Raw genomic sequence first — 139,963 nt, forward strand, 5'->3', positions numbered from 1 at the left:
AAAAAAACACTAGGCACTGTCATGCAGTTGCTTCTGTTTAAAACTATAAATAGATCCAAATACACACTCAGATAGTCACTCTTGATTGATTCATATCAAAACATTATAGAAATAAGAGACACATGCACAGACACATTGAATGCCACAGACAAACCGCACAGACTAAAAGATTGGTGCCAATACAGAGTCAGTTGAAACAGTTAGCGAGGCAGGAGGGTGGAGCTTAAAGTGTGACGGACAGGGCTGAATTTGAGAGCATCACAGGCATGCCCTCATCACAGCTGGTCAGATTGAAATAGATGAGGTCGTAACCAAGCCAAGAAAAAAAGCAGGAGCAGCCACTCTCCTCACAGATGAACTATCTATCCTATTCTCTATTCCTCTGTGTCTGAGACACCACATGTTTTAGACATTACACAGGAGCCAAAGGATTTAGTTTAGTAGAGAGTTTTTGTAGAGAGACATTTCATAAAAAGCACTAGAATGGCCACAAGATGAATTGTTTCTACTACAGACATTACTCAAGCAGTGATATCTGAAGTATAAAGCATGCAAATACACATAGAAGGTCAAAAGAACACTATGAAAAAATGGCCTAAAAACAATGAATTCCTGTTACTATCTATAATGTATAATGCATAACTGTTACGTTTTTAATGGTTGTTATCAGGACAGTGAAACTGTCAGGATGTAATACAACACCAACAATAAATGACCAAAAGATCATAAAAGGAATAACTAACCTGAGAAAAATAATTTCCTAAGATCAAGTTCATCCCCTTCTTTCCCATTTAGGAAATTCAACAATATAATAATTAGTTATGTAATATATGAATTACTACACTAGACTTGTTCAATGGCAGCCATAATAGCCTAATTGACAAAAGCACAAGTTATCTGTTGCAACTTATGGGACTAAACAGATCTAAGACAACATAGTCATAAATACAAAGTAAAGAACAAAAGGTGCATGCCATTTCAACAGTGGGAACGTCCTGCTGCTAAGTGAGACACTTCTATCTGAACTACATTTTTTTTTCATAATCAAACGTGACCAAAAAGTGATTGTATAACAATGACATGTCACTTCATAAATCTACACAAAAGACAGTGTGTGTGAATAATTATTTTCCACATGCTTTAGAAATCTCCTTGAGTAACATACACATGTGGACCTAAACACACAATCATTAGTCCCTTACAGTATAGTAATCAAACAACCTGAAATGAATGAATAACAGGTTCTTTAATCGGCACAAAATCGAACTTACCGTCTGTTAATGTCATACTCACCTCTGCTGGTGTCCTGTGCTAAGCTTAGTGTCCCCAAAAGAAATGGAAAAAACAAATCAGCAAAGTATGTCAGACATGTAATAATAATAAAAACTGGTCTCTCAGGTCTGGGTCCGCATGATTTTTATATGTGGACAAAATTACATTTCTCAATTGAGGCCCAGTTTGCATAATGCTTCTCACTGTCTGCCTCTTAGAAATTGGACTTGATTTTTCAGGTACATTTTTCTTTTTTATTATTTGTACAGGAAATGGGCCTGTAATTCTCCAGACCCTCCTCCAGCTGTCTGTACCTGTCAATGAAACTACTCACGCGAACATCTCCCCCGAACCACTACGTGCACAAAACCATCTCCCTGTCTCTATCCATCTCTCCCTCTGTCTGTCTTTTCCTCTCTCCCATCCCCCTCTTCCTCCTCTCTCATCCAACGCTCCGTAATGCAGGAAAAGCCTGGTCTTCCTGAAAACAAGCCACACAGCGTGGAAAGGCACAAGGCTGAGGGGGGCGAGTGTGTAAGGGGGAGCAGAGGATGTTTTTGTCCTTCTTCAGCCCCTCTCGTCCATCCTGAGGAAACCGGGCTCACGTCACTCTGGCCCTGTTCAGGCCCCGGGCCCACACATGCTGCCTGTGTGTATGGGTATGACGCAGTCACAACAATGTCCCAGCGCATGAGAGCTATAAACACATTTGTCAATTGAAAGAGTTGAAAGCGTAACATTATTAGAAGGACACTACGTTGAAACAAAATCCTGTCATAGTTACAATAGAGGGGTCAAAAGTGATGGAGGGTTATGTGGAGGGTCATGTCTCTGAAGAAAGAAGTCTGTAACTCTAACAGCTAACGACATCTCATCTCTTTTATTGTGATCAATTTTTTTTATTTTTAAAAGAGAAGGGCAGAACACAATTCTAAGACAGTAATACAACCCTTCCTCAGTGACTCAACATGAGCTTCTACATTACATACAGTGCAAATAGTGATACAGCACATAGTACATTGGTTATATCAGTCCTATAGGCCAGAGTAAGAGCACGGAAATAACTGTAAAAAAAAATGTCAAAAAGTATAAAAATATATATAAATATATTTATTGACTCAACTCAGTAAATCTTTAACCACTGCTGCCACAGAAGTCTTGGTTCGGATCGTTTTCTGACGAGCTCCATGCATTGTTGCTACAGACAATTCCAAACGACTGCTACTGGGTGCGCGTGAGTGTGTGGGGAGGCCAGCATTCTTATAGAGTGCAGGTCAGAGTACAGGACAGGTTCAATGATGAGGTGTAATTTAGATGCAGTATTATAGGAGAACACGATATGTCTATCTCCAATAGAGCTGATAAAGTCGAAGATACTAATTTCCAAAAGGACGTCAAATCAGGACACTCCCAGTACATATGTAAGAGTGATCCGACACGACCCAGAGAGCATAGATCACAAACGGGCGAATGAATGAGCTTCATGAAGTATCTTGGTGTTAGATACATCCTATCTATGAGTTCGAGGTATTTAAGTTTGTAATTAAGGTTCTTTGATGTTTCAGTCCACACTTAATGAACAGCCACAGTTCCACTACATCTCATTTCTTTTAAGTGATATTATGCGTGTATAGACAAGGCTTCACTCCAAGGCAACTTAAAGAATAACTAAAAATCCCTTGGTTTAAAATCCCATATTGCATTAAATTAAAGCCTCTAGTTAAATATCAGTGAACAGTTACAAAGTTTCATTCAGAAAGCAGGTCTTTTTGTTTTATAAGGATTTCATGGAGAAGCTTAAGTCCCCAAAAGTAAATCAAGATATGAACCTTCACAATTGTGCAAAGAAGATTTTTGGACTTCATGGCTTCGTAGGTTTTCCAAGTATCCGTCAATTTAATATTTTAGCCTAATTTTTGATCAAAGCATTATGAACGATACATTTTCACTATGAAAACAACTATATATTATGACATGTATTCTGTTATGACTTTATTTTTAATTATTGGACTTAATGAATAGCACATATACAGGAAGACCTACAGATTCTCAAGAATGAGGTTGTTGAAAGTGTCACTTCTTTTTGGCTGACTTAATTAACCTGAAGGGAATGTTAGCTTGATAGTATATGACACACCATAGTAAAAAAAAAAATATATATAGATATACAGCACATACTGTATATTTAGGCCTACAACAAAAAGTGGATTTACACACGCTTATTTTTGAATTTTTAAATGCAATACAGAGAAAAGAACACATTGTCAATAAGTAGAATAATTGTATGAGTAACTTTAATATAAGATTATAAGAGTGATGGTGATGATATTTCGGTAGCATGTTCAGCATCTAGCACGGCTCCTGAAATGCTAACAGTAGCATTTGTAATCAAGGCGACTGAGCGTAGACTGCTCTATGGAGCTAAGCCTTAGTGACAGAGGCCATAATAACAGGATGTTTACAACATGTGGAAACACTGCCAGGGACGACCACAAGCAGGCAGCAACTGTGGCTGGAAACACAAACGCAGAAGAAATGCAGGCCAACAAGGTTCCCTCCAAAGGAAACAAATATAATCTCCCTGACCTCCTGTTCTGATTCCACAAAGATGCTACCTGCCTGTTTAGGAAGATGAAGTTTGACCTCTGAGCCCTGAAGAAACCTCTCCTGAAAACAAAAATGTAAAATAACTCATAAGTCTGTTTCTGAACATCCTTTTTGCACACACATCAAACTCAGCGTTTTCTGAAGTGGTCAGCTGCAGGCGACAGCAGACAGAAGGACACTGGTGGTTTTTGACACCTCAGGGGTTTGAAGCAGAGTCACTGTCACCGTTACTTTCTTTCTACCCTTCAGTGGTCACATATTGCACCAGTCTGCAACATCAACCACACTGCAGTCTCCACCACCATGGCCATCACCGACTTTCTAGCAGCCTCGGACATCACTTCAGCTATTAATGCTTGTAAGGGTAAGGAGATGGTTGTGTATTGTTTTTTGAATATAATAAGGGTATCATTATGTTAACAGACTGGGTTTAATGAGATTTTATCTTCAATTTATCTTTTAGCAAAGGATTCCTTCAGCCCGAAGATGTTTTTTAAAACAGTGGGTTTGTCCAAGAAAACTCCAGGAGAGATCGAGAGGGTCTTTAAAATTTTGGACCAGGACAAAAGCGGCTTCATAGAACAGGATGAATTACAGTTGAGCATTAACTGTGCAAATACCTAGTTATTTTAATTAAAAATAATCACTTGAACAGTTTTTATGTTTTTAATGTTTGCATATATTAAGTATATTTTGTTTTGTTTTTAAAATGTCTGTTCTGTCTTTGTAATCTGTGTGTATCCTTTTTTACACTGTGTCATTCAATTGGTGCTCTACGAAGACTGTTCCTGCAGAACTTCTCTAAAGGAGCAAGGACCCTCACAGCAGCTGAAACCAGAGCTTTCCTTTCGGAGGGAGACTCAGATGGAGATGGGAAAATTGGATGGGAAGGTAGGCAGATTGAAGCATGCAGATGTAAATCAGGGAAAAGCCTTCCTTCTATTTTTTTTTCAACATGAATGTTTAGAATTCTTAAAAGTGAAAGTCATTTAAGATTGACCCTAAATACCAACATTTACTCTTCATCGATGTATGTCCTTATCTTTTTTTCCAGAATTTTCCGCGCTGGTCAAGTCTTCATAAATCATACTCAATCCATAAAACTTGTTGTATGGTGATATTCACATGGGTGGACATATTTTGATCATGTTTAATAGCCTCAGAATAGAGCATGGGCTCATCCATGGATCATATGTATTCAAAGTATTTAATTATGTTGTAGGAAAGAATTTGTAAAGTTGAGAAATTACATTTGAAATGACCCTCTGTGATGTGTCTTCCCTTGCAAGAAAATAAATATACTTTTCTCCATGAGATGTTAACATGTTTTCTTTCTTCTGATATCAAAGAAAAATCCAACAGCTGAGCAGACTTCTTTCCTATGTGTTGAGTTTATTTACCACTTTGATAGCCTCAGTCATGTTAAGGGGGGCTAGGAGACAATGATTGTCTAATTACATCTATTGAAACAGATGATAGATAGATAGATAGATAGATAGATAGATAGATAGATAGATAGATAGATAGATAGATAGATAGATAGATAGATAGATAGATAGATAGATAGATAGATAGATAGATAGATAGATAGATAGATAGATAGATAGATAGATAGATAGATAGATAGATAGATAGAGTTTTATTTGTGTATTACAGAGTTTATATTTCTTTTTCTTGCTTTAGTTTTAACTCTTTCCTGGTGTGGCTTGTTTCCCTTGTGTGTTTTAATATGAATGTTGGTTAGTCTTTAGTGTTTCCTGTTTTTATTTCGTAATGCCTCTTTATGCTCTATTGTGTTTTTTTACATTCTTGAGTTCTCTGTGTCTTTTGTGTTTCCTGATTTATTTTGTAGTTCTTGTCCCTAGTGTTTCTTGTCTTGTATTTCTTCCTGCCTGTGTGTGTTTTCTATCCAGTTCTGACTGTATGGAGTTATTTTAGTGCCAATAAGTCACAAACTAACAGAAGGTGATTTACAAATGCCCCAAGATCCCCAAATGGGTGTACGAAGCTCCACAAATGCAAAACGTGATCCACAAATGGATGTATGAAGATCCACAAATGCAAAACACGATCCACAAATAGGTGTATGAAGATCCACAAATGACTTTTAGCATCCCTACAATACCATCAAAAAGAAAATGACTTGTCTTTCACATTTTAATGTCTCTAAAGCATGTTTCAAGTTTAGTTGACTGTGTTTTAGGGGACATCATTGAAACGCATTACTGAGCATTGTCTGCAAAACATGGAACAGGTTTGAAATGTGACATTATGTCACTGCTATGCGGATGACACAGCTATATTCTTTTGTAGTTTTGCATCACATATCTGCTTTGGCACGCTGGGTTTTACACTACAGCTCATAAATGTTGATTGGTGTTAGTTGCAGAAAGGGTAAGGGCATAGACAGTTGAATCAGAGGCAGCTGGCGGCTCTATGATTGGAAGACTTAGTGTCAGCAGAGCTTCAGCAGCACCAGTCAGAGGAGGACTTGTAACAACCCAGAAGAGGAACTCTGGGACAGGCAGATAGAGTTTCTGTGCTGGAACATTTACAAGTGTTCTGTCAATGAAGCACATTTATTTGCAACTCTCTCTCAGATGGCAAGCCACAGAGACTGAAAATATAGGTTACGTCTGTTCCTGCTGCATCAATGGGCTATCAGGTGGAGCAGCAGAGATATGGAGGTAGTTAGTTACCATAAATGAGTTTAAACAGAAGTGGTTGTGGTGGTTGCAAAGCTTCAGAACACCATCCTGATGTCACTTTCAGTGCATTTATAAGGATAATTTGCTTTCTAAATTTACTAGCAATTATGGCAAACTTCAAAATATATAATTGAGAATATGATTGGTGATGGTATTCTTGGTCTTAAATTACTGACATTCATAGCTTTACTTGATGGGTTACGTTCCTGCTGTGAGATATTTGAAATTTAAGCTGGATATTGAAGGAGGGCAGAAATAGTTACAGTATCTATGGCCCAGTCGTTTGAGGTGAGAGACCTCATTTGACCGAAGCAAATGTTGAAGGGGAAGTTGAGTTTTGTATGTTTTTCAGTAGATTTGTAATCAAGTTTGTGAAAACAAATGTATATATATTTCAAAGATTATCTGCAGAAAGGCTGTTATATACCAATTAATTGTCGGCGTTATCATCAATTTGTGGATATATAAATGATAACGCCATTATAACAGTAGTCACAAGATTGACACACTGACCCACACTGACCTCTAGTGTACAACAGGCACACAACAGCCTGCAACAGTCATTGGCCAAATATAAGCATGGAAAGCCCCCTCATTTCCAACCTTTGTTTAATTACATTGTTTTCTGTAGTGTGGGAACCCAAGCTCATGGTTCAGTTGGTAAATGTTAATATGACGAGGATACTGAAGGTATTACTTTTCAATGGTCCCTAAAATAGCATCAAATAGTTTCATTGCCTTAAGTAGAAATGATCTGAATTACTGTAAGAGGACCAAAAATAAATCCTGGCAAACAGTTCTTTCGCCGCATGGTAGTAAACGATGATCAGGTACTTTTAACGAAAGGCATCTCAATTGATTGAGCTGCCTTTGCAGTCAAACTCCTGTACCCTTTTTCAATGTTTGTCCCCTTGTAGTAAAGAGGACTAACTTTTCATCATCAAAGAAGCATTAAATTACAGAGAGAGATTAATCCTATGATAATGCACAAGTGACACTCTTTATAAACTCCTTATAAACATGCCAAAATATTCATAAACTTGAGCTGTTCTTTGAAATAATAATAAATGACCGTAGCGATGCATTGTTGAGCTTATATTTTATTACCTTCATCAGCAAGAATTACATATAGTTTGCAGAATCCCTTTTTTTGTCCCACTCAGTTTCACACACAATTAGATATTTATTTTGCAGAATAAATATATGGAAACATCTGTTTTAACACAAGTCCTGTCATATTATATGTGCAAAATTTTTAAGACATAATATATATATAGATATAATATAATGTAAAAGATATAATAAATCATAAAACAACTAAGACTGTTCTGAGACTGAAATACCAGCAAAACAATTGCAGGAATTTTAGGCTGCTTTTCAAAACTTTTCAGGTCAAAGGTCACATGAAGGGATATTAATCAACATGTCAATGCAAAAAGTTGCATTTGCTCTATCGTTGGTTGCATTATCAGAGCAAATAACACTATGTACTAAGAATGATATTTATTATTTAAAAAACAGTCTTCGAGCAGTCTTAGAGCATCTCTTCATTCTTCCAATATTTATGGAAAAAGTCTTGGATGGAGTGTTCTAAACACATCATAGCACACAATCTATTGTGTAAATGGTAAACTTTGCATTCTGATAATCTGCAATTTACATATTAAAAGTTGACCTATTTCTTCATTTGGTCCATGCTCTGCACAGTTCAAAACTACAGAGAGACCAGAGTCCATTTCATCCAAATCAGCAGCGTATATTATTAGCCCTATGCAATATCAAGCACTTTTGCATAGGTCTACACTTGGCCTACCATTTAAGCATCTTCATTTATGTGCATATAAATAGAACAGCTCTGTCTACTGGACACATTTTTCGACCGACTGCTTTGACTGCTTCTACACAGTGTCCATTACAGAGCCTATGCATCATATTTCCGTTCTGTGAAGGTATATAAGCCTGCAAAAGACTGTCAGTGCCCCACTGCAGTGAGCCGATTCATCTGAGCCATTTCACTCTAGTCCTTAGAGATAACCCGAAGGTGAGTTTCACAGAGGAGCTGCAAACCTTTAGGTACTGCTGCCTGACTCAGAGAGGGGTTCAGTGTTTCAACTTCATGCATTTGGATATAAATCGATGAAAAGGCAAAGCTCAGAGTTTGATTTTGGACCAACTAAGGAACCAAATGGGAAAAGTCTATTTGTCAACCAACTGCTGCTGCAAAGGATGTTTGAGATTTTGCCTGGAAGGGCTTGATTTTGGAAAAATTGGACTACCTTTATTGATTATGTTCCTTTCTTTTTGGGGCTTCCTGAGAGGAATATTCACAAAGAGGACATCTAACAGTTATTGCATGGCTTTATGAAGATTGACAATCACTCCTTGAACTTTGAAAGCTGTATTATCATTTATCAAATTGTATACTGATTTGCTGAACTGATGACTTGTCCTCTTCTCTCCTCCCTCAGCTAAAAATGGCATTGGCCGGAGCCCTCAAAGAAGCTGACATCACTGCAGCCCTTGCAGCTTGCCAGGGTAAACCCCACCAAACAAAATGACACAGCATGCAGTATTATAACACAGAGTAGAGATAGTAGTGACCCATGCACTTTCAGATCTGCTTTGTAAAAGCATGACCATGGATTCTTTCTTTACTAATGTGCTAATCACATAACCATATAATAGTTGCAGCAGATTAGATGTGCATATTTTTATTATCTTTTCAAATACACTGTCAGAGCTGATTAATGGTATTGCAGGTTTGCAGAATTGGCAGTGTGACCCAACAGACAATCTTATTTGTATTAGAGTAGCCACATTAAGATGAAAACACCTGCACATTAACTTCAAATCCCTCTACTGATATTGGAAATGGAGGTTGAGATTTCATGTACAGTGCAGCGTCATTAAAACATTTTCAGGTGTGTTTCAATGTCTTATACAACCTCATCTCTGTCTCCACATAGCTGCCGACTCTTTCGACCACAAAGCATTCTTTGCCAAGGTCGGTCTGTCTAGCAAGTCTGCTGATGAAATCAAGAAAGCCTTCGAAGTCATTGACCAGGACAAGAGTGGCTTCATTGAGGAGGAAGAGCTTAAGTAAGTGTCATCTCTTATAATTAATCTAACGATTCACCAAACCCTTATAATACACAGATTCTATTTCAATCTTCAAATTGCAAAATTTTTCAAGAACAGTTTGTTTCTCCTCAGCCATAAGTGTCTGCACCAACTCTCTCTACTGTTATCTCAAGTTCTCAAGGGACATTAGAAAAAAAAACAGAGTACAAACAAAGCAAGCTTGACATGTCTTGGAAGATCTAATTAATTTTGATGATGAATTTCACAAATGTCAAAACAAATTAATGAGCAACATGAAATGACTGATCAGTTAGTCAGTACATTCATGCATACAGAAATGATGTGTGCATGACAGTAAACATACAGTATATCTTTCAGTTGTAGGCTATTTACTGTAGTACTCAGATTTTCTCTTTTCATCATCCTCTCCAGGCTGTTCCTGCAGAATTTCTCTGCCTCCGCCAGAGCTCTGACTGACAAAGAGACCGCGGCTTTCCTCAAGGTCGGCGACTCTGATGGTGACGGCAAGATCGGAGTTGATGGTGAGAAAAACTTTTTTTTTAACAACTTAAGAAGGATAAGAACCAGAACTCCAGTTGAATGTGACAATTCTTGTTTTCTTTTTCTTCCTGCAGAGTTTTCTGCCATGATCAAGCAATAAATGAATAGGCAGACAACTTCTTACTCCAACACTCAAAGGAACAACTTGAGCCAAGACAAACTCCTCCTCTCTTCTCCTCTTCCCATCCACTCTCTCTCTCTCTCTCACTTCTCCACACCACTTTTATACACTTGACCTTTACCCCTGACCCGACTGTAAACAGACTGTGACCCCTCACTCTCTCTCTCTTTGGCAGTGCTCACCCCTTCGCTGTCCACTATGAATGTACCTGACTAAGTGTATGGCGTGGTTGACTTGTGTCTTTCTCTCTCTCTCTCTCTCTCACTTCTGTCGTCGTTTGACTATGTGAGTTTTTGCTTACCATGAGATCAGTGATGATGCACTTTTATGGAAAACGGACGGACGATGAGAAAACAATAAAGGTTCTTTTTCAGTAACACAAGTCTTAGTCTGGTCTTTAAATCAGCTGTGAATTGAAAGTCACAAATAGAAGCTTTAATGATAGGCCTAACATATTCTAGGGAGTGGTCTAAAAACCTTAACTTTGTCGAGTGCTAATCTGGCAGTTTTATTTAGGTCAAGCCACTAAATGACCATAAAAAAGACAAAAATGTGAACAAAAATGATCTCTTAGGGAAATCCTCTGTTTATAATATGAATCATATTTCTTAACTTAAAATTGGACTGCAGTAACAAGAAAAAAAATGTGTTGAATCCTAATCAGCCTGCTATATTATTTTTTATCAATGCATAATTGGAGAAGTAAATTGCAAAAGCTTTTAACTATAGCCTAAAGATATAGCTAATACATTAATGCTTGAGAGTTAAAATGTGTTATTTTTTTCACTAAATACACACATTTTAATTAGGTCAAGCCCTTAAAGACTATAGAAAAGATGACTTGATGAAGACTTTAGCTTAGGCTATGCACCTTAATGAAAATCCCAAAGCTACTGCATGGTTTATTTTAAGATGGTGTGTCAATTGAGGCTCAACAAGTGAAAACCTTGCTAAATGCCAAACATTTAAAAAAAAAAAAACTAAACAAACCAATAATCTCAAAAGAAGTGGAGAAGGGTTCAAAAAGCAAAGTGAATGAGCCTTTTATATCCTAGCTTAAACATTATCTAGGCTACCAAAAGTTTGAAGGTCAACAGTCACATGATTAGCTAACATTACCTAAAAAGGGGACTTGAATGTGCCAAATAAACCAAATGTAAGTTCTATTTTTAATTGATTAAAAGCCTTTTTCTCACCCTTATAAATTACTGTCTTGTTTCTGAATTTTTTTATTCCCAACCAGCATTTTTGTAGCAAGTGTCCTTTTGATTTTACCTTCACCATGTGTAAATATTTCACAGAGGTTAAAACTAAACAAAAAAACGAACAAACTATAGGCTAGCTAATGCACTCAACATCTCATTAAGATTTACTGATCTGATCCCTGCAAGGTGGGAAAAAATTACACTGATGATCATACAACACACACAGGCTGAAATATACATATGCACAAATAGGATCCTGTCAATAGGACCAGTATACAATTGCATGAGAATATAAGATCAAATTTCTTTTCTTTTTTTAATTGTAGAAATATACATTATAGCCTAGTTTCTTTAACTAACGTGATGTAGGCCTATGTTAAAAGGTTTTGGATGTGATTTTTTTTTTAAGCAGAATATAAAATGATTGAAAATCTCGATGTTAAAAAAATAATACAGTGACTACAATTCTTGTTGAAGCTTTCAGCACGTCATGCCCAAAGTAAAAATGGCTCAGCATTGACTGGACGCAGCCTCAAGGTGGCGCCTGTGATCTATAGCCTAAAGGTGCCGCTATGATTTCAGTGGCTTTGAAGTTTGTTTGTTTGTTTGTTTGTTTTACATTGAATAGCTGCATCTTTGTTTTCCGAGTTCACATCAATAAATTGTTTATTTTTCAGTGTCAGGCTATAAGTGAGCATGAAAATACCTCTAATTTCAAAGTGTCAAAGTCACAGGTTCATTGCATGTGATAGGCCTGTTTTAAATAATAATGAGACTTATTCCCACGGTTCTTGTTACAAAAAGCATCCCTCTCCTCTGCTAACGTAATTAGTGCTGACTGGGCTCACCAGAGACAATGCTGTGTCAGATGGTTTTAAAGGATTCCCTTTGATGATATACTTAGGATACATTTGGCTTGTTATCATGGTGACAACTCAACGCTTTCACCTTTCAGCCTTGTGCAACTGAGTTTCAGAGCATTTCCAGATACAATACAATGCACCAACTCAGTATGGTGGCATAGCCTATTTACTCTACTGTGGAATTACTCTGCCATACGGGTTTGATAGAAGTGGTAAATGTGAACTCCCTCTATATTTGTTGTTTTTGGTCCTTTAGGCTAACTAGGTCTATTTTTCAGGGATGGACAATGTTGATAGTCCATAAAAAAGACAGACAGACAGACAGACAGACAGATAGACAGACAGACAGACAGACAGACAGACAGACAGACAGACAGATAGATAGATAGATAGATAGATAGATAGATAGATAGATAGATAGATAGATAGATAGATAGACTGTATTAATCCTGAGGGAAATTCAATAGCGAATCCATGTAAAATCCCCCCCAAAAAAACCTCCACAACAATCCCCTACCCCTGCTGCTGAGTCATAAGATGATTTATGACCTGCTGTTATCTGAATTTATGAGATTATTCCCTAAAACCAAAGATAGAAGAGAGAGAGAGAGAGATTACATTTGAGATGTCTGTGTAAGCCTGCATGTGCACCTGAGAGAGAGCGAGAGAGAGAGAGCGAGAGAGAGAGAGAGAGAGAGAGAGAGAGAGAGAGAGAGAGAGAGAGAGAGAGAGAGAGAGAGAGAGAGAGAGAGAGAGAGAGTGAATAGGCGGAAAGGTTGCTTTGGACCAAACTTGGGTATATGCAGGAGGCAGAGAGGGAGAGGCAACGCAGAACAGGAAAAGTTAATTGGACAGGTGAGGAACTCGAGAAGGAGGCTGCTGGCTGCGGGAAAATTTGATCCGCAGACAGGTTGGAAACTATAGCATCCACCCCCGTGGAGGCTATATAACAGTGACCCAGCTGTCTGATCGCACCACAAAGCCTTATCCGGTGCTGCTGCTTGAGACCTGGACGCAGAGGAATCAACAGCGGTGAGTCCAACAGCCACACGAGGGACACTCAGGTGTTGACTTTATGTGCCACCTGCCTCCTATGAAGAAGTTTGGCGCAAAATGGAAAACAGCCAATATGTTCTTTCATATAGTTTAAAGGTTAATTTTATCCTATCTTGAGTCATTTAAGAAGTTTTAGATTATTAACCACATTATGATCAGTTGCTAGCTAAGTCAAATGCCATTTCCGCAAAATACAAAAAGTTAGTTCTAAATTTGACATCGGTTGATTTTCTGAATTTGGCAACAAGAACTTTATTAAAATTATTAGACAGATGTCATGATAGGGAGTCAGAGCATTGAAGTCATTTTTGAAATGGGAAAAGGTTGAGGATGTGACTTTCATGTGAGGGAAAAAAAATGGCCCAATCATTGGCTTTTATTTAATTTATAAAAAACGTGTTTTAGTTTTCTTTTTTACCAAAATGATCACTGCCAAAGGTTCAGCTTTTTCTCAATTAAAAAAAATAATTCCCCATTTCCATCCGACCCTCAACCAATGCGATCTTCTTTTTTTCTTTTCTCTTTTTTTGCAGTCCCTGAGTGTCAATTATCTGGCCCAACACAATTAAGTCATCGGAGGTAGCAATTAGCTCTGCAGAAATTAACAGGCCACCAGAGGAAATACAACTTGGAATTTAAAAACAAAATGTTAGCTTATTACCATTTTCAATATAGTCTTGAATGCTTACACTTATTTACATTTCAGCTTTTGAAAATCGGGTTTGTGCATTAATTTATTCCTGAGAGTTTTAAATGGAAATTTGTTCTCATTTTGCAAAGCAATCACAATAAGAGTATTTTCTGGGCTCATCATATTAACCTTAATACATCTGCAAATACAAAACAAGTTAATCCAGTGTAACCAAATAAGGGAGTAAATCACCCAAAAAAAGTGTTTGTAGTGCATGCAGACAGACAGACAGACAGACAGACAGACAGACAGACAGACAGACAGACAGACAGATTTTTTTTTATTTATGGTGGTTTCATTTGACCCAACAGGACCAACATGTCGCTTACCTCTATCCTCTCAGCTGAGGCCATTGAAAACGCTGTCAAAGACTGTCAAGGTAGTTTCTCCTCACACACACACACATGATTCATTGCATTAACATTACAACTAAATTCACATCAGCTTTTGAATCCCGATGAAATCTAACTGTATCTCATGGACTTAAAAGATAAAAGCATGGGAGGGCAACCTCATGCTGTTTTAAGCTCCACATTCTGCAGCTCTCAAACTGGTGGACTTCTGGGCTGGCTCAAACACCATTCTTTTTTGGGGTGGTAAATCTTGGTTGTTTGTGACTGCATGTGTGTTTTTCAGCTCCAGACTCCTTCTGCTACAAAAAGTTTTTCCAGCTGTGTGGCCTGTCCTCAAAGACGCCCCAGGAAATCAAAGATGTCTTCCAGATCCTTGATGAGGACAACAGTGGCTTCATTGAGGAGTCAGAGCTGAAGTGTGTGAAACAACAAAAGTTGGAAACAAATGTTATCCTCCTTGACATAATCATCGGCTTTATAGGTTATAATAACAGTCAGTTCAGTTTCATATGATGTTTTTTTAGCGAGTTAAAGAGCTGGTGTTATACACACAAAGATTTAGTGTGGTGGTATTATTTGGATAGCACCATCAGGCCTCTCCTAATAATCCCTGATGATATAATTCCCCTTTGTCTTATTGCGTGCAATTTAGGAATTAGTGGTGTTATGTGTATTTAAAAGTGTGTCAGAGTAGAGCTACCTCAAATACTTAGAGCAGATGGTGTGTGTGTGTGTGTGTGTGTGTGTGTGTGTGTATGTGTGTGTGTGTGTGTGTGTGTGTGTTTAGATACTTCCTGCAGAGGTTTGTCCCCGGGGCGAGGACCCTGACCGAAGCAGAAATGAAGAGTTTCATCTCAGCAGCTGATGAGGACAGTGACGGCAGAATTGGAGCAGATGGTGTGTATCTGATTTCTTTGATTATAAATCTTCATACTGATAAGGTCAGCAGACAACATGTCATTGGCCGGATAAAGTCTCAGAGGGCGGAGACAGACAACCATAATCTATGTTAGCAAACTATGCTATTAAAAAACTGTTAGTATTAAATTCTTATGCTTTTGCCTCATTTGAACCTTTAACAACCCTAACTTTAAACCCAGTTAAATGGCATTGTCCCTATTAAACAAATTAAAAGTTAGAGAAGCTCTGTTTGCATGGAAAGACTAACAAATTAAAATACCCAGTTTCACCTGTAGTTTTGAGATACTTTGTTAAAAGCAGCTAGGTTTTTTAAAAATATTTTATTATGCTATTTCTTTATTAAGGCTATTTTTTTCTTTATTTGATAAGAGAGCTAAATGGAGACAGGAAATGCAGCAAAGGGCTAACGTCAGATTAAAACCACGGCTGCTGTTATGGAGACTATAGCCTCCGTATATGGGGTGCCCAACGTAACCTTTGGAGTATCCAACGGCCCTTTCTTATGCTATATCATGCTATGTTTGTACCACAGCAGTTTGACTATACTGTTTATGTTATCTTTTTCCGGTGGGACTTTTTTTACAATCAAAGTCTTTAATCTAACAGAAAAGTTTTTCTTGAATGATTAAGTGAAGATTATTAAATGTCATCACTGTACATTCCCTCTGGCCTATTTGTTGAGGGAGTGAAAAAGGAATACAAACATAGAAACATCTAATGTAAAACAGGCAACACTTTACAAATGATAACCACAAGTGCTGCTCTTCATGATCACTTTAAACACGTCCTGCATGGCTACAAGTGCTGTTTGGCAGCACATTATGTGTGTTGTCGACATATCTTCCACATCAGATGTAGTTGGTAGACGTAAGCGCATTACATGCAACATTTTTACTGTAGAGATTTTGTAAAAAGTAAATCTTTTCAGACCAGGGTAAAAAACTGAATTAAATACAAGCTTTTTTCCAATGCTTATTTAGTATAGGGAGCACCTGAAATGGACAGGGTTTATTGAGGATATTTGTTGAATTGTGTTGTTTCAGGTTTATCAAAGTAGAAAACATCTGCATGCAGTCACAGCCTTAAAAATCCTGTCCCTGATTTTCCTGTCCTCTAGTTACGAGCAATATTTGAGCTAAGCTGTCTTACATAATAGGATAAAGGATTTGGACAATCCAAAAGAGATTATTTTTAGTCTGTATTTGTTTATATTTTCTAGTGCTCTGTCACTTAAAAGTTCAGAGGTGATCCCGGCGTCAATCATACATGTAACAGTTCAGCATAAGGTTGAATTTGGTTTCATTTTACTGTCTGTTTAGTTCAATGAAAATTAACAGCAAACAAGTGTGCTGACTTTTATTGTTTAGTGACTTTGTTTGCAGATTACTTGTTACTAATTCACCATGACTTTCTTTTGTCAGAATTCCAGATCATGGTCCTGTCCTGAGATTTCGTCATGTGAGGAGCACAAGTACTTAGATCATCTGTCCTCCCAACACCTCAGGAGTCCTCTGGTCACAGCTTCTATTCCCAGTGATTATTTTTCTGCTCCAATCTGTCCAATAGTTTTAAAAGTGTCCTTGAATTATTTTAATATACATATGACTTGTAGTTTTCTTTCCTCTATTTTTGTCCATGTGTCCTTTTCTGTGCAAAGCCTACCTCCTACAAAAAAATTAGATGAATAAACATGTGAAAACTAAGATCACCTCTTTAAGTGTTTGTCGGATAAGAATTTTGCAAGATGGATAAGAAAATGATGTATGTCCAGTACAGTTTAAAAACTGTCTTCAACGGAATAAAGCACATGTATGAAAGCAGGAAATAAAGGTATCTTGAGATAATTTATACATTGTATATATTCATTCTTTGCCACTTGTAATTACACACACAAGTTGAGTTTGGCTTAAGCTTTAAGGTTAAAGAAGAACATCTTTACCATGATTTTTTACATCATAATTTCATATTACGTTTTTCAAAACAAGTGTAACCCCATATACGGAGGCTATAGTCTCCATAACAGCAGCCGTGGGTTTAAATCTGACATTAGCCCTTTGCTGCCAACATTTCCTGTCTCCCTTTAGCTCTCTTATCAAATAAAGAAAAAAATAGCCTTAATAAAGAAATATACATATACAAAGAAACATACGATGATGATGGTGGAAATGGTTCCAGAAAACTTGTGTTGAAGGTAGGCTATAAAGGTTATTATTCAAAGATTATTAACAAAAAGTTCATGTCAGGATATTTGAGGTTAAATCGGTTTTCAGTGTCAGTTTTCATATTGTAACAGAAAGTTGCAGGACATGAACAAAAAACTACGAGACTTAATAAAAAATAATAATTTGAGGTTAAACAAATTAACCATTTTTGTTTCATACATAAGAATACCTATTTTTTCCGTTTATTAAAATTAATTGTCATGATGCAGAAAAAAAGAACCTCTTTGTTTATAAAGTCAGTTAAAAAAAAAAAAGAATTACACCCATTGCCAAATACCACGTGACCCAAATATTATTGTATGAAACCACAAATTGCACATATCAAGTACGCGTCGTTAGTATTTCTTTAAAGTTTATAATTCATGTCCTAATTATGCAATAGGAACCTTTATTGGCTTGAAATCAATTTTACCCGAACAGAAGACCTTGTGACACCGCGCTGTCAAAAGCAGGAAGTTAAGAATGTGAAGTATAATGCGGCATCTCTTCATATCATTGATTTCATTTCCTCATTTTAAATTATTATTTACGCACTGTACAACCACAGGCTCCTGGACGGGTCGGACCTATGCTCTGTAAGGTGAGTGTTACCGTCGTGTTGCTCTCGTGTTCTCGTGTTTTTAAGCTTTTCTCCACTGCTAGCATAGCCCGGCTAGCTACACTAGCTGCATATTGACTTGAGTCCGGCTGTTTGCTGGTTTGTCACCAGGTTATGTCAAGCCGTTGTGCTCGTTAATACATAGCCATACCTTGTGTTTAACTTTTTTGCGTCTTTATTTATATAAAAGGCTCAGGTTTCCGCACTGCACAGTTACAAGATTAACTGAGTCACAACACAGTTTAAACAAGATGTAAACTAACTTTACTGCAGCAAAGGACAGTTTAAGTCTGTATCTATCCAAAGTTGCTCTGTTGAATCGGTGATACGGCTTATAGATTATTGGCTAAATTAAGAATATTTAGATGGAAAAGCGCACAACACACTTGGCTTCTAGTCAATTGTTAATTAATGTATTAAAAGGTTACAGACAACTAGCTTCATAAATCCCCCCCCCGCCCCCCGCCCCCCGTGATCAGTGACTTCACACACCTCATTAAAATGAATGTAATCTAAAACAACAGTGCTGAAATAATAAAACATCCCACCCTGAGAAGGATGAGAGCATTGTCTTATTTAGACTAGTTTTGATTCATGCAAACAACGCCCTCTGCTAGATTGTTTCACGACATCATTTACAATCATCCAAGCATTATTTTCTGGATTAAATGTTCTGTAATTAAAAATCCCATTTACTTCTATGTAAGAGCATAGAACCAGTCTGTTATTGAGCTATACTGGCTGACAGGTATTACATTTCTTTAACACTACTCTGTGAAGAAGCTTTGTGCCAATCTGACATTTCCAATGTCAATACGTCAGCTCAGAGTATCTGCTTGGGATGCTCCAGTATTGGCCATGTTGACAGACATTGGTCAAGCAGCAAAGGATGTGGCATGCACGAATGTCGGTGGCTGATGTGTATCTGTTGTTTTGCATCAATCTAATGCTGGAAAGCTGAAGCTGGGATACCAAACTAATGATTAAAGAGAAAAGGCCTTGCGGAAGGATCACCTGATAGATAAGTGTTAAGTTTTCCTTGGTCACGCATTAAAGAAAACATTGGCAGTGTAAAAGTCTTGAGGAAAGATCTGTGACAAGAGGAGGATGGACGACAAGCAAAAATAGAAATGCATTGGCTCTCGTAGCTAGTTTGAAACAGAAAATAAAAAAAGAAGTCGTACAAAAAATGTTGGTCTTGAATTTGGCCATTAGCTAAGGGACTAAACTTTCAACATCAGTCTCTTTGCCTCCCTGACTTTCAAAATCAGTGCATCTACAGTATCTCATATCAGCTGTAATGGTGTGAACCTGATAAATCTGCATTCAGTACTTCAAACTTTTCCCTGATACACCAACCTACTCAGAATGTTTGTTCCTTCAGTTTGACATGAATGTTTATTATCATTTCATTTGTCTTATTAATGTGATTGTACTTGTTATTATTCTGCAGGCACACGGCATGCTAACCAAACTGCCTTTAAAGCAAAGTAATCCAGAAACACGTTCTACTAATGCTGATGATTAGGTAAAGCATGATTTTTTTTATAATGCAAGACAGATATTAATGCAAGGTTGTCATCTTTTGTTTGTGTAATCTTTCCTTTTGTTACAGTCCCAGAATGGCATCAGGAATGCAAGACAAACAGTTCACACCATCTCTGCTCAGTTTTTTCATTTATAACCCGACATTTGGACCCCGGGAAGGAGAGGTGAGCTTCATTCTCAGATTAGTGCCTGACTTCAAGCTAAATACATTTCCTTTCCTATTTAGTTTCACTTGCATTGCTAATTTGGGATGTGTCCTATTTTAGGAAGAGAAGAAGATATTGTTTTACCACCCAAGTGACGTCGAGAAGAACGAGAAGATCCGAAATGTTGGCCTATGTGAAGCCATTGTACAATTCACCAGGTAAAGAGTTTGGATCTGAAAATCCTCTGAAGTGTTTTTCATTGGTGGATTTGTGTGTGTGTTTATTTAGCCTTCTTGTCATGGATTTAAACTTCAAAAACAAAGTATAACTGCTGTGATATAAAAACCTTGTATCTAATATTACTAAATGGTAAAAATGATATTAGAATTGTTCCACTGTTTGCTATGAGCCCATCTGAGCACTTCCACTAAAAGGGTTTTATCTTCGCCACTTCAAGTTCTCTTTGTTATTGTTGGTGTCTGACTGCCTTCCTATTTCTGCTGAAATACCCTTTTTGTTGTTTCTTTTGTTAAAAAAAAAAGTGTTCTTTATCTGGATGCTTGTGGTCAGAGGTGGGTTTGTTTCAGGGAGAAGTAGATGGAGACTGTAGTCAAAACTGAAGAGTAGACGATAATCATTTGAACCTTGACCTATACACTGGATCATTCCCAAACATGTGATAGACATTAATCATTCAGACTTGTTCTAACTAATGTGAAATGTTGTAGGTCTGCAGTTATGAAAACACAGCAGTGACCTTTCAACGTCACTGGCTTTTCCAACAAATCAAAACGCATCAATTCCATCAGAACCTCAGAAGAAGACAACAGGCGAATGTCAAACTGCTAAAGACACATATCAGATGTATAAAGCGACACAAGGTATTTCAGTGTGTTTCCTTTGTTTTCATGGTCACGTCATCCATCCTTCAGGACATTCTGCCCGACAAAACCAGCAAAATCTCTGCACACACAGAAGAATCGGCAGTTCTTCTTTGAGCCCGAGGACAGCTTCTGGATAGTCATGGTATCTCAAAGGCTTTACGTACAACACTTGTTCATCAGTGACTCTTTTTCTTTTGTGACATTGTTGACCCACTTGTCACCGTCAGACAGAAATCAAGCATGAGCTCTCTAATCCGTCTCAAACTTCGTTCCTCAGGTGGTTCGAAACCCGATGATCGAGAAACCAAACAAAGATGGCAAACCCCCAACAGTAGAATATCAGGAAGAGGAAATACTTGTGAGTGCCGACAGATTACCCGCCAACATTTGTTTCCTTCAGTTTGAAGTTGTGCTCACTGTGCCCTCTCTAATCTGTAGGACACAGTCTATGGTGCGGTGGTTAGAGAATGCTACAGTATGTACAAGGTGTGTTTGGTATCTTTTCTTTTTTTTCTTGCATGTCCTCCTTGTGAGCTCATTTGACTTCATACAAGAGTACCTTTTATTTATTTATACGTTTTCTTTTTATTGCAGCTCTTCAACGGCACGTTTGGCAGAGCCATGGAAGCTGGCGGCGTTGAGCTGCTCATTCAGAAACTTGAAAAGTTCTTCTACAGGGTAAAAAAAAAAGTGAACATTAAATCCTATCATCTGTTTTCATGTCGAGCATATTTTGAGCTGGCATTGACAGAGCTGGATTTGCCTGATGTCCTGGAATGATGCAGCTTAAATGGATCAAAATGTTTTAAAGTATAAGAAGTCTCTCCCTAATGAGGGAAAACCCTCCTTCAGTTGACACAGGATTCCCTCTCCAGTTAGTAACCCTCAGACAGGCAGAAACAGAGAGGGGTTTGGTGTGCTTATCAAGGGTTCAATGTCAGTGCTTCCTTGCAGGATGACGCAAGCGTCCCCACAGAGCATCAGCCAAAGTTTCTCATCCCTCTTGACTTCATTGCCCTGTAACAAAGCACTGAGCCGTTCAACTAAACCCTTTCACCTTCTCCTCTCGTGTTTCTCCGCCTCTTTGTGCCCGTGTGGCCTCCACAGTATCTGCAGACTCTGCACTTGCAGTCCTGCGACTTGCTGGACGTGTTCGGAGGAATCAGCTTCTTCCCACTGGACAAGATGACCTACCTGAAGATCCAGTCCTTCGTCAACAGAGTGGAGGAGAGCCTCAGTCTGATCAAATACACAGCCTTTCTCTACAACGACCAGCTCATTTGGTACACGCTTCTATCACTTAAGTCCATGTGCTTGACTCCAGAATCCACTTGAGGGTTTCGGTTGTTTTGTTGTATCATACCAAATCAACTCTTGTCGTCCGTCACCACCTTATATAACCCCACATATGCTTTCTAAACATACACAAATGTAAAATCCCAGCAACTGATATGTACACACTCAGCAAGGCATGCTGGGCAAACAGAGGTGGCTCCAACCACGACCTGTAATCCTCTTTGCAGTTAATGTGCTTCCTGACATGTCACCTGCCACTTGGCTGGCTGTGTACATACGGAGGGATTAACAGATTGTTAATGAAATGACTCCAGAGCCGTTTGATCTGAAGAGCTTTTAATTAATGTCCAAAATGAAGTGCCTGCATTGTGCACAGTATTCATCACGATACCTTTACTGACACAGATGAACCGTAATCGCCACTACGACTGCATGTGATGCTATTTTAACATCCAGCACATCGAGCACTCCTCAGTTGACAGCACACTGAAAATGCTGCACGCAGTCACATGTTTGTTTTTACAGTTTAAAAAAAAAAATGTTTTAACAAGGTGTGGCGTTAAGTTTTAAAGGTGCGACGGTATCATTCTTACATTTTGTTTTTACAGTTTTTAAAAAAAAAATATTTAACAAGGTGTGGCGTTAACTTTTAAAGGTGTGACGGTGTTATTCTTACATTTCGGTTGGGTCTTGCAGGAGCGGACTGGAACAAGATGACATGAGGATCCTGTACAAGTACCTGACCACTTCATTGTTTCCCAGACACTCTGAACCAGAGGTGAGGAGGGTTGGGAGTGCAGGAGAGACAACAGAATATAAAGCAGCTGAAAGAAGTGTGGGGGGAAAAAATGGGGCAAAATGAAAGAAATAAAGGAGCAGGGGATGACTTTGTAGGCTAGAATAAAGAGGCTCACTGCTATCTAGAAAAACAACAGCAAATGAGCAATAGTTTGACATGACATCCCAAATCCCTTCCTAATGTCAAACAATACAAGAATGTGTTTTAAATGAATGATCTAAACAGAAAATACAACAAGATGACTCTGAGCCTTCAAACATTGTCTTTCCTTAGCTGGCTGGCAGAGACTCTCCCCTCAGGCCGGAGGTCGCAGGGAATCTTTTGCACTATGGGAGGTAAGTCTCTGACCCGTGTCAGATGAAATCAGGAGTAGCATTTGTATTTTAGTTCATATGTCTCTTCATGTATTGTCATTTTAGAAGTAGGCTTTCGTCCTCTGACAGCAGAGTGCACGTGAAAGCTACACAAGAGAAGCACACGCTTAGTGGTTTCACTAAATAGTAAATGGTTTTCTTGTTATCCAGCATTTAAAGGGCACAACAGTGAAGTCTTTGTTGAGCATGGGGTCCCATCCTTTGGATCCTTCAGGGAGGGAAGAGTAGAGTCGTGAACTCAAGTCATTTGAGGGCTTGTTTGTTTTTTTTTTTTTTTGAGTGTGAGCAGCTTGATTAGGTTTGGCTCTATTTCACGCTGTCCAGAATTAAAGTTGGCTGGAGACAATAAAGATCCTCTGAGGAGGATCATGAAATCGTTGCCATCTTTAGTTTTTTTTTTTATTGTGATTGATTCATCTTCTCTAATATTTTAATGGAATAATTTTGGGTTTTGGATTGTTGGTGAAATTATTCAATAAAACGCACTTCACACTTCTAAACTAGACTTTCTTTATTCTCATTCAAATTTGAACTTTATAGTGCAGATGAGAACAACATTTCTTTGCATGAATAAATGAACATGAGGTAACAGCCATGCTTCCCCAGTGTGAGGATGTTCTTCGGCACAGTGGGGAATATAGCTACATGCTAACATTTTAACAAAGCCAAGCATTTTGATGTTTAGCTGGTATAATTGTTACCAATATGAATATGAGTGAAGAGAATTTCATCAGATTTGTAATGATTGAATTAGAAAGTTCTTGGAAACTGACCAGTGTATGGAGAATACCTAAAGTTTGACTTGCTGATGGTGTTTAAGGAAAATTCAGGAGAACTCCAAAGACAGAGCGGGTTATCTTTTGGGAGTCACAAATATCTTTAAAATACAACGTGACACTTTGCCACCAGCAACTGATGTGATTAAATTAAAGATGATGGGGACATCCTCTCGCCAACATCTAAACCGGAAACTTCACAATATCTAGAGTCCCCGGAGTTTTACATCCATGCTACTTACTGAGATCTTAGAATCTCCAGTAAACTCTTAATAAAAACATTTTTTTCTTAAATTCAAATGTCTGGCTTTAGATGATCTTATAACACAGGTATAACTCAGAGATTTACAGAGATATAGAAAGTGCGTCTTTACGCAGATGATACAGCAGTGTGTGTAAGTGTGCTTTCTCTGAGTCAGTCTGTTTAGTAGATGCATGCCTAGGTACATGTAGGTGCTTTTCATACCACTCTGTTCTTCCTGTTAACGAGTTCTCGACCAAGGCTTAGGTGTAACGTCTGCTGAGTATCCCTCAGGTACCACATTATTTGTGTGAACTACAAATACTGATTATTGTCTTTTTGTTGCCTTTGACGAACGTTGCATCTTTTCTTAGCAATAGACTGTGGTCACATGGTGATTGGACTAAAACCTGTTGATTTTTGGTGTGCTATTAAATCTTGGTGAACTCATGAGGCTGTATCAGAGGCTGTTAGCGGTACAACATAGGTAAACTAAAATGGGAACGAACTAACGGACGGTTTTGAAGAAGTTAGTCAAACACTGAAACCGTGTGTATAATAGATGCTCACAAGCTTACTGCTTCACCTTCCACACACTTCATTGCCTGGATTCCGTTGATCAGATTGGGTTACATTTTTATGGCCAGCTAATTTTCCGTGCCCTTTATCTAATCTGTATTTTTTTTCTTTTTTAAATGTTCAAAGCTGAACTGGCTAAACTCCTTTGACCTCTGCGTAATCTCTTCTCACTCACCAACAGCTGTTAGGATTTTCACTCCACTAGATGGCTGCTTTACCAGGTACCCAGGATTTGCTCCGAATTTGGGAGATCAGCTTTTCCATTTTTTGCGACTTTAGCTTAACAATGGTGTCTACCTCAGGGAGGTCAAAGCTCGGAAGGGTTCAGTTGCTATTCCTGAACTGTTTTTTATTTATTTTTTTTATGTGCCGAGATCCTCGTCTGTTTTTACATGCTAATTTCTTTTTCTTCCATTGCCTGTTTTTTCTTGAAATGGAAATATGAAATTTGTATTGACATATTGTAATGATGTGCTGTTGTGTCATGGTCTTTGAGCTCAAGGGAATTCCACTTTAATGTTTTATATCAAATGATACAATATAAAGATGATAAACTCTTGGCACCACTATTTGAGCTGACGTTGCTAAGGTGTGTTCCATCGTTCTTGAGGTTTCTCTTTTCGTACCGCATTGAAGGCATCACAACTCTTTTTTTTGTTTTTAACCTTGTCCTGTAATAATTGTCTCAGAAATAGAAATACTATTTTTCACGGCCGTACTTAAAACATGAACCCACCGCTTATTTTTCCAGGTTTTTAACAGGACCGACCAATCTCAAAGATCCAGAAGCCAAATTCCGATTTCCCAAAATATTTGTCAGCGCAGAGGACGGCTACGAGGAGCTGCATCTGATTGTTTATAAGGTGAAACAAAAAAGAAGTGATCTGCTAGTTTGGGACAGTGTGCACATGTAATCAGTCCTTTCTAGGGCAACATGTTTCATATTTGAAAACAGGATCAAGGCTTTTAAAATCTGTGACTGCAGGATTTGTGTTGGAACAGCTGATTAAAGATTTCATTTTCCACTGTTTAATAAAATGATATAGACTTTAGGGATTAAAGAGCTGGATTTTAAAATGATGAAACTGCTCCCAAAATGTTTACCATCACAGTAATGTCATTTCTAACCTGTGTTCCCCGAGTCTACATTTAAACTGCTTTGATCTGCTCTCTTCCAGGCGATGAGTGCAGCAGCCTGTTTTATGATCAATGGTAAGTACCAACCATCCGAACGCACGAAGGGAACTTCCTTTTTTCTTTTTTTTCTTTTTTCACTTTCCCTTGGCATCTTCTATGAAAGATGTTTCTACTATTTTTGTTATTCTGGATATGTTTCAGTTTCACAGTTTGTATCCATCTAAAATAGGACTCTCCTGTCCTCTTCTTGCAGCCTCTGTGGAGCTGACGAGGGACTTCTGTGAGCAGTTAGACGGCTTGGTTGGCCCTCAGCTCACTCTGCTGGCATCTGATATATGTGAACAGTTCACCATTAACCGCAGGATATCAGGGTCAGTCGAGAGAATCCACCTCTCCCCTGAATGACAACTCCACACTGTGTGATTACTGAGGCTCAGTTTGTGCACACAGCTCTTGATGTCTTGATACTTGCTCTGCAGATTTTGTTTAAATGGCTTCACAGTGATTACCTGATGACAAAAGCTGAGATTTTAATGTCATTGTTTTCGTGAACAGATGGAAACTTATCATGTACAGCTATTTCATAAATCAATCGTTTTTCAATGAAATTTGACAAATTTCCCCAAATGGAGCCTCCTGATTGGACAAATGTTGTTCTTTTCTTGGTTTTATTCGCTAAAAATGTTTCTGCTGACATGAAGTGAGACACCTAGCAATTTGATGGCATCCCTATGAGGGTGCTGGAACTGTGATGGGCATTTATCTCACTCTATTTTTTAAGGCCAAATAATCAATCTGTGGTTTGAGAAAATAATCCAGAGATTTATCCGCAGTAAATAAAAAAACGGTTACTTAAATTCTGGTCAAGAGTTGGAGCGACTGCAGCGTAAAGAAATGTTATTGTTTGTCATCAGTTTCCAGACAATCCTTTGTATGCAGCTCTGCCTGGCTGGCAGTGATAGATGACACTCTGGCACCATGTGATATCGTTGGGGCACACTACTTAAATGTAACTCAAGCAGGCTATCTTTAAAGACTCAGACTGGCATCCCGCTCCGCTGTCCCCTAACCCTGGCCATTAGCTACGGAGACGTCCTTGCCTGTAATCCAAGACTGGACTCCCAAGCCCAGACAATGTGATGGGCTCCTTTTTAATCACGCTGCTAAAGAATCCTTTGAATAAATAATGCCGTCCCAAAATCCTCAGCTGACATTCTTGTCTTTGCCCTGATTTGGTCAGCTGGGACTGTAAAGGAACAGGAGGGAGCAAAGAGAGAAGTCGGCATACAAACGCACTCTTCTAGCAATTACTGCTCTGTTGTCCGTTTTAGCTGCTTGTCAGTTTTTTTTTATGATTCTCCCTACCTAGGATGACAGCAGACTATCATTTATTTACATTTATAAACAAATGAATTGATTACGTTCTGTCCTTTCAGGCCGGAAAAGGAGCCCCAGTTTAAGTTCATCTACTTCAACCACATGAATCTGGCAGAAAAGAGCACCATCCACATGAGGAAGACCGCCAGCGTCTGCCTCACCTCCGTCCATCCCGACCTCATGAAGATCCTGGGAGACATCAACTGCGACTTCGCCAGGTGAAGCAGAGAACGCAGGCTTTCTAAAACTGTAGCTGTATCTATCTCCACACGCCTCCAGACATTTATTTACAAGTTTTCACAGTGACTGACCTCAAACCAGCACAGTGACTTCCAATTTCATGGAGCAAGAAAATGTGCTGAAACCTTTCTCACATGATTTGAGCACAGTTGTCATTCTCATAAGTAATGTGATGCCCCGGCTATCTTGTAAACTCACTATCAATTTAAATGGTCATGAGACTGGAGTCCTCATGTGACAGCCCTGTTTTCAGTCTACAGGACATGCTGTGGCATCAACACATAGAGCATTTGTTCCAATGGTGAATCAGTTCCTCTTTGTGTGCAGATGCTGCCCTCGGCTCAAAGCAAACCACAGTGTTATTTCTGTCGTAAAATACTTGGCTGTTTTTAGATGTTAAACACTAACTTAACAGCCTGGAGGTAATTTTTGATGAAAACTTCCAGAAATAGGAAAACGCCAGGACTTTTTTTATGAAGTTTTGATGTCCATGTTGGTAAACACATAATATTGAAGAACATTTTCCTACAAATACATGCTGTAAATGTGATATTGTTTGATGGCGCTAACTGCAGTCTTTCTGTCCTCAGGGTGGATGAAGATGAAGAAATCATCGTTAAAGCTATGACAGACTACTGGGTAGTTGGTAAGAAGTCAGACCAGAGAGAACTGTATGTGATCTTGAATCAGAAAAACGCAAATCTGATTGAAGTAAACGGTGAGTCTCCACCTCCTGGGTATAAACAAAAAGGTGTCCTCATGTGTGCCTCACTCTTTATGTCCTTTTGTCTTTTTCCCGCTGCAGAGGAGGTCAAGAGGCTTTGTGCAACACAGTTCAACAACATCTTCTTCCTGGACTGATGCACAGACTGTTTCGGCACACTAAAAACTGTCAGTGTTGCAGGGGACCATGACAGCATCAGCGTAATGCAATACTTGCATTGTAATATAAGGAAAAAAAGAAGAAGCTTTCTCACCAAGTCTTTTTTTATTTAATCTATACAAATTGTAATTTTCTCTTGTAATTAAGTGTAAATCCAGATTTTTACTGTACATGTACTTTATTTTCTGTCATTGTTTCCTTGTACATATTTGTAGGATTTTGTTAACTTCTGCTTTTTGATTTCTTTCAACAGTTTGTTCATGCATTTTGTTTACATGAACACATCATGACAATGTCTGAAATTGATTTAAACAACACACAGAATAGCAACTCCACGTTCTTTGATGATCAGAGATAGTTTTAAAATAAGACGCCATCATGTCAAAAGTATTGTAGTTTGTTAAGGATTATGCTTACTTTAAATAAATTAAGAGGTAATTTGACCAAGTGTAAGAAATGTCTTTTCTGCGTGTTAAAGATCCACATCAAGTAAAAGCCAAGGACAAAACTGCAAGTAGTGTTAATGTAGTACTTGTACTTCTACACTAATTGTAGCGATCCCATTTTCCAAAACACATCACATCACTGATCACACGATGAAGTTTAAGACACACTAGTGTACGATTGTTTCAAGTTGTGGATTTGTTGTGATTCTTTTATTGCTAAAGTAGGAAAAGATTAAAAGATATAATCTGACTGGTAAGATTTTCTAATATAATGTTTCAAGTTTCTGTTCAGTAAAATATAAACAGAAAATTAAATTGAAGAACAATAAAATATATCAATTGGCATCCAAACTGTGAATTACTGATTGACTGGGAATTACAATCAAATAATGTTAAATGTTAAATAAATAAAACTACAAATACAAGTGATGAGATCTGGTATGTCAGAAATACTGTTCTCAGTAAGATAAGTGATGCTTATTATATAAAAAAAAACGAAAAAAATGTAAAATTATTGTTGATGAATAAAACCATGATACATTTTGTTTGTTCTAGGTACAATCACACCTGTCATCTTATATTGAGGGTAAACATCCCTATTAATACTATGTGACAAATAAAATCCATGACAAAACTCGAGTTCAACAGAGGCAGCTTGTTGCGAAGTGTTAAATGTATACCTGTAGGGGGTAGTGTCAAACATTCTGCAACACAAAAACATTTAGAAGAAGAAGAACATCAACCAATTGGCGCTCTTAATTCAGTCTGATTTGCAGCCAATCCGCGTCGTCTAATGCAATTTTTAAACCTCAACCGCCATGATTGTTGTGTTGTTCAGGCTGAAATAGTTCAGTCCGTCCGTTGTGCAGTAAGATTAGGTTTTTTAGGGGGGATACAAAGAAGAGGAAGCTCGTCGTTTTAGGAATAAGAGATAGGTAAGATGAATTATATTTAGATTAATTTGGCTTTGACGATATATGGCAGGTAACTGAACGGCTATACAAACGTTGTGTTAGTTCGTGGCTTCCTGTCGTTTCACGGTGTTTGGTTAACGGCAAGGGTATACCTGTTAATTATACTTTCTGCATTTACATTAATTCACTGTATTGCAGTTTTACTGGCTACAGTTTGATAGTTTTATGTGAAGGATTGATCAAAGTGAAAACGTTAATGGAAGTTGTATTAGCCAGGATATAACGGCTCTATTTGGTACCAGATTTGAATTTCTTTTTTAAACTTTCTTTATAAGTCATTGTTTACTGGTATCATTGGCCCGCTTTATCCTTTTAAGTTTGCCTCTACGTTGTTGTTATTTTGTTTGTGTGCAAAACATACTGAATATGTGACCTTTAAACAGTGAGGAGCATAAGTATTTGAACATCCTGCGACAAGGCAAGTTCTCCCATTTAGGAATTATGGAGGTGTCTTAAATTTACATCATTGGGGCATTTCCACTGTGAGAGACAGAATTTTAAACAGATTTTTTTAAAGTTCAGGAAATTACATTATATGATTTTTAAATGATTTCTTTGTATTTTATTGCTGCACATAAGTATTTGAACACCTGGCTCTCAGCAAGAATTCTGGCTCTGAAAGACCTCTTACTCTACCTTTTAAAAAAAGTCCACCTCTACTCCACACACCCGTTTGAGCTCTTTTAAAGGCACCTGTCAACCCCACAGCCAGTCAGACTCCATCTACTACCATGAGCGAGACCAAAGAGCTGTCACAGGACACCAGAGACAACATTGTAGGCTGGAAAGGGATTGATGGATGGATGGACAGATAGACACTTACTTACTATATTGATCCCGAGGGAAATTCAACTACTGGGCAGTTGCCAAGCAGCTCGGTGAAAATAGATCAACTGTTAGAAAATGGAAGAGGCTAAAGATGACTGTCAGTCTCCCTCAGACTGGAGCTCCATGCAAGATCTCCCCTCGTGGGGTATCACTGATGATAAGAGAGGTGAGGAATCAGCCCAGAAGTCAACAGGAAGAGCTGGTCAATGACATGGGACAAAGTCATGTGGTCAAATGAAACCAAAATAGAACTTTTTGTGGATGCTTTTCTGCAAAAGGGACAGGACGACTGCACTGTATTAAGAAGAGGATGAATAGGGCCATGTATTGCGAGATTTTGACCAACAGCCTTCCCTCAGTCAGAGCATTAAAGATGGGTCGTGGCTGGGTCTTCCAACATGACAATGACCCGAAGCACACAGCCAGGATAGCCAAGGAGTGGCTCAGTAAGAAGCATATCAAGGTTCTGGAGTGGCCAGCCAGTCTCTAGACCTAAATCCAAAGTGGAGGAGTCTGCCAAAATCCCTGTTGTAGTGTGTGCAAAAATGAAGGTGGTTACTAGGTAGGACGAACTACAGAAAATGTTTGACATCTGTAATAGCAATCAAAGGCTTCTGGACCAAATATTATCACTGATTTTCTCCGGTGTTCAAATATGTATGTGCCACAATGAAATACAAAAAAAATATTTCAAAATCATACAATGTGATTTCCTAATTTTCTTTGTCTCTCACAGTGGAAATGCATCTACAATGTACATTTCAGACTCCATATTTTTTTAAGTGGGAGAACTTGTAAAATCGCAGAGTCTTCAAATACTTTACTGTACGTTTATGGTTACCTTAACGACAACAGACACGCCTCCAGAGGTATAACTGCTTCCTTTACATGTAAAAGGAGTTTCAGTTTAATTTGTGTTAACAGAGGTGGATATGATTCATTAGTTTGGATGGTTAGTAAACGTTTTTCTTTGTTAAAATGTAATTTATATGAGGGTTTGCTATTTTAGTGTCCTGAGTGGCAAATGCCCCCGAGGACTTGCTGGAGTCCTGAATAGTGAGTTCCTGTTACCGTACCAGTTGGTTAAGACTGCCCACCTTTCACTGAATGTGAACAGCTATCATCAAACCTGAGCTCCAGGGTCCTATGTTTGAATGAAGAACTCTTGTGTACACTGTTTGATCCAGAAATTGAGTATGGCTCTTAATACTGTATTAAATGTTAATTTCTAAGGAGTCTGGAATATTTGTTTGGTGTTTGATCTGTGGCATCAAATGTGTGTATATCTTTGTATGATGTCTTTTTTTATGTTGTTAAAGGCTGTGTGGTGCAAGTCACATTTCACACTTTGTCTCACGATAACGTCCTGTCAACAGAAACACATTATATTTTTAAGATTTTTAACGCATTTTAAAGTCCTGTTTAGATCTGTTTCTATTTTATGTATGTACCTCCAATATCATGCATTTTCAACAACTGCTTAACAACAAATCTTTTCTTCTTCTCCCCAGTAATTCTAGATACCTGAACATGGACTCTCGATTTGCTAACCTGCGCCAGCGGGACAACAGTGTGTCAATGCTGAGGGTAAAAATGTCCCGCAGGAGGTCTCAGTCGCAGAAGGAGAACCGTGATCGGGCTGTAAATTCAAGAAGACAGCTCGACCAGGTCCCAGAGATAGATGTCTCGTCACTGGACGCCTCCATCGCGATGGCAAACATGTCGATCATGCAGGAGAAGACGCACAACAAGACGAAACTTGCAAAAAGTAAGACTCCATTTTTCCTACTTCTACAGTTGACAGCAATTATCAGCTGTTTCCTTGTGAAAAGATGTACAATATTATGTCAATAAATTCATTGTACTCATTTGTGCCCACACTCCTGTTTCCCTGCAGATGTGGCAGTAGAAGAGAGACTGAAACAGCTGGAGAGATGGAAAGAGCGTAAGGCTCTTGAGAAGGAGAAAGAAAGGAGAGAACTTGAGCGGAAACAGGTTTTTAAGACTGGACTTTATCATCCTAAGGACTCCTTTGCCATTATCTCTCTGCCCCTGGTCCCAGCTGCCTCAACCAGAGCTAAGGAGGTGAGAGAGGACTCAAGAATGACCCCGTTTACTACACTCAACAAAAATATAAACGCAACACTTTTGTTTTTGCTCCCATTTGTCATGAGATGGACTCAAAGATCTAAAATTCATTCCAGATACACAATATTACCATTTCTCTCAAACATTGTTCATAAATCTGTCTAAATGTGTGATAGTGAGCACTTTTGCTTTGCTGAGACAATCCATCCCACCTCACAGGTGTGCCACATCAAGATGCTCATCAGACACCATGATTAGTGCACAGGTGTACCTTAGACTGTCCACAATAAAAGGCCACTCTGAAATGTGCAGTTTTGTCTCACAGCAAAATGCCACAGATGGCGCAAGCATTGAGGGAGCGTGCAATTGGCATGCTGACAGCAGGAATGTCAACCAGATCTGTTGCTCGGGCATTGAATGTTCATTTCTCCACCATAAGCCGTCTCCAAAGGCGTTTCAGAGAATATGGCAGTACATCCAACCGGCCTCACAACCGCAGACCACGTGTAACCACACCAGCCCAGGACCTCCACATCCAGCAGGTTCACCTCCAAGATCGTCTGAGACCAGCTACTCAGACAGCTGCTGAAACAATTGGTTTGCATAACCAAAGAATTTCTGCACAAACTGTCAGAAACCGTCTCAGGGAAGCTCAACTGCATGCTCGTCGTCCTCATCGGGGTCTTAACCTGACTCCAGATCGTCGCCGTAACAGACTTGAGTGGGCAAATGCTCACATTCGATGGCGTCTGGCACGTTGGAGAGGTGTTCTCTTCACGGATGAATCTCGGTTTACATTGTTCAGGGCAGATGGCAGACAGCGTGTGTGGCGTCGTGTGGGTGAGCGCTTTGCTGATGTCAATGTTGTGGATCGAGTGGCCCATGGTGGTGGTGGGGTTATGGTATGGGCAGGCATCTGTTATGGACGAAGAACACAGGTGCATTTTATTGATGGCATTTTGAATGCACAGAGATACCGTGATGAGATCCTGAGGCCCATTGTTGTGCCATACATCCATGAACATCACCTCATGTTTCAGCAAGATAATGCACGGCCCCATGTTGCAAGGATCTGTACACAATTCTTGGAAGCTGAAAATGTCCCAGTTCTTGCATGGCCAGCATACTCACCGGACATGTCACCCATTGAGCATGTTTGGGATGTGCTTGACCGGCGTATACGACAGCGCGTACCAGTTCCCACTAATATCCAGCAACTTCGCACAGCCATTGAAGAGGAGTGGACCAACATTCCACAGGCCACAATTGACAATCTGATAAACTCTATGCGAAGAAGATGTGTTGCACTGCATGAGGCAAATGGTGGTCACACCAGATACTGACTGGTTCTGAGTCCCCAGACCCTCAATAAAGCAAAAACTGCACATTTCAGGGTGGCCTTTTATTGTGGACAGTCTAAGGTACACCTATGCACTAATCATGGTGTCTGATGAGCATCTTGATGTGGCACACCTGTGAGGTGGGATGGATTGTCTCAGCAAAGCAAAAGTGCTCACTATCACACATTTAGACAGATTTATGAACAATGTTTGAGAGAAATGGTAATATTGTGTATCTGGAATGAATTTTAGATCTTTGAGTCCATCTCATGACAAATGGGAGCAAAAACAAAAGTGTTGCGTTTATATTTTTGTTGAGTATATATTGACAAAAGTTGGTGACAAGAGTTGAAACACAAATGGAAACTTTCTGGTGCTGGGTACATTTGAATGACTGGTGTCAATCAACACTTTACTTTTCAGACAAAAGTAAACATGGCTCCATCCCAGAGTACCAGAGTCACCCGTTCAATGAAGCAGCAGCAGGAAGTGCATAGGGTACCACCTCATCTTGCGTGCCTCACAAACATGCTCTGTTATTACCTTTATTAAAACCAGATGCTAACATGCACTTTGCTTTTCTTCAGCCTCTGAAGCTGCAGGATCCAAATGCTTCAAGGAAAGGTAAACTATCATTATTTTAAAGTTGGAGACCTTAATTCTGTTGCGTATCAGCTCTAATCTCTCAGTCCTCCTGTAGCTCAGCCTGCTGCGGAGAAATCGAACCGGGCAAAGGCAGTTACTGCAAAGCCCGCACCACCTGTGACAAAAACCAAAGTGTGTGCAGGTAACTAATGAGAAGAAAGTCCTGGCCCCTGACTGGGTCTTGAGACTAGCTATCGTGTTTGTTTCACCCGATAGTGTTCCCTAATTTGCATCTCAATCTGTGCCTCTGTGTCATGCCATCCTACCGTAGTGGAGCCTGTTGTACGAGCATCCAGATCAGCCTGCAGGCCTCCTGTTACAGCTGCTCCAGCAGTGAAAGACAAACCCAAGGACACGGCTGCAGGTATACACACTGAGTGACGCCGACAATTAAAGGAACTTTTTTTTTTTTTTTTTGATACACTTTTTAAAGTCACCAGAGATGCAGAGATACGGCAAGATTCTGTCGTTCATCAGAAAAAAAAAGGTGAAACATTTTTAAAAGTCTCTTCTTACCTTTTTAGACGCGAGAACCACAAGGAGCAGAGCGATTGTCAAACCTTTGGCTCCCCCTTCTGACAGAAAAAGGAACTGTAAAGGTAACCAAAAATGTTCTTCCAGAGCTGTTGAATTGACCATAAATCACTCTTAGGACATTTTCCACTGATGTCACATGTTGATGCAGGGAAGCTTAAATGGCGTCATAATGTTGTATTGAATTGTGCCAGCTTGCATGTCATAAATAGAGTTAAAATGCTGATATTTCATATCATCCAGATAGATCAGTTGATCAACAAGCAAAAAGATGATGTAAAAAAGCCATAAGCCAGCCCCTAGCTTATAGAATATACAGCTAATATTAATGTTGCTTGGATGTAGTTAGATGCTCACGTTTGTGTTTCGTCTGATCGTAGATGACAGTTTTATCAAATATTTTTAAACTCACACTACGGCCTTGAGTCTTTCATTTTTTTTCATTCTTTTCGGTCCCTGATTCATTGAGAAGCGGTGAGCTCATTAAAATGTTTAAGATTCTGTAAAAATCTCACAAAACTGCAACACAGCAGGACGACATTTAAACGCCCCAACCAGAGAGAGAGCTCAGAGCGAAATGGCTAAAGTGTGAAAATTTGGTCAATTATAGGGAGCTTTTATCACCTTTCGTGAAGTGAGCAATGATTGGATGTCACTTAACCACCCCCCCATTTCTCTGAATCTTCTTTTAAATATGCAGCAGCTGCCATCAACACAGTCCAGCCTGATGAACCTCAGGTGAGCATATTTGTGAGTTTTAAAAAGTTTGCTAAACATGAAATGTGTTTGGTAAATTGTTGATTTCATAAGTTTTCTGTTTTGCTGTTGTGTAGGAACCTGAGATTCAGGAGCCAGAGGCCCCTCGTCCTGAAGAGGAAGACATGTCAGTGGATCAAGGTCAGGCCGACTCTGCCCCTGCTGTGGAGCCCGAAGAAGGACCGTCGTCTTTTGCTCCAGAGGGTTTTGTCTTCCAGCCTCCAACTGGATTGTCCTTTAAGTTTGAGCCACTTACTCCACGATCAGCGGATGCTTTCCTCACACCAAGGTGTGTTCTTGTATGATACCTTTCCTTTTTTTTTTCTTGTTTGAAGATATTTAAAACACTGGAGAACTTTACCGTTGTTATTTTGTTGCATTCCAGCGCAGTATGTATGAGGTACCATACATTTCAGAAGGACTAGTTACCAACTAAATATTGTGAGATTAAAACTTGAGTTTACATTCTCTGCAGCTCTAGCTTCAGTTTCCCAGCAGCCCCTTTGTTCAATGAGGAGCCTCAGACTGAGGCAAGCAAACTGTCCCCTCCTAAATCCCCACGCCATTCTCCTCCTCGTTCATCTCCAAAAGCGGCCCCTCCCACTCCTGTCAGCCCACTGGAATCAAGACATGATGTGCCATACTTCAGGTAGTGTATCTTTTATTATTATTTTTTCTTTTTAGTACGCTCCTTTTCCTAAACATTTCTCAAACAGCACTTCTGACTACGTTCACGTTTTGGGTTATATACTGCCTATCAATAATCCAAACACAACGGTGAGAAAAAAATAGAAGACAAACTACTGAACAAATGACTAACAAAGAAAAACATTGTATTCATTGTAAATAACCTCTAGGCCAACCTTCACAGCCCCAAGGGGGCGTGGCCAAAAGTCCTCTGGACTTCAATGCTTTTTTCGTGTTTTTATTCATTTCAACATTTTAATTTTTTTTTTTTTTTATTGATTTCAAATGATTCAGGTCAGAAATATCCAACGAGACCAACAGACTGACAGCGATGAATGAACATTGGGAGCCAAAAGTGGAGGATGAATCCATCCCAGAGGAGAGTGAGTGTGCTTTCTCTACCATGTGCATATTGACACCCTAAATCTGAGGCTATATTTTCTTCATTAAATGTGTGTGTGATGTATTTCTTGCTCTGGTCTGTTCAGTGAGAGACACTATACGTACAGTGGTCGGCCAAGCGAGGCTGCTGATGAAGGAGCGCTTTAACCAGTTCAGCGGTCTGGTGGATGACTGCGAGCTGGGCCGAGGAGAGAAGATCACTACCTGCTCGGACCTGCAGGGATTCTGGGACATGGTGTATTACCAGGTGATAGCCTCATCACAGAGGAACAACTTGGTGTTTCAGACACAACAACGACAAGCTGGAGGGTAATTGTGTATTTTTCCAACATTCTTCAGGTAGAGGATGTCAACAAAAAGTTTCACACTCTGAAAGAAGCAGAGAGCCGAGGGTGGGTGGAGGAGCTCAAACCAATACAGAGACAGAGGAAAACAGTGAAGGTGAGATAAAGGGACCTTTTTTTTTTAATTTTTTTTTTTTATAAACTTCATTGTAGAGTAAAAGCACAAACATGTTTTTGTGCTTTTACTCTTTTAGGGGCAATAGTGTGAATTTGAATAATTCCTTCCTGTGTTTTCTCAGAAACCGGCAGCTGCACCCGCCCCTGCTAAACCATCAGGAACTAAAGCAGCAGCTAAGTCTCGTCTGGCTGCCATTAAGGCGGCCATGAAAGCTAAGCAGCAGGCAGCTGAGGCAGAGAGAGCTTCAAAGGATGCTGGGAATACTGAGGACAACCTGAATCAGAAACCTCAAGATCCTCAACCTCAGGCAGAGGCCAACCAGGCTGACACCATGGTCTTTGATGGAGGCTTTTTCCTGGTGGAGAGCCCTGCCAAACTACCAGGTATAGGAAGGGTTTTTATATAGCATTAAAAGGGGGTTTTGTTGAGCTCTAGCATTCCGACCTCAAACTGTGTCATTCATATGATCATGTCCCTAGGTTCATTGAGGAGATCCAGTCGTCTCAGTGCTGCTGTGCACCCTCAGGCCTCGCCCTGCTCCAATCACCTCTCACCCAGAAGAGTCACTCGTCGATCCATGGCCCTGGCACAGACCCCTGTTCCCGCTGCTGCCTCTCCTGCTCGGCCTGCCCACACTCCCGTCCACTTATGTCTCACCCTGGAACAAACCCCAGCACAAGCGTCTCAGAGAGGGACCCCCCGTTCATCTCGGGACAGAAAGAACTCTGTAAATGGCTCTCTCTGCTTCACACCTGTCCCCGTGAAGGAAAGCAAGGCTACGCCTGTGCCTCCACTTCCATCTATTTTTGTAGTGGAGGAGCAAGAAGAACCCGCTGAAACAGTCAATAATGACCTCGCTCTTTCTCCAAGAGTCTCCCTCTCTCCGGGCGAAACCCCTCTTCCAGTCCCCGTGGCCCCTGAGCCCTCATCTCTGAGTTTCACATTGTCACCCTGCAAATCTCCCAAGCAGCCACCCACCTCCTCCCCTCCTGCTGCTAAGGCCCAGGAGTCTGTCTGTCACACTCCAGATAGCTCAGTTATCGAGGTAAAACACAATTTACAGCAACTCTAGAACCCTGAATGCGTTTAGATGCCAATAATTTAAAGTCTTATCTCGCTGTAAAACATAAAAACGTTTTGTTAATTTCAGGAGATCCCAGGCTTGGACTTTGAGCGTTACCTCAAGCCGACAAACAGATGCAGTGTATCGCCAGGGGAGGTGAGTGCTGTAGAGATGCTGTGTCCCATGGCAGAGGATGTAGAGATGGAGAGTCCCAGAGGTCAATCAGAAGACATGATTACTCAGCAAGAGCCAGGTATGACTGGTGTACAAAGGCACACTGCATGCTCATCTGAATTTTCTACCTAATAACCTAAAAACAGATATTATATTAATAAGACATCAGACTGGTGGTCGATCCTTTTTATTATTTTTTTTCACAATTTATTTTAAATCTTAACATATTGCTGCAAGGTGGTGCCTTTCCTTTCTGTTCTCCCCTTGCATGAGTGAGTTGGTAACAGAGTGTGGCTGCTTGTTTGTCTCTATAATTGTCAGCCATGTGATTGGCTGGCGATCTGTCCATGGTGTACATCTTGCCCAAAGCCAGCTGGGATGGATTTGAAAGTGAGGGTGAACACATTTGACTGTCTTAACTCACTGTTCTGCTCATTCTGTGTCACCACAGCACAACCGTCGGTGTCTTTCCTATTAGCTCCTCAGTCGCCACAGGTCAGGGGTTTTTCACTTTGTAATAGTTTTTTTAAAATGCATGGTCAAAAATGAGCATAACTCTCAATAATTAATTATAATCATACTTTATTTTGTGTTGCTGTATCTTTCAGGTCCAGACAGCAGAGTCTGAAATGCTCCTCTTCACCCCAGACCTGAAGGACCGGATACGGCAGTCTGTCTGCCCAAGTGACCTCATGGTCTTTACACCGCCCCTCTAACAGGAAACAAAGAATTTCTTCATTTCTTTTTTTTTTTTTTTTTTTTTTTTAAATCTCTTTTTGTATCAACTGCTTTTATAACTTACAATATTTTAGGGTTAGGCTAACCCTTAGTCTATTTTTTGACTGGAAAATAGTTTGTCTTATGATGTCTGATTAAAGTTTAAGTTACAACAGAACAATGACAAATACTCTTCTTTCACCTTGAAGCATAAATCCAGCACACACAGGATTGGATTTGATACACACTTTATTTAGGGGATTAATTGTGTTGTTTAGGAAACGGTTGGTTTCTTTCTGAGCTTATTTAGGCTTTCTGAGCCCTGATGCTTCGTCTACCTGTAGCACAGCACATTACAACCGTTCATTACACACGTCTGAGGCACAAACAATGAGACATTGAGTAGTGGGATGACTTCAGACCAAGGTTTGAAGACGCCACCTGGTGGACGTATTTAAGCATAAGAAGTTGAGCTTGGTTTTTAAAACGTACAAAATGTAAACAGTGTAATAAGTCTTTAATATGTTTTTATAATTTTCGTAGAAGTGAACTTCCTGGCTCTCTCCAAGGGGTGTTTTTAGTATTCCTTGCAGAGTTTCTCTTCCTTCATCTTTTTGCACACTAACTGGTCATGTTCACAAGCCGGGAAGAAAAAGTGGTTGAAGAACTGATGGACTGTCTGTCTCCAAAACTCTAGTGCACAACCTTTGTCCTCCACTCTTCTGGTTTGCATTCGCTTCCCTTTCTCACTCCTCTGCTCATCTTGAGTGCACAGGAGGGAAATATGTCACATTATATCATCACTTCATACACTGTTTTTTTCCCCTAGCTTATACTTTGTCTCGGAGGGAAAATGCGCAAAACCCGTCCCATTTTAGAATCGATTTTACTATCATAAGTAAATTCTCACAGCACGTCGACAAGGTATGTGTTACTATTTGAACATTATTACTCTTCTCTTGCTATTTGAACATGAAATCATTCTCCCTCTGCAGTTAAACACAATGATACACATTTCCTTCTACATGAGTTAAAAGAGCCAAAAAACCAAACCAAATTAACCTGCAGATGAAGGTTTGCTGTTTGCTTCAGTCTTGGCATCAGGTTGACTTTCGGCTTCTTCAGCGGCTGATGACTCGGGTGTTTTTCCTCTCTAGGATGACATCGGAATATAACTAATCAAACTTTTTTTTCTGTGACTGATGATGGGTTGGTTGGGGGTTGGGGGGGGTGAAGTTGACACATTTTGTCATACATTTGATATACCAGTAGGGAAATATGAAATGTACTACACATGCAAATATGTATGAATGTAAAAAGTTAAACATAATATGGTTATTTATCTGTAAAGAACTATACATAATGACTGCTAAAAGGGAAATATATTTTCAGTGCTGCGCTAAATTATCAAGCAAACAGTTTAATTGACCAATGCCTGACCTTCCGGAAAGCTCTTGATTGGAAACTGTTTTATTTTTCAGAACATCAATCCCAAGGACATTTTCTACTGCACTAAAACTAGACTTAGAAAAGAAAAAAAAAACCTGGCGTTCATAGACTGTAGTTTTTACCTTTGTCTCTCCAGCCTCAAGCCTTGGTTCAGCTCTGGCCTCTGTGTCTGGACTTGACAATGACTGGCCCCCCTCCATCGGACCTACAGAAACCTGCTGACACTTCACTTCAGCAGAGCCCAGAAGCACCTCAAAGAACTCCAGAAAGGTTATCTGGTGTAAAAAGTGTTAAACAACAAAAGTCACACAACAGAGGGGAAAGGTATACATAAAAGGTAAATATGTTCACAGGTGTAAACACTCCAGGCGGACCTCCACGTCCAGACAGGAGGAGGAGTTTTTAAGGTCATTGCTCTCTGATGTGATGATCTCCAGTAATTTCCCAACTGTCAGGTTGTTGTCCAGCAGATGAAGATCCTGTATGGGGTAACAATGCAAATCATCACTATGCCTTGAAAATGATGTGGAGAAGCTGTTTCCATGAAGATATATCTTTGAGCAGGGTTGTACCTTGAACATCCACAGCAGCTGTCGGCAGGTCATGGTCTGCTCATTGCTGGAGGCTGCAAAGACTTTGCAGTAAGCCTGATAGATTTCCCAACATTTCTGAAAGTAGTTAAATGCAACCACAGCACAGTCTGCTTGCCTGAACAGAAAGCCTGTAAAAGCACATCTGTAGTTAATAAGTTTAGTTATCACTGTATCTGTATGTGGGTTATCGGACAAAATACATGAAAAAACAAACGAGAAATGTTTGAGAAAAGGCTTTCATTGTAAACGAGTAATTGCTCTTTTTTTCACTATTTAGATTTGTTTAGTATTATTTTTTTAGCCCTTCTTCTGCAATTAGTTGAATCAAATAGCCAACCTGTTTTTTTCATTTCCATATTTCTAAATTTGATTCTTTTTTTTAATTTATTTGTTTGTGTAGCACTTTTTATTCTAATGTAAACTTGATGTGTTTTACAGCAGACAAAAACAATCAAAGACAATGCAAACTAATTAACAAAATAATTCAAGAGCACACTTTGAATCCAAAACACATTTCTAAAAGGAGCCTGAACCACCATATATAACACACACGTTCATACAGACTATACAACATAGTTTGCACCTTTTACAGTCTTCGCATTAGGAAGGATGTTGTCTGTCATCAGTTTTGAAAAGCAGGCTGCCAGAAGGTTCTTTTGTGACCTGCAGAAAAGACAAGAAGGGATGTTTCTCCTCTCCAAAAATGCATTGATAAACAAAAGCTTTTATTTAAATGGTGTCCTCTGTTATATTGTGTCCCCGTATTGCTTTTTCAATGAAAGTAAGTCAAGCGACATATAGTACTCAATCGGAGCTTTTATGACCTCCACAGCTGCTGATTGAATGAAAGCATTTTTGCCTTTAGGGGAATTTGCCTTGTGCCACAAACATTTAAAAAAAGGAACTCATATTGCAGACAGCCCATGAAAACACAAATTCAAATGCATCATCAAAGCTTCACATGATTACATGTAGGGATTTCAAGTCACAAGTTCAATAAAAGTGCAGAGTGCCAAGTTCATACTGTATGATCGCCGTTTGTTGAGCAGCTGAATGCTGCGTGGTACAAAGGATGTAATCCCCCTTTTAGTCCTCGTCCCTGTAATCTTGTTGGCTCGATTCATGGTCTGTCAGGTCAGAAATGCTGCACATTTGCTTTCCAGTTATCTTGTTACCTGGTTTTACAACCTTGTCTTGTTAGTTATTAGACAATTCAATTCTCCTCTCCAACACTGAATACAAAAGGTCAACACACTTTCGATGCAACCTTTGTCAAATAATGAGCTGTTCAACTTGTTTAATAGAGTTAAAGTCTAATAATCCAAAAGCTCAGTGCTGCAGATAACTATTCCCTGAACTGCATGCTTTCAGAATGAAACTGAATGAAACTTCAAAATTTTAGTTATAAGGTAGTTAAGCCTTTAGGCGTTCCAACGTTTGTAATTAGCACATCACAGCCCAGACTAATTGGATTGTCACAGTACCAGACCATACATATTTTGATGGAACGTCCAAAGTTATTAGAATATATCCTGAGGGAAACATCAAATATGTGCCATAAGTTCAAATTCAATAAATTCAATAGTCGCTACCAATTTTTCTCAATCAAAAAAACAAACCCTTACATAACCACAGATGATGGGAAGCTTCAATGTCTGGATAAGATTTTCTGGATAGATACATAAGCTAGAAAGGGATACAAACATTTCTACAGGCAAAGTTTTCTAATAGTTCCTTACAACATTTCTTTATGGTAGACATGGTAGGCAACAGCGACAAGACAGCTGAGGAGCCCATGAAGAAGAATGGGGGTGAAAGGAGAGTGTAGCCCTGATGCAGAGGAGTCTGTTTAGACACAGAGAGTAAAAAACATTTGGTCAAAAAAAACAGACTAGGTGTGAATGTCCTGTCCCTGAATAAAGATAATTAAAGAGAAGAGTGTTGGCCCCTCTCACCTGGGATAAAATGGTCAATCTGTGTCAGAGTGATGCCTTGATGGTGAATGTAACAGTCTTTGAGCAGACGCCAGAGCTGCAGGCGGGTCAGCAGGAAGGTGTTATCAGCAGAGAGAGCTTGGCCAAGTCTGCTGTAGAAACTATAGACTGACCTGAGCTCAGTGGCCAGCCTCAGCACCACAAACTCCACCTGTTACACACATGAGACGCAGAATCAGTTCAGAGTCACAAGGAGGAAAATCAAAGAAACAAAAAAATAGATTCAAATGTTTGAAGCATTTACACTTCTTCTGCTTTAACTTACTTTAACCTTTTTAACCCTGTCTTTAGAGTGAATGTACTGCTTTGGTCTGTCTTTATTTGACGCATTTTAGGTACTTTTTTTCAGCCATATTAGCCAGGAACTACAAAGAAAGTCTGCCATTATAATAGCATATCGTTAAGTTAAATGAACTAAACTGAACTGGAGGAGATGTCATTATGTCATTGCATTGTGCACTGTTGTCGGTCTTTGTAGCAACTTCAACAGCAGATATGGCAAGCCAAGTACTCTAAGACCAAGAATACAGTTGTGGTTTCACATCTTACTGAGAAAAAAGAAACATAGTAGAGCAATATTTTTTTAGGGGAATCTAATGATGGGCGGTCTAAAGCAAAGTTAAAAGACATGACCATTTTAACAATATCAATATGTGTGTTAATAACATGAAGAAACGTTTGCACATCAACAAGAACATTTTTTTAATATTTGTGCATGACTTTTTCATTGAAAAGTGAATAAAAAAGATTTGGGATTTTTTTTTGTGCTCCATAAACTTATAAATAAACAGAATAAACACAATAAAAACAGAGCTATGGTCTGACAACAGAGCAACAATCGGACGTTATGACCTTCCTTCTCTTGTAAGTTTCTTTGGTGAAAATAATTACATGGAAAAAATATTACTCAGAGATATTAAGCGGGTGAAGAGAGACCTGACCTGTCCCCGCTCAGCTTGACTGTTTCTCTCTGGGATCTTATCCAGGAGATAATCAATGTTCAGAGTCATGTCTGGTCCTAAGGTAGTGGAATCACTACCTGGCAGGGGAGTTGGACCTGAAACAAGATTATGCATTGTAAGCTTTTGTACCAGACTTCCAAACAATGATTGCTCTCCTTCATGAGAGGCGGATCATAAAGCTCACGTATTGTGGGTGTTTACCACAAAAAGGGGTGGGTGCTCTTTTTCCATTCACGATATCTGTCATCATCTGATCGTTTACAAACTGTCCTTCAAAAACACGCCCATCCTTGTAAGTGAATTTTCCCTGTGAACAGTTTACAACAAATTGCATTCAGATACTTCAATAAAAAGAAGGAAAATAGTTTAGTAATACTGCACATCGACTCACCTTTCCATGCTTTTTATTGTCCCTCCATTCCCCTTCATAGATGGCACCGCCGGCGTATTTAAAGGTCCCTTGTCCGTGCCTCTGACCCTGAACAAAGTCCCCAGTGTACTGGTTGCTCTGGGTGTACTGGGATCCATCTGCTCGCCTCAGGATCCAGATGTGTGTGCCATGTCCATGCTGCAAGAGAATAGTGCTCATTCGATTCACAACAATTTTGTCTGGCCTTTGTTTGTGTTTAGCGACTTTTGAAACAGGGCCGTTTTTATACAACATGATAACTCTGTGTGCATTGTGTGCTTTCAAACCTGGATTCCATTCTGCCACATCCCAACATACTCCTCTCCCAGTTTTGTCCACCTCATCTTGCCTTCACCATGTCTCAGGTTGTTCTTCCACTCACCAGAGTAAATGTTACCAGAGGGGTAGCTGGTCAAACACAGATGTAACCTTTAAATACAGCTCACGCTGCAGATGAGATCATGTAGATGCTTAGGTACTCAAAACATACCATCTCACTCCACATCCCTCTCTGTTGTTCTTCACCCAGTCTCCTTTGTACCAAGACCTCTTTTCCGAGTCGTAATACTCTTCACCCTAACACAAAGAGAGCCAATTCAAATATAAAACCCAAAAAGAAAGAAAAAAATTAAAGCTCCCATAAATTAGTGGATCGTACCTTTCCATGCCGCTTGCCGCGTTCCCACTGCCCTATGTATGACACACTGTTTGTTGCACATGTGTAAGTTCCAGTCCCGTGGCGTATACCATAATATACCTCCCCCTTATAGCAGCTGCCATCAGGCCAGGTGTAGGTGCCCTCTCCCAGGGGCTGGTTGCAGACAAATTCTCCCTGTTGAGATAAGAAATTTATCTCATGCATTATCCACCGCAATCAACCTTCCCATGTTATAGTTTCTATAATGTTATCATCCTTCCAACATTCTACTTTTAATGTACAGGATCCATGTTTTTATATGTGTATATATATGTATGTATATATATATATATATATATATATATATATATATATATATATATATATATATATATATATATATATATATATATATATATATATATATATATATACACAAAGCGCTTTAAATTTTAAAGCTTGATCCGAAGGTAGCTGGACTTGGTTAAAGCTTTTGAAGACGTTTTACCTCTCCTATGAAAGGATTCTTCAGTTCTAAACTAACTGGTGGACCAAGCAAGAAATGTAAGCCTCTGTGGATCACAAATATTCAAATGAGCAAGGATGACTCACATGACAATTGCGAGCTGAGTCGTTAATTTAGTTTCACCTTGAGTCATTAACCCTTCCAGTTTTCTCTGGGTTGTTGGGCTCACATCTTCAAGATCTTCTACCAAGTCCAGTTGCCTTTGGATCAAGGTATGGATTTACCATAACCTGGATGACCGAAAACCTACATAGACTGCACTTTAACATTTAAACGTTAAGCTTATAATAGCGGCCTTTGTCATTTCTGTGCCCTACCTCATATTTCACTCCACCTGCCCAAGTGAAGACACCTCGTCCATCCATGAGCCCCTTAGCAAACATCCCCTTTAGAAACAACAAGCAGTAACTTAAATGTGTAGTTTTCTTCATTGTCATACAAAAAGAGACGTTTTAGGGATACACATTTCTGGAGCAGAGAACATTCACACATTTCTGGAGCATTTTGCAAAATTCATTTCATTGCATTTGAGGAAGAGATGTATATATTTTTTCTTTCCACAATCAGTTAAATGTAAATAAATATTAGAAATACAAACATAGATTCAAATAATCAAGATACATTATAATATTGTTACAGCCCAAAATGTAATCAAAAATAATGTAATAACTGGAGTTATAACGTTTTGGGCTCAGACCTTTCTGACATTATCGACCAGTTACATTTTAGGTTTTCTTACATTGTTTTTAAATAACATTTCGAGTCGTTGTTAAATTTCGGGTAGTTGAATTTCGGGCTCTAACAAGGCAAACCATTGAAATATCAGCACTGAACATTATCTATTAGTTTATTTTTTATTAAAGTTTTCAACCATTTACAATTTCAACAGCCTTTATGCAAATCACAATTCATTAAATGTTATACTGTAGTTAAAAACCACATCAAGTATACATTTAGTATACCCTCTATCGCACCTTTGCACTTTTTAGTGTTTTTGACTTTTTGTTTCTTGCATATTTTATCCTTTTTTCATGCATATTGTTGATGATGTATTCAAGGTTGTGCATTTTTGAGTGTTCTATAATTTTGTCATGCATTTTTTATTTTTAGCATTTTGTAAACAACATAGCATGAAATACTCACATTAAGCACCCTTCGCACTAAAAAGTGCGCATTGAAACCCATTCAAATCACTATTTTTGAAGCATGGCTTTAAGTGTGTGCTCTGAGGGAGTCCCTTCCTGATGATGTCATTTTTACCATATATGGTAAAGGGTTAAGGTTACATAGTGTGAGTATTTGACACTGAACAAAAAATAATAATGCATGTAAATAAATGTTGCTGCTAATCTTTCACATATACCAGGCTGCAATAATCAAGCCATAAATAATCAAGTTGTCATGAAGTATATTGAAAATATATCATTTATTGTGTATTTTAGACAATAAAATAGGGTTGCATCATGACAAAAACATGGCAATTTAAGGGTTAAAAAAATAAATAAATAACATTTGATATGTATGATTAGGACTGATGCTGATTTATAACACTGTCAAAAAAAAAGCTATAATTTATAAAACTTTTATAGCTCGAGTTTTTATTTACACATTTTAGTGTGAAGGGTACATAGTGTGAGTATTTGAAACTGAACAAAAAATAACAATGCATATAAATAAATTGTGTTGCTAATCTTTGACATATACCAGGCTGCAATAATCAAGCCATAAATAATCAAGTTTTCATGAAGTATATTGAAAATAAATCATTTGTGTATTTTAGACCATAAAATAGGGTTGCATCATGACAAAAACATGGCAATTTAAGGGTTAAAAAATAAACAAATTTATCAACATTTGATATGTATGATTAGGACTGATGCAGGTTCATAACATTATAAAAAAAAAAACCTAAAAAAACCCTATAATTTATAAAAATTTTAGAGCTTGAGTTTTTATTTACACTTTTTAGTGCGAAGGGTACTTACTTAACGTAAGTATTTTAAAGGTGCATCTAAGGGTTACGTGTAAAATCAAACGTGTCTCTATTTATGGCGTAATAAGCAGTCAGGTTACCTTGTACACATGTCCTCCTTCAAAACAAGCGAGCCCTTCTCCATCAAACTGGCCTTCACATGTTTCCCCTTGATATCTGACAAGGACACACATGGCAGGCTATTAGTATTATTACTACGTGACTATACAAAAACACCTTAGTAAAGTTACCTATCATTATTATTAATACTGTTGTGATTTGTAGTTCACCTCTGTACAGTTAAGTTAATAAGAGAGGGGAGTTCATGAATGTCATCTTTCTCGGGCTGTTCCTCTTCCGTCCAGCCATAAAAGTTGCTCGACAACCTTGTTCTGTTGCTCCTCTCCTGTGTCGTTCGTGTCTCTTTATTTCTCTGTATATCTCCTTTCGTCGCAGATTTATTCTTTTCCTTTCTGTGTGTCATTTTTCACCATCTAGTAATTTCGTGTCAACGTCAACTGGGATCCTCTCCATGGAAACCGAAAAGACGCTGAGACTACGGAAACCTTTGTCAGCCAAAAAGGGTGTTACTGTCATTCCGTATCTTCTGTAAACATAGTGTGGGCTACTTAGGTGGAGGCTTGTGCTCAAGTAATGCCTCATTTATGTTATTTTTTTATTCAATCTACACCACTAAAACAAAAAGTAAATGTGATTTTTATCCAATTTTATTTTTTGGCAGCTTTAGGCAATTCTTAAGTTAGAATAATGCTTTAAACGCTGCTGGCCTGGCGGTGCTTCAAGCTCATGTTCCTTAGGACTTGCAAATCGGGTTCGGGTCTGGCCTTTGCCTTCTTTCCCTTAATTCCTACACTGGTTTGTTTTTTAACAACTATAAAAAAAAAAACCTTCCCCTCTTGGTCCCCCCTGTCAATGCAGTAGAAACATAAATGATAAATTCCTTTTCTATACAGCTGACCAGATTTGTTTCAGGGTAAGTTTAGCTTCTGATAAATGCAAATTCACTGCTAATATCAGCATATATTATTTGACAGTGTGATATAAGTGTAGTAGTTTAAAAACAGTGAACCGTCAGCTGAATTCTATGAGAGTAAAAATCAAAAGATTTCAACATGTTGAAACATATTGTATTTATTTCTCCCCAATAATGAGCTGTAAAAAAACTAAAAGCTGTTATAATGGGATTCAAAATAAAAATAAGATCAAAAATATTTTGAACAAGTATTGTGAAAAAGCATTCAGTCACTGGTGATATTAAACAGAAATGAACTAGAAAAGTAATGCTCTTCAACAGGTCCATCCTGAAAGTGCTCAGTCTGATGAGATCATGTCCAGGTTGGCGAGGTGTCTCATGGTGGGCCTGCCATGAGGACAGTTCCATGGATGTTCAATCTCCCCCATGTGAACCAGAAGCTTCTTCATCTCACTGACGCTCAGAGCAGTGCCAATCATCACCTGAAGATGGGCATCATCAAATAACGTATCACAACAAAGGTAATAGAATTCAATGACCTGTTCAAAAATCTGAAGAAAAAGTGGTCTAATAATACTTTTTTTTAAAGGTAAATTACATTTAAGATCACTTACATTTTCGACTTCTATCCTTTTATTTTAGATAATGTTTTTTAAGATATCCACATGCTTAGGGTGGGACAACATATTGATGTGGCCTTGTACATTTTTCCTGACTCGTTTTATTTGACACATTTGTAAAATCACTGGTGCAAGTTAATCAACATTTTAATCTAAAAAAGAAAAGGAAAAAAAAGCCACTCTAAACAGATTTTCCTGCCAATTTCTCTCATCCTTTAACTTCTTCATGATCTCTCATGGTGGCGTTTATGACTTTAATAAGGTTCATGTGAACTGAAGTAAACTGAAAAAACAACAAGTGGACACACGGTTAAATACATTAAAGAAAGACAGCAGGATAATGTCTGATAGTGTCTGACATAATAGGAGGCAAAACTATAAACTACAATAAAAAACTACTACACATTTAATCAGATCTCGTAATGTATCACAATATGTTTTGCAAAATATCAATTATCTCAGAATCGCTTCATTGTGATATCATCCTTATGATGGGCAACATATCGTGTATTGTTTATCATGTATTATTTATGACATTCTATTTATTTATTGAATGAGTTACCCTGTGAGTCCCAACCCTATTACACAAGTTTATAATTAATTAATAGAAATAGAAATGTTTTTTCCAAAGGATATTTAAGTAAACAATATTGATTAGATAATTTGACACTTCATGTTCATAATGTATGACTGTAAGTGAAATCTGCAGCTGAGTGTAAACTCACAGATTTTCGACATGCTCTGGAGGCAAACATTTGCCTGACGCGGGATGGTCGGCACATGACTCCTGGGCTGTCACTCAACATGAAGATGAGCTCCTCGATGTCAGCTGGGCCAAACGTCCAGTTTCTACTGGTGGGCAAAGACACCAGCTTAACCCGCTCCATCACCGGAGCTGAAGTCAGAATCAAAAAGAATAAAAAGTTACTTTTGTATTTGTAATTTTCAGAATGGAAAATAACTGTTGTGAGCTTGAGATCGAATGAGATCATACCGTCTTCATCGATTAAAAATTCAAATCCGTTCTTCCTGAATATCTCTATATTCTCCATCAGTACATTTTCACTCACAGCAGTGAGGTGGAGCTTCTGAGGCCTAAAATTACAAGAGAGAAAAGCAGATCAGTAACTAGCAATTCAAGAAATTACAAGGGTAAATTTAATAACAAGCTTCAGATTCTTACAATATGAGTTTCTGTCCTTGAAGCACATTGTGCTGCTGCAGCATCTCAAAGTTGTATTTCTCGTCTGTTGCATGCTGGTCAATCATGAAGATGTCCGAGTTGAGTTTGGTGATAATGAAGCCGAGGTTAAACTGACCTATGATCTCCATTTCTTTGAACATATCTTTACTGAAATAAAGATCATCTTCAGTTAAGGAAATGCCACTTTAATATAAGCAGCAGGTTTAATCAGTACTAGTTATATGAATAGATTTCTACCTGATCTCTTTTCTGAGCTCTTCTTCAGCACTTTGGTTTTCTCCCGGGTTGATCTTGGCCCTGAAGCGTCTGTAGAGCAGATCTGTTTTGTTCCTCTGTTTCTGTTGGTCCTGTAACCTCTTCAGCCTTCCTGCAAGCTCCTGGAAAGAGAACTGGAGAGGCACCGTTCTTCTCTGCAGGGAAACTGGAGCGTCCACTGTCGAGGCGGACCCCTCTGAATGGTTTGAAAAACTGTTTGAGTTTGGTTCTTTAGCAAAAGGTGGTTCTTCTGTCCTGGCCCTCTTTGCATCTGGGCTCATGGAAGAGTCCTTTAAAGTGCAAGGCTCAATCTGTACCTCCAGGTCTTCAGAAACACTGTGAGTATTTTCGATCGTTTCTTTAAATGTTTCATTGATGGCTGTGTTCGAGTATAGTTTAGGAGACTGTATCCGTGGGGTTGGTACGTCGCTAATCAACACATCACCGTCTTTTTTAGGATCTCCATCAACGACCGACATCTTTCCGTACTTGAACCCTTCCAGCACTGACTCTCTCCCTGGAGAGCATTTAGCTGGGTCTCTAGTGGATTTTAAGTGAGAGTTTGAACTTGAATTGAAGGTAGGAGGTTTAATAGAGCCCTTGAAAAAAGTCTGCAAAGTTTTCTGTGTTGGTCCACAGTTGGAAGCTTTCATCACACTCGATTTGTTCACAAAACTCGAGCTGTGATGACTTGAAAAAGCAGCTTTAAGCCCGGCCAGGTTTAGAGACGACTTTGGGTTCTGAACCACGGACTCCATGTCGGCTCCAGGTTCTTGAATCTTTTCATTAGACACCACAACCTGACAGATATCAGATGCAGACGTTGTTTCTAGAGAAGAAAATAAAAATGCAAGTTTTTAAAAAAAGGCACTAAAGGTAAAGGTAAAGGTAAACAGGATAAATATCCCATGTGTTGTGTAGCAGGCTAAATGTAATGATTTGTTCTCACTTGTGCCTGGTATGGGTGTGAAGTTCAGGCTGATCTTATTGACTCCAGCCTCGTACATATTAATAAGAGAAGTCTTAAGAATAGCCAGCAGGAGTTTCTCCTCCTGAAGGAAAATCTGTCGTTTGTCGGGGGTTACGTTCACATCCACACACTCTGAAGTGACAAAAAGAAGGAATTCTAATTCATGTGGGACAGAAAAAAAACGTCTGTGTGATTTAGAAATAGCTTTGGATGACATTCTCACCAGAGGCAACGGCTATGTTTAAAGCCACTAATGGATACTGATGTCTGTTGTACATATGATACACTTCATTCACAAGTTTGGTCACCTGTGAATGAATAAATGCACAAATTAAATTACACACTTTTAATACAAATTAAAACATGTCCTGCTTACGAACTACCAATAAATTGTAGAGTGCAGATGTTTACCTTAAGAGGATCACATGGCCGGTTGTTGATGAAAAAGAACTGTCTGTCTGTGGCACTCCTCCCAACACCATGGTCTCCTCTGGACACGAACCCTGTGATGCTGCCAAAACACTTTCCTACTTAGAAAAGACGACGCCCTTTGTTTTAAGAGAAGGCATGTTCAGGTAATACAGAAAAGGGTGTGACTCACGAAAACAGTTGCTTTGGGAGTTCTACCTCCTTGAGCCCATATTCCTCGATAACATTTTCTGTCGGAGACACTTGCTGAAAAGGCAGCAGACTCTGTAGCTGCAGAAGAAATATTCAACATTTTAATTGAACATTAAATTAACCAAAAAGAATGAACTTCACAAAAACACTGACTTTGAAAACTGGGGAAATTATTATTTGGGGGAGCAGTAGCTCAATCGGTAGGGACTTGGGTTGGGAACCAGGGGTTGCCGGTTCAAGTCCCGATGCACACCAAAATGTGGAAGTTGGTCCGGTAGCTGGAGAGGTGCCAGACCATCTCTCGGGAACCGTCAAGGTTCCTTTGAGCAAGGCATCGGACCCCCACCAGCTCAGGGGGCATCTAATGTGGGCTGCCACCGCACTCTGATATCTCTCCATTTAATGCATGTCCACAGGTCGTGTTTGTGCATGTGCGTGATTCAGGCCTGTGTGTCTTTCTCAATAACAGAGTGCAAACCAGAATTTCCCCTCAGAGACTAATAAAGTATATCAAATAAAAATAACAAGACAGATGACTTAGTTCTAGTGACATCATTTTTTTTTCATAAAAAAATGAAACCATTAAGAAACCTGTGACTGAAGTTTCAAACCTGTTTGGGTCCAAATATGGCTCCTATGTTGTCTCTCATGCTCTGGCTTCCGCTGGTGCCGAGGACGGTGCTGCGCTTTCCCTGCCCGTTCTGGTTCGAGCAAGTAATCCTCACTCCTGTGGAGATGATACAGTAGGACTGCAGGACATGTATCATTTTGGCGTACTCCTAAAAAATACAGAACAATCACATATTTAGGATTAAAGATAAACGACAAAGTTACATCAGTAAAGTATTGGCTGCTTCTTGCCTCTTTACTGTGTTACAGTTAGGAAGTCAAACCTTTAAGAAAACAATAAAGGACAAATGGGCATTGTTAAAACTAAAACATGTAACCATAGACAATCTGATATCTACCACTTCTTGGTTCCCAAGCTGAAAACAAATACACCCTCTCTCTGTTACAGTCTAATAATATACAACATATGAACGATCACTTTCACAGACAGTTAACCTCACGTTAGTACAAAGTTGATGCAAGAAAACAAAAACACAGGAAAAACGGTGAAACAAAAAAGCAATGAAATCCTTGACATAAAATGTCTGATGTGTTGTGTGTGAGTAGTTGACTGCTCAGAAACATAGCAATGATTCTTTAGTGACCTTCTTGATATTACGATGGAACTCCTTGTGTCGAACAGGCAGGGTGTAGAAAAGCTGCTGCAGGCTGACGGTGGTGCCTTGCTGCCTGGGGTGAGGTGACTTCTGCACCAGGTGGCCTTTATGGTCAAACACAAGCTTGGTCCCGACATGGCTGGACTCATGACACGTCACCACACCCAAGTCACTGCAGCATGGCAGATGGGATTTTAGCAGGTGAGGAGACAAATCATTTAAAACGTACAGATCAAATGAAAGAGGCTGTTCTATGTGTTTTACCTCAGAGCACATAAAGAGCTGAGAGCTTCACCTCTGAAACCAAACGTTTCCACATGGATTAGATCAGAAAAGTCCTGGAGCTTTGATGTGTGATGCTTTAAAGCTGTGGAACAGACAAATCAAGATTTACGCCACCACAAAGATCAGGACTATTTCTACAGACAAATTTGATAAGAAGAAGGCCACTTACTCAATGCTTCAAAGTTGGCTTCTTCGACTCCTTTGCCATTGTCTGACACTTCCACTAGTTCAGCTCCGCACTCCTTCAGCCTCACATCTGAAACAGGAGACAATGGGATACATCCATTTCCATAAAAGCTCAAAATGATTGTTTTTCAATTCCTGAATATGTATCTATTTTACTCGACCAGTAAACGTAGGGCCCGTGTTATTCAACGATGATACAATGATTATGTTTTCAGCATTTACCGCTGTAGCTCTTATGAGTGACAGGTGGGGTATAAACCTTAAACTATGAATGAAAGGTGGCATGCTCACTGTGTGTCAGGTAATGTTGGTTATTACAGGGTGCGCTGTAGTAGTACCATAACAGCTGGTCCGCTGTTGTTATTCTAACAGAGAAGCCCTATCACAGCTTTCTGATGGGTTGTGAAAAAAACATTGATAAGCTTTAGTACTTCAATCATATTTTTGCTGAACTACACTGGTAATGTTTTTAAATCATGACGATTACATGAGTAGTGTGGTTGCATATTGTTTCACATTAACAATACCACACAATCTGAAGAAAGTAAGAAGTTAATCTAAAACACAGAACTCAGAAAAAGGAAGAGTCATTATGTGCATAATAAATACAGAAACAGAAATGGGATTTCTATTTCTATAAGTGGTTATGTAATTGCCCCAGTATATCAGTTCCTTGCATGAATCAATAGTTACCAATATTAGTGGCCCCTGCATCAATGCTGTTTTCCACCAGCTCTTTGACAGCAGTGGCCAAAGTCAGCACCACCTGTCCTGAACAGATTTGATGCACTGAGTGTTTGTCAATGGCCCTGATGGATTTGGCTGGTTCAGAGCTGCTGAGAAAAATAAAAATAAAGAGGCAACTCAATAACACACTTCATACAAATGAACAGCTACATAGATAAGAGGATGTAAGGATCTACTTAAACTCAGTGTTCTTTGGTCTATGATAAGTACATGATTACAGTGGAAATGTCAGGCATCCTAATCATAGCTGGATAATTGTATTTATGCAGTGAGGGAATCCGCACAACTTAAGACACTGGAAATACATTATTACATTCCATGTCTGTTGAAGTAGACTAATAATCAATAAAAAGGTATACGCCTACATTGTAACGAGACAGTAACATTTACATTTACAAAGTGTGTATAAGGACCACAATCTGAAAACACAAGTTAATGTTGACAACATTACAATGTTATTGTTCAGATTTTTTATCTCAGTGTTAAACTTGATTAGATAAGAGCAAACGTATGTGTTAAAAGTATGTTTCGTGTGTCAGCTCGTCAGTGGCAAACTCTCAGAAGAAACGCCTCTACAGTGGGGAAAACAAACATTTGCATGTAAGCTAAATAAATGGGATGGCAGCTGTCTTACCAGGCATCAGACATCTTCAAAGCAAGCACGAGGAATTCATTGAAGTTGGGTCAAGGAACTAAGAACAGTCAGGACGAGACACCAATTTGCACGTAGCCGTCCGTACTTTTTTGTTTGTCCTACTGTAACACAATTCAGATGCAAAGACTTTTCACAACGTCACGTTCAGATTTGTAAACACAAAAGGTGCACAAGTACCGCGCGAGGACACAGTTCTTCTCGAGCACCACTCTTGCGCAAAACTGCGCAGTTGGACTAATAAAGATACCGACATAAACTGCTGAGAACGTAAAGAGAAACCACTCAAAATACAAGAATGATAAAAACACGTACAATTGCAATATGTTAAAAAGTATTGTAAAAGCATTGCCTAAATCGTTATGGCGTTGCATCACTAAACGAGAGGTTAGGGAGCATGTGCAGTTGTCTTGTAGTGTACTAAACGTACATTTATATCTTTGTTTTATGCCTTTTTATTTTTACAATTTGCCATTTAACAGTTAACATTGTATTGGCATGTGTTTTACAATTTGTTTGAATTTTGTTTTTCGTCAAATCATTTTTCTTTAGCTTTGATCCAGTGACGTCAAACACCTACATTGTGTGACGGTCCCTGCCTCCTTACTGCTGCTGTTAAAACATGGCCGGTCGTTGTCACTGACAGGCCGTGTGGACTTGTGAGCTTTCTTTGGACACTTAAGGACTATGTAAACTGCCAGGAAACTGGGATTTAACGTGAGGCCTGACGCTTCCCTTGCTGACATGGGTTAGCTGTTGTGATTTTGGCCGGGTTTAAAAAATAATAATAATAATAATAAAAAACACATTGTTTTGTCTGGCACACTGAAAATGTTCAGTTCAGCATCGAACAAGGGACTTGTGCAGTTGGAGGATTGTTCTGGAAGTAGCAGCAACCTTTTACTTCACCAAAACATCAAGTCCATGAGGAAACACGAGGTTGAGACAAACATAAGTCTGTTAAGTTTGGCAAGCGAAGAGGACGATGATGATGTCCAGTTTGACAGTAAGCAGCTTGACTCCTGTGTGTACTGATCCTTATTGAGTTGAGTGTGGTGATTATCACAAGGGCACAAGCATGCTCTGATTCTTGAGTTGACTTTAGAAACTGACAAGGGCGTGCTTAAGGAATCATTTGGGGGGGTCCCTACCCCCTTATATATCCACCTGATCCTAATGCTTGATTAATAATAAAATATATCAAATATTAGAAGTGAAAAGTGCTTCATTAAGCAGATCTACGATATGTATATATATTATATTATTATTATATATATTATTATTATTATTATTATTATATTATAATATATTATTATTATTATATTCAAACACAACATACAGAAAATAAAGAATAATAATGATAACAGCTGACAAATATTAAGATCAAAACTATGAATAGGAGTCATTGTATCCTGCAGTCTTGGAAAGTCAAATAATGTAAATGTTACAGACCAGTTTCTCTCTGTCCATTTTCTAAAATGTTTTAATAATAAAAGTTTTCTAGTTCTCATTGATCTATTAAAGTTAATTTATTTATTTTCATGCCTAACTTTCCCCACATCAAAGTCTTCAATAACGTTATTATGTTAATTTTATTTTGGGGTTTAGTTCTCATGGCAGCATCCAGAAATCATTCTCCAAAATCTCAAAAGTGAGATCAAGATTATCCCGCCACTTAAGTGTTAGTTTGAGAAAATGATGTTTTTTTATTCACTTTTAGCCTTTTACCTATTTTATACAAGCCATGATATTGACTTATTGTTAAACAAACAGGCTATAAACCTTCATTGATTTCAACATAATAGACTCAAAGAACATGCAATCAACCTGACAAATCAAGACATTTATATGTCTTTGGTTTGTCCAATCCTTTGCATACAGCCCAACCCTGATCAACAGGCTTAAAGAGGTACTCCACCAGCAATTTGATATTGTGCATAGAGAAGGAGGACTTGGCTAAAAATAGCTTGGTCAAAAGTAAAGCAGCAGATGCTGGGATATCCCAACTTGTTGTTCCTTATGGCATCAAAGTTCACAATGCTTTGAATTTAAAGATGTCTTTTCTGTCTGCCTGTTAAAAGCAGCTATCTCCCAAACTACATGGCCCTAGTTTATAACACAGGTTAAATGTTTGTCGCTTCAAGCCAAAAATCAGGACCCCAGTGACCTTTTCAGGGTGGTTGTCTTAGAATTCACTGATGACCTAATATAGCAGGTTTTACAGCCAGAGCACTATAGCTTAAGCTTTGTTGTTTCCCTTCGCCTTTATTATGATAAAATATGCTAATAACTTTGCACGCTCTGATGACATCGCAGGGATTTCCAGGGAGGAATTAATTTCTGTCTCCAGACATGTCTGGACATGTCCCTGCACACATCCTATTGTAAGATGAAGTGAGACGGAAGGAGTTTTTAGGCAGCTGCCTCCTCTCCTTTCTCTCACAGTGAGCAGTGCCTCAGCCAGGTTATATGTCTGCAGAGCTCAGTAGGTGGAGGAGGCTTGTGTCCGCTGGAACAGGCAGATAAGCGTTACTTCTGTGCACGCCCCCCTTATGTATAAGCAAGATCATTTTTTGACTTGGAGGGTGAAGAGGACAAACACTAGTACAGCTTTGAGTGCATAGGTTGAGACAGAAAGTGTTGTTATTGACAAAAATGGATCTAGTTGACAAACAAATGGTTGAAATGATAGAAAAAGTTATTAAAGAAGGTAAGACAAAGTAGAGGAAATGTTGTGTTTATGTTTGTATTTCATTTAAAGGGCTGGTTTGAATGATCTGTTTTGGGTTCTCGGGGGATTTTCAATGGTGCAAAAACAAAAGTCAAACATGACAAAAGTCTTTATTTAAAGTAACCACAGCTTCCTCTTTCTCTTGTTACTTTTCTATGCCCAGCGTCAGACACAGATAATGGAGCGGTAATAATGGCTGGTAGACATTATCCATCCATTCAGGAGTTTGCATCAGCGATCCCAAACCACCTTCTCCTGGGATCTCTGCTGGAGCATCTGTGCTACGTCTACGAAAGCAATCCAGCTCGCTCACGCATGCTGTTTAAAGGTTTGTTACGGAGATGTGGGGTCAGGATTTACAGCTAGTATAACACACTCTTTCATTTGTTCAGGCTGTTTGAACATTTAGAAATAACTGACGTTTTAGATTCAAATTCAAAGGGCACTGATGGCCTAGTGGTTAGGTCGCTCCCCATGTGCAGGGGGCTTTATCCTTCAAGTGTGCAGCCTGGGTTCAAGTCTTCTCCTGCATGTCATTCCCCCTCTCTCTATCACTACTATAGCCATCCTCCGATTTCAATAAAGACAGAAGCCAAAAAGACATCTTGATTCACACTCGAGTTGAAATGGTTTTGTCATCTCTCTGGCAGTCATAGGTCAGCAGTTAGCAGCCATGAACCTCCTCTCACCTTTAGCCATCAGCGATGAGTTCAGCACGGTGAGGCTGCAGCACAACCGAGCGTTCACCGAGCTGCTCCATGCTGCCGGCTCCTCGCTGTGTCCACAGGTAACACTCGCTGTTTTTGTATGTGTTAGGATGTCTTTACTTTGTAGAGTTTATAGTTTACATAGTATGAATAAACATAGAAATATAGTCCCCCTAACCTCAACGTCCACCTGGATCTCACTTGCTGCCTTGTGTATGCTTGTGAGAGTCATGGGTAATGGGTATGCAAATATTAAATTCATAAAGGTTTTTTTTTTTTCTCAAATGTATCCTGTTTTAATTTTCTTATTTCAACTTTTATTAATGCCAAGTGGTGCCTGTGTAATAATTAGAAGTTGTTGGATTTCTTTAAGATTTCTAAAATAATCTTATCACAGTGCCTATTATTGACTTTGTGAACTTCAGGATCTATAACACTTTGTGTTTATCCTCATGTTATGTTGCAGGGCCCACGTCTCAGCCCAAACACATACAATATGGCCATAAAGTAGGTTGTACCCTTATGTTGTTGTTGTTTTTTTGCTTGTTGCTACATGCTACATACATATTTTTAGGTTTGTCTGAGTGAAGATTAAGATATCTGTTTTCACCTCCCCACAGACAGAAGGAGGGACTGTTCCAAGCACAGACATCCAGGTACCTTGGAGAATTTGAAGAAGTATGTAGGCTTGGAAAAGGATCCTATGGGAAAGTTTTTAAGGTATTTACACTTCTTGTACTCCACACTTCAGTTTAATAAACCCATATAGACAAGTATGAACTCAGTATATGAACACAACCATGTTTTCATGTTGATTCATTTGTATAACACATCTACTATGCAAACATACACCCATTCCCAATGGGTGAAGCCTTGGCCTAGAAGAGAGGTCTTCAGGTGGTCCCCAACCTTCACTGGGTGTTTCGACCCTTAACCACAACACCCTCCAGTTGGCGGGTCAGCAGTGACTGGCCAGGTCACTGCCCCTCTCCTCCAGGCTTCCAGCTTGTGTCCTCTCTTTTGTGCCAGAGCCAACAGGAGGCTCTCTCTGCTGCTTCCCCCAGTCTACGAACAGCTGCTTTCCTCAAGTGGCCTCTCAGCCCAATCTTTGTCATTAGATCCCACGCAGATTGAGCTGGGAATCCTCGACATCCAATTTCCACTGTCAACAGCCATGTTGTCCACCCCTTATCCCGGCAGTCTTGGGCAAGTTGCTGGTATTTGGCTTTTTTCCTCTCTGCAGCTTCCTCACAGCCCTCCTCCCACGGCACTGTCAACTCCACCATGATGATCTTCTTCCCCTCTGGAGACCAAATGATAGTGTCAGGTCTTTGGGTGGTGGACAGGACTGCTTCTGGGAAGTGGAGTTTCCTCCCTAGGTCAACCACCATTTCCCATCTCTGGGCTGACTGCAGGAGATTCTGCCTGGCTTGGTTGTGGGAAGCCGTTCTATGGCCCTCTTTCACAAAAGCGATGGTGCTGAACAGCGGTCTTGTTTTGGCTGGTTGCTTCTTCCTCCTCTCTTGCTCCAGGATGTCTGCGAGCACTGATAGCACCCTATCGTGACGCCACCTGTATCTCCCCTGTGTCAGTGCTGTCTTGCACCCTGACAGGATGTGTGCCATTGTTCCTTTTCCACCACACAACCTGCACAACTGGTCCTCCCTCATCCCCCACCTGTGCAAATTGACTGGGGTCGGTGGGGTATCGTACACTGCTCGGAGTAGAAAGGATATCCGAAAGGGCTCCAGCCGCCACATTTCACTCCATGTGATGGTTCTCTTGGGGAGGTTCCACCTTGTCCAGGCACCCTGAGTTGCGAGCTCAATGGATTTTGCTCTTCTCCCTTCTTCTTCAAGGTTTCGGACTTCATCCTGGATCAAGGTTCTCCTTTCCCTAGGGGTTGACTTTGACCACTGCTGGAAGTGTGTGGTTCCTAGACCCTGTCTTCCAGTGCAAGGGTTACCAATGATGTCTTTGGTCCTGAGCGAACTTTCTGCCTGGTTGATCGCCGTGCTGGCGGCCCACTTACGGCCAGATCTTGTCCTGACTCCTGCTTCCCTGGTGAGTTGATCCTGAGAGTCTCTATATGTCAATGACAGTCTGCACTTGGCGACTTTGAACTCCTCAACCACTGATGACATTGGAAGCTGGAGCTGGCCTGAACTTATGTAGAGCCCTAACGATGTAAAACTTGGGGGTACTCCCAACCATCTTCGAAGGTGCTTGTTGAACTTCCTCTCCATTTCTTCAACAGTTGATAGGGGTACCTCATATATGGTGAGATGCCACATGAGTCTTGGGAGCAGGCCATGTTGGTAAATCCAGCACTTGTATTTCCCAGGCAGGCCAGACTTGTCAATCTTCATCAGCCATTCTTCGACTTGTTTCCCTGTGTTGGAGATGCTGTTTTTGTCTGACAGGGAATCATCATACCACTTCCCAAGGCATTTAATTGGGTTCCCCTGGATGTTTGGGATCACTTCCCCTTGAACTCGTAGCTCACACCTTCCAGTTACTTTGCCCTTTTGGATCACCATGCTCCTTGATTTCATGGGCTTGAAAGCCATTTTTGCCCAGGTGGCCATGCGATCCAGTTCTTCCAAGACCCATCTTGCCTGCACGTGAGTTGGTGTAATCACAGTGAGGTCATCCATGAATGCCCTGATTGCTGGCTGTTGACATCCTGCAGCTGTCTTCACCCCTCTTGATCTTGTGCTCGCTGCGGATATGATCAGGTTCATCCCCATGATGAACAAGATGGGAGAGATTGTGCACCCTGTCACTATCCCCTTCTCCACTGACTGCCACTTTGTTGTGAACTTAGCGGACTGGAATCGCACCTTGATGTAACTCAGGTAACTGGTGATCATGCCCTGGATGTCAGGTGGGATGTGGTAGTAGTCCAAAGCAGCTTGGATCAAGTTATGTGGAATAGACCCATATGCGTTTGCAAAGTCAAGCCAGACAACTGTTTGGCTGCCTTTCTTCTCCTCTGCTTCTTGGATAAGTTGGCTGAGGACCCCTGTATGCTCCAAGCACCCTGAGAACCCTTCGACACCGCCCTTCTGGATAGAGGTATTAATATATCCATTCTGGGTCATGTAAGCGCTCATTCTCCTGGCCAGCACTGAAAAGAACATCTTCCCTTCCACACTAAGTAGGGAGATAGTTCGGAACCGGCTGATCTGTGTGGATCCCCGTTCTTTGGGCACAAAGCACCCTTCTGCCCTTCTCCAGCTTGTTGGAATGGATCCCTTAGACCAAATTACCCGCATAAGCTTCCACAGCCTTCGGAGGAGCTTAGGGCATTTCTTGTATACTTTGTATGGTATACCGCTAGGACCTGGAGCAGAAGATGATCTTGCATGCCTTACTACCTGTTGAACCTCTCCCCATGATGGACACGCTGTGCTGAGGGATGTAGTAGGTGGGTCGATGTTAGCAAGCCCGTGATTTCCTCCTAGGGCATCGTCTCTTGACTGGTCTCCAAATGATTCTTCAACAGACTGCTCCACTTCCTCTTTGGAACTCATTAGAGTTCCCGACCTTGCCTCCCCAAGATGTAATTTGGTGAAGCGGTAGGGGTCCTTTATGAACTGAGCTCGTGCCGCTTCCTGCTTTTTCCGCCTCTGCCTGAACCTCTCAGCTCTTCTTATTCTGATGAGCTGCTCGTGGAGGCTGGCTGTCAGCTCTTTTATTCCTTCCTTTTCTCCTACACTTGCCAGTTTGAACTGCTTCCTCAGGGTCTTGATTTCCTTCCTAAGTTGTTTGATCTTTCTTTCTCTTCTGTTGTCCTGCTTTTCTGCTCTGTCGCTGTTCTCTTTCCTTGGCATTGTTCCAAACCGCTCTTTTGCCACATTATAGGTGATGGCTGACAATGAATCCACCTTCTTTTCTACTGATCCTGCTTGGACTGCTCCTAGCACCTTGTCTAGGTCCTCATCTAACATGGACCACTCCTTTCCATCACTCATCTTGGGCCACTTGATTCTTTCCCTCGTCGGCTGGGGTGAGCTATCTGGAATGACCTTCGAGGATGTCCTTGTGTGGTCTTGGGGTATTGCCGGCACTGAGAGATCACTAGGACTATGGTGTGCTTCCTGCCTAGGGTTCTCCTGCGTCTCACCAGACGGTTCGCCTGAGCGATGTGCCTGCCTCCATCCTTGTCCGCACACTGACTTGCTCTGATGTATTTTTAGCCCTCTTATGCCTTTGCAGATCCTTCCACACCTGCATTTCACTTCTGCCGCCTCCCCAGTCAAGGTGGTTTGCCTGAGCCTTCTCTGTGTCTGTGTCACTGTCCAATTGCAGGTCATGAACAAACTGGATGGACAGTTTTATGCTGTGAAGAAAATCCTCATCAAAAAAGTCTCGAAGGAAGACTGCATGAAGGTGAGGCAAAAAAGCTTCAACAATAAGACATTTTAAATGCTTTGAACCAAACAACAAATTGATAATCAGCGTAATCTGCTCCAGGTCCTCAGGGAAGTCAAAGTGTTGTCCAGCCTGCAGCACGTAAACGTTGTGGGTTATCACACTGCATGGATGGAGCACGTTCAGCCTGCAACATGTGAGTATTAAACCGCTTTCCTGTCACCCATTGATCAGGTTGGAACGAGTAAAGCTTTACGGCTCTGGTTTGAACAAACTCACTGTATGTTCTAAACATCTCTGTTACAGCTGCTGAGTCTCACCTGCCTGCACTAGAATCTCCAGAGAATCCAGACAGGTAGGATCCAGCACCAACTGATCTCACCTTTATTGTTTAAGATTTTTATTGATCAGTTTATTTTTTGTGTTTTTAATGTTTACATTACCAAGTGGGGCACAAAGTAATGACATTGAAAGTGGCCTCTCTTATTTTAGACTGCTGTATTTTCTTTATTTATTTTGAGGTTTAAGTACTCAAAATAAAAAAAGAACATTGATCTGAACACTTGTATTTAATATGTAAAAAGGATAAATAAATAATACAAACAATGGAGGATGAAATACGAGAATTGATGTGCAGTTAAGATTTACAGTGACAGCCGAGGAGTTGAAAAGTAATTCATTTTAACCTCTTTTTAAAATTTTCCTTACCTGAATAACAATCTGATCTTTAATTTAAAAAACTGTGATATATTCCAAAATGTATGTTTTTGTTTTCACTTGCATCCTGATGATTTGACATTTTTCCAAAACACTCCAATCTGACATGTTTTACAGGTCATACTACACACAGGATAAAGGCTTAGAAATAGTTCCATCATTTTTGTTTTACTCTCTGCAGCACATGTAGCAAACAACAGCTGCAGCACTAAGTAATTTAAACAATGTATAATAGTTTTGTGTAAAAAAGTTATTTGTTTATTGAAGGTGCCTTTTGCATGACTAAGTCGCACCTGTGAAAAAATCCATTTTTATCAGATCCTTTATACTTGGAGTAATTATTGAATTTCTTTCCCTTTAAAAATGTGTTGGTTTTGTAAAACAGACATATCAGTCTGGCACAAACCCCTGATATTCATCTCATCTTTTTCCTTCACAGTTCTGATGAGAGCCCTGACAACAGCGACAGCTCCTCCATAGTTTTTCAAAGCCTCAGTCAGGCACAAGCAGAGGCTGACCCGAGGGCCAAAGGACCCCCGAAGGAGACCCTGAAAGTCCGAGCTTTAGATAAGGGACAGGTGGTGTGTCCCAAGACAATGCGCCGCATCCCAGAGAACTACGTCCCCTGTGTGTTCTTGGGACAGCAAGGGCCTATGAATGCCTCCAAATGTCCTGCTACTGACTGGGACAGTTCAGTCCTGCTGGAGGAGGACTTCAGCAGGAGCAGCATGGAACTGAACAACAACAACTCCTGCACGGAGAAGGAACGACAGCAACAAGCTAACAAACACACAACAACGCCTTCCAAAGAGGTAGCTTAAAGTGTCTTCAGGCAAATGATCAAATGTGTATTTTTTTTAAAAATATTTCCACGCTTCATGCAACCTGGAAGTACAAAGTGTGTTTGTTTAAAAATGGGTTGTGATTCTGCTGCAGGTACAGTTCCAGCTGATGCTCTACATCCAGATGCAGCTGTGTGAGCGCTCACTGAAGGACTGGATCTCTGAAAGGAACAACACGCCTCTCTCAGAACAAACCTCAAGAAGTAATTCTCTAACACATGCTCTACTTTACAATGTTATAATATTATAAAGCTTCAGCACAGACTGTATTTAAAAAAGAAACCCACCTTTTGATCGCTAGTGGATTTCCTATATAGAGGCACCCATCAACTTTTCTGCAATCCGATCCAATTCCGATACACAAGTACCAATACTGATTCCAATATTTTTTAAATCATAATTAATAGTGTTATTGTTGGTATTATCTGTAAGGCTACACACAGCTATAGTAAACCTGACGGTAAGCAGCAACATCTGTCAGGTTTTTAAATCGAGTGTTTTAAACTGAAGTGTAAGAATTGTAATTTGATCATACAGAAGGAGCTGTTCCAATCTCGTCTGAACATCGTCATGGAGACGATTTGTAAGCGCTTCTGACAACTCAGTCTGAATGTCTTCAAAGCGAGACTTTGCAAGCTGAGACTGTTGAAACTGTCCAATTTTTCATGATTGTCAGATATCTGATGCATGAATTATGTCAATATTGGACCGATAACGATATGAAATCATAACTGTACCATTTCTAATTCCTAGCATTAACAAATAATTGCTTATGATGTAGAATTAAGTGAACTTTATAGCAACAATTAGAAATTTGAAGAAAAAAAAAAGAAGATAAATATACATTTGTCCTTTCAGCTCCTTATGGGTGTGTGGATGCTGAACACACATTCAGCTTGCTGAGGAGGATACTTGAAGGAGTGGAGTACATTCACTCCAGAGGAATCATGCACAGAGACCTGAAGGTAAAGTGCTGTGGTCCCTTTTATTTCATCAACATGTGTTTGTGTGTTGTTGTGTTTGTCCACGAAACAATTGAGAGTCAAATGAAAATGGTGATTAAATGAGTCATTTCCCCCACGTCAGTCTCCAAAGGAAATGTGTGAATTCTCCCAGACGTTGAACACAAAGTCATAAAGTTTCTCTGGCAGAATTCTCCTCGCCTCTTCTCGGTCACTTTGAACATGTTTGAGATAAATGTTACACTTGCAGATATCTTGAAGCCTCCTCGGCTGCTGAATGAGCTTGAGTAGCTGCTCTCTCTGTTTGAGGAAACACGGTAGAGTCAGGGTGCCGGGCAGGAGGCCGCCGTGGTTGCAGACAGTGAGCGGAGTTGTCAGACTGAGAAGTTTTGCCAGCAGAGATCGCTTCCGAACATTCTGCCTGTGGTTCAGGAACAGGAACAAACAGTTTTCCCCGTTGTTACTCAGCTGGTTGATGTCGGCTCCGTGTTTGAGCAGTAGGTCCACCAGCTCCTCGTTGCCCACGCTGCAAGCCTCCTGTAAGGGCGTGAAACCAGCTTTGTTGACTGCGTTGACCTCTGCCCCCTGCCGAAGCAGCTCAGAGACGCATTTCATGTTGTCCTCCAGGGTTGTCCTCAGAGACGCTGACATTGCAGCGAGGTGCAGAGGAGTGCTCCCTGAGTGCTTCACCCCCTGAAAAGAGTCGAGTATTAACATTTGTAGGGCAGATATCGAACCTAAGGCACACTTAAAGATCTTGTCTCAGGCTGGATGGATTTTAAATGAAGACCACCACTGACCGGCTGTTCTTCCTCACCATTACTATCAGAAGTATAACACCACTTTCTAAAGGAACAAAGAACTTCAATTCATGTAGTTTGATTTTTATCCCCCGGTCACTGCCTCAACCTTCACTGTCTTACGGTCTAAGTGAGTGACCTGCCCACTACACACAAGATGATGATTTTTCAGTATTGTATATATTTAATCAAATCTATCATAGGTTGATATTATTTCATATTATTTACAAAAAGTTTATAAAGTATAAACACTTCCCTTCATGTTGCTGCTCACCAGCACTAGGCTGTCCTTTGAGGGCAACTGAAACACTTCAACAGCTGGCAACAAATTGTCCCTTCAAATTGAGACCTACACTGTCTTATGGGCTTAAATAGGGTAAAAAAAAAAAGGTCACCTATACTTGAGTTCCATATTTTATTTTTGCTTTGTAATTGCACATCATTTTTTACTTATCTCTACATCTTTCTTTGTAAGAATTAATACATTCAAATGTCAACCTTCGGTTGATCGTCTATCACAGATTTAACCAATCACATCAACAATGATCCAATAGACTGTTGGATGAAACTCTTTATTCTTAATATCAGCTGTGCTTTTACTTCTATTGGATGCCCAAAATGACTGCAGTCAACATCTTTTCTCTTTGTTTTTTCGTCTTTGTATTTAACATTTGAGCCGCCATGACAGAGAGAAGTAGCACAAACCACGTTTAAATCTGCTCCCTCCTTGATCAAGCTCCTTATGAGGTCCTCGTGCAGCATCCCAGCGGCCATATGCAGGGCTGTCATCCCACTGCTGTCCACGGCATTTACATTAGCACCATGGACGCACAGAATCTGGGCAGCGGACTGTGCAGCGTAGCGCACTGACAGGTGGAGAGCCGTTTGGTGACTCTCTCCCTCCACCTAGCGAGGACGTACAAGAAACACTGACCTGACGCAACACACTTTAAAAAACAGAGAGTTTTTTTCAAACTGTGCGTTTTCAATTAAAAGGATAGAAGCTGTACAAAAAGATGCAAGCAGAGCATTTCATTATTATTATTTTTTTGAATAGAAACAGCTTTACCTCTGCATTGATGTTAACACCATGCTCACAGAGAAGCTGCAGACAAGCCTCTGCCTGCCTCCGAGCGCTGATTACAGCAGTCAGGTATTTAGATTGAGGTTTTGACAAACCAGTAGGAATGCTCGGCCAGCTGGCCGTCACCAAGTGTAGAGTGGTTCGACCCAGCTGGTCCCTGAGGTGACAATGTGGAGATTGAGAGAGGCACAAGGAACAAGTGGCGTGCACGTGCTTGCGTCGGACGTCACTTTGCACAGGATGAATTCACCGCTGTTGTAACAAGATGTTGTCCAATCCTAAACATTTAAATCAAGCTCTCACTCACTTCATATCGTATCTTAGCTACCGCAGCCAAAATTAGGTTAGGTTCAGAGTTTCAGCTGCTTATTATACTTGTTAATAAGGAAGTAACTGCATGTAACTCACCAGTATTGACAGATGTTATGTTTGAGGTTTATGTTGGTAGAGTGTGTGTTTGTCCTGACCTCATTTCAGGGTCCGCCCCTGCAGAGAGCAGCCTCTGCATGCTCTTTACTCTTCTGTAGGAGGCAGCCAGGTGAAGAGGGAAGATGGCAAAGCCCTAAAGCAAGACAAGACATAACAAGAACAACTGGATAACTGTAGTATGCAAATAGTGAACTCCCAGTCCAGGAAGTTAATTCCCTTTTAAAGATCACTCTGCTGCATCGATTAATTTATTTTAATTTAATTTCATTAGACTTAAAGGTGCATACATCCATCTGATATTTCTATGGAAACTTTTACAATGCTTTGTACTTATATCTTAAAAACAAGAATGGATTGCATTACCTTCCAGAAAACTTCTCCAGGTGCACCCTGTTGCATCTGCTGGATGAGAGAGTTGCTCCCATACTCTCTTGACATGCTCTCTATACGTTCCAAGTCTTCATCCATGATAGCGTTGTAGAATTCATTGTTGTGAGACTTGACAGCTGAAGCGCTGCCGCCGTCATGTTCCTCTCTCCCCGTCAGCATGACTAGCTTCACAGCTGTCTGTGTTTAAGCTTCCTGAAGCTCTGTGGTTGGATCTTGTTCTTCTGGTTTGTCAAAGCAAGAACTTCATGGTTGTAAATTAGGGGGGCAATTCAAACGTCTTTGAGCTACCTTTGTTTCCTGTGTGACGTTGTTTCAGCAAATACTTCCGTTAACTACGTCGGGTTTTTTTTTTTCTTCGTCGGCTTGATTTCGCCAATGTTGCTGTGACAGTAAGTTTGGTGCAGAGCCTTCCTCTTACAGTGAATAACTTTTTTGTTTGGGGCGAATTATGGAAACTGCTGGCGTCTCTCTTAGTCATTGACATGTTGATCCAGTGTTCAATATTTTAAAAAAATCAAGTTAAGAATATAATGTTAGTGTGAAAGCCTGAAATTATTGCTTCCAGTTTTTTATACTTTGTAAAAAAACAAAAAATACAATTTTGTCTGTGCAAAAGAACAATACATGTTCTTAACAAACAGAGGTTACTCTATATTTTTACAATATGACATAATGCTTTTGTTTTTTCACAGCCCAGGAACATTTTCCTTCATGGCCATGACTGTCATGTTCGGATAGGAGACTTTGGATTGGCCTGCAGGAATATGATCGTGGACAGCCATAAAAGTACCGCCTCTGTCAGTAGTGGTAAGACTGCGTCTCTCAATTGTTGTAGTACATGGCAAAGAATCACCAATAGAGGGAGCCATTTGCTTAAAAGTCACTTTTTTTCCCCAGATTCCTCACATACTACAGGTGTTGGCACATTTGTTTATGCTGCACCAGAACAACTGAAGGGCTCACATTATGACTCAAAGGTAAACAGGTTCATTCTATTATTGTACAACTGCAATTATTTGCTCATTGTTGTCTCTTAAGTAACATTTTATGAAGGCTAAACTTTGTCCATACGATTGTTCTCTACCAGTCGGACATGTACAGCATTGGGGTGCTGGCTCTGGAGTTATTTCAACCCTTTGGGACAGAGATGGAGAGGGTTCGGACCCTTGGAGACCTGAGTGAGGGAAAAATCCCAGACTTGTTCAGCCAAAGATGGCCACTCCTGACGAAGTACATCCTTAACCTGACGAGTAAAGAGCCCAGTGTTCGTCCAACGGCCAGCCAGCTTCTCCAGAGTGAACTCTTCTGCAGTAAAGACATAGTATGTTGTCTCTGGATCTATTTCACCCTTTTAGTATAATTAACACTCTGAGGGCTTTTTGTGCTATTAAAGGTATAATATGCAACATTTTAAACATCGATTTAGCCAATATCAAATATTTCTTCATAAAATATATAATTGTTTAATGACTTTCTAAAAACAAAATTAATTCAACCTCCCTCTGGTTTGTTGTTCTCAACTCTGCGTTCATACTGACGGGACGGTGCTTCCTTCAGCTTGTTTGTATTTCACTTTGAGGCTCAAATATATTTAATTCATGTTTTTTTCACGTGAAAGCCTCCCTCCCTCCCTCCCTGTCCAGTTGTTCCCCCTTCCACCATGATGGGGAACAGAGACAGCCCAGCCCGATAAAGGGTACTGTAAGAAGAGGCATAATGTCAGTGTGTAGTCACAAGACTTGGACTGAAGGAGAACTAACAATCAGCAACATGTTCAACGTGTCCTTGGGCAAGACACTTTACCCCGAATTGCTCCCACTGCTTCGTCGGCATATGAATGGACTTAAATACTTCAGATGGTCTCACTACATAGCAACCTCTGCCATCAGTGTGGGAATGGGTATGAATGGGTAGTTGTAACATGCGGTGTATACTGTGTATAGCGCTTTAAGTAGACAGAAGACTTGAAAAGCACTATATAAGCTCAAGTCCATTTCCCATTACTAGCATTGTGATCAGATCAACTTCCAGGGGAAGAGGGGTAGTGGTGTGCTGAGGGGGTATTGTTTTGGTCTGAAGTGTGACATCTGCTGTATCCAAAGTTGCCTGTTGTAGGTTTAAAATCAAGAAGGAAAAAAAAGAAAAATTTGTTTTAACTATTTCAGAGTATTTGTATGTGCAGCCTTTTTTTTCCCTGTATGTGCCATCAAAAAGTAATGTGTTTTAATATTGTAATTGCAAAGTATTTTCATAATACTCCCCTTCTGTCTTAGGTGATCCATGGTTTGCAGAAAAGGGTTGAAGAGCAGGAGGAAGAGATTATGCAGCTGAGGAGACAGATCAGTCGACTTCAGAGCTCATAAGTCACAGTACATTTCTCTAAGCTGGACAAAACCTGAGCCGTTATCATCTCAACCAACAAAAGACTGTCAAAACTTGACTTTTCAATTACTGCTGTACTGTTTTGTTCACAGGTAAAAGTGGTTGAGAGAGAGAGAGAGTGTGTGCGTGTAAGTGTTTGAGTGTGTCTTGTGAATGATGATGATGTATGGTTGCAATTATTTATCCTCATTTAGCTGTTCAATTAAACCTACTTCTGCCATGTCTTGTGAAAAGCAATGTGTATTTTTTACATTTGAGAAGACTTGTTTAATTTACTTTACTTATAATTATTTGAAAAGTCTGACTAAGCAATCTAACAATGTGCACTTACTGTTTCTGCCACTGCTTAATCATACAGAAGAATGTCTTTATTAAAGTGGTTAGCAATTGTGGACTCAACATTTTTTTTAAATATTGATTTGACAGCGACGTTGGCATAGTTCCATGATGTCATACATATTGAATTTGGCTGAATGAATAAGGTAACTGTCACAGTGACACAATCATAGTTTAAAAACTTTCAAGAGTAGAATTGCAATGGGAACTAAGTCCTTATAAATAGGAAGGCTATGTGAGCAAAGACATGGGCTATTCTGTTCTCACGTCAAAGTAAAGCACTAAATAATAGCCTGCCTTTTTTTTAACTCTCCATTGTATTTTTTTTTTTATAAAACACTCAATTTTTCTTGTACACTGTGTACATCATGTACATAAAGGTCAGAAGTGTACATGCGACGGATCTTCACGAAACACGTTCCTCTCAAAGAAACGACCAGATGAACCAATCAGAGACCTTGTTTCATCGTAGGTACCCGGATGTACCCGTGGAGCAATTAGCTACGTCATTGTTCACCGCCGGACACCCGCTGGAAATAAGGAATGGATTTACAACTGCTATTAATGTATTCATAATAGATTTCAGGTGAGTGTAATATTACTCCTACGACAAAGTAGCACTTAAACTGTGCAGTTTAAATATTTGTGGAGGCCTGTGCCGCCTAGGTTTGTTGTAGTAGCCTTACACCGGGTTATGTCGGAGAGTAGCGCAGTGAGCACACAGTGACCGGTGTCGAGCCCCTCCTTTCTAAGCTAGTTAGAAGCCCCGTTTCTCTTGTCAAGGCATCCGATTCATAGTAACTTCGTTGTGGAAACATCACACGGCCATTTAGTGTAGAGGGTAATCAGTTGTGTTGCTCTCCGCCATGTCAGTCAGCGTCCATCGCGCGGAGCTAGCTAACAGTCTTAGCAGCTCTACTGCAGCGCGAGCGGAGCCGCACGTAACGTTAGCTTCCTTCTGTAGCTGTGTGTTAACGTTCGCCGTTTCCATGGAGTCGGTGTCTGTGTTTCCGAATTGTTGGGTCGTAATCATTCGTTCTTTCCGGTCTTCGACAAGAAAGGTGAACATTCAGTCGACGCCCTGTCTTCTACAACAGTAAACTAAGGTTTAATGTGAGTTTATTGAGGTTTTGGCGGCACTGCGTGTTAAAGGCCTAGCTGCCGTCTGTTAGCCAATGTGAGCCAGTCTGCTCGAGCAGGTGGGAGGGAACAGCTGTTGTTGTAAACGTGCTTCCGACCAGGAAAGACATTTCCTCTAGATTTGTACTGTTGCCGTTCACTTACTACCTCAACAAAGGTTTCTCATTTGCATGTAAGGTCACTGAAGTCGGTAGTTCTACACATTTGTTAAATCAAATGTTTTCCATTGCAAATGTTTTTCTGGATGTAAACTCATAATGTAGAACTTGTGTTGCCTATAATTTGCTTAGCCTACCAATATCATAGTTAATGTTGCTCCCGGATATAAACATTTCTTCAATTCAATGTGGTGATAGACTCAGATATTATTTATTCAATATAAGTTGTTGATCAAGAAGCCATTGCGGTCGATTTTTGTCATAGTTAGCTTGATTTTAGGTTATCATAGTTTAGTAATTTTGCTTACACTTTGATACCGTATTTTAAAGCCCGCTGTGCTGTTGCTGGGAATAGTTAGGTGTAGGGCATCACCAAGACAGTGCAGAAACTTTCTCTCTACACGTGAAATGTTTAATCTAAGTGGATATGAAATAATTGCCTGTTTACGTTGAATAACATTACTCGATCATGGTGAAACGTTCTAGTTCAAAAAGAACAATATATTTTACTATGTAGACATCTTTATTCGTTAGCAATTGCATATGGTGGTTGTAATCTTAATTGTGATGTAATGTGTGATAACAATAAAACAAGAATAAATTGGTGTTCAAATTTTCTCATTCAAACAAACCGCAAAGACAACTTTACTTTACTGTATAAGAATACAGCTTTTCAAAGCCAATATATTTTTATTGGTTAAAGATGACTCACATACTCGTCTACATGAAAAAAATTACCAATCTTTGTTTTTCTACATCCAGTGAACTAATATACTTGTGTATGTCTGCCTCCACACAGCAATGAACAATGACCATAGTTGACAGATCATCAGAGAAGTCTGACCACGAGTCAGTCGGGTGTAAGCGATCTCCTTTCACCAGTGGAGACGTGGGGATGGACGGCAGCTGTTCCAGCAGCTGGGCAGTGGGTCCCACCATGCCCAGTGACTCTCCGAGGCTAAAGGCTTCAGGAGGCTGCCTGGGCCCCATGCCTGGAGCTGCTGTTTACAACAGCACGCAATCCTCTGTGGAAAGACCTAAAGAGCAAGGTGAGAACTGGGCTTTTATCAGCTGTGAGTTTAATGCACATATGAGACTGCGACAAATCTATTGAAGTTGTTGTTTTGAGACCTGGCTATCTTAATTTAGGAAAGTAATCTAAATAAAGATTATGTTGCTGTGTGTCCACTGTCTGTTCATAAATGGCTGTTATTGATTAAATTCCACAGGAAATTAACCTAAATTTCCTGAGGGAGTCATCCCAAAGGATCAATAAAGTTTAGTCTAAGTCTAAGGTGGCAATCTCTTTCAAGCAAATGGAGTTGTTGTTTTCCAGAAATGTTGTTCATTGTCGATGAAGCACTTTACTGAGGAAGACAAACTTTATCGTGCTATTTCTGTTTGAGTGACACAACTGGTTTTGTGGGTGTTGTTTTGTTGCTTCCGCTCCACTTTCATTCATCCAGTTACATAACCAGGCCAGTTTTCAAACGAGAGTATGATCAATCACTTCAGCAGGTGACGCATCCAAGTTCTGACATAAAGAGCAGCCGCCTTACGTTACCAAATCAAAAGAGAAGGCACATGTTATCTTCTCTTCTTCAGCTCATTTCTGCTTCATGGTTTATTACAGCAGAAAATACCGACATGTCTTCAGAATGTGTCAGTGTGATCATATATTGGCCATTTAGCATATTATGATTGTAATAATTTTATTCAGCATAGCACTTGTTGATGTCCTTGACAAAGAAAAAGGATTGAGTAGGATGTGAATAATAACATTGGCTCTCTCTGGTTGGCGCAGTGATATGCTGTGACGACGGCATCGACTTGCCCCAGAAGGTCCTCTTCCCTGCAGAGCGGCTCCACCTAAAGTGGACCCAGGTTCACCGCATTGGTGCGGGACTGCAGAACATGGGGAACACCTGCTTCCTCAACTCGGCCCTACAGTGTCTCACCTACACGGCTCCATTTGCAAACTACATGCTGACTCGAGAGCACTCCAAAACATGTACGTTGGCGTGTTACCGTGCCTCTCCATGCCAAGGAAGCATTTGTGCAACTGTGCAGTCACACAGTTGTTTTCATAACAATCTTTGTCGCTTCAGCACTATCTATGAGCACTCTGTTCTCGCCTGAATATTGTCAACTTTTATCCGTCTGTTTCCACCGCAGGTCACGAGCCGGGGTTCTGTATGATGTGCACCATGCAAAACCACATCATTCAAGTTTTTGCCAACTCTGGGAATGTCATTAAACCCATTGGTGTGCTCAATGAGCTCAAAAGTAAGAGATTTTCTACGAAGCAAAAAAACAGATGTAGTACCCTCTCAAAATGATGACTTGTTGAGAGAGACAGGTGGTGCTGTTTGCCTGTTTACCTTTGTACTTTTGGAGGGAATTTTTGGTGGGGAGTTTGTGGTCTGCTGCTAACAAGATACTCACAGTCAACATTAACTAGCAAGTGTGATACCATAAAATAACTTTCTGTGTTTCTCGTCACGCAGGGATTGCAAAGCACTTCCGCTACGGAAGCCAGGAGGATGCCCATGAGTTCCTGCGGTACACAGTGGATGCTATGCAAAAGTCCTGCTTACCTGGAACCAAGTATGTTTCATTTCTTTCCAAAAAACCTAAACAGTTGTAAGTGTTTGACATTATTAGGGGATTTTGGCCACTCCCCTTGGGTTCATGTGGTTCACATTCTCCCCCCTCGTTACCTTCCTACAGAGCGGCCCAAGGTTCGTCACAAGCCAAAGTATTTAGCTTAAATTCCTCTGCCTCACGTGTTAGGACTGGCAGGGTTTTTTCCTCGCTCTAAATAAGGCGTTGGTGGTACCTTTCATATTTATTATACAAATGAATGTGCCCTGTTCTACATTAAAATGAACGCAACATAATGGCGAAATAGTTTCCTTCTACATTTCAAGCAAATATGTTGAATTAAATGATGACTGTGTCCGTTCTCCAGCTAGCCTCTCATAGCTTTTTGACTGTCATAGATGAATGAAGCTATGTGATCACAGACTTTGCTGTCTCCTGGTCTTGACTTTGAGGAACACTCTGCACACTGCAGACTCTGATTCTACCTCAATGATAACTCAGACATAGAGAAACAAAGTGTTGTGTTTTTTTTGGAGTCCCCAGCTCAGGCTACTTCAGGCCTGTGTACGAGTCTCCCTTAATTTGACACTGCAGTAGTGACTGGATTTTATTTTTAGACCCTTTTCACACAGCCCTAACTGAAGTCACTGCAGGAACCGCAAACATATTAAAGCTTCCATGTATCTTTAGAAGATAATTTTTGCTAAACATTCAAAAGGAACTCTAAAAGTTGTATTTTAGAATCCTCAGGTTGGTTCTTCTTCTGTGGTAACAGGCGACCTTTCAACTACTACACTAGCTCTAATTCCTTTTCTCACTCCTGCTCATTAGGCTGTCATATCAGAGGACTTTACTGTTCAAAATAGAAGGATAGAACACACAAGTAGCGAACCACTGAACCACCATGCCTGTTTTAAGTCTGTGTTCTACTATTCCCACAGACATGTGATTTATTTAGGAGTCACACTATTGTATAATGACTTTTTTGGGTGGTTTTTCATCCTAATATTTGTTTTGTTTTGACAGATTGGACAGGCAAACACAGGCAACCACTTTCATCCATCAAGTATTTGGAGGTCACCTAAGATCCAGAGGTAAACTATGAAAAGCTGTCATGCTGCACTTGTTGATTCCCTTTAGAGCTTTTCTATATGACTGAATTAATTCTGCTTTTCACCTTTTCCAGTTAAATGTTTAAACTGCAAAGCAGTCTCCGACACCTTTGATCCTTTTCTGGATATTACTTTGGAAATAAAGGTAATTAAAAAAAAATTCTGGAACTTACAGGTGAAATATTTCTGATATATTTTACTGCCAATGTGTCACAAAGTAATTCAGACTAAAGAAAACATCCCAAACATTTTTCTCTGTCCATGCAGACGGCTCCCAGTGTCTCCAAGGCTCTGGAGCAGTTTGTCAAACCAGAACAGCTGGATGGAGAAAACGCCTACAAATGCACCAAGTACGTCCTTTTGTCGTTAACTACAAACACCGGCGGCTTCTCATTGACCGTCGTCCTTTTGTTTGTTTGTTTATTTAAATGTTTAAAAAGTTTTCTCACTCACCGACTTTGCTTCTTTAGGTGCAAAAAGATGGTCACAGCCTCAAAGAGATTCACCATCCATCGCAACTCAAACGTTCTCACGCTCTCACTCAAACGCTTTGCAAACTTCAGTGGAGGCAAAATAACAAAGGTGCCGTTACACGTCCACAAAACCATAATTATGCACCTTCGTGTTGTTTAATTAATGTAGTTTAAGTAATGTCCACATAGATTTAGTAACAACCAGCCGATTTGTTTGTTTTGATCATCAGGATGTGAAATATCCAGAGTACCTGGACCTGCGGCCCTTCATGTCTCAGTCTCAAGGGGAGCCCCTGTTCTACGGCCTGTACGCTGTGCTGGTCCACTCTGGATTCAGCTGTCATGCTGGTCACTACTTCTGCTATATTAAGGTACCGCACTGCTGCCAATCACTTCACTAATCTGTCAAGCACGTTAGAAAACATCCGTCTCCCTGTCACACTTTTCATCAGCTCACTGTCCTGTTTTGTCTCCAGGCCAGCAATGGGCAGTGGTATCAGATGAATGACTCGTCCGTGTCTGTCAGTGACCTCAGGTCTGTTCTCAATCAGCAGGCCTATGTCCTTTTCTACATCAAGTAAGTGAACATTTATTGGGTTTTAAAAACTCATGAAGAAGACCTAATCTCAGGAAACCCTCATGTGACCTCGTTTATCTCAGTAGTTCTTATCAATCAGTCTTTATTTATATATAGCATCAATTCATAACAAGTGCTATTTCAAGACACTTTACAAAAAGCAGATAGAGGACTTTACTCTTTTTCTTTAAACATCAACAAAAGAGCAGGTAAACAAACCATGCTCGTCCTTATCTTAATGTCTCAATTGTCTTCAGTTAAGTTTTGCTGCTAAGAATTTGTTTTTTTATAGTATTGCTATTTTTTTTAATTGCTTTTTAAAAAAAAATTTAATTGTCATGTTTATTGTTATTCTTTAGTGCCTTTTTCTTTTTTCTTAATGCACTGCAGGTTTGCACTATGGGTTGAGGGGATTGAAATTTCATCTGTGCTGTATGTTTGACATGGAGCATATTTGACAAATACAGCCTAGCCTACCTTACGTTTACAAAAAAGCAGGTAGAGGACCTTACTTATTGCTATATTACAAGAGGCCAGCTTAATCCGTCATAGCGTGGCAAGAAGAAACTTCCCTTTAACAGGCAGAAATCTTCAGCAGACCCCGGGCTCATGACGGAACAGCCATCTGCTAAACTGCGCTGGGCTTGAAAAGGGGACGGGGGAGATGGGATAAGTCTTAATGTATTTTTTTGTTTTGTGTTCCTAGATCCAGCGACGTGAAGAAAACTGGGGACTATGGTCACATTGGCCATAACCCAAGCATCCCTGGTCAGTCATCTCCCCGGCCGGTGGTGATACCACGCATCAACACCACGGCCCACCACAACAACATTGGCTTCATAGGTCCTCAGCTGCCACCACAAATGACAAAGGTACAGCAGACTTGTTTGTTGACATGCTGTTGAAAGGTAGAGCCAGTGTTGGACAGAGAAACTCAGACTTTTTTTTGTGCATTTGTATCGTCCTCAGAACTCCCTTCACGTTAACGGGAATGGATCTCTGCGGGATTATCCCAACAACTCAAAACCCAGCACCAGCAGCAGTGTTGTAGGAAAACCTAACCACGGGCTGGGGTCTTCCACTTCATCCATCTCCCACTCAATCAGCCGGCCCACCATGATCCCTGATCACGACAAACGCCAGAAGCTTTCATTCTTCATCGGACAAGGCAAGCAGAAGCGCCCAACCTCCTCGTCCTCCTCGTCCTCCTACAGCCAGCCGTCCTCTGCCAGCAGCAGCTCCTGTTCCTCCTCCAGCTCTTTATCCTCGTCACAGTCTACCTCAGATGTCCACTCAGACGTCCGCTTTGTTCCACGTCAGCTAAACCGCGTTAACGGCACGTCCTGCAGTAACGGAGAGCACCACGCCGGAGGGAACGGAGCACCGTTCTTGGTGCCGTACAGCCAAGAGTCTTCAGAGGAATCAGACCAGGAGAACTGTGGTACCCTGGGAAATGGCTGCTTAGGAAAGTCTTCTCATCTGAACGGAAACAAGAGGCCAGGAGAAGTGTTCAGTAACTCTCCTCGGGGCACAAACGGAGACTCGGGCGTGCACCACAACGGATTAAACGGATCTGCCAATGGAATCTCCAAACCCAGTCAAAACGGGCACCATTATGGACCCCACAAAGTGAACGGACACAACAACCCTGATAAAGTAAGATCTATTCTTTGTGTTTTTGATCTTATTTTTCTTTTTATAATATACTGAACACTTTTTTTTTGTCACGCAATTTTATCTGTGTAGTGATGACAGTGTGTTTGTGTTCCTCAGGACTCTGGCAGTAATTATTCCGGTTCGCTCCATGTGGCTACCGCTGCTGCAAACGGACTGGACAATGAGCAAAGACACACAAGGTAAGATTAGCACTCAAGTCATGGGACAGCCGAACATGCTACCCTTTAGTGCCGCCCCATCCCAAAACACACACACGCACCACACGCATGCTGGGGGAAATTTCTTGGACTGACCTTTTTTTTATTTTTTTAAATTTAGAGTTTCAAAACTGAGCTTTACCCACCTTGTGATTAAACACACACGTGCTTTGTTTCCCCAGCAAAGAGGCACACCATCCTGCCTCTGAGGCGACTTCCTCTCAGAGCGTCCACGCCGCTGCCAGTGAGAGCCAGCACATCCCCGATCCCGACACAAGGGCTAAAACTGTGTCCGAGACTCCTCCTGATTTCCCCCCATCGTCCACTGCTAGCTCTCCCTCTTCAGCTACGGCTACAAACCCCAGTTCTGTGACATCGACAGAATCTGCATCCTTTCCTACTCACAATAGCAACTTGAATGCAGCCTTATCCACCCCGTCAGACTGCTCCCAAAGCACCAACGGGCCCTCTGCAGCTCAGCTAAAGGCTCGCAGAGGTGCAGGTGAAGCAGTGACTAGACCACAGACAAACTTTTCATCAGCAGGGAGCGAAGGACGCACCGATGGCAAAGACCCGCAGTACAAAGAAAACGTAAAAGGCAATGAAGGACATAGTTGTAGAGACAGGGAGAAGGACAGATCGTACTCTGACTGGAGCAGAGACCGGGAGAGACACTACAGAGACAGAAGTCCGGCGCGAGAAAGCGATGCGGATCGACAGCGTAACAGGCGGGACTACAGACACCCCCGTCAGCGCTCGCACAGAGATCGTTTGCCTCCTCAGAATCGACACAACAGGGACTGGGAGTCTGAACGTCGACGGGAGCGACCTCCCCAGCACCCCAGGGAGCGCGATCGGGACAGAAGCTCGACTCATTACTACCGCTACGAGTCCATAGAGGACTGGCAGCGTGGACAGAGGGGACGCGTCTACCCACAACGCGATGAGTCGAATGGTTACAGAAGGGGGCAGGAGAGAAGAGATTCCCGGTTGATGAAGGACAAAAGCAACGGCGGGGAGAGAGACTATCACCTGCCTAAAGAAAGAGAGACTTCTTCTTTTGCTGCAGGGACAGAAACCGCGTCCAAGTCCAACAGCTCTCCCCCCAAAGCTCCCCTATCCTCGTCTAAATCTGCTCCAGGCACGGAGGATCAAAATCATAAGAAGAGTCGGAGCAAGGACAGGGAGGGTAGCAGCGAGGCCCGTCACTCTAAAAAACACAAAAAGAGCAAGAAGAAGAAGAAGTCGAAGGATAAAGACAGATCCTGCGAGAGCGGGTGAGTGATAATATCTTTGTCTCAGGAGGGGAAGTCATATTTAGCAATAACTGAATTTTAAAGTGTCATTGCCACTCAGAAGTCAATCTACATTCACTCCAAGCAGTAATTATTTGAGTCATTTTTCAGGATGCAAGATTAAAACTAGTGTCTGAGTTGAGCTCTTCAAATCAAGATTTGTAACCAACCAAGCGAATGACCATTTTAGAAAAACAAAAGGTTCACTGCTTTTTTAACCACTTTGGATTTTAGCATTCAAACTAGGCGTCTCCTCTCTGGCTCATTGACACCAGGAGGGCACGTCCGCTGCAGAGCTTACCGTCTGCTTACGCCTCAAGCGACCCAAGAAATGTACATTAGTTGAAAGTGAAGACCCGATGATGTAGCATGCTAGCACACCGCTAACTGCCTGTTCAACAGAAAGAATCAGTGACTGAAAAGCTAACTAGCTCTGCTCTGCGTCTCAGCTCACATTTCCTCCACTTCCCAAACGAACCTGCATGCCGACTTTGAAATACACCAGCTCCCAGTGTGTCCATCCATAGAGGACACCTTTGTGGTCCCCTGTTTACTACCTTTTTATTGACATTAATCCATAAAATCCTAGGAGACGAGAGAAGGAGAAACAGAGTGAAGTATGTATTTGAGTTTCTTAAACAAAATTACAGCAAACAAAGAGAAGCTGGCTTGTGTGTGTGTGTGTGTGTGTGTGTGTGTGTGTGTGTGTGTGTGTGTGTGTGTGTGTGTGTGTGTGTGTGTGTGTGTGTGTGTGTGTGTGTGTGTGTGTGTGTGTGTGTGTGTGTGTGTGTGTGTGTGTGTGTGTGTGTGTGTGTGTGTGTGTGTGTGTGTGTGTGTGTGTGTGTGTGTGTGTGAGAATAGAAGGGGAACAATTAATTGATTCAATCAACGGACACTTTATTTGCTCCACTTTGCAAGTACTGGATCGGACCCCCTTTTGCCTTCAGAACAGCTTTAATTCTCCGTGGCATAGAGTCAACACGGTGCAGGAATCATTTCTTGACAGATGTTGGTTCATGTTGACATGACAGCATCACAAAGTTTCTGCAGGTTTGTCGGCTGCACGGCCCTGAGACACTTCTCCTGTTCCAACAAATCCCAAAGAGAGGGGCTTCTTTGGATTGAGGTTTGGTGACTGTGGAGGCCGTTTGTGTACAGTGAACTCATTGTCATGTTTGAGATGATGTGCGCTTTATGACCTGCTGGAAGAGCCATCGGATGATGGGTATGCTGTCATTGCTCAGGTCGGCTGTGGCGTTTCAACGATGCTCAGTTTTTATGCAGAAAAAATGAAGCCAATGCGGAAAGGCAAGATCCTTCAGTCCATTGAGTGTCGGCTTGATTCCGTCTGCAGAAGACACAGAGACGCCCACTCAGTTATTCCAACACATACTGTAAATATAAATGGACAAAGCCCGAGTGATGTCATCCATTCCATACAGTCTGTGGACAGCCCTGAAACCTTGTATTCAGGCCGATACGACACAGTCTAAAGGTTGAAGGTGATGTTAAGAGGGATTCTCTTTCATGGGTGTTGTGCCTCTTACAAGACAGCACTGTGTGCAGGTTGATAACTCTTGACTTTTGTTCTTGGATTGATTGATTACTTTGTGTTGTCCGTGTTCTCCTAGAAGCTCCGATGTTGACTCCGACAGAGCTGCCGAAACAAAAAAGAAGAAGAAGAAAAAGAGGCGACACCGGGACAGCGAGGAGGAGCAGCACAGCCCGGGAGCCGCTCGCAGCCACAAGAACAGAAGCAGCGAGGAGAGGGGGAGCCGCAAGAGACATCACCATGACGACGACGATGACGACAAGAACGCTAAACACGACAACGGTTTCTCACCAGAAAAGCGGCGGCGCACAGATCGCTCTGACGACAGCGGCGATCAGCAACTCCCCGCCCACCACACCTCACCCACCCATTCCTTTCACCGCCGTCTCAATGGGTTCACAGGTACGTCTGCTGTTTCGCAGTCAAGTTGTTCTCAAAAATCATGAAAGTACTGGCTTAAATGCTGCTGTCGTGTCCTTTTGATTCGAAGTGTCGATGATGTTTTGCAGGAAACTGTTTCAGCCAAACCAATGGCGACACCCACAGCCCCTCGGGGGGCTTGAAGCACTGACTCGGTGAGTGGGTGTCCTCCCCACACAGTCCCAGCTGATACACAGTGGCGGGGGGGGGGGGGGGGGGGGGGGGGCTCTCCTGTATACGTTGTCTCTGCTCTCAGATGACATGGAGGCTTCTTCTTCTGTGTTTCAGACCCATCGCCACCATTTTCACAACAGCAGAGGAATGACAACAACCTTTTTGAAGTGGTGCTTCGTAAATGGGAATCAAATGTATTTTTATCGCAACTGAAGTGTTTTAGACGTTCACAAAAACATTTTTAAGGGCATTGTTTTGTTTAGAGTGATTCTTCTAAAAATGGTTAAAAAAAAAAAAAAACTGCCACCGCAAACATTTATGATGAGAAATATTAATATATACTTGTATGAACACAAGCAAAGCCTGGAGCTTAAACATCTCAGCTGCTGCTCAGTGGAACTCAGGACATGAAAAATGAACATCCATCACCGATCTACCCGCTTCAAATCCCAACGAATCAAAAGGGAAATGTGTTGCCTCAGAAAAAATAATGACTTCAAGTTTAAGATATCCCCATATCCAGAGAGTTACTATGTTTGAGTTTTTAATTGTTCCCAGTGGGAGTGGACTTACTCACGGGGGAGATTTTTTCTAAATGGAACAGAAGGTGATGGGAACAGGACTTCTCTGACTGATACCTCCACGTTGAACCCTGGACTGACTTGAGAACATTTCCCACCTTAAGAAAACGTTAAGTTTCCATTCTTCTCAGAAGCCTAAGATTCACACTGTAATTTTAAAACTTTTTCACCTATGTGGAGGTTTTTTTCTCGAGATCATGCCTCTCTTTTTCTGTCTCACATCCTTTTTCTTTTTAAACATTTAGAGAAGAAAAAAAAACAATGCATCAAAAATGTGTTATCATGGCTGTGGACCATTTTGTGTTTGCTTTTTAATGAAAAATACAGTTTGTCTTCTCGCGTCATAAAAATACTGTGAATTTAATTTTCAACTGTACTATCAGTTACTTTTATATGTAAACATCCTGTATCAGGGTGCTCGGTAGTTTTTTTTTTTTTTTTGCTTTGTTTTTTGAAAATCTTGTTAATTTTCACCATTTTCTTTGGGCGAATGTCTGTAACGAGTCTGCTTTGATTTAGTTGTGTTTTATTTTCAACTTGACACAGAAGTTGAACACAGCTGTTCTATTTTTAGTTTAGCATGTCAGAATTTCTACATTGTATAAGGTAAAAGCCTTAAATACATTTGTTATGTCAGAAATTGTAATTTGTGGGTCTTTGACTGTTTACAAGCGACGTAATGAAAAGTACTGATTGAGACAAGTGAAGAGATGGAAGGAAACTTCAAACAAAGCTCCTGTCTGTCTTTGTATTATAAACTATTAATAGACTGATTGTACTCGAGTGTCTTGTTGAACAAGTAACAGTTAATTAATGATCTAGATGATGAAGGTGTAACCTGAAGCACTCTTCTGTGGTCACGTTTAGTTATACACTTTGATGTTCAGTTAACTTCATATTTTAGCACAGAAGCTGGTTTCATAAATGAAAAACCGAGTGAGTGCTAAGACTTACTGAATTCACAATGACACATTTAGTTTGATTATCAGCATGTATTTTTTTTATTCAAAGTTTTTCCCCCCAAATGAAGATCAAACAGGTTAAATTTCAGACTGCATCATAAAACTTAGGATTAGGCTGCGACATCGTTTGAGGGGAAAGCCTCAGATTCCAGTCGGCATTTGCACAGTATTGAAAGGTATTCTGAACCCGCTTGTTTCCTTTTATTCTTTTTAAAAACGTCTCCTTTTCTTCACATCACATTCTGTATATCTGATGTCCAGTAATAATGACAGTGTGAGGAGGCGTCACTGCTGCACTCCTCCACACTTGTAAACTTTTATCTTCTGAACAAAAAAGGTGAACGGGTAAAGGCTACAGCCGTTATGATTTACATGCTACATAAACACAACGAAGAAAAAAAAATCGAAACTGTATGTACATCTTATTCTACTATACATGCATAATGTCAAATAGTGGCTGCCTCTTTTTGTAAAACAAATTTCAGAAAAATAAATACAAAGAATTGAACTTAATCAAAGAGGACAATCTTTAATACATAACATGATGGAGTTAAACTGTGGCCACTTAAAGGGTCATTACGCTCAACATGATGTAGATTTTCTGAACCTTAACGTTGATGCTTTATGAGGTAATGAAACAAACTAAAAATGAAAACGCATATAAGCTTATGTTTCTCTTTTTTTTTTTTTTACAGTAAATCTGTTTGCATATACAGATTCAGTCACTTAATGGCTATAAATCAGACCAGCTGATTTAGAAGCTTGAGGCTTTTTGTAGTTTGGATACTACAAAAGATATTGTTAGTGTTGACAGTTTTCTGAGGATGATTGCGGTGACAGTAAAATTCCTTAAACGTCCAGCAGAGGGAGATCTTGTCACTGCCACATCAGACAAAGCTTTCCCATTGACTCCATTCCTATTTCCATTTGTTTTAAGATTCTGCACAGAAAGTCCCTCAAAAGTCTTTGCAGATGAAACAAGAACTTCACAATCAAAGCCACCGTGAATTGAGGCGCAGACAGTCCGTTTCAGTCTGAAAAAAACGCCCGCCTGCGTCCACTGCCCGTTATGCAGCCCTGAAAGAACAAGGGGAGGTCTTCATGGCTCCCCGTCACACACAAAAACAAACACTGACAAACAGGAGGATTCTGCAGGTAGCAGAAATGGAGGAGATGAAGGTGTTGAAGGTGGACAGTCCTCATTTCTTATTGGCTATCCTTCGCTTCCTGGTGGCCAGCATGTCGTAGAAAGGATCCCTGCTGATGCTGGCTCTGTGGGAAGAAAGGAAAGAATCATTGATTTTTTTCAAATTTGAGCATAATTATGAATATTTCCTTCAATCAAAGAGAGAGAAAACATCTAATCTTCATTTTGTTATGCGATTAATATTTCCAGCCTATTTTGGCATGAACTCCATGTAGTTCTTGTATTAACTTGACCTTAATCTGTCTCGTCTCCATCACTCATCCCTCAAAAAACACATTATGTCTGCAGTGCATTCTGGGAGATGTAAAAAGAAGCTTGTTTGCTTTGAGGACATTTACCGTGATTTCTTACACCTCTGAAGACGTCTGGTCTTCAACTCCACATGCTATGCTGCCACAGAAAACGTAATAAAATGCATACATGCATCAAAACTGTTTGTCAGCCTCTCACCATAAAGCCATCTCTGTTGAGAGGCGTCTGAATCAACATGTACATTTTCAGCTTAATAAGTGTGATTGGTTTTTGTCGTTATCTTTGGCTCTGATATCGCCACAAAACTCTTTTTTTTTTTCAGAAAAGCATAACTTTATATCGTGTCTCCTCGCTTAGCTAACTGCTTCTCAAGCCAGTGACGAAAATGTGTTGAGTCAAGTTGTTAAGTCAAAAGAAGGTAGCGTTCAGGGGGTTTGTTGTAGGACCTTTTTTCGCTGAGAATTTTCTCCTCCTGTAGACTGAAACACTTCGTAAGCAGTAAATTAAAGTTAAAAAAAAAACAGTAAATGAAAATCCAACTCAAGTAAAATAACAGCAGAATGGCACTAAAACAATCAACAAAGCTTAAAAGACTAACGAGTAGAATATTAATCATTTTGTCTTTCTACATAAACCCTTTCACAGTTTACTGATGTTGTCATTACAAATAGTGCCTGGAGGTTGTTTTAGTTCGTGTTAACGCAGCTCAACGGCCTCTCATGCATTCTGAACACACAAAAATCAATGCTTAATTTCTACAAGTGTCCCCACACACAGGCACACCCTGATGAGGAGAAAATCCTGCAGAGACCTGCTGCTTTCCCAGCAGAGGAAAAGTGGACACGCTGAGAGCACCAGCATGAAAACATCAGGGGCTGTTTCTAGCCATGCAGATGAGTCAGGTGGGACATTGTGGATGTCAGTGTGTGTGTGTGTGTGTGTGAGAGAGAGAGAATCTGCTGACCACGGGACAGTCTGCCGCCCCGGCAGCTGAGTCAAATGAGAGTGTGTTTTAGGCAGCACAGCTCTGTTTGTCATGCTGAGTCCAATCTGTGATCTGTTCGGCGGTAGACGAATTACCTGAAAGCCAGACTTGAGTAAAACTACAAATATGATACCAGAAAATGACTTTGGTAGAAGTGAACGTCTGCTATTTAAATATTACTCGAGTAAAAAATCCCACATCCCGAGACAACCACATTAATAATACTCTTAGAGCAAACGTAGCACAAAAGGTTCCATGACAGAAATGTGAAATCTCAACAAAAGCACAGATAGTCCTTGAAATAGTACAATTACTGTGTGACATACAGTAACACCCCTGTCCTACAGTGACAGGGGGGGGGGGGGTGTAACTGGACTAAAATAAACACTGTGGCTTCACACTTTTTATTTTTGTACTAAAAGCAGAAGGAGAGCTGCAACAGTAGAGTGAAAAGTGTAACACAGACAGCGTGTCATCTGAAGGTCAACAGTCTCTTCACCCTCCTTTTTCCAATCACTTCAAAGCTTTGAAGCCAGCGCAAGATTTCCAGTAACTTAGCTTTTAAACCCATCACCATGTTTAATGGATACACATATGTCGATGCTAAACAGTTTATAAATATCATTAGAGCAACAACAGGGGTAATATGTAACATGATTTCTGCTGTGATATTGATCATATTTGCTGTTAAAGCTGCAGCTGAGAGGATGATATCTAGCCAGCTGATCAATTACCCACCAGGTCCAATTTACTGCTGCACCTTTAGTCACTTCCTGGTTAACAAGAGAGCATTTGGGATATAACAAAGCAGCTGCAGAGGCTGATAAAGCGTGTGTGTGTGTGTGTGTGTGTGCGCGTTATTCTTTGCCAATCAAATGGAAGTGAGACTTTCCAGCCAAGCAGAATTCACCTCTGAGTGTTATCTGTCTGGAAGTGTGAGAAATGGACTAACATTTAGTCACCTGTGTGTGTGTGTGTGTGTGTGTGTGTGTGTGTGTGTGAGAGTGAGTGAGTGAGTGAGTGAGTGAGTGAGTGAGTGAGTGAGTGAGTGAGTGTGTGTGTGTGTGTGTGTGTGTGTGTGTGTGTGTGTGTGTGTGTGTGTGTGTGTGTGTGTGTGTGTGTGTGTGTGTGTGTGTGTATTAATGAAGCTAGCAGCTCTGCGTGTTTGTACATGGTCTCACAGTCAAGGTCAGACATGAGAAAGTGTCACATGGGAGCAGGCCGGTGTTGGCTAAGTGCCCTCTCAGTGTAAATGGATCCACATTAACACGGGCGCTCTCTTACTTGATGGATTTGATCCACTCTTCCTTCTCCTCAGGCGTGGGGGCCGATATCCTGTACACAACGTGGTTGCCCTCGACGACCCGGCCGTCCGCCTCTGTCTTACAGGCCTTTATCACCTGACCTTTGTGGTTGGGGTTGTAGAGTTCAAAACAGTTCTGGGAACACAGCATGAGGGGAAAATTAAAAAGAAATACAAAGTTGATCCTCTCTTTTCTTGTCTGAATTTATTACAGAGGGATTGAGAGGTAAGGAGTCTGGAGGTGAATCCTTACAGGTTTCCTGGGCTCGTCCACCTCTCTGATACTGAGGTTCTCCAGAGGAATAATCCCACGAGGCTCTTTATCCTGGAAACAAAAACAAAGATGATACTTGGCACCAATAACTAAGAGAGGAATCAGAAAAGAGTAAAACACAATACTTCTTATTTAACTTCAGATGTTTTCACCGGACCTGTGTTTTTGGAAGGGATTCGATTTTAGTTTGGTCATTTTTGCACAAGGTTGTTTTAGATGTAATTATTTACATATTTTACGTCTCTGCAGAGGTTTAAAAAAAAGTGATGAAATCGCCTCTTCACTTTATTGATATCGCAAATGAGTCTATCATTTCAAGCCTGTTTTGCTAGCTGTTTATATTAACTGTTCTATATTTAAAAGAACAGCAGGTAAGATGGCAGGTGGCCTCATCTCTCCTCATTATCACCGACAGTTAAATATCTTCCTCTACAATAAACAGATTCAAATTATTTTTCTGTCAACCTTTAAATATGGCTGAAAATCCGGTCACAATATCTCAGTTTGTCGTTTCCCTTTAAGAACAATTATTTGTAAAAGTCACTGTTCTCAGAGTGTAGTTATAATTGGTTAATGCCAGCATGCTAACACGCTGAGCAAAAATGGAGCAAAGGAAAATAGCATACACGTTGAACATTTGAAAAACACTCGGGATTTTCATTTTGATGGAACCGACCAAATTTTAGCACGCAGCTGGGCAAAATACATCGACTCTGTCTGGCGGAGAATGTCGAGATGTTATTGTCTAAAGCTCTTAGAAAGGTAATTCATTAAAACTTGAAATACATTTACTTGTATTTGATAAACATTGCAGTATCTGAAGTACTATCTTAAAATCTCAAATAGCCTGACAGCATCAAAGTCAAAATCCCAATGGTGATAAAAACACACTGGAGGTTTTTTTATATGTCCTGGTCACGTAGAGGACAGCACACGAGGGAGACGTAAACCTGCACCTCCATCCTCCAGTGACTGCTGTGTGTCTGCGGGGCCAGATGTGAGGGGTGTGTGTGAGTGTGTTGAGGGGGTCCTTGAGGAACAGCCTTGTGTACTGCTTGTCATCTTCTTACTAATAAGGGGGCACAGCAAGGGGAGGAAATGCCCTTGGACATCTGCTCACAGCTGGCTGTGCGTCTTTTACGAGTGTGTGTGTGTGTGTGTGTGTGTGTGTGCGGCCCTGCTTCGTTGTGCCTTTGCGTGTGCTGAGGCTGAGGGATTGATGCATCTAAGCATTTGAAGCATTTTTTTTTTTTTTTTTTTTGGGGGGGTGCAGGGTTCTGGGGTAAAGTGTGGGGTGAGGGGCAGCAGGGTAAGGGGGGGCACTTGGCTGATGGCTTAGCAGGGCCAGATGTGCGGCGTAGACTCTGCAGATGTTTCCCATGATGCCTCATGTTAATTGCTGGAGTGAGGTTCATTTAGGTCAAAGGGGCTGCATCTGTTAAAGAGGCAGAGCTGGAAGGCAAAGACCCCAGACCCTGTCGTTCAACTTTGAAAGTGTGTGTGTGTGTGTGTGTGTGTGTGTGTGTGTGTGTGTGTGTGTGTGTGTGCGTGTTTATGTGTGTATTTGTGTTTTAAAGTTGGCTTTGATGTGCTCTCGTCTTAAAGGAGTATTGACATTCAAAGATAGGCTTTTTAATCTCTTGCTAGTTACATGAACGGGTTGAGACCAGCTTGTTAGCTTAGCAAAGAACAATTTTTCACATTCCTTGGGTAGGCGATTTGTTGAGTTGTTGCAGGGTAAACCATGAATCCTCAGAAAACTAACAAAAATACATATATTTTTAATGTTAAATTGTATGACAGATGTATGTATGACATACATGAAGTAGTTGAACAGATTCGAGAGTGGCATCAATCTTCTGTTCTCTTAATATTGATGCAAACGTGTTTTATACACTCAAGTTAGTGACCCATAATTAACCTTTATTTGCAAATGGCAACGCAATCAGACATACATAATCCCTCGTCTGACAGCCCACTTACTGTTGTGTATTCAAAGTAATAGAGGCAGTTGTCGGTCAGAATAAACCACCGTCTCTTCCACGTCTTCACCCTTCCGCCTGTGGAGAGAAACACATGACATTTGAGTTCAAACTGGGGAGAGGGGGACATGTCGAGCCTAACCTGCTGGAGACCTTGCTCCACGTGCCACATCTGGGTCTGATTTTCAGCTTTCTGCATTATTAGACTCAATCAGAGGCTGGATTCTTCCCCCAGTACCCCCTCCCTGTCTCAAGAGATCCACGGCTGGAGGCTCAATGGGGAGGGGAGATGGGGGCGGGGGGCTCATCAAAGCTGTTCCCAGATGTGCATCAACTATATACATGAATGAAAAGTAAAGCAGGAGTGAGTGGAGTTACACATTGGATTGTAGGAATAATACAATATTATCAGTGACACAATCTCTCCATCTGCCTGCCTCATCAGATACAAGTAGATTATTGGGATTATTGGATTTTCTGTCAGTGATGCAACGAGCCGTTTACCTTTGTTATCAAAGAAAACACATTGTGGCTGATGCCTTGCGTGTCTTCTTCAGCATGTGCACAATAATACGTTTGCTGACATCACAGATGAGCACCGAGCAGCCGTTACTGATGTAATCAATATGTAATGTTCGCTTGACCCAGATTTCTATTCTATACGGAAAACTAGAGTAAAATGCAACATGTAAATTATTCATGAGAAGTGTTGACTTTAAAATGCATCCATGCATTTTACTCAAGTAACAAGGGCGTAAGAGTAAGTAAAAAAAATATACACCTTTGTAGGGCGAATCCAAAGACAAATTTTACTCAGCCAGTTTTCACCACAAAACAGTTTATCCTGCTTAGCCATATGCATGTGATTTATTCTGATGGCTTATTATTTTATTGTATTTTTTAATCTTAAAAATGTATTATTATTTTTTTTTACATTTTACAATACATCTGCAAAACCAGACATTTAATATTAAGTTCAACTTCATGTTTTCATTTTTTAAATGTACATTTGTCATTCACTTAGTATTATTGAACTGAGGATAAAAAGGTTTCCCCTGAGTGTAATTTAGTCAAAAGGTTCTTTGTAGGATGTATTTGAGGTCCTCACATGACGAACAGACACGATAAAGCACACTGACTGGTCATTTAATCGGAGAATTGATTCAATGGTACGTCAGTTAGTTTATTTGCTGAACACTTAATAGAATTAAATTCCAGATAAGTCAAATCATGACTCTTTCGTATTACTCCTCTGGTGAGTTATGTGAAGGATTAGGAGAGAAGATGAGGAACAGCAAGAGAAAACATGACAAATATAACAAGACTGTGCCAAGTGGAAGGATCCTTTCAGCTTTAAGTTAAATGCATATCTTGGTTAGTAGGGGCAAGACATCTAAACTGTGCCATCGCCGACTTTGCTACAGCACCAGCACAATATGTACCATGCTAAAATGGTCTTCTTACTCATTTCCATTTTTAAAACCTTGACCAATAAAGTGTCCGTCTATGTAACCTCTAAGCAAACAGTAATCCTTATGATGAACAAAAAAAAGTCGAAATAATTACATAGCATGCTTTATACACTTCATGATGATCGATTCAGACATAGCAGCAGGCTCAGCGCTGGCTAACAGTATGGCGTAATGAGAGCTTATGGAGCTTCAGCAGTGCAGCAATATGTCATATTGAAAAATCTGACAGGCTAGCAGAGTGCGTCATTCAAACAAAAAGAAAATCCTCTCTCATTAGACAGGGAGTCTGCTGGTGGAACTAAAATTGGTGTAGAATCCAGTAATGAGATAAATAATGTGGGAAATGCAGCTGGTGGGATTGAAAGCGGGAAGAGGACAAGCAGGCAGTAGTGCTTGATACTGAGGTCTGTAGGAGTGGAATACAGGGGGGGAAAAATCATAAAAGCGAGGGTCTCCTTAATTTAAATTTATTTCCAGAAACACAGCAGGGAGTATGAATTCATACTCGCCCATTACTTCACAGGAGCTCTGTGAGGTGCAGGGCAGATTCAAATGGTGGGAGAGTCAATCAACCATTATTAGCCTTATTTGTAAAGAAGTCCTTGCTCAATAGCTCTGAGATTGTTTTAAGGGTTTTAATTGTGTCACCTTTGGACCTGGCCTTGCTAGCTTCTTTAACTTATTTCCAGTTATTGTGCTAAGCTGGTTTTAGAGGCAGCCAAAATGTGACCTTTCAAGAGTTCGATTGACTTAAATTCTTTGTCTAGTGGGGAATTAGTGAGCAAAAGAAGTGTATTCTTTTTTTTTCATCATTTCTTCAAAAATCAATGCAGATGTTCTGACAAATGGAGAAATTAACCAATTTCTGTTTTATCTGTCCAGTCAGCAATTAAAAAGCATACAGCTTAACTACAGTACAGAAGGTCAGGGTAAATAAAGTCATACTCGTCTTAGTTATAGTCAAGTCAAATAAGTTATTTTGACAAATGTTATTCATGGGAACATCTGCATCCTAATTATGTCTTTTCTGGATACACACACACTTGATGGACACAGTTTTTGTGCAGATAGTCAAGATTTTAAAAAGGAACTTGCATGTGACACTGTAGTCTGATGAGGTCAATAGTTACTCATGTGAAGGCTTCTTGGGACGAAAAATAGTGACCTGCTTGTGCATCAACTGAGACAAGCCCTGTGCATCATCAAGCTACTCCAGAGGCACAAGAGATCAGCCAATCCCCATGCAGAATGAGAGAGACCACTGACCTCATGATCGCCTTGCCTTTAAATGATCCATTCAGACAATCCACGATTTTCACTACTTGTTCTTATGAGCTCAAAAACTGCTCTAAATAAAATGACCCAATTAAATGAGGTGGCTTGCATGTTCAGGGGCTCAGTGTGCTGAGGCAGCCAAGGCCTTTATGAACCAGGATGATGGAGGAAGGAGTGTGACCTACCTCCTAATACAGAGATTCAAGGAGGAACAGCCATCACAGAACAGAACAAAAGTTAAAAGGGTGAAAAGTTAGAGAGAGGGAGCGAGTAACAAAAAACGCACAGAAGGTTTCTAAACAAGCACACAAATTACCATGTCATCGAGACAAAGAGTGAAAGTGTAATAACAAGAAGCAGCATGCTTTAAGAGAGAAGAGAAGAAGGAGAGAGACAATAGCCTATGAGACAAAACAAAGAGGAGGTATCTGGATGAAGTGATAAAAGACACATCTCATAGCATTTTTAGCTAACATCATGAGGAGGGTTTGAGGAGGACAGTGTTTGAGTTTAACAGTAACTCAAACAAACCTTTGTAGAGCGAATGATTTAAACCAGCTTGTGACTCAGAGCAACATTCAGAAATAACAGGCCCAAAGTGCTTAAAGCTAAATGCTAACACTGACATGCTTAAGTGCTGTTATGGAAAATGTTACTCCATGTGTACTATATGTGTTGTACAAAGGTCTCATAGAATCTGTCATATAAAATGTATCTGAAATGTCTAAGAATACTACATGCACAGCCTATTGGGTGTTTTGTTTTCCATCATTTCGCTCCCTTTATTCTGTTTCTCACCGTTTGTACATGTGGGAAGAGTCACCCAGGCTCTTTCTCACTGGACTCCATCTCCTTCTCAGCCTTGGGAGATGGTAAATAGTCATGTAGTCTCTTTTCTCACACTAGGGGATAGATCGTGCCCTGCCAGGTGAGCAGGGGCTCTATGTGGCGTGATGGGGGAGTGATCTGTGTAGTGTGATGGAAATGTATAAGTGTTCATGTTTGCCTTTTCTCGGGGCCTCTTTCTCTCCTCACCGTGTGAGAGAGGGGTCTTCGAACGCTTATCTTGCCTTCGAATAAATGTTCATTGAGACCAGATCGATCTTGGGGTTCTTTTTTGAATAGATCTTTTTACTCTTTATTTTCACTCTTTGGTAATGGAAAAAAAATCCACAACAGTGCTCACCCTTTAATAGCTAACCTAATCTTATCAATTTATGCTCCATTAGAGCAGTGCCATATACAATAGAATGTATTTCACGGCTTTTGAAAGCTTTCTCCATTTTGGACTCTTGTTTCTGTCTATTTCATCTTTGTTGCCCAAGACTAGCCTTCTATCTCTAAAGGCTCATTTATGCTCCACAGCTGATACATAAACGAAGACTGACAGAGCCTTCTGCCTGTACTCCGCACTTATTTCATCTGTATTTTTGCATGTTTTTCGGAAGCTTATTGACACAGACCAAAATGTTCAAACCACCTGAAATCGTAGAGGCAGTGTCAAGCATTGTAGTCCATAGTTCAAGCCAGGCCAGCAAAAACACAACCAATGAGAAGACTTTGGAGAAGATTGTGCAAGTTGGTTATGAACTATGAACATATACAGTATGTGATGTTAGCCTGCCCGGGCACAGGGACAGACAACTACAACAGAACAGCTGGGCAGAGATCAGACAGGAACTGAATGTCAGACAACGTCCATCCTGCAGTAAAGGACGCATGGGAGTATATGGATAGTGACCATTATTTAGTTTAAAATGGATGTATGTTATTTCTTATAACGGAAGCATAAATGAGCCTTAACATGGTTTCTTGGTAGCTAATCATAATTTAGTTTGACAAAATCAAAAAACACAAACACTCATCAACATGAAAATGAAGGACAACGCCAGACGACAGACTGATTTTGGGCTCTGTTGTATACAGCATATAGAAACGTGATACTTTTCTCACAATTAATGAACATACCAAGCTTTAAGAGCCAGCCTTCTCTGTCGGGGTTGAAGAATGTGTGCGTCAGATCATTCCCATCATCCTCTGGGATTTTGAATGGCTCGTTTTTGATGCTGTCGTAAAGATTCTGCAGACAGGAGAAGTAGACTATTTATCAAAAATGAAAACAGTGGAGGAGACACATCATTCACATGGAATAGGCGTGACAGAGCAGTCACACACACACACACACACACACACACACACACACACACACACACACACACACACACACACACACACACACACACACACACACACACACACACACACACACACACACACACACACACACACACACACACACACACACACACACACACACAACAGAGATATCCTCACCCTGAGAAGCTCCTCTGGCAGATCTCCTCCTTCATTGATGCCTCTGTTCATTGAAATAAAGCGTTCCACAGGGGGCTTGTCTCTGACGTTAGGGTTGTGTAGGCTGGTGTTCAACATGATGATGGCAAATGACAGCACATAGCAGGTATCTGAGAGCAACAGAGAATCAAATGTGTTAAAAGATAGAACGTCCTGCCTTGGAGACCCCATTTAACTCTGGTAAAAACACACTAGTTATAACTAAATATCTATTTTGTGTGTTTTGTGTTGTCTATTTTGTAGTCTAAAGTATTCTTAATAACCTGACTGAATACAAGTCTAAAGTCTAAAGAGCTAAACAATGAAAGCCAATGATATGAGTTTCCCTCCTGCCTGTCTGTATACTGCTACTGGATGCCTTTTCCCTCGGGATCATCTATCTATCTATCTATCTATCTATCTATCTATCTATCTATCTATCTATCTATCTATCTAAAAACATTTCCCAAATTAATCAATGTCTTATTGATAAATTGCTCAATTAAAAAATATCAAATTAGATGTTAAATATAGATTTAAATGTCCATGTTTATAATCTATGGTGATAAATCTCTAACGTGCAAATGTAGTCTACTGCCAAAATGTACTTGGCTATATGATTCTAACATTTAAAAGCTCTGATACATACAACAGGATATCATCAGCATAAAGAGACTTTAGTTCATCTGATGTCATTGATGGCAAAGATGGGCTTGATTCCACTACATTTAAATGCTTCTTTAATGTATCTAACACCAGACTGGTAGGAGCAAGAACATACAAAAAAACACTGAGGAAGGAAGGTTAATTCCTTTTATTTGTAAGATGAGTGGATCTTTAGAGTCAGACAGCCACGCCGACTGGCAGGGGTGGAGAGGGGTGGGGTGTGTGTGTGTGTGTGTGGGGGGGGGGGGGCAGGGCTTTTTCCCTACTTCGTGTTAATGTTCAGACACACACGGGCCACTGGCTGCCTGTAAATGAATCATTCATTCCCCTCTGTCTGTCTCCTCTCTCTGACACACTTTGGTCCTGGCTGTCCTGGGCTGCCTATTGTCTGTTCGCTAACACACATTCCCTTTATAAAGATAGAGGAGTATAAAGATAGAGGAGTTGCACACACTGTGTGTACAAAGGGGGGAGAAGTGCTGGTAACAGCCAGAGGAATGTCAGGCTGATCAAAAATTGATGAGCATAAAAACTGAAGTATAGAGACAAAGGGTTTTCTTATGCTTTTGGTAATTAACGATCAATATAAAAACTAAATGTGTTATTATATTTACGGAAACAATGTACAGTTTTGCAACACTTGCGGTTTTAATAAGAATCTGCAAAACAGTTTGTCTTTCAGTTTTCAAAGTCATACATTTTGTAGGCAGTCATCCTACATACATAAAGTTATATCTATATATCACATAACATGTAATACTGCCACTCATTTGAAATGGATCAACTGAATTGCCATATCTGCTCCTTTTCCTCAATGGAACCACAAACATCCTCAACGAGCTTGTACACAATAAGTTGGTCCACAATGTTTTTAATAATTAACTGCTGACTGTTGTAGCTGCAGGCTTTGTTTATCACAGGACTGTATTACTCAGCCAGGTTGAGTCCTCCTGAATAATGCATTTCTCATGTTTGTTGCTGGTTGTTTACTCTAAACATATTTGCTGCTGTGAACTGTGATCTTTAGTTACTGTTATCCTGTTAATCCTTGTTAAGCTTTAGTTACAGCAACTATCAAGGCTTAATGATTAAAATGCATTAAAAAAAATAGGCCATCACTAAAGGCTTTACAGAACCCTCGGGCTGTATTTCTGTGGGAACATTAGCCTACACTGCTTACATTGACTTTGTCCAACATATTGGATTTCACACTTTACTCATACATAGTACCCCTGGGATAAGTAGCAATTTATTACAATGGACACTTCTTTGTTTGGATGGGCTGCATAAAAAAGACGAGCGCCATTATAAAACAAAGTGAAAGAATTTAAAAAGTAATTTGGGTCAGCTATAACATCAGCAATATGGTTTAATAGAGGGATTAAAACTGGATGGAATGCACAGATGTTTAAACAGTGAGCTAAGATTAGTAACACTCTTTGTGTAAGTAATTATTAGATTGTAAAGTAATGAATATCAAGGAGAAAAGTGGAGGAAAATTTAAGACCAAAACCACTGTAGGTATAAATAATCCAGATTCAGAGACTCAGGATGGTTAGAAAATATAAAAGGCCTATTGGCTAATTCCAATGAATTAACATTGGACATTCAAATACGCAGTGACACATTGAGACAAAGAGAGTAATTATTGCTGCAGTCACCACACGTGTGCACTGGTGAAGACATGCAGCCAATACACGTTGGTGTTTTAACGATAAATTGATGCTGAAGAAAATTGATGACAGAATAGTATAAACAATTGAAGCTCCAGGTCAAAAACAGTAGTAGTAAAAACCTACCTAAACGTGGACACAAAACATGGTGGATAATTTGTATGAAAATACGTAAACACTTTTATATACAATTCCTTTAAAATGTTATTTTCTGAACAGCAATTAAACTCTTGAAAAACTAAATTCTGCTCATCAAACTTTCATTTATTAAAGTCATTATTCTTAACAACGCCATAACAAAGCTTAGATTTAACTTTGTTTGTCTATGTTTAAATGTTGAAAACATAATAGTCACAAACATCAGCTGGACTAAATTATAAAACAGCTAATTATAGCATGCGCCTGAATTGTCTTGTAGAATATTATTTAAGCCTCATTGACCTGTAAACAATGTAAAATACTGGATTTTCATTGGACGGGTCCAGTGTGGAATCATTTCATATAAGACGTGTACGATGGGGGTTGGGATCATTGAAGGAGCACATGGGCTCTTCTGAGAGCCTTGTTGGATGAGTACTAATGATTTACACAGCAGTCGCCTGCTTTGTGTCTCACCTGTGGATTGGAAGACTCCGGGGTTGCATTGGCAGTAACGTGAGGCAAATGCCTCCATCATACGATCGATCTTTTGGGCTTCACCCGGTAAACGGAAACTCCACAAGAACTGTCTAAAATGTAAAGCAGAGAAAAGGGATTATTGTGTATTGTTGTTGGGAGTAAGGGTGACTTTAAAAAAAAAGAAAAAGAGTTCATCATTCTGCTGACCGTAGTGCTTGGACAAGGTTGAGGTCCGCAAACTCGTGCAGCTCCACAAAAGCCTGCAGCACCTTGATGTTGAAGTCATCCCTGGTGATCAAAAAGAAGCATAAGAAAAATATCCGACAGAACACGAAGACTATCCAAGGGACATCAAAACACCTGACAGAAGGTTTAAGATAACCCTGAACACAATGTGAACCCTGAAGACAGGGTGGGGAAAAACCCATTTCCTCCATGAAAGCATCTCTCAACCTGAATTCCTGTCTCTCAGCATTCCTGTCATGTTTGTGCTCTTATTCATACCGGACGCTGGGTCTGGAAACAATTTAAACAGCTGGCCAATGCTGAGTGTCTCTCCACCCTGAGGGGAGGAAAACAGCATGTTTGACTGATGAAAAACAGCCAAAAACTGAAACCCACACAGGCTCCTTTTTTTAGTCTGAGGTTTGTTTGTCCATCGGAGGGGTTTTGGAGAAAAAGTCAACAGCCTCTCTCGGGTTGCGGTCACAGCTTCTCTGACTCATGTTTGTTGTACTTCAGGGTCTGTGATCCAGATCCTGTATCAGCTTTGTGTTTTGTAAATGAAAGCAGGAATTCTTAGACTTTTGTTTGAGGTTGAGAGGAGAACAGAGAGGATAGGCTTCCGAAAATAAACAACAAACTTGCATTGCAATAACAGTCTTTTTTCAGGGTTATTTGGGCAATGACTTAGGTCTTTTCTTTCTTTCCTTACTGCCAAATTAAATGAATGCTGTCCAATTTGGGCTACATATGAATGTTATTGCTATAGGTACATTTATTAAATAAGCCCACTCTTTGTATAATAAAACTCATATATAGGTGTCTCAGAATGGAAAAGGTGGGTGTATCTAACTCGACAAACAATAACAGCTTAATTTAGGAGTCAGTCATCCTCTCAGCCTGCATCCATCTCCCACTATCTTTTCTCCTTCCAGCTATTTTCTCTTCACTGCCTCCATCTCCTTTCCATGTGTCCCACCTCTCTGTCCCCTCCCCTCCTCCATCTCTCCCGCTCGGCTCAGCATGTAATGATAGGTTCCTGCTCCTTGCATAAGCTCAATTAGTGATAATTACTGAGCGTAAACCCTCAGCCTGTGTTTAAGTGTGATTTTCACCGGGTAGGTGGTCTCTTTGATGATGCTCCATGAATAAAGCCCTAAAAGTCCCCATCCCCATCCTTTAGCGTCATTCATTGTGTATGTTTTGTTGTCTCTTTTTTTATTCATCTCTTGATTCATAGTTCTTTCCTAATAATCGACTAAATTTTTTTTTTAACAGGACAGTGACTTTTTTTTTTTATTTAAGAGAAATTTGTTATTGAAAGACCATACATACATAAATGCATATATAAATCCCAGATCAGTCAATCACACTTCAGTGAAATATCAGTATATATAAGTTGTGTACATTATTTATCAGCTTGCATTCAAATGTTTTCTAATTGAAAGTAGGTACAAATTGAACATAGATGTAGAGACATGGAGATGAACTATTTGTATTTGTGTGTCATAATTCTGAAACACTAAACTGAAACGGACATGCAGTCCTCTTCTCCTTTTTGATGTCCCTTTTTTTTCCTCTAATCTGATCTTGAGATAGCATCATCCGTCTCATTGTTTGCAGGACTCCCCGTGTTCTTCATTATCTAGCAGTCTGGACTAAGAGACGAGGAGCCTGATTTAAAGCCCTTGGCCCTTTTTACTACCAGTTGTAAGTCAACTTTCGTGGACAATGACAAGACACAATTACTCAAGGATTCATGTTGTGGAGGGGGTCAATGATATAATAAACGTATCCCATAATATCCTTCTCTAATCACAGACAGAGCATTAATCTAATGTAAAATGGAGGGGGGGGGGGGCTTTTCTTTGTCTCACCGCTCGCCCAAGTAGTCTCCGATGACTGTCTTGTTGAGTCCCTCGCCTTTGTAGAGGAACTGTGCGATGTCTTCAGGAGTTTGCTGAAGGAGGTCATTCTCCAGCAGGAACTGGATTCCCTAGAGATTCAGGGAGGGAGAGAGCAATCAGGACGGCTGTTCGTCTCAATTGAGGAGTGATGATGGAAGATGACAGGGTTTCATGGCTGAGAAGGGATGGCTCTTGGAGGTAGTGCAGGTTAAATGTTGTATTTTCAAGGCTGCAGATACACTGGAGGCCGAGGTGCTTTGAGACGAGGACATGAGGGCACGCTGTACCTTCTTTGGATCCATGTTGAATTTCTTTCTGCCCATGGCAATCTGTTTGTTTCTCTGGGAGGTTTTACTGCAACACAGAAACATTCATGTAGACATAACACTCATAATAACACATACAGGTACCTGAATAATAAACATGGCATGATGCTCTATGTATGAATACAACATCTGTATGTTCTAATGGTTCAACTTGGGTTTGATGACAGAGCATTATAAACATACACAGACACTGTTTCTGTATGGACAAGACAACATGCTGATTGATTTAATAAGCACACATGCTGCATATTAACTGTCACTGTTTGCTTTATGCAGCTGGTGGTTACTGAATGGTGTAATAAGTCAATATTACTTATTACATCCTGTCCAGCTACGTCAATGTCTGCCTTTATCTGTCAAACAAACAAAAAACTGACATCTTTCAGCTTACATGCAAATCCCAAAGACAAGCGGGATAAAGCCAGTGACTTCACAAATACTCCTAACTCTGTTACTGGATATTTATGACTGAAGGCAAATACTTATACAAGTCTGATTTAGGGCAGTGGAGGTCTTTTTTCTGTCTTTTCTCTAACTTGATGAGCCACATTTATTTGACAAATGTATCTTAAACATGTTTTGTTTTTTTAAAGGGATATTTTCCACATATTTTTTAAAGATTTATTAATTCCCCATCTTGCCTATGTGTAAAGAGCCCTGAACCTTTTAACCCTAACTATATCATTGTAAAATTTATTTGGGTAAGGTACCCAAACAACAAAAAATGATGTCACAGGCACGTGTTATTGGGACTTAAACGCAAGTAATAAGATGGTAACAAAACTGCCAATCTGAAATGACTACAGATGCCCTTTGTATGACCTACAGCAAACTAGATCATCTAGAACGAAATTGATTATTTCTCTACTACCATTCTTTATAAGTCTGTAATTGCTGTCTGTGTCAGGCAAGGTGATAACAGCTCTATTAGAAGAGCCTTTGACACTTAGAAAGTACGGAGATAAGAGTTACCGCCTCACTCACAGGAGGGTTCCAAAGGAAAAAGTTCCCCACATGAGCTTTTTCAAAGCAACTTGCAGGTTGGAGACCCAAAGTCCCTTACGCTATGTAATGTGTCGTGACATTGCAAAATACAAAACAATTTAACCTGCTTTAATGAGATTGGCCACTTTTTGTCCAAAATTCTCCCCTCATGCCTTAAAACATTGAACCAAGGAGGAGAATAATTTTAAAGGGATACTTCACCCACAAAAAGCGTCATATTGCATCACATGAAGAAAACTTCCAGGCAAAGAAAAACATATTTTTCTCGTCTCAGGGCAAAATGAGGGTTGGATTCAAGACCATTCAACACTACTACCATGTTTCTAATGATATAAAGCTTCATGCAAATGGCTGAAGTATCCCTTTAACAACCTTTCTGACACATGGGTTAGACTGAGTTATCTACTTTAAAAAAAACAAGTTCCTACTTAAAGAAAAACTATTGTAGCCTATTGGATGACTCGAACACTTCCACAATAAATGTAGTATTTTAAAGCTGAGAAACAATTTAAAATTACTGAGTGCAATATGACATAATATATATGACAAAAAAATGCACATGCAAGGGATGATATCTTGACTGCAGTGACTTACCTTTCTCCAACACACGTCAGCTGCTCGATCTCTGTCATGACCTCTGCTATCTCAAACTTCAACCTCTGAGAGAAGCAAGTGAGACATGTCTCAGTTAAAACAGAGACAGCACAAGGAAACGGCTGCTTGTGAAGACAAGATCATTGCTTTCAGAAAGCAAATTGACTTTACTGTAGACGTACTGTAGACCTATTTGCATTAAACACAGTATGCAAAAAGAGCTTACAGTTGATAGGCAAAATGTTAGAAAGAAAGCCAGGCAAATACTGTACTGAAATTTAACCAAGATGCTATAAATGCATGTGTAACAGCACCTTCCTGTACTGTATTAGATATACTTAAGTCACGCACCTCAATATCGTCGAGCAGCTCTCTCTTCCTGCGTCGGATGTTTGACAGCTCATCCCTTTCCTCTAGGGACAGATCCTCAGGAACTGCAACACATGATGGGGAAAATACGTTTTACTCCCATTTGTGAACAGCTCACATCCCTCAGCTCAGTACAGGTGAGAGACACAATTAAAGTGACAAGGCTGCTGCTGCGTATGCATCAACTGTTTCACCTTGTTCAGCATCAGCAACACAAACCAAGAGGCAGCGTGTTCGCCCTTAATTAACTACAAAGAGAGAAGGCAAGGAGTCTTAATTATTCTACTTGAAAGTGTTCACTCCCTCCTTCTCCACTTGGCTCAGGGGGAAATTCTATTAATAAAACCAATCCAGATTAAGATTTCTTTCATTAGGAGTGATTTTTAACACGGCCCACGAAACCTGAATCCCTAGCCGCGAGGGTGTCAGAGATCCAGGCGTAATGAGAGTGAATGGAGGATGACTTGATTTCTGTTTGGAGTTTCCTCCCCCTGTTCTTCACTCTGACTTAATGTCTCAATCTTGTTTTTCAATCTTTTACCCCACTCTGCTCATTCTCTATTTTTCATTTCCATCCACACACACTTTACTTCTCAATTTTATGCAGAAAAAAAGAGCCACTGTGCAGCCTTGCTTCATTAAGCTAGCTTAGAGGCAGGAAACAGAAAGCTCTCAACAGGAAAAATAGCACATCTTTTATCACAGTCACAGCCGTGTGCCTAAAAAAGAGATAAATAAAAAAAACACACTGGTTATTTCCTCTTGCAGGCGGGAAAGAGCCCCAATTAACATTAAATAAGGTGTACAGGTTCAAGAGAGGGCATGCAGCCTGTTTTAATTCAACAGCCTGTGAAAGAGTTGCGTTCGGGGGAGCCAAGTATTGTAAAAGATGGCATTCAAATTAAGAGACAAAAGGCGCTTCATAACCCAGTTATTTAATCCTGAAGCAGCGTGATGAGGGTCAGCTAAACAGCAGGAGAAACAGCTGAGGGAAATCCTTTGTGGGCCATGTTTTTAATAGACAGGATAAAGGGCTATAAATGCACAATGAGTAAAATGTATGAAAACAAAAATGTTAATTAGCATTGCTGACCTGAAGCAATCTCACAGCACTTAAACACAATACAACTATGAGCTCTGTGTTGTTACCTCTTAAGATAATGAGTGCCCTTAAACAGATGTACGTGTGTTTTTACATGATTCCATTATCTTCTTCTTGAGTAATGTTTTCAAAATGTTGGCCTATAGGCATTAAAAGAATTTCCATGCGTCCTAGAGAATACCTGACACATGTGGTGGCTTGAACATGAAAACATTAGTTTAACTTTCTGTACAGCCAGCAGCTAGTTAGCTTAGCTTAGCATGAACAACCTGAAAAACCTTCCAGGATTTCAAAAGATAAACAAACTTTGTTATTAATGTTGTATGCTCGATCTGATTCAGTTACTTAAAGACTATCTGTTTCTCCAAAGCTTCTTTCTCTATGCTAACTGCCTGCGGTGTCACAGTCTGCTCTGCTCCTCCCCTGCTCTGCTGCTCAGTCACACACCTCAACAGTCAAACTGCTCTCACCTGCTCGTCATCTCCAATCATCCAGTATATATGCAGCTTCACTTCACTCACTCTTTGCCAGATTGTCTTAGCTCCCATGCCTGACTCTCCAGCACTTATTCCCGGCTTGCCTACCTGTTATCGACCCGACCTGCCTCCGACCATCGTCTCTTGTCTCAGCCCTGGTAAACCTACTAGCCTTCTGTTTATGACCACGAGTATTGCCTGCCTGATTCCTGTTCCTTGTCTGCCTGTGGCTGGTTGGCATTTGGACTGTTCCTGCTCAACCAGAAAGACTCAGCTTCGCCTTTCCAGCTCACTTCTTCTGGTCTGTTGTCTACATACGTGAACCTGCTAAATAAAGACTGTTTAAAAACGAAATACTGGGTCATTTGTGCTGCAATTGGGTTCACTCCATACCCGTTACATGCTGACTGTCCTCAAATTGAACTAACATTACTTTCCATAACTTGAGACTTTTTTAAAGCATGCTGGGATGATCATGTTTAAGGTTCAATATGGCACAAAGCCACATTTTAGTATTTCATCTTAAAAACAGGCAAACATTAATTAGCTGTTGGAGAAATTTTAAAGCACTTAAAGTTCATTGCTAACACTACAAAGTTACAATATTGGAAAAAACAAAAAATAAAACGCTTAGTTTTAAATAACAATTTAACTTCCAAATATTTTGTTTAGGATTTATCGTGACAGATCAGTCACCACCTTTTTTTTCAGAGCTGAAACAATGCAGTGAATCTTCAAATCAAAGATACACTTTAATAGTTTAAACTCATAACCAACAGTCTGCAAAATATTACCATTACTACAGCCTCAGTAGTGTTTAGTGGTAACTAATTGTCTTGTCTTGAGTGCTATTAGCCTGCTAAAACTATAAAAATACTTATTAAATTAATATATATTAATTCATTTCAATGGTCATTTTATTTTTTTCCTGATGAATACCATACCAATAAGCAAGGGAAATGGACAGCAATCAATATTTGAAAATGTCATTTAATTACATTTATGTAAGGATTTTTAGGTGAGGAGGAAGTTGATTTGCCAGCAGAAGCTACCATTTTGCCAGAGGACATGCATTAGCTAATGGAGATACAGCTGCAACAATGTGTGTGATTACAATCTCATGACAAATCTAATGAAAGGCAGAGGAAGCTCCCTTTAATCCAAACCTACCACCGTTAATGGTACTAGGTTTTCCATTATCCTCCGATCCAGGTCGCCCTTACATGGCAATTCTTTATTATCATTTATCTTTCAAATCCCATATTCAAAATAAGACGGTGCTATAAAACCAATGCTAACGTCTTTAGTCTATTGGTTAATCTTGTTTAGTGGTGGTGGAGGGGCTCTTCTACAGAGGTGGTCCACCAATGACATGATTAACACATATTCCCCTGTGACCTTCTGTGACTCATTCCGAAAATTACTTTGGTGTCTTCAGCAGGCACAGAGGGAGTTGTCAGAGGGGCAAAAGCTCCAAACTGACTCAAACCAAACTAGACCATGCTTGAATGATCATTTACTAAGATCAACTTTGGTGTGAGTCATTGCTTCATAGTAAACAAAAGACTTGTTGGGGGAGGTCAGATGGTCTAATAGAAGAGCAGCTGTAGTTGGTGCAGGACAGTTTTTTTTTTTTTTTATTGCATGTGAGCTAAACGGTCAGACAATTTAAAGCATTTCAACCTCTTTGACTTTAAAAGAGATCTGCATTACGAAAGCCCCTCAAATCTGCTGTGTGAGTGTTAGGTTGAGAGGGTCCAAAGGGTTTAAACTCCAACATTTGCACCACAGAAAAAAAGAAGCTCCAGTAATTTCCCCCCTAAAAAACAAAATCCCTCAAAATCTACTTTTAGGAGTAAATCCCCTGCTGCTCCTCACACCCAAAACTAACAACTGTCGTCGGCCACCCACTAAAACCAACAGCTTTGATGGCATTGAAACTAATGCAGGGATGATTTGGCATGAAAAAACTACCGCAGGATACATCAACACTTAATTTCACAATTTTTTAAATATTTATTTTGGTCAGATATACCATTTTTGAGTGGGAAAACACAGAGAGAAAGAGTATCTTGCGAACTGAATCACGGACTTCCTCACAACTAGTATCCAACAGCGCTGAGTGAGGAGCTCAGAGTGAAAATCCCACGCTCACTTTAACACTGGCTGCGCTCCCACGCAGTTTTCACCAACTCGTGTGACTGAGAGAGGATTTGCCCAGATCTAGTGGCTTTAAACTACGACTTTCGCTACTATAATGTCTCTTAAAAGTGGGTGAGCTCTAAAAAGATAACCCCCGTTACTCCGGTTGGCCGTGCGGCACAGTGGTACATGTGCAAAGGAAGCAGGAGGGCAAAGAAACCACTGGATCCAGACCCTAATCTGAAACCCGCTGTTCTCAATCCCTCTAACTGTAGACAATGACATGCTCTGCATTAAAGCCTGGGTCACACATACACAGACAGACAGACAGACAGACAGACAGATAGATATGTGGACAGAGCCCCACATGAGCACATACACACCAAAGCCAGCTGGCATTAATCCCGCACATTCGCCCTCCCCACCTCTTTGTAAGCCCACCACGAGTCTGTCAGAGCGGAAGTGTGATGTGTAACAGCATATGCACAGATGTTGCCGCCGACAAGCGCTGCCTGCCTTTAACCTACTTCGCCTCAGTGATGCCGGGTGTAATGTCACTGTGTGAGCAGTCTCTTTGGCTCCGAGCCACAGATCAGGAATGCAGCAGAGAGGAAGGTAGCAGAGAGGAAGGTTACGATACAGAGGGGGAAAGGCCAGACACACAGGAGAAAGAGTCATGCATGTGCAAAAGCCACATTAAAGAAATAAAGATAAAGGGGAAAATCCCTGGAACAAAATCGTTTGTTGCATGGTGTTCTCTTTAATGGACAAGAATAAAACATAAAAAGGGATTTTGAGGAAATAAAGAATCTTTTGTGTGAAATGATAAACTTATTACAGCGGTTTCCAATCTGTGTTCCTTTGGTTATAGGTAATTTAACACACAATATGATATGCACATTTAATCCAGTGTTACATAGCCCAAGAAGGAGGAGCAAAAGTGAGAAACAAAGGACAGATCCCAAAAAACAATCAATAAAAACACAAAGCATAAAAGCTTTTATGTCCGCCGAATCATTGGACTTAAATTAATTTTGTACCCAGACTCGAGTATGAAAAATAATATAGACTGAGCCTACACTGGTCACGTTTTTTTCTTTACAATCACATACTGCTTTTCTTTAAAATGATGACTCCTTGATAAATATCTGTGTTTAGTTTTGTATCTGTGTAAAGTCATGCATTATAACTCACTGTGCAGTAATAATTCAGTAACATCAGTCCTGACCATTATTGCATAGGAAGACAGATTTGGGGAGCAAATATGGCCTCTTGTTTTAACTACTCCTGGGTCAAGAGGAGAATCTGGGGCTCGGGGAGCTGAAGAGCCCTCACACTGATTGCTCTGGTTAATCTGCAGTTTTGGGGAGGGACCTCCTGCTGTGAGTGCATTTGTGCGAGTGTGTGGTTACATAGGAGGTGGTCTGCCCATCAAGGGCCTCCCTATATCACACATCTGCTCAGCATCAGCACTGTGTCAATATTTGATTTGATGAACACAGCCAGCAGAATCTCAGGGAGTTTCCATGAGCATATGCTGGAGCCCAAGCAACCATAATCTGATGATATGATAGGCCTGAGAGTGAATTAGATGAGTGCTGTTTCTCCTGGAATCAGGGAGGGATGAGGGGCTTTCACTGGGTTGGCATAGTCCAAGAAGCTCTGTTAACAGATCTTCATTCAGGTTTTAAACTATGTTTATATATATTTCCCTTTTGTTCTGTCAAAGGACTGGAATTGCAAAAAAAATTGGACATGGGGCCGGATATTGGTGTTAAGTAAAGTTCAAGTCATTTCATTTTATTTATCAATACCTAGTTGAAAAAATACATAGTTCAAAAATTGGATTATTCCAAGGTTGTTATCCAAACTTCGTCGTTGTCACATTTGCTATAAATCAACTTTGGTGTTGTTCATTAACAAGTGAATCAGACTTAAAACACAAAGGACAGCTGCCTTGATTCACCTTACAATCTAAATTCATTCTCAGTATTTTTAATGTAGCCTAGATGTTAATGCAAGTTATGGGAGCTTTACCGACATTTTGCAAATGCTTTGTTTCCACTTCTATAGTTATTTTGGATTGAAAGAGATATTGTCACTATCAGAAATTCTAGACTCCATCAAGTTTCTCCATTTTCTCTCAAAAACTGTCTCATTAATATTAGGGTAATGCTGGTTAGCTAGAATGCTAGTATTAGCATTCGGAATGACAATGCTATTCCTTCACTTTGGACTATATCAGAAAATATCTTATGAAATGGACGTCGTAGCTTTTTATAATGACAGAAGTCAACCCAAGAGGCGCCTTAAACCTTAAACTATTTTTGTCTAATGGCCAGCAGTAGGCGACTACATCAGATGCAACTCTGTCCCATCATGTCAGATGAGAAAATAAGCCTACCTTGAGTTGATTTATCAGCTCAGAAGCCATTTTAACATTGACGTTGTGTACATGCCCCAGCTAAGTTGAAGTTCAAAAAGCTTGTCATCTTTTTAAATACTAGGGTTTATGATTAGTTAGCAGACAACATCTTATATATCACCCCAATCAATTGTTTTTCCTGCTAAATGACAAACGTTAGCACGGTACTCAATAAAACAAGATGGCGAATGAGGTGGGGATTATACTTTCCTAAAAAAAGTCGACACTGTTATGTTGAGCAAGTTATCCAGCTGGCTTTTGCACCAGCTGAAAACAACGTACAACCTCCAAGAGACAACAAAAGCTTTTCCAAAAGGCGACTGGACTTGGTTTAGAGGCTTGTAGAGGTTTCATCTCTCCTCTGAAAGGTTTCTTTAGTTCTACACTGACTGTTTGAGAGAACACAAATACACAGTAAGTCTAGGTGGATCATTAGTATTCAACTGATCAAGATGGTCAGATGATCCTGACAGACATATTTCCTTGCATGTTTTAAAACACGATTCAAGATTCAAAGGTGAATCAAACATAACCCTCGTCTCAACAAATGAAAATGGAAGACAATAAATGTAAAAGGCAACATTGAGGGGTTATTTCCTTTCCAACAGTGCAGTTACTTCCTGCTGGTGTCAGTTTGATTGACAGCAAACAGAATGAATGTGACGCTTTATCTGATGTGAAATCGCTCACCTGCATTATTGCGATTGATATCTAGCCAGGGGAGCAATTTGGTCTGTATTTCATCTTGTACATAACAATAGATGAGGAAATACGTTTTCATATCTCCAGTGATGTTGAGCAGATACAAGCAGAGAGAGAGAGAGAGGGCCAGTCTGGAGGATTGGCACCGACTTCAAACCTTACAGTGTTGAACAACATGTCTGCCTCAAGCCTGCTTCATGTCCAGATTGTTTCTATGATGGTTGTGCGCCTGCCTGCAAAAACACAGACTTTGTTGGACCACCCTGATCTGAGACACAATTTAACCAGAGCTACCTTTGATCCATAAAACAGAGTCCACCCAGCAAGTTCAGATAAATGGTCTCTTTTGGTATTGACATGAAGATCAGTTCCTCATAGATGGATCGTGTTAAAAAATAATGTTCTCTCATGGCTACCTGCTGGCTCAAAGACTATCTCTGTACTCAGCATGTCTTTTTGAAACAAAACAGGAGATATTACTTTGTTTTGGAAAAAAATAATGCAGGAAATGAAATGGAAAAAGTGCCAGGGAATGTTATAAAGGAGCCGGGCGTTCTCCATTTCTTTTAAACCAGAAGCCAAGAAACACACGTCTCTGCAGCTCCCCTCACCTCTCCTCATTCTGTCTGTAGAATCAGCTGGACCTTGTTTTCTCTTAACCCTCCTTCCACTGTAATTAGGTGTGGATTACTTGAACACGGTACATCTCGGCTGCCCTAAATGTCAGTCTGTGTTCCTCCGTGACTCCGGCTCATTTAATTTGCCGTTCCTTTTGTCTCCCATCTGCTCTGTCTCACAGTTTAAGGGATCCCCTCTCGACAGCTCCAAGCAATAATTCCAAGCAAAGAGTACCTCCATTCAACAGCAGAAATGTTGCTTTACTGACAGACCTCTACACACACACAGCCACACTTCCATGGTGATGGGAACATGTTGGGAAGCCTCCTCAGTCTCGCTCCTAATCAGGTCCATATGTAGTCTCCTCTCTCACTTAAATCATGCACTTTGTTCCAAGCCCCCGCTCAATCCTTGCACGTCACCCGCCAGCCCTGTCTGTGTTTGGGTATTTGTCTCGTTGCATGTGGTACAACGTACGGTATGTTTAATCTTCTAATGTTGCACCACGAAAACTCATAATCTTGGCAGTCAAAATGAATTTCTTTTCTTTCCAAATCTGCCCTAAAGCCTTTAAACAACATCACCAGCCTGGCGGGTCAACCGACGAGACTGTAAAGCGAACATTTTAACACATTATTTTGGCATTGGTGTTGACACACATAAGAGGCACATATTGTCGAAACAGTTGCAGACATTTGTTTCTGGCTAGTGGGGTGCTGCAGGAAAAGTGGGAATTAAATCCAGCTCAATGGTTTTTTATACCTGAGGGGGAATTCTTTCTGGGGCGATGCAGGTGAACAAAACAGATGCAGAATGGCAGCGAGTACAGGGCCACATTAGGTAGATGAATCAGATGCAGACAGACACAGATGTCTGCGTTCTGCTCTGCAGCTGTCTCACCATTCAGCACAAACTACTTCGACTCAGCGAGCCAGCCTCCCAGGGCAAAGTTTAGCTAGAGAGCAGCCACATCTCGCCTCGAGTGATTGCCCCGTGTCCTCCCACGCACAGAGCCTCGAGCCACAACAAAGAGCGTATCCTAATCACATCAACTTCCCCTTCTTCAAGACTAATCCCCTCAGAATGACAGTAGATGCCAAGAAATCACACACAGTATGTTGATTCACATTTTTTCTCAAGATACTTTATCTTGGGTTTCATGCCGGCCGGGTTAAAAGTGATCACAAACAACTGCAGACTCTCAGGTGACCATTAAGTCAGAGGACATGATTACAAAAACTGCAGTGAACAAAGACAAATCTCAGAGTCAAAGTGTTCCTCATTGATCCTTCACTCAGATAATGTCATGAATGCTCCATTAAATGTTTTTACATACAAAACAGTGCTGCAGTCTGATATGATTTGTTATTCTAGCACACACTCACACTTTCAGCCCAAAGAGAGGAGAAGAATTGAAGGAAAAAAGCCTTTCCCATTCAGCTTTCCCACGGTCAGAGAGACAGAGGAGTGTCGATTGACACCAAAGAGGTTATCGCACAAATTTACACAGGAAATATGGCCAACGAAACCTCACTAAACATTTAAGTGCATTTTGTTGTGACAGCAGAAGCATATCCAGACTTTTTAGACCGGGGCGCTGAAAGTTTTTTTTTATCATTAAAGCAAACAACAGAGCATTCAAATATTCAGTGCTTCATTCTCTGAGGACTCAGAAAGAGATGCTTCTTTGTCTTGGTTTGAATTTCTGTCCTGCCAGCCTTTGCTCCTCTTGCCTGAAAGTACCTACCAACCCAAAGGCAGGTCCGAACATAGTGCTGTGCATACGTCCTTCCTCTTTGGTTTCTCTCTGCTGCGTGTCCATTGAAATGATTCAATTAGTTACAGTGGGACATTTGAATGTTCTGCATATATCGTTCACAGAGACAGAAAGAGAGAGGCAGACAATCAATGGTGAACAATCACCATTTTTTGTTTTGTTTGATAATTCAGAATTTCCCAAGGAGCCAGGGAGAAATCAGCTGAAGAGAGTGAAGCAGCAATAGCAGTATTAATTCATGTACTGAATTGTGTTCAGAACTCTATATTATAATATATTACATTATGTTATGTTATATCATATTAAGGGTGGGTCAGTTGTTTTGAAGGGACGTGAGTGAAGGGAAATTTGTTCTCTGCGCCTGGGAGTTCAGACACATTGACCATTTATAAAGTCTATGTCCTGTACCTACAAAAATAACATCATTTACTTCAAGAGCAAAGTCCTCAAAGATGTCTTTATTCTCACATAAAGATTTTTAAAAGGTGAGTTCCGTAAATTTCAGCATTTTATTGCTCTTACTCCCCAAACAGCTTTTTTACTCAGCACATATTAATCCCGTCTGAAGCGTCACAAAGCTGCAACACAGACGAGAAAATACAAGAGAGCCAAGTGTTCAAATTCAGGGCCTCCTTCCAGCTGCTTAGCGAGTTGCTTTCCAGCCAATTTCTGCTTCTGTGTTCTTTCCACTTCTCCATCCAGCTATAGCATGATGCTAAAAATAGACCCATGAGTAATAAAAACTTGTAGGATTTTGAGACTGTTGCTGAATTTCATTCTAACCCTGACTGCTGTGAGGCGCGTAAACTTGAGCAGAGAAGCGCCAAGTCTGATTAGAGGGAGCAGTAAAAATGTACTAATGAATTCCATGTCTGGGTGTTATCATTCAGAATGTAACTAAGATGAGTGAAAGAGCAGGTCCTGTGTGCAGACTTCTTCTGGCACTCGACGATGTCTAACCTAATGAAATGGTTTTCCATTGTTGTCAAGTTTAGCGTCTCTAATGTCTACTTCTGCCCCTTTCTTCCACAGAATATTTCTAATGTGTGATGCATTGTGGGAGATTTATCATGCTTTGGAATTTATTAATCCTAAAGGATGTCATGACATCTGTTGGCTCTTTTCTCTGTTGTACTCAGCATGGTTTCCCTGATGCAGAAATGATTATAGCCCCAACTTAGCGTTTGTGCTTGCACGCTTACGGCACAGACCGGCGTGAGAGTGTGATCCATAATGTACACACAAGAGGGGTTTTATATGCACATTAGTTGGCATGCAGGAAAAGGCCCTCAAAGGAAAAAGGCAAAGCTCGTCATTAGCTGGATTCAGGTCATAAAGATATCATGCTCTATGTTTCCGGGGCTTATCGGGAGTTGGCAAGCTTCTCTCGATGAAGGTGTAACTTTGACATCGGCTGCTGTAAGTAAGTGTTGGAGACAAATTTAGATCTGCGTGCCAGAACTGTGAAAAAGGTGGCGCGTGTGTGTGTGTGTGTGTGTGTGTGTGTGTGTGTGTGTGTGTGTGTGTGTGTGTGTGTGTGTGTGTGTGTGTGTGTGTGTGTGAGAGAGCAATGTTAAGCCTGTGAGACATTGAAGGTGTCAGTGAGTGAACGAGAGCACTTAATTACTTCAACATTTATGGTAAGTTATTTGAGTTATTCGCACACCGTGCCACACGAGGGCTGCTCGTGTAATCGTTTGTCATGTGTTTTTTGATCACAGGCAGGAGCGTGCCTCCGCTGCTCTCTGACATCCTGTCACATGTTTCACAATCTTTTTGACTGGTCTCATTTATGGAGGGTGCACAGGCGGGACATGTGATTCACTAACTGTATATCTTGAGGGGAAACTTAGGGCTTCAGTGAGTCCAAATACAAATGTAGATCATCATTACATGCTAAAAACTGCCTCCCGATCCAAACACAATGAAGTTACATAGTGTTCATGCAATGTAGAGTTTTTAGACACTGAGCGGAAACAACCTTCACAGCAAGTTTTATAATACCGTTGTTTACTAGCATATTTATCTGGTATCAGCCATTAAGCAAATGTATAGATTTTAATTGGTACAGGAAGAAAGATTCCTGTCGAAGCATCTTTAGCACAATGTTTTAACTGGATGAAAGGTAATGATGGGTCCAAAAGATGAACGTTGCATCCTCCCTTGATCACGAAGTCAGGACATTTTATCGTCTTTGAAATATAAGCATTATCAGCCAGCCAACAATATAGGCCGATATGGGAGTGAGTGTGCTATATGGTCTACTAATAGCAATATCACCCTCCAGGGTGTCAAGTGCTGATGCATATACATCTGTTTCACATGTGTTTCGATAACTGCATTTGAGGGATCAACACTATAAATGAGTATATCGAACTACAGATTGAACATAGAGCTTAGAAAGATATCAGTTTATATATCGGTATCACAGTTTTTTTTTTCACCCTGATATCGGCCCCAAAAATCCCATATCAGTTGGGCACTAATAAGCATTTACCAGACACACACCACGATGAATCTATCGCAATAAATTACAAAAGCGATGCCTTTTTAACTTAAAATGTGACTTATTTTACCAGTTGTATGAAAGCCTGTGTAGAACAGCTACGCTTTCACAACTTTTTGATGCTGTCAGATGAAGCTAAAGCTTAATATCTACTTTCCGATAAATTAGTGGATTTATTCTGGATCAAGAAGAGACATGTTGAAAACATAGGTGTTCTGTCATGAATAAAAGCTGACAGACCCAACACTGCGAGTTAAAGCTAATATTAGAGGTGGAAAAAAAATCGATTTCTATAAAAATCGAAATTCTTTTCTTCTAAGATTCAAAATCTTTTCATATCTTCTGATAATCTATTGTTATTTTTTTATATCTTTTTTTTTTTTTTAGCTCTTTAATTAAGTAGAATGCCAAATAGAGCAACAAGAAATCCAGCCAACTCCGACTGAAGTATGTACTAATTCATAAACAGACCATAAAAACATGGATCCAGAATCGTTTTCAGTCGAAAATCAATTCGGAATCGAATTGTTACCTTAAAAATCAAAATCGAATAGTGAGACACCAAAAGATTCCCAGCCCGAGATAATGCACTTAAAATATTTGTTTATTTATAGCAATTGATATTGTTATCACAAAATTGCACTGAGTTTCTGTTATCGAACCAAACATATTCTTCTCATATCATGCAGGTCAAACGGTCACAATTAATTTCAGGCTAGTTTTTTTCTTAGCCTATTAAAACAAGGAAAGGTTTGTAAAGATTACAGGTTTCTGTCCTCTGACTATGTCTGGCCACAGCACAGTGAAAGTTTTCTATGAAAAATAAGCAGCTAACATAACAACATTAATGCATCAAAAAGACATGAATTAATAATGACCAGCAAATGTTTGTCAAAGTCAATCACATTCATAATGTTATCAGACAAAACATCTACAGTGAGATGTGCGTGCCTCCAACACATTTAATATCCCCTTGGAAGCACCCAATGAGAGCTGTTCCTTAAGTTTCCAACCTCATGAAAGCAAGGAGCAGCAAACTTAAAGGCCTTATTATGTTCTGACTTTAGAACAGAGAGTGAGAAAAAGATGCACGTTCCTGTACTCTTGTTAGAAGATACTGAAGTTAAAATAAAGGAAACAAATAAAGTAGACTTCTAAGTAAGATTACCACATGGTTTCAATCTACGAGATCATCCAGTATGCATAAAGCAAACAGTGATGAGAGTGAGATTTTTAATGTTGACAAGATGAAGCTCATTGTTCAGTGAAACAAAATGCCCACAGCATGTATAGATATGTTCTGTGAATTATTTCTGCCCATTTGTTTTACTATAAAAAAAAGGGGTCCCTTTGGAACTTATCCTCTGAGGATCATGAATATGCAAAGAAGGATTCAAGAAGATCATCTAAAACACTTGACAAAAATGTAGTTTATGAAAGAAATCTTTGACATAAAAGTATGATTAAGTTCAGACATAGAGCAGGCTGTAAGTTAATGCAGTAAAGCATCTACATACAGAACTATTTAAAATACGATAAACTGGTTCATTCCCATTTGGCATGTTAGTTAAGATGCATTCAGGCTGTTGAGAACAATGCTGGGCTCAAAAAGTGGAAGTCCAGATGAGACCCTCTGCTAATCACTCACAGTTTAACTGACAAACTCTTATCAGACTATGGCCATTTGTTTACACTACACTGCCTTCAAGGCTTTGAGTCCACAGAGCGGTTTGGATTATCAGCTCAGGAGCAGACTGCATGTGTGTGTTTCAGCACCACTATCAACTGATATGGGGCTCTGCAGCCTCCATGGAAGCAGTAATCCGGGTCAGGCATGCAGCTGCACAGGTCCATTCCATTCAGATGTCTCACCCAATCACAGAAGCATGTCTGTGCCACTATAGACCTCTTCACTTTATTTGCACCTCCTTCTAATGCTTGACCCTGAAATGCAATGTATCCACAGTTTTTATAACCTTAAATGCTGAGGCATCTTTTATCTATCACTACAGTCAGAGACATTTTTTCCTCATGTTTTACATGTTTGCAAGAAGAAGTAGATCTCAGGTCCTCCCTGCCAAAAAGATGTCTTATCATTTTTTCACCACTTTTAGAGGCTTCCAGCGGTGTAACGAGATAACTATGAGCAACTTCAAAGCAACTACAGCAAGACATCAAACAGATGGAAATGGTGCAAGAACGATAACATTTGCGTTTACACTTCTTTATAAAAGAAAACTGCGTTTTGGACACGTTTATGCACAGCCACGACTCTTTCTCACCTGCGAGTTGCAGAATGATTCTGAAAAAGTGCCGGTTTCTTTAAAGGTTTAAAATAGTGATATGACAACTCTGGCTGTTTTGTGCAGTAGCCTTCGCGAGATCTGCACAAAACAACCTGAAAAATCTCCGTGTCCACTGACTTACACATCCATCCATCCATCCATCCATCCATGCACACGGGTGGAGTGGGGGGAGAGATAACCAATGTGGAAATGGAAAAACAGCCTTACCGTGGTTATCTTCATCCATGTTGACTGAGGCAATGACAGGGCAGTCCGAGAGAAGGTGTGACCGACTCAAACCTCGCGGAATATGTGTTTGACTGGCTGATTTTCAACAGTATTTTCTTTGGCAAACAGTCGAAACCGGTGTGTTGACAGACAGATATGTGAAGTGGGCTTATGCGCATGTGTCAGCGGTTAAATGCTCGTAAAAACAGGGAAAAAAAGAAAGAAAAAAAACCGCAGTCTGGTTGTAAATTAGAGGCACGGTTACTAAATGTGGCAGAGAGATTTCAGATGTGTCTGTCCGCGTTGTTGGTCATGCCTCTCTGGTCTCTGCTCCATCCTCCGGCTGCTCCGTATGCATTCACATTAGCGACGCTGCAACTGTGGCGACGTCATCAAGCCCCGCCCCTGCTGATAACACCCCCGCACTAAACACACACACAGACACAAAGCATGAGCGTTTAAAGTAGACTAATTTAAGTGTATGGAATCTAAAAATAACTTAAATAAAACACCACCTGTTTTCGAATTCATCATTTTTACATCGTACTTAAATTCCTATACCTACAAGTAATGAAAAAGAGAAAAAAAGATGAACATTAAGTTTAATGTTCATCTTTTTTCCTTTCATTGAACTTTCAATTACTACAATACTCTATCAGAGCAGATTGTTAGTTAAGCCGTTAATTCTCATCATCAAATCAACAAAGGTGTTAATAATTACCCTGTCACAGCTCTACATTTCACAGAGCACCGTTAGTTTTTGCATTTGTTTCTCTGATTTGCAAATAGATTCAGGTGTCTGGGTAAAACTAAAGTGTTCTTTAAAGAGCAATCCTGACTGGGTCAACGGTTGAACAATGATTTAAATTCTAATCCCTTCAATTGCACAATAATAATCACAACATTTTTATATTTCAATTATCTCATCTGATTTCATGGATTAGTGATAATCCAAAATTTAGGCCAACATTGGCATTAGGCATTTGTCCAAATAATCTCAACACAAGGTTTATTAGTATCTAGAGCTTTCCATCCATGGGAGGATTATAGACAAGTAAAACACAAGACTTTACAAAGTCTCTAACCCCTCCAACATCAGGAAAAGAATCACAGATTTATTGTTTGTGTGTTTCAAGTCGTATTCTGTGCGTATATTTGTGGTGGTTTAGCATCTGTTAGTGGTTTTTATGTCACTGTGTTTGTATGCTTATCTCTTTTATTGTTTATCAAATGTTTGTGGTAGTTTATTAATTTTGTTTATTCTTTTTTCATTTCACATGATAACATATCTTTGTGGGCTATATTGAAAGAATCTATTTTAATTGAGGATAATTTAAATGCAGACAAACAACAGGTCAGGATATATCAAGTGAATCATAGATGGACACGATAGAAAAGTGCAACAGGTGCAGAAAAGTAGATTACACAGGACACCAAGACGTCCAGTATGTGTTTATAATGATTAATTAAGGCTTTTTGTTGTATTTCAGTCCATTCTTATCGGTTTCACCTCTTAAAGCCACCAAGTCTATCATTAAAATGTGAAGTTAAATCATCAAGTATCACCACTGTACATTAGTTTTACAATATTAAACTCTTTCAGTTAACCTGTGAAAGTCTGCATCACAGATCATATGACTCAACTTTCCTTTAATCAGTGACGTAGGAATGAGGACAACGCTCTCCGGCCCTGCCCATCCGAGCTCATGACTCACTGAAGCTTGTCCAAAGATGATCCCGGCCACAGCAGCAGTGATGTTCTGCTGCAGGGAGGAAAATGAAGGCAGGACACAGCATGTGGTCCAGTGTTCAGGAAGGGAGTTGTGCTGAGAACTCATTGTGCAGCTCTTCAGAGAGACAATAGGAGAAAGTCACAAAAAAGGAAATGATGTGATCCACGTGCTCGCCACACCCTTACTGTGTTATGGAATCTGAGCTGACCTGTGTCTTTACTTCTAATAATGGAACCAACTAAGCATGTTGAATGCAGTTCAATTACAAATATCTCCATTTCATGACATTAAGCTGCAATTATTCTACTTTCTACTCTATTTACCTGCAGTTTATGATTAACTACAGATTCAACACATGTTCAGTTTATAAAAGCAAACATGGTTTAAGATGAAACAATCTAATACTTATTCTCTGACATTGGGTCGTTTAATCATGAACTATATATACTTCATAAATATATATTCAGGGTGTTTGTAAAGCAATAGCACAGCCACAGTTTCTGCTGTGTGATACTTGTTACACGGTTCATTTCTACTGTCAAAACTAAGATACATTACTCATTTAAGGGTAAAAATGTCCCATGTGACATAGTTACCATTTCCACATTCAGAAACAAAAGATAATGTAGAATACACATTTAGTTGATTTTTCCTTCTTTCCTCTCCTTCATTATCTCACGATTCATCAGCATAATGTTGTGAGTCTTTTACGAGGCAACCAGAGGATTAAACTACAGAACATTACAGAAGTCGATCTATCTCCACCATGAACAGCGACAACAGCTCGCAACAATATTCATTAGTGAGTTTCCTAGGCAAATATTTTTTAAGTTGAGTTGATGGAAATTTAAAATGAGACTAGCTAAATAACTTCAAGTTAAGAAAACAGTTAGAAAATGGTCAAAATTGAGCACAATTTACTTAACACAGCTAAACACAGGGTGTTTTTCAGAGTATGGCAGTTGAATGGTTATGCCTTAATCTGACACAACCTACAACTTGATCTCCATGTTTGGATCAAAATACATCTGACATGCCATCATCAATCCACTGTGCTGGTTCAATTGGGTAGAAAAGCGTGATGGAAGTATTTCAGTAGTAGCTGCTTTATAACTTCGAGACAACATTTAACTGAATACAGTTTCCTTTTGGGTTGGTTCTATCCTTTGTGTGATGTACAATGTTTTTCTTAAAAAAATAATAAACCCCTGCTGTAAGAGTAGCTAATAATTATTTATCCTACATAATGCAGATATTCTGATTTCTTTTTTAGGGAGCTGTGGAACAATTGACAGAAATGTCACCACCACTACAAAAAGCAGGTTTATTATTTAATATTCCAAATAAGCAGGGGAAAAAAAAACCATACTCATTGTTATGTTAAAAAAGCAGGTAAAAGAACTTACTTAATGCTATATTACAAAGAACCAGCTAAATCCATCATGAGCACTTTAGAAATATGTATGCAAAAGTTACAGTGGCAAAAAAAACGGCTTATGTACATATTTGCTTGGGTAAGTTTAAAGCTACAGTATAACGCAATGTGAGTGTATGAATTTGTGTTTTTCTTTATGTTCATGCAAAGCTCCAACTGTTATGCAACAAATATGGAAACTAGTGCACCACTCCCACACTTCCTTCTCTGTGGTCCACTCTGAGTACACTGTACACCTCTCCTTTTTGTAAAGTCCACTTGTTTGCTGTACAGCCATGCTGACATAACTTGTGTGAGTCCATTGTTTCATACACTAGAAATAACCTCACTATTACTGGAATGAGGACAGCACAAACAGTGACTTATTTTTTAATCTCACGATGTTCACGCACTAAAAAAACCCACACTTATAACTCCAAGGGTTAAGGGTTAAGGGTTCCATTTCCAAGTAATCTTGTTTTCCAACCAGAGAAAAAACGCTGTGTGTTGAATTTATGAGCCTGAAAATGTCAAAGGATAAAGAGCCAAAAACTGAGAAAGTTGTCATGGTCTAATAGCCTTTCAATATTGATTAGCTTAGTCCCAAAAACACAAGCCTTGTGATCTGACCACATGTTCTCCAGGAACACAAAGATGACTGTCTGAAGTTTGTGTTACGAGTTACTGCAATACTCTAAATCTCAGCATACAGTATATAAAAGTAAGTATAATATCCCTTCTTTCCTCGGATAGAACATGTACGTACATGTTTTTTCCCCTTTTATAGCTTGAGGCATAAACAAATAAAATCCCACAGCAATGGGAGTTACAATTCAAACTTGATGGAGTAGTGAATAAAACACATGATGTCTTCATATACATTGCTTTTCTTCTCTACTATTTCTGCAAAAAAAAGTAAAGGGTGTGTGTGTGTGTGTGGGGGGGGGGGGGGGGGGGGTGGTGGTGGTGGTGGTGGTGGGGGGGGGGGTAAGGACGTCAGTTTTGGGAATATTCTGGCATTGAGCACAGACGTCTGGAACTGAACAGGAAGAGGCTCAGCTTCCAGTTACAGTGGAACTTCAAGGGTGGAGTCCAGCAAAAGCACACTCTCTTCATCCTTCAATTCAATTATTTTCCCTGTAATCAATGAAACCCTTGTGTTTATTCATTTCTGCTGTTAACAATGTGACAAGTGTGTGCAAGGAGCATTTGTCCACAAAGCACTGGTCTTTTTTTTTTTTTAATGAATTCATATGCCGCCGGAATTAAACCAAGGATATCAAGTTATTCTGACATGAGGAGCGGAAGTTGTACGAGTCAGACTTTGCTTGGCTGGTTAATTTCTGACCCCTAACCCCAGCCTGACATCATCTCTGCCTGCACTTCCAGCAGAAAACTTTGCATGAATGCACTCCATATTTTACTGGAAGCAGGGTCCTGTGAGGCAGCATATGTTGGGCAAATTAAAACATCTCGTGTGCAGTGGATGGACTGACCCCGAGCCTGGAATAGTGGATGACTGTGTGTATGTGCAGCAGTCTGATTTCAGCACATACACACAGTGTGAGCAAGCATAGAAGAAATATAGGGTAAGGCTGATTTGTCAATTTGCTAGTATGTCTTTGCTCACAAAAATCAAGTGATATCATTAATTGTCTTATTTACACAGAGACATTCTCCAGTTAAAGCATGGTCCAGTATTAGATGCCATGTCACAGTTTCATGTTTGACAAACAAAATCCAGCTGCGATCAAGACATCATTTTAGTGTAAAGACGACCCTTCTTTCTGTTGTCACTAATATTCAACAGCATATTGCCTTTACACCTGTATTTGTATGTAGCCTCATTCAGACTTGGCCTTTGACCATAAAAAGTGTGAGCTCAGGGAGCAGAATGATGGTTTACTAGAATAGTTTGGATCACATTTACACCTTTATGAGAGCTAAACACTGTCGGAGCCAGATAAACTGCACATGATGCAGATCTGATCAAATTTAAAACACATTTAATTTAAACATGATTCATTTTTAGACGTGATTTTTGAGGAAAATTTAGCCAACCGAAACATGTACGGACAATCCATCCTAGAGTGAAGTGCCAACACAAAATTCAATGGTAAACCAACTAATATGCAGAAGCCCTAATAGCACATACATTTTATTTATTTATTTCCCTGTGATAAAAAGTACTTTTTGATTGTTTTCTAATAATCTCAACTTATTTGTCTTGTATCCTTGGAGTTGGAAAAGCACAAAGCAAACAGAAATAAGCTTAACATGCCTCATTAAATGGGTTACATTGCTACTAGATTATTTGGCCAATTTGGGACCTGATTCTCCCCTTTCACCAAACCTAATCAAACTCCCAATATTCAGTGTTTGTAAAGATTGTCTTTCCATTTTTTCCCCGTGATGGGAGGTGTCTTAAGAGTAATCAGAGCTGTTCGGAAGGCAACATGGCCACCCCAATTGCGAATAAATTTTATGATTGCAATTTCTTCCTGTCCATCATCAGCCATGTTTATGTACTATTCAGGTGTGTTTGGAATCAGAATCAGCTTTATTTGCCAAGTATGTTTAACACACAAGGAATTTAACTTCGGTAGACTGTGCTCTCTTTGTACAATGTGAACAATAAAATATTAACAATTAACTAAAAATATAAACAAGTAATTAAAGACAATATGCACAAGACTAAATAAGATAATAGTGCAGTGGTGAGTAGTGCAAAAGGATGATAAAGTAAATATGAGGTAGTTATCTTACAGGATTTACATTATAGAATGAGCGTAGATGATCATTTAAATTAAATAATATATGTACATTCACAGTGACAGTTTAGTTCCAGGGTTATTTCACAGCAGCAGGTCTGACACTCTTTGACTGCCTGGAGGAAGAAACTGTTCTTATGACGGGTTGTTTTGGCGTACAGTGATCTGTAAGGCCGGCCGGAGGGGAGGAGCTTCAACAGTTTGTGTCCAGGGTGTGAGGGCTCTACAGATGATGCTCCCTGCCCGTTTCCTGACCCTTAACCAGAATACAGTAAGTCCTGGATGGGGAGAAGGTCGACACCGATGATCTTTTCTGCAGTCCTGATTGTCCATTGCAGTCTGTGTCTGTACAGTTTGGTTACAGATCCAAATCAGACAGTGATGGAGGTGCACAGAACAGACTGAATAATGGAGGTGTAGAACTTGATCAGCAGCTCCAGGTTGAACTTCCTCAGCTGGCCCAGGAAGTACATTCTCTGCTGTGCCTTCTCTCTGATTGTGTCTATGTGGGAGGTCCACTTCAGGTGGATCCCAGGAACGTGAACGAGTCCTTGTCGATTTAAATGCAATGTCAAACTACTAGCTAACTAAAAAGCGCCAAATTAGCCTGCTGACACGACAGTGCAGGCCACAGGCAGCAGCTTGAGCAAAGGACAACTTTGTCTGCCACTTGAGCTTGACTCCATTGTGCGAACGTGACAACGGGATAGGGGTTGGAAGTGTCGCTGGAGGAGGGTTGAGGCTTCAGTATGTTAGAGTTGTCGCCAAGCAGCGGTCTATTTTTGTTTTATACTGGTGCTAAAGGGTGACATCTACAGTGCATGGAGTTAAACATTGTTTCTTTAATCTATGATTATTTGTCACAGTGACCAGACGAGTCATTGGTTTTCTAGATCGCCAGAAAGTGTTCCAGTTGAACTCAGGCTTTCTTATCCCAGGATGGTGGAAAATATTAACCTGTTTCAATGAGAAAACCAGCTTTGTTATCCAGTGAAAATGAGTCCTGTATTTGAGAAAACAACATAAAATATTAGCTCATTATCTCAGGGATCCTCCAAGTTTCTTGGATTTATTTTATAGGGCATGTGAAACGTGATGAATATGGTGTATTTTCTTTTTCACGTGATAAATAGCCAAACAAAGACACGTTTATGTTGGGTGTTTTTGTAATTTAGCAGCAATGTAGTTAAAAAGTCAATTTCTCATTTGACATCATCTTACATAGATTAAAATGCACATGACGAGACATGTACTTTCTGAATAAATGGAGCCTCACTTTATCTTGTCTGGGAAAAATCATGTGGTTGGTCTCACATTTATATATCCCACGGCATTGATTTAAGTTAGCTTTATGGTATGTGAGGAGATGTGGGTTTTCACAAACCTTGTGGGGAGGTGGAGACACATAAAGTACATTTAACTATCCATCAGTATCAGGATGAACACAAAATGTAATACAGTACACAAGGATATTTACACAGGTACATCCTTCCTGTAAACAAACATCAAATCCAAATTCTATTATCCATGTGACAGATTCTGCTTCATGCCGCTTCGGGGTTTTTTTCCAACAATTTTTTTTTCATTCCCTGAACATTTTTGTAGCTAGATTCATCCAGGGCATCTTTTGGCAGTTGTTGTACGACTGCGGTCAGCACGTAGCACAAGCTGTTTCATGACCCTTACTGTTACATAGAGGAAAACACAGATTTAAACAGTTTCAGCTGCTGTGTTAGGGTTTGATTTGTTTGGATTGATTTGCTTGGCTAATTCTTTGTCTCTTTATGTAAGTCCTTGAAAGAAAAATCAGTCATAAGTTAACTGTGTTTTGCTATGAGGCTGTATCAAATGTATCATATATATGTTCTGCTAATAAAAATCGACTATGTGTCTGTGCACCATATTCACATGACAGACATTTTTCTGCAGGGTGACAGGGTGCTAAGCTACATAATGTTAAAAGGAAAGGGTTGAACTGCTGTATTCCGGTTTGAAAATTCTGTTAACATTGTACCTTTGAAAATGTCAGCTGCCGGATTCACTGAAACAAAAATGGATTGCAAAAAAACAGAGAGAGATTAGAATTGTCCCTCCATGGGTCCATCTACTATATCGCATGTCTGGATTGGGGTTGTTTGAGAGCCAACCGAGCTGTCATTAAACGAGAAGCAGGGTATACCCTGGACTGGTCATCAGTCAACCACTGGGCAGATATAGCTGTAACACTCACACTTTGAGCCACCAATTAACCTTACAAGCTTGTCTCTGAGCTGTGGGAGGAAGCAGGAGTGAAACCACATATGTAAGTGGAGGATACACAAACTCCACATAGAAAGTCACATCCAATAGGATTCAAACTAGAACACTGTTAAGCGTCAGTGCTTGACATAAAATAGTTTTCTTTATTTTAAAAATTCAGTACTTTATGTCTTATATTTTATTGTTTTGTAAAAAAAAATGTGCTTAGTATAATTTTAATTATCAATAATGTTTATGCTGTTATTTATTATTACATTTCTGCTCATTTTAATTCTGTAGCAGCAATGAAATAATTAACTGGGGCTGGTGAGTGGTGTCCCAAAAGGGTTTTTTTCCATTGTGCTGTTGAGTTCACCGTAAAGACAGGAGTTTTCCTAAAGGAGGGACAAGGGACTGTGTGTCTGAAATCGCACACAACCATTCAGGTTAGCTACAACTTTGCTTTATGCTCGCATCATTGTTGCTGTTGTCTAACAGTAGCTAATAAGTTATCAAAATGCCTTGAATATTGCCTGGTATTCTTCTGAAATTTTACTTTCACGCTTTTCTTTTGTTGCTGATCTAACAAGGAGCTGTGAAATTATTTTTAAAAAGGTTTTAAGATGATCAAATACTAAATTTAACCTGGAGCACTGCAGCACAGCTGTAGGCTGCTGTGTGAAATATTCTGAATAAGGTCTCATAAAAATATTACTGAGAAATCGTGTCTATTGATGTAGGAATAGACACTCAAAGCTGCGACTCTGTCGACTTTCTGCGGAATTCCTGCATCCTGTGTAAAACCATCTGCAACAATCCCACACACATTCCTGCTAATGCAAACACACAAGTAACATGACACACTTCCTTTCACACAATGGTCGAGAGAGTGGAGCAGGCAGGAAGAGAAACTGAAAAAAGAGGAGAAAGGGAGAAAGAGCAACATAAGGAATCAAATGAGGGTCAAAGGAAACATGTGGGACATCTTTCCAAGTGGGAGCAAAAAGCAAACTTCCCATCACATTCATTATAGCAGCATGTCACTCATCTCCCTTCTCTACATCTAAATGAATCTGATTGCAAAAATGACTTATGGCTGATTTGCCATCAAATGTGTATGGAGCTGTGCACTAGTGATGCACACACAGAAGTCCCGATCCATCCCCTGACTAATGCTGTACATATGCTGCACAATGCTGTGAGTGCAGATGGAGGACTTCAAAAGTGAGGTGTATTTTTAGGGAGCTTCGCATTTGCTGCCACTGGCTAATAAATAAACTGAGCAGAGCTGCCTGAAACCAACTTGAAAGTAAGCTGAATATCCTTCTGTCACAGCTCAACATGCATTCGGATAAGAGGAGGTTTGCAGGGAGCATCTAGAGGCTGTGCAGAGACTTCAAAGAATGAAATAGAATTAATTTGCTTGAATTTCTAGTGTTGGGGCAACTGTACACAGAGGCTTAGCCTAAAAATACAAAATGTTTTCGTGTATTCAAAGGCATATATGTTTTAGAAGAAGGTGAATGATAGAAAGACCTTTATGGAAGGCAAACATCATGACACTGCAATGTCTTAAACAGACTTGTTTGTAAAGATGAATTCCCAGAACAAACATCAGATGTTACAGTTTGGGCCGCTGAATGATTTATCACACTGCTGGTTATCTACAGGATCTTATTACAGATACACTGGATAGACTTACTGTACGTTGATCATGTGGGAATCAGAGATAGCAGCCACACAAATGCCAATGTGTCAGCTGTGTTCTGCCATCTGCTTTATGCGCTCCATTTAGCTGAAATTATGAGAACCCTGGAATAACCACTGAATACTCTCATCCTTTAACTCTCACTCCATTGAAAATGTGAACTTTCTCCACATGATGTGATAGCAGGCGCCCTGTGGACTCTCCGTTGTGACTAAAAGCATTACAGAGAACATTCTGGCTTTTAAGAGTTGATTGCCTGGAGACTGTCAATCTGACTCCTGTGCAAATGAGAGCACCATGACTGGGGTCATTAAATCTTGGTGATTATTAAGAGAGCTAATGGTTTCTCATAATGTTCCAATGAAACGAATCTCCAGGCTGCAGTGTGAGGGGAGATGCATATGGACTGAAAGTGGTGAGGATGGAAGCAGTAAGAGAGCTGGGCATTACACAACAAAGCTTCAGCAGAAAAAGTTTGTGCTAATAGTTTTTCCGGCCCTATAAAACCTCTTTACTCTCACTTTGGATTGGAAGCAATGCTTCCCCTGAAGCCAGCAAGTGTACACAGAGATATTTGTAATTGCAAAAGTCTTGCATTACTATTTTATTATGGTGTTAACGCCATAAAAGGTCAATACAAGTTTAAAGATAAGGTAAGCCAAGATCACAAACTAAATGAGTATGTATCTCTACCACTGGTTATCATAGAGGAACAAAGCCATCAACTGATAATCCACAATTTAACTCAACATCACTTGCTTGATTTATTTCTTACAAAAGTAAAAGTGTTTTGAGCTGGTACCCTTGAAACTGCTTCAGAAAGTATTTGGCACATATTCCCATATTTGTTTTATAATGTTTTAACTAGTTCAACAAACACAATATGAGTTATTTAATGACAAAGTTTTGGGGTTTATGTTACTTATTGCAGAGACAAGTTAACTGTTTGCCCATCTTCCTATTCCAGCTAAGCTGACAGTTGCTTGCTCTATAGCTACATGCTGCTTTTATTATTTTGTGTTATGTATAGAAATAATAGTGTTATCTATTATTCTATCAGATGCTTAGTGACAAAGCAAATAAGTAATGTCTAACAATTCCTTTTTATGTTAAGCCATTTAATCATATCAAAACAGTACTTTTTTGTGTTAAGTATGTTGGTGTGTGACAGTATAGAAACCTACACATTAATTAAATACCAAACACTGTCACTGTCACTGTCACCTGCACTGAAAATAGAAAAGACTGTCTCTGAGTTGCTGTCTCCCCAGAGTTCACCAAATGCCGTGACAAGCTGTTTTGGCCCACATCAAAAGCATCGTCCCTGCCACCTGAGACCATCACCTACAGGGTAAACAGATTAACGGTGGATGCTATCAATGTCACCCTCCTAAATCTTATTTCGTTACATTGCCACAAGTTCCAGGATTCTCACTGTCAAATTCCACATCCCAATGTCTATCTATGCAATAAATAAATATAGATAAATTTAGCAAAAAATATCCTAAGGGCTGGATATGACTCCCAGACAAGAACCTTTTTAATTTGTTTCCAAGCAAGGACTCTGGCAGTCATACTTACACCAATTTAAATAATTATTCAAAGAAATTAATACTGAGAACATTTTACACTTCAGAAGCCAACCACCTTTAATACCTATATCTCAGCATCAGCAAAAAAAAAACTGATATCAAGCTTGATAGGTGAAATAAGTGAAATAATTGAGAACCTGAGTTAAAACATATTCAGAACTTTATTTTTTATTTTATGTATTATGTCCAGATCTTGGAGATGTTTTGAATATGGGTTGCCATAGTAAATTGTATATGCACTGCACTAATGGCAATAAGATTTATTGACTTTCTTAAAACTAGTTAAAATGTGATACTAACCCATAGAAATATAGCTATTGGGGAAATCCAGAATATTGAGGGCTGCTCTATGTAGCCAATAACACTCTGATATGACCAATCTTTTTTTGAAAGTGCTGTTGCTACGTCTTCAATACATCTTCAACTCTTAAAATGTTTCTTTCTTTTTCTGGAACTGCGTGAATACTCCTTCACTCTTCATGCCTTTTCTCAGTTTGACATCCTTATATCGTGCAGTTTTCTCCTCTGTGTTTTACAGCCTCCCTGATGTGCAGCGACAGGCCTGTTTATCCTTCATTAATCTCTCTGCTCTGCCTTTACCCCCCACTTTGTGCTGACGTTTATCCTATTAATGTGTTGTTTGCAGGAGAAATCCCCCAATAACATAATCCAGAGTCGGGGGTACTAATGTGTGTGTGTGTGTGTGTGTGTGTGTGTGTGGCACCCAAGGGGAGTGTTTGTGTGTGCATCATTGATGCTGCACTGCATGGTCGCCATGGAGTCAGTGACTCATTGATTCAGTAATTAGATCAAATGTGTGTGTGTGTGTGTGTGTGTGTGTGTGTGTGTGTGTGTGTGTGTGTGTGTGTTTGTGTTTTAGATTATAAAGACTAGACACTATTCTAGACGTCAGTCTAAAATTGTATAATATAAAATGCTGACCTCTGCTGTTGATTTGCTAAACCGCGGAGTGACTTTATGGCATATAGCCTTAAAGAAGCAACAGTTTGAACAAGAAAAATGTCAAATGTAATGTAAATTCAGTAAATGTGGCATACTGAATTTTGTAAGTAGCCTGCTCAATATTAAAAGTAAAAGACGTTTTTAATCATTTAAAAGTGCATCTATATGTTTACCTGAATTACTAAATAACATAAAGCATTAACCTAAAATCACTCTGTATTTCTCCTTTCCCGTGGTTAGAAAATAATATAGATTATCCTATTAATGTAGTGCTGCAGTTGGTCTACTTAGGGCTGATATAATTATACAATAAAATTAATTTTACTTCTCGACTGGTTGCAACAAAGAAGTTGTTACTTACCTGAGCAGGCCTGTTCCAGTTATGACCATAAATGTACACTACTCACAATAAGTTAGGGATATTGTGAGGTCCTCTGTGGGTTTCATGCGTAAAGTGTTTTTGGGATAGGGAGGCAATTGTATTAGGGTGATAAACAAACCTCATTTTGTGTTTTCCAGGTAATGGTCCAACTATGTACAATGCGCCTTACATATTAGGGCCAATACCAAAAAATACAAAAAACAAGGCCCCTGACTTTGTCAATTTTGGTTATTTGGGGTAATCTTTGTTGTTGTCTAAATTGTTGGGGTAATAAATATTACACTAATGAAAATGGTGCTTCTTCTCATTCATCAGTCGTGATATCAAGAGAACTATTACTTATTTAATTAAAATTGAGACCACGTAGGAAAAGCACTCATGTAAATAACAATATCCCTAACTTATTGTGAGTATTTTTTATTAATTCTGGGTATGACCGGTAGGTGGCGGAGTTGAGCCGTCTTGCTCTGACCGGATGTGACTTACGGGGATCTCTCCTCGCTCCAAACCGAGGGCGTTTTTCTATCTGGACTCCAGAGTTTATTTCCTGGGTGTTGCCTGCGTGGATCACAACTCTGGAGTTTCACTTGGTGTTACTGTGTGCGAGAAACATCGGGAATTTGTCTTCATTTTTTTTAACTTATTGAACACACTGGAGCTCTTCTGACTTAGTTTACATTGTACCTGTGCACGCGACAAAGAGCCGGTTTATTTTAGCCACGTTAGCTGGCTAGCTTTGCTACCTGAGTTTGAGCTGAGTTGTTTTGCGACAGAGACGTCCGATGCAGGCCATTAAGTGTGTGGTGGTGGGGGACGGGTGAGTGAAACAATGATTTAATCCTAGTTTTAACCTCCTAATTTTACGAAGTTGTACTAATGTGGTGTAAAGAAAAGCTAACATAGTTTGTTTTGGTTGACCCAGTTACCAACAGTTGGCTAGCAGCTAACAAGCCTCAGATAAGATGCCAAGATGAACGACAGCTGTTGTTGTTCCTGCTCTTCAGTCCAGTTGGGTCAGACAGATTTATCGACATGCTCCGGTTAGGTGGGACTGAACGGGTCACATTATGTCATTTATTGCACGAAGTCTGCCGTGTCGACACTCAATCACAACAATGTCCCATTCAGCAACTTACAACCACATGAGTTTAAAACCATTTAAAGTCGGCCCAGTATGAATATACTCAACAAATGTTTTTACTACCTTTTTTTGTCTTAATTATTTGGAATAAACACAATCATATCTACCAAAAACATCAGTCCTGTCTAGCCTTAAAAAAACAAAAACAACGTAACTGTTTAACATTTTTATTGTACAAATAATTAATCTTTCAAATCTTTGTATTATAAGCGTGAACAAAAAAAGGAGATAATAGGTTTAATGTCGACATCTAGGAATTAATATATTCACATTAGTTTTGTGAGAGCTGTAAGAGAATATATCCCGTTAAGACCATAAACTATTTCTTTATTCTTAATTGTAAACACTCCTCGTACTATCTGTGTCATCCCACAAAGAAAGAAACTGAGTTTTCAGACAGCAGTGAACTGAAATCAACAGGTCAGTCAGTTCACGGCTCATCTCTTGAACCAAAGAGAAGAACTGGCAAAGTTACATTTGTATTAAGAGTAAAGTGTGCCGTGTAGATCAACTCACGAAAGATGAACAGACCTTCATTATCTTTGGCTGAGTTTTAAATGTAAAGCTTTGAGGCAGCACACACAGATTTCCTGCCTCTAGATAGTATCTGCTAATAATTAAACTGATGTGTGAGTATTTGACTTTTAAGAAGGCCCATGTAAAATATGCAAAAACTAAGTTTTGACATAAAATGAAACATTTCAGTGAAAAAGGCTTAAAGCTTATTTCCATTGAAACAGGTCAAGTCAGGCAAACACAGGTTAAACCGGGCTTGTTGGACCCATGAACCTGCCAGGCAAGACAAGGCCGAACTCCAGTTTCACTTACAGGGTTCTATAACTGCCAAACTATCAGTCAAAGCTTTTCTGATCATTTAATTTTCTCTTCCTGTCTTCTTCTTGTCCCAGGGCTGTGGGTAAAACATGCCTCCTCATCAGTTACACAACCAATGCCTTCCCTGGAGAGTACATCCCCACAGTGTAAGACACACACACACACACACACACACACACACACACACACACACACACACACACACACATCTCTGCAGTACTCATCTGGTACATCATACATGACAGTTTAGTATGATTCAATTTGAAAGCTCATCTTCACCTTGCTCTGTACAGCTTTGATAACTACTCTGCCAATGTGATGGTTGATGGGAAACCAGTGAACCTTGGCCTGTGGGACACAGCAGGACAGGAGGACTACGACAGGCTCAGGCCTTTGTCCTACCCACAAACAGTAAGTACACAATACACATCTGAGCATTCATACAGAGTGGGGACAACTGTGTGTCTCAGACCAGTATCAGCCAGACAATGTTAGCAAATACACTGTGTTCACATTGTCAGCATTGATTTGGAGTTATTCACTGAGTCTTTACACTCTGCAGAGTAGAGCCCAGTATCCATAGTACCTATACACTGTCTGGAGGACGGCTCGAGGAAGTGAAAGGGAGCTTTTGTTTGCACTCTTTGTCCCTCCAACAAACTGGCCTCTGTGTCAGAGACTCACAAGGAACAGAAAAGCAGAGTCAGTTCGCATTGAACCTACATATTCCAGTTTGTTTGTGTACACATTTCTGAAGATTTGGGGTCTGTTCGGCTAATTGTGTGGGGTTTGTGGATCTTCAGCACTGTAATGTTATTGAATTTAAAGTTTGATGTGGTTTTACTTTTATTTTTTATTTTCCTTTTTGCTCTGTTGTAATTTGTCATTTCCCCGCCTCAGGATGTGTTCCTGATTTGCTTTTCACTTGTCAGTCCGGCCTCCTTTGAAAACGTCCGTGCCAAGGTGAGAACAACCTGCTGAACTTCTGATGTTTGCTCAGTTAACAACTTTAACCTGAACTGAAAGTGTTCGAGTTGACTGAATAGACAGTGAGAACCTGAATTAAGTCAGTGTAGCTCTTTGCTTTGATGAATCACAACCATTTATTTTTAGTTCCAGCAACAATATCATTGTATTATGTCAAGATAAAAACGCTCGATTTTTCACCTAAATATGCACATCCTCATGTACAAATCGTGATCGTTCTTTTTTGGAAGTATTTCGAGTTTTCTTGTCCTCGAGTTCCTCAAAGGTGACAGCATATTAAATATAGATAAGAACGTACGAATGTAGAAGGCGAGCTACTATTTTAGCAAACCATCCACATTAAACACCATGTGCACCCTGATGCCTCTTGACACCGCCCCCTTCTCTCTCTCTCTCTGTCTTTCCCCAGTGGTCCCCTGAGGTGCGACACCACTGCCCCAACACACCCATCATTCTGGTGGGCACCAAGCTGGACCTGAGAGATGACAAGGATACCATCGAAAAACTAAAGGAGAAGAAACTGTCCCCTATTATCTACCCCCAGGGATTGGCCATGGCCAAGGAAATAAGTTAGTTGACAAGTTAAACATCGATTGATTGTTCAAGATTGGATAGGATTTTTGTACAAGTATTTTGTTTTCTCATTTGAATGGTTTTTCGGTTTCTTAAATCGACCTCCAGCAAACATTTAGGGCACACTCACATTAGGTAAAGCTGTCCCGTGCTGTGCATGATTGTCCCCCCCCCCCCCCCCCCCCCATTCCCCCGCTGGCCTACACTCGTACTGCTCCAGGAGGATCTGGGCCTGAGCATGGTAACGTCTTGTGCAGTAGATAGATAGATAGATACTTTATTGATCCCGAGGGAAATTCAAGGCATCCAGTAGCAGTATACAGACAGGCAGGACACAAGACATTCGTAGTTAGTAGTTTACAGGACAAAAAAATAAAAGGAACGCACAATTGAGTCCACACAGAACAGCACCGAGAACATGACGGCTACTTTACTTATTGTAGTTAGATACAGTCAGAACACTCCTGGATTTCTCGATTTAATAAAGGCTGTCCATGTTGTGTACTCGTGCTTGAAGTGCACCGTGACAAAGAGCACCTCTTCCACGAGGGCCAAGGAGGTGTACTGTGCTCACAGTCGTCTGGACTTGAAGAGTGAAGCATGCTTGGGTATGGTACAGGTTGCCCAGTGTGAGTGTGCCTTTATGATTTATTTAAAGGCTTTTGTTTGTTTTGAAACCTCGAGCAGCTTTTATAACGTCAACGTATAGTTTGGGTGTTTGGATTGGATCATCAGACTCAAGCTCATAATTCCGTTTTTGGACTGTAATGCTCATTTGCGGACTCTCTTTGTTTTCTTTTCCTCTTCCCACCAGATTCAGTGAAGTATCTGGAGTGCTCAGCGTTGACTCAGCGTGGCCTGAAGACGGTGTTTGATGAAGCCATCAGGGCGGTCCTGTGCCCCCCGCCCGTCAAGAAGAGGAAGAGGAAGTGTACATTGTTGTAATGGAAACCCACAGGGAGTAGAAGACGTGGCTGCCGTCAGAACTCGCCTCCTTTTAAAGGGAAGACGGCTGGGTTCCCCAATTATCTATTCACCCCTGTGTCCTTGCTTTTGTAGAAGCTGATAGATCCGACTTCTGTCTGAAAAAACTTCAGAGATTTAAGCAGCACTGATGGTCTTCTGTCGGACCTTTGCTGCTTACATTTAGTAAGTGCTTTCAGATGGACAGGAATGAAGTGACTTTGTTAAGGCCTTGGGGGTTGAGGTTGGGGGTGGGGGGGGGGGGGGTTGATTGGGATCTGGGTTTGTATAACAAGAGGGAGTTTTAAAAAAAAAACACTCATCATTGTCCTCTGACATTGTGAAGAAACACTACAACACTTGAACGTGATTTTTAGGACATTAGTGTAGATTGAATAACGACAGAAGGATTTCCTGCACTACACTCTCTCTCCCCTACACACTAAAGAGATTCCTGCTGCCTTGATGAAACTTAAAGTTTAGAAAACAGTGTTTTTTTTCTCGAAGCTCTAATGTCTCCTTTGTGTCATGGTCGTTCTATTGTCTCAGCTGTGGTCCACTTAGCTGTTTTGTTTACATGCGTCATCTGACTTGTCTGAGGTGCTGCCAAATCTCAGTCAACAGTCATCACTTTGAAGTCACTCCATGAACACTATGTTTTCTTGTCTTTCATTTCGTTTTGTTTTTGCATGATCCAAGACACCATCATTTTAAGATAATTTAACCCATTGATGACTTAAAGTGATTGTAGCAGCCAGAGAGAAGTAAAAGTCGCCTGTTGCTAATAAGCAGTTTGATTTTCAACAGGTTTTAGTTTGTTATAGCTTTCTAGTTTGTTCCTTTATTTCTTACTGTGTTTAAGTGAACACTGTCATTATGCTTTTACAAGTGTGTGACACCGTATCACCTGTTATGAAGTCAAGCCAGTGTCTGAGCACTCGAAGGTTGCGTCTGATTTCTTGTCTTGTACAATAAAACCATGAACAGTAACTATTCAGAACATGTTAGTTTTTTTGAATGAGCAATTCTGTAATTCTGGACCCATCTGATCAGCTTTTCTATTGAAAAGTTCCAAATGCACACATGGTTTAATTTTTAACTTTCATTTTGTAAAATGCTGATTTTATAAGAAAAGCAAATAAACACATTTAAAATGCTTTGTTCTTCATCTCTACTGTCCAAACTGTGTGTCCATTAACTCATTTCTCAATGACTCTTATGAAAAGAGCTTATAACCGTAGTTTATCTGTTTAAAGTCAATGAATTTGAATATTTTAATGAAGACAAACCTTTAAAACCATTTGTTTAAGAAGACAAATCTAGTAAATGCTTACATTTTTTGATGTCCAGATAAATGGTAAAATTACAACCATGGTAAGCGTTCATTTATTAGCATGGTAACTGACAAGCTTTTCCTTTGATTAACACAAAGAGGACGTAAACAAAACTCATTCATCTAATAAACAGCACACTAGCATACAACTTAATGCACCTCTCTGCCCCAACAAACCTGTGCCATGCCATCATGATTCATTATTAATTAATTGACCACATTATTAAACAGCTAAAAGTGAAGTATTGTTGGTGCACATATTGTCAGTTGAATCATTAGTTTATATATATCAGAAGCATTCTTTCTCCAAGAGAAATAAATTGAATTTAAAATTTGGACTTGAAGAAAGGATTTCCTGTCTTGTCATATTTTGCCTTTTTGGAATCTTTTGTGTTCTTGATCAACGTGTGTGTGCTTCAGATTTTACGAGATGAAATAAGAATGCACTTCATCATTTGCTGGATTCTGCATTCCATTGGTCAAACACCAGCTTCGCAGACACTGCATCCTCAACTCCCATTCCTGTTATTGTGAGAAGCAAAGTCATGGTTACACTGAATACCCTGAACAAAAAGTATGAAACTGACTTTTTTATGTGCAAAAAACTTTCAGGATGAGAAGAACTAGTTTTTAATATGACAGGTCTCACCGAGGGATTTGAACACAGTCGTCTTCTCTCTGTAAGCAGGTTTTGTCCCGTTTATAACATCTCCAATCTCCGCAAACACTTCAGCCTGACAATAACATCAACAATACAACTTTTTATACACACATTCTGCACAAGGAGCCATAACACAAACATGATAACCATGACCAACTGACCCCAGAGAGGACGATGTCACCAGACTCGGCCATTGCTCCCTCCCTGCTGTCAACGTACACCACAGCCTCCTTCATCAGCACGTCGTCCAGCTCCCGCCAGTCTGGCCTGCAAGCTCCCACTGCTGCTCAACAACAGGCAGAAAAACAGAAGAAGAACACATGATTAGTAGTTTTACTATAATTTTAAAAAAATTGTTTAACCCACTTCAACCCATATACCCACTTTTTTAAGTGTGTCAAATCTTTATTTTCACCTGCTACATGTGCTCCTGGTTTGACCCACTGACCAAGCAGCACTGGCTCTGTACATCTTGTGACTGTAACTATAGCGTCTGCTCCCCTCACCGCCTCCTCCGCTGAGACACATGCCGTCACTGGACCGCTGACAGATTTGCAAAACCTTTCTGCGCCTTCTCTTGTGTGGCTCCACACACGCACCTGTGGAAAACATCCAGTGGAAGTATGGCAGCTTGTGAAAGGACAAAGATAGAAACTCTATTCTAATGTCTGCAGTAATCTTTGGTAAAATCAGGATTAAAGGGTGCTGTGTGGAAATAGTAAGGCTACAAAGTGACAGTTTTCCTGTTGGTTGAGCAGGTTTACTTGAGGACTTTACTTGAGGAAATGATCAATACTGCTCTCATGTATGTCAGTGAAATTCAAACCTCGGCAGTAGCTGGTTAGAAGAGCTTGGCACCTGGAGAACGAGTGAAGAAGCTATTTTGAAAGATGGCAAATCAATATATATATTGATATATAATATTTCAATATGAAGTCAGTTTTTTTACTTTTTTTTATTTTTGGCCTTTATTGGAGAGAGAGTCAATGGACAGAGTCAGAAATCAGGGAGAGAGAGAGAGGGGGGGGGGGATCAACATGCAGGAAAGAGGCCACAGACTGGAGTCGAACCCGGGCCACCTGCATTGAGGACTGTAGCCTTCATACATGGGGATGCGTGCACAAACCACTGAACCACCAACACATTTAATCTTATTAAATAAAAAAGACGTGCTAAGTAGAATAGACTTAAGAGAAACTAGAATTACACGTACATTACTGAACAGGTTTAGTGTTTTGGTAAAAGGGAATCTCTTATCTATTTTAACAAGCAAAATCAGGCCAACTGTTGAACATTTATTGGTTACTGTTTAACTTCCTGAAGTGTCAGCACTATATTTTGCCACATACACTAGAAAACCACTGCAACCTGCCATAAAGGCTCTGACTCATTAAGTTCTGTCATGCTTTGCAAACACTATCAGCCCTTCAAACCCTCCAGAAAGCTTTCATTCAGCTACAACACGCTCTTTTTAATCTGAAACTGGTTCTCAAAACAAACAACACCAAATATATGTTATTCCCCAGGGAAATAGACATTGCATATAATGGGTTTTGATCGCCACTTTGACAGGATACAATATTGTCTTAGTATACAAATACAGTATTTTGGTTTCTGCCTTGATTAAAAAAACAACAACGTACATTTAAATTACACAAAGATACCCCGGCCAGCAAATCATGTCAAAGAATTGGGTTCCTCCACCAAACATTTTCCAATACGTTTTTATCTTAAACAGATCAACTGAAAGCCTTAATGATCCTTTTTTAGCTAATCTTTCCCATCTTTCCATCTGTTTTGGATAATGGTGACATCGACACCTATAACTGTAAGACGGATCAGGTACTGTTTGTTTTATTTAGAAGACCTTTATGAGCAAAATATATCACATCTCTGTTAAACCCGTCTTCATAACTAGTGTTATCTCAAGACACTTTACAAAAAGCAGGTAAAGGACCTTAGGCTACTCTTTGTCTGTTAACATTACAAAAGAGCAGGTAAAAAGACAACTCCATTCGGAAAAACTGCTTTTAGCTTGTCTGCTGCATTTGCACGGAATTTAGAAACAGAGATAGTTTGCAGACTTGTTTGTGTGGGTCAGATTAAAACTACGATTTTAAAGCACTCTTCTTTTAAATCTAAATGTATTTAATTGTGTTGTTGCCATTATTTGTATTTATTCTGTTTGAGCAACAGTATTCTGTTTTGTTGAACTCATTTGACATCATTGAAAATCAGGGCAGGCCCCTGATTTTTCAGATTGAAATAAAGTGTACAATGAATGAATGTTTGTTGTATAATTTAATCAAACGATCAAAACAGTCTGGGCAAGAAAGCGAAAATATTGAGCTATAGTCTACCATTAAGCTTGATCTTAAGTAAAACTTAATTTTCATCTTTTCACACCTTATCTGTCCCTTTCGTTAAAAAGAGACTATGTGCTTTTATTATGTTATGCATTTAATTTGCGGACAACGTGAAATTGTCATCAGTGGGTTAAATTTTTGACATTTTACCTCTTTAAATGAAAATATTTCTGTGAAGACATTATAATGACTCAGAGCTTGATTGCCTGTCCCCAATATGGCCAGGACCTCAGCCTCAGGACGCATCAACAACTGTATGACAAAAAAAAAAAAAAGTGGGCCAGAGTCAGAACAACAGTGTAAGACTTGTGAATGAATAGTTTGAGTAGATGTTTTAAAAAAAACAAAAACAACTTTAGCAGAGATGGCTGACGCTGCAGCTGTCCTCATTCTTGTGATGACTTCTCCATCCATGAGCTGCAGATTTGAAAATATGTTGTAATTTAAACCTGCCTTAAAAAACGGAACTTTTTCCCTTTTGAGTATTTGAACACGAATGATTAGTTTTACTCACAGCCTTAACATTCCCATACTCAGGATCTAACAGCACCACTGTGGCTTGTGTGGAAGGCAATTTTGAACCGCCTTCCCTTTTGTAGAAACACACGAACTTTGTGCTCAGGACACCGTCGTTCTCCATGTATGTAGGCATCAAACCCAGAAAGCTGCAAACGTGACAGATGGCAGCCAACATAGAATAGCATATTTAGGTATATTTTCGGTTGTACCAACTGGAATAACTCGTGAACTTCTTAAGTAGCTGTAGGCCTACCCGTTGTGTTTCTGCAGGGCTATCGTGGAGCGCACAGGTTGGATAACCTCTGCGCTGTCCCGTCTGGAGAACTTCCCCAAAGCGTCCTCCAGCCGCGGGATCAAGTCTCTGTAATGCAGCAGTCGCGCCACCTCATGCTCCCAAATGACTACA

At 40.1% G+C, this 139,963-nt stretch overlaps 13 protein-coding genes across 22 annotated transcripts in view; 8 read left to right on the forward strand and 5 right to left on the reverse strand.

Annotated features, from left to right (window-relative positions):
• Positions 1-4,101: 4,101 nt before the first annotated feature.
• Positions 4,102-5,187, forward strand: LOC306817175 (parvalbumin, thymic-like). Of its 2 annotated transcripts, none has more exons than XM_079333848.1 (4): positions 4,102-4,237; positions 4,343-4,475; positions 4,661-4,770; positions 4,934-5,187. In XM_079333848.1, the coding sequence occupies exons 1-4, from the start codon at positions 4,183-4,185 to the stop codon at positions 4,960-4,962; spliced, it is 327 nt and encodes a 108-aa protein (XP_079189974.1). In that variant the 5' UTR covers positions 4,102-4,182; the 3' UTR covers positions 4,963-5,187. The 2 variants fall into 2 exon arrangements, with proteins under 2 accessions (XP_079189974.1, XP_079189973.1); XM_079333847.1 differs by having other exon boundaries at positions 4,108-4,243.
• A 3,346-nt stretch (positions 5,188-8,533) lies between these two features.
• pvalb3 (parvalbumin 3) lies at positions 8,534-10,732 on the forward strand. The gene is made up of 5 exons (XM_079372177.1): positions 8,534-8,628; positions 9,056-9,122; positions 9,554-9,686; positions 10,101-10,210; positions 10,304-10,732. Exons 2-5 carry the CDS (start codon positions 9,062-9,064, stop codon positions 10,327-10,329), a joined length of 330 nt encoding a protein of 109 aa, XP_079228303.1. The 5' UTR covers positions 8,534-8,628; positions 9,056-9,061; the 3' UTR covers positions 10,330-10,732.
• Positions 10,733-13,196: 2,464 nt separating this feature from the next.
• pvalb9 (parvalbumin 9) lies at positions 13,197-17,287 on the forward strand. The gene is made up of 5 exons (XM_079334158.1): positions 13,197-13,450; positions 14,477-14,544; positions 14,802-14,934; positions 15,306-15,415; positions 16,861-17,287. Exons 2-5 carry the CDS (start codon positions 14,484-14,486, stop codon positions 16,884-16,886), a joined length of 330 nt encoding a protein of 109 aa, XP_079190284.1. The 5' UTR covers positions 13,197-13,450; positions 14,477-14,483; the 3' UTR covers positions 16,887-17,287.
• A 719-nt stretch (positions 17,288-18,006) lies between these two features.
• Positions 18,007-29,235, forward strand: ccz1 (CCZ1 homolog, vacuolar protein trafficking and biogenesis associated). The gene is made up of 17 exons (XM_079334179.1): positions 18,007-18,241; positions 19,713-19,787; positions 19,875-19,971; positions 20,074-20,171; positions 20,886-20,979; positions 21,115-21,195; positions 21,276-21,323; positions 21,432-21,515; positions 21,945-22,120; positions 22,830-22,911; positions 23,206-23,267; positions 25,654-25,765; positions 26,081-26,114; positions 26,293-26,410; positions 27,476-27,634; positions 28,247-28,374; positions 28,462-29,235. The coding sequence occupies exons 2-17, from the start codon at positions 19,774-19,776 to the stop codon at positions 28,515-28,517; spliced, it is 1,443 nt and encodes a 480-aa protein (XP_079190305.1). The 5' UTR covers positions 18,007-18,241; positions 19,713-19,773; the 3' UTR covers positions 28,518-29,235.
• Positions 29,236-29,771: 536 nt separating this feature from the next.
• Positions 29,772-39,836, forward strand: dlgap5 (discs, large homolog-associated protein 5). 3 transcript variants are annotated; one of them, XM_079333867.1, is made up of 19 exons: positions 29,772-29,920; positions 32,299-32,555; positions 32,685-32,872; positions 34,639-34,713; positions 34,803-34,839; positions 34,916-35,002; positions 35,132-35,224; positions 35,385-35,459; positions 36,095-36,132; positions 36,228-36,439; positions 36,626-36,799; positions 37,132-37,220; positions 37,326-37,486; positions 37,579-37,680; positions 37,823-38,084; positions 38,181-38,746; positions 38,852-39,017; positions 39,390-39,433; positions 39,547-39,836. In XM_079333867.1, exons 2-19 carry the CDS (start codon positions 32,318-32,320, stop codon positions 39,652-39,654), a joined length of 2,715 nt encoding a protein of 904 aa, XP_079189993.1. In that variant the 5' UTR covers positions 29,772-29,920; positions 32,299-32,317; the 3' UTR covers positions 39,655-39,836. The 3 variants fall into 3 exon arrangements, with proteins under 3 accessions (XP_079189993.1, XP_079189994.1, XP_079189995.1); XM_079333868.1 differs by having other exon boundaries at positions 36,098-36,132; XM_079333869.1 differs by lacking the exon at positions 39,390-39,433.
• Positions 39,837-39,886: 50 nt separating this feature from the next.
• Positions 39,887-48,749, reverse strand: rsph10b (radial spoke head 10 homolog B). The gene is made up of 17 exons (XM_079333871.1): positions 48,488-48,749; positions 48,299-48,374; positions 46,543-46,611; positions 45,721-45,894; positions 45,553-45,638; positions 45,350-45,470; positions 45,045-45,221; positions 44,855-44,960; positions 44,633-44,748; positions 43,653-43,842; positions 43,437-43,542; positions 42,281-42,360; positions 41,677-41,825; positions 41,479-41,583; positions 41,227-41,379; positions 40,718-40,808; positions 39,887-40,417 (listed from the first exon to the last, which is right to left on the reverse strand). Exons 1-17 carry the CDS (start codon positions 48,679-48,681, stop codon positions 40,233-40,235), a joined length of 2,178 nt encoding a protein of 725 aa, XP_079189997.1. The 5' UTR covers positions 48,682-48,749; the 3' UTR covers positions 39,887-40,232.
• Positions 48,750-49,333: 584 nt separating this feature from the next.
• Positions 49,334-56,315, reverse strand: pms2 (PMS1 homolog 2, mismatch repair system component). Of its 3 annotated transcripts, XM_079334084.1 has the most exons (15): positions 55,940-56,308; positions 55,252-55,394; positions 54,542-54,628; positions 54,352-54,454; positions 54,076-54,259; positions 53,473-53,640; positions 52,842-52,939; positions 52,652-52,751; positions 52,464-52,548; positions 52,220-52,372; positions 51,253-52,099; positions 50,995-51,162; positions 50,806-50,906; positions 50,537-50,706; positions 49,334-49,673 (listed from the first exon to the last, which is right to left on the reverse strand). In XM_079334084.1, exons 1-15 carry the CDS (start codon positions 55,951-55,953, stop codon positions 49,530-49,532), a joined length of 2,565 nt encoding a protein of 854 aa, XP_079190210.1. In that variant the 5' UTR covers positions 55,954-56,308; the 3' UTR covers positions 49,334-49,529. The 3 variants fall into 3 exon arrangements, with proteins under 3 accessions (XP_079190210.1, XP_079190209.1, XP_079190208.1); XM_079334083.1 differs by having other exon boundaries at positions 50,537-50,906; positions 55,252-55,391; positions 55,940-56,315; XM_079334082.1 differs by having other exon boundaries at positions 50,537-50,906; positions 55,940-56,313.
• Positions 56,316-56,576: 261 nt separating this feature from the next.
• eif2ak1 (eukaryotic translation initiation factor 2-alpha kinase 1) lies at positions 56,577-71,600 on the forward strand. The gene is made up of 15 exons (XM_079334089.1): positions 56,577-56,963; positions 58,852-59,016; positions 59,339-59,475; positions 59,862-59,902; positions 60,016-60,115; positions 63,710-63,790; positions 63,875-63,968; positions 64,079-64,127; positions 64,929-65,301; positions 65,426-65,534; positions 66,190-66,296; positions 69,689-69,803; positions 69,894-69,973; positions 70,084-70,317; positions 71,270-71,600. Exons 1-15 carry the CDS (start codon positions 56,789-56,791, stop codon positions 71,357-71,359), a joined length of 1,950 nt encoding a protein of 649 aa, XP_079190215.1. The 5' UTR covers positions 56,577-56,788; the 3' UTR covers positions 71,360-71,600.
• Positions 66,308-69,498, reverse strand: LOC306817314 (ankyrin repeat domain-containing protein 61-like). The gene is made up of 5 exons (XM_079334093.1): positions 68,970-69,498; positions 68,645-68,739; positions 68,163-68,334; positions 67,799-67,999; positions 66,308-66,986 (listed from the first exon to the last, which is right to left on the reverse strand). Exons 1-5 carry the CDS (start codon positions 69,153-69,155, stop codon positions 66,414-66,416), a joined length of 1,227 nt encoding a protein of 408 aa, XP_079190219.1. The 5' UTR covers positions 69,156-69,498; the 3' UTR covers positions 66,308-66,413.
• A 132-nt stretch (positions 71,601-71,732) lies between the features above and the next one.
• usp42 (ubiquitin specific peptidase 42) lies at positions 71,733-84,452 on the forward strand. 5 transcript variants are annotated; one of them, XM_079334078.1, is made up of 17 exons: positions 71,733-72,300; positions 73,812-74,061; positions 74,817-75,023; positions 75,188-75,298; positions 75,520-75,619; positions 76,643-76,710; positions 76,803-76,873; positions 76,996-77,310; positions 77,432-77,572; positions 77,678-77,778; positions 78,485-78,650; positions 78,748-79,434; positions 79,552-79,634; positions 79,835-80,929; positions 82,579-82,901; positions 83,009-83,074; positions 83,208-84,452. In XM_079334078.1, the coding sequence occupies exons 2-16, from the start codon at positions 73,821-73,823 to the stop codon at positions 83,068-83,070; spliced, it is 3,771 nt and encodes a 1,256-aa protein (XP_079190204.1). In that variant the 5' UTR covers positions 71,733-72,300; positions 73,812-73,820; the 3' UTR covers positions 83,071-83,074; positions 83,208-84,452. The 5 variants fall into 5 exon arrangements, with proteins under 5 accessions (XP_079190204.1, XP_079190203.1, XP_079190207.1 ...); XM_079334081.1 differs by having other exon boundaries at positions 72,062-72,300; positions 76,996-77,078; positions 77,199-77,310; positions 83,009-84,452; XM_079334077.1 differs by having other exon boundaries at positions 83,009-84,452.
• A 65-nt stretch (positions 84,453-84,517) lies between these two features.
• LOC306817315 (cytohesin-3-like) lies at positions 84,518-117,779 on the reverse strand. Its single transcript, XM_079334094.1, has 13 exons — positions 117,380-117,779; positions 103,101-103,183; positions 102,750-102,814; positions 101,112-101,178; positions 100,795-100,913; positions 98,903-98,983; positions 98,693-98,805; positions 95,721-95,869; positions 95,355-95,466; positions 90,641-90,717; positions 88,637-88,708; positions 88,365-88,519; positions 84,518-85,908 (listed from the first exon to the last, which is right to left on the reverse strand). The coding sequence occupies exons 1-13, from the start codon at positions 117,396-117,398 to the stop codon at positions 85,836-85,838; spliced, it is 1,185 nt and encodes a 394-aa protein (XP_079190220.1). The 5' UTR covers positions 117,399-117,779; the 3' UTR covers positions 84,518-85,835.
• A 12,875-nt stretch (positions 117,780-130,654) lies between these two features.
• LOC306842275 (ras-related C3 botulinum toxin substrate 1) lies at positions 130,655-135,835 on the forward strand. The gene is made up of 6 exons (XM_079372420.1): positions 130,655-130,997; positions 132,230-132,301; positions 132,449-132,566; positions 133,056-133,118; positions 133,552-133,711; positions 134,530-135,835. The coding sequence occupies exons 1-6, from the start codon at positions 130,963-130,965 to the stop codon at positions 134,658-134,660; spliced, it is 579 nt and encodes a 192-aa protein (XP_079228546.1). The 5' UTR covers positions 130,655-130,962; the 3' UTR covers positions 134,661-135,835.
• Positions 135,836-136,050: 215 nt separating this feature from the next.
• Positions 136,051-139,963, reverse strand: part of crym (crystallin, mu) — a 4,027-nt gene continuing 114 nt past the window's right edge. The window contains exons 1-8 of the mRNA XM_079334227.1: positions 139,811-139,963; positions 139,553-139,703; positions 139,393-139,455; positions 139,189-139,290; positions 137,088-137,271; positions 136,834-136,955; positions 136,661-136,745; positions 136,051-136,533 (exon numbers count right to left, since the gene is read on the reverse strand). The exon at positions 139,811-139,963 is cut by the window's right edge and continues 114 nt beyond it. Of these exons, the coding sequence (XP_079190353.1) occupies positions 136,463-136,533; positions 136,661-136,745; positions 136,834-136,955; positions 137,088-137,271; positions 139,189-139,290; positions 139,393-139,455; positions 139,553-139,703; positions 139,811-139,963 (931 nt within the window). The 3' untranslated portion in view covers positions 136,051-136,462. The remainder of the gene's footprint in view (positions 136,534-136,660; positions 136,746-136,833; positions 136,956-137,087; positions 137,272-139,188; positions 139,291-139,392; positions 139,456-139,552; positions 139,704-139,810) is intronic.

Source organism: Symphodus melops, assembly GCF_947650265.1.
Source record: "Symphodus melops genome assembly, chromosome: 21".
Classification (NCBI taxonomy): domain Eukaryota; kingdom Metazoa; phylum Chordata; class Actinopteri; order Labriformes; family Labridae; genus Symphodus; species Symphodus melops.

Bases quoted from the DNA above. Each gene is read 5' to 3' on its own strand.
- rsph10b (XM_079333871.1), bottom strand. From the start codon at position 48,681: ATGACACACAGAAAGGAAAAGAATAAATCTGCGACGAAAGGAGATATA. The intron at 48,375-48,487 runs GTGAACTACAAA...TGTCCTTGTCAG, and splicing joins ATTAACTTAACTGTACAGAG to ATATCAAGGGGAAACATGTG. The intron at 40,809-41,226 runs GTAAAAACTACA...ATGTCATCCTAG, and splicing joins TTGAGGCTGGAGAGACAAAG to AGAGGAAAAACACCCGAGTC.
- usp42 (XM_079334077.1), top strand. From the start codon at position 73,821: ATGACCATAGTTGACAGATCATCAGAGAAGTCTGACCACGAGTCAGTC. The intron at 75,299-75,519 runs GTAAGAGATTTT...CTCGTCACGCAG, and splicing joins TGTGCTCAATGAGCTCAAAA to GGATTGCAAAGCACTTCCGC. The intron at 79,635-79,834 runs GTAAGATTAGCA...TTGTTTCCCCAG, and splicing joins AATGAGCAAAGACACACAAG to CAAAGAGGCACACCATCCTG.
- pvalb3 (XM_079372177.1), top strand. From the start codon at position 9,062: ATGGCATTGGCCGGAGCCCTCAAAGAAGCTGACATCACTGCAGCCCTT. The intron at 9,123-9,553 runs GTAAACCCCACC...GTCTCCACATAG, and splicing joins AGCCCTTGCAGCTTGCCAGG to CTGCCGACTCTTTCGACCAC. The intron at 9,687-10,100 runs GTAAGTGTCATC...CATCCTCTCCAG, and splicing joins ATTGAGGAGGAAGAGCTTAA to GCTGTTCCTGCAGAATTTCT.
- dlgap5 (XM_079333867.1), top strand. From the start codon at position 32,318: ATGGACTCTCGATTTGCTAACCTGCGCCAGCGGGACAACAGTGTGTCA. The intron at 35,003-35,131 runs GTAACTAATGAG...ATCCTACCGTAG, and splicing joins AAAAACCAAAGTGTGTGCAG to TGGAGCCTGTTGTACGAGCA. The intron at 36,800-37,131 runs GTAGTGTATCTT...CAAATGATTCAG, and splicing joins CATGATGTGCCATACTTCAG to GTCAGAAATATCCAACGAGA.
- pvalb9 (XM_079334158.1), top strand. From the start codon at position 14,484: ATGTCGCTTACCTCTATCCTCTCAGCTGAGGCCATTGAAAACGCTGTC. The intron at 14,545-14,801 runs GTAGTTTCTCCT...TGTGTTTTTCAG, and splicing joins CGCTGTCAAAGACTGTCAAG to CTCCAGACTCCTTCTGCTAC. The intron at 14,935-15,305 runs GTGTGTGAAACA...GTGTGTGTTTAG, and splicing joins ATTGAGGAGTCAGAGCTGAA to ATACTTCCTGCAGAGGTTTG.
- LOC306817175 (XM_079333847.1), top strand. From the start codon at position 4,183: ATGGCCATCACCGACTTTCTAGCAGCCTCGGACATCACTTCAGCTATT. The intron at 4,244-4,342 runs GTAAGGAGATGG...TTTATCTTTTAG, and splicing joins AGCTATTAATGCTTGTAAGG to CAAAGGATTCCTTCAGCCCG. The intron at 4,771-4,933 runs GTAGGCAGATTG...CTTTTTTTCCAG, and splicing joins TGGGAAAATTGGATGGGAAG to AATTTTCCGCGCTGGTCAAG.
- LOC306842275 (XM_079372420.1), top strand. From the start codon at position 130,963: ATGCAGGCCATTAAGTGTGTGGTGGTGGGGGACGG. The intron at 130,998-132,229 runs GTGAGTGAAACA...TTCTTGTCCCAG, and splicing joins TGTGTGGTGGTGGGGGACGG to GGCTGTGGGTAAAACATGCC. The intron at 132,567-133,055 runs GTAAGTACACAA...TCCCCGCCTCAG, and splicing joins CTTTGTCCTACCCACAAACA to GATGTGTTCCTGATTTGCTT.
- pms2 (XM_079334082.1), bottom strand. The intron at 52,940-53,472 runs GTTTGAAACTTC...TTTCTTCTGCAG, and splicing joins CCATATTTGGACCCAAACAG to CTACAGAGTCTGCTGCCTTT. The intron at 49,674-50,536 runs GTGAGTTTACAC...GCCCATCTTCAG, and splicing joins CCAGAGCATGTCGAAAATCT to GTGATGATTGGCACTGCTCT.
- eif2ak1 (XM_079334089.1), top strand. From the start codon at position 56,789: ATGTTCAGTTCAGCATCGAACAAGGGACTTGTGCAGTTGGAGGATTGT. The intron at 56,964-58,851 runs GTAAGCAGCTTG...TTCTATGCCCAG, and splicing joins TGATGATGTCCAGTTTGACA to CGTCAGACACAGATAATGGA. The intron at 64,128-64,928 runs GTAGGATCCAGC...TTTCCTTCACAG, and splicing joins TCTCCAGAGAATCCAGACAG to TTCTGATGAGAGCCCTGACA.
- ccz1 (XM_079334179.1), top strand. The intron at 20,172-20,885 runs GTAAAGAGTTTG...TCCATCCTTCAG, and splicing joins GCCATTGTACAATTCACCAG to GACATTCTGCCCGACAAAAC. The intron at 28,375-28,461 runs GTGAGTCTCCAC...TTCCCGCTGCAG, and splicing joins AAATCTGATTGAAGTAAACG to AGGAGGTCAAGAGGCTTTGT.
- LOC306817314 (XM_079334093.1), bottom strand. From the start codon at position 69,155: ATGCTGACGGGGAGAGAGGAACATGACGGCGGCAGCGCTTCAGCTGTC. The intron at 68,000-68,162 runs GTAAAGCTGTTT...CGTCCTCGCTAG, and splicing joins GTGTTAACATCAATGCAGAG to GTGGAGGGAGAGAGTCACCA. The intron at 66,987-67,798 runs GTTTGTGCTACT...GACTCTTTTCAG, and splicing joins AGGGAGCAGATTTAAACGTG to GGGGTGAAGCACTCAGGGAG.
- LOC306817315 (XM_079334094.1), bottom strand. The intron at 98,806-98,902 runs GTCAGCAGAATG...TTTACATTTTAG, and splicing joins AACCTTGTCCAAGCACTACG to ACAGTTCTTGTGGAGTTTCC. The intron at 95,870-98,692 runs GTGAGACACAAA...TGTTGCTCTCAG, and splicing joins CGGAGTCTTCCAATCCACAG to ATACCTGCTATGTGCTGTCA.